At 33.7% G+C, this 142,921-nt stretch overlaps 3 protein-coding genes across 11 annotated transcripts; 1 reads left to right on the forward strand and 2 right to left on the reverse strand.

The window, feature by feature from the left end:
• Positions 1-20,414: 20,414 nt before the first annotated feature.
• On the reverse strand, positions 20,415-32,183 carry LOC127735997 (39S ribosomal protein L51, mitochondrial-like). The gene is made up of 4 exons (XM_052246496.1): positions 32,150-32,183; positions 24,974-25,299; positions 24,277-24,381; positions 20,415-20,704 (listed from the first exon to the last, which is right to left on the reverse strand). The coding sequence occupies exons 2-4, from the start codon at positions 25,275-25,277 to the stop codon at positions 20,460-20,462; spliced, it is 654 nt and encodes a 217-aa protein (XP_052102456.1). The 5' UTR covers positions 25,278-25,299; positions 32,150-32,183; the 3' UTR covers positions 20,415-20,459.
• Positions 32,184-39,931: 7,748 nt separating this feature from the next.
• On the reverse strand, positions 39,932-80,874 carry LOC127735974 (microtubule-associated protein futsch-like). 9 transcript variants are annotated; one of them, XM_052246447.1, is made up of 23 exons: positions 80,789-80,874; positions 77,181-77,333; positions 76,001-76,124; positions 72,807-75,696; positions 71,547-71,639; positions 68,769-68,807; positions 65,104-65,229; positions 64,448-64,515; positions 62,835-62,891; positions 61,503-61,587; positions 60,540-60,628; positions 59,813-59,854; positions 58,007-58,149; positions 55,556-56,803; positions 55,198-55,218; positions 54,340-54,416; positions 51,634-53,420; positions 51,069-51,107; positions 49,157-49,434; positions 47,687-47,864; positions 47,293-47,356; positions 41,740-41,839; positions 39,932-40,809 (listed from the first exon to the last, which is right to left on the reverse strand). In XM_052246447.1, the coding sequence occupies exons 1-23, from the start codon at positions 80,798-80,800 to the stop codon at positions 40,738-40,740; spliced, it is 7,785 nt and encodes a 2,594-aa protein (XP_052102407.1). In that variant the 5' UTR covers positions 80,801-80,874; the 3' UTR covers positions 39,932-40,737. The 9 variants fall into 9 exon arrangements, with proteins under 9 accessions (XP_052102407.1, XP_052102408.1, XP_052102414.1 ...); XM_052246448.1 differs by lacking the exon at positions 59,813-59,854 and adding an exon at positions 60,172-60,207 and having other exon boundaries at positions 80,789-80,867; XM_052246454.1 differs by lacking the exon at positions 80,789-80,874 and adding an exon at positions 80,592-80,664.
• A 3,693-nt stretch (positions 80,875-84,567) lies between these two features.
• On the forward strand, positions 84,568-118,009 carry LOC127735984 (V-type proton ATPase subunit B). The gene is made up of 14 exons (XM_052246479.1): positions 84,568-84,735; positions 96,824-96,879; positions 97,262-97,360; positions 105,380-105,473; positions 106,900-106,977; positions 107,402-107,541; positions 109,572-109,676; positions 109,933-110,030; positions 110,704-110,827; positions 111,076-111,226; positions 112,552-112,634; positions 113,213-113,317; positions 113,861-113,990; positions 115,191-118,009. The coding sequence occupies exons 1-14, from the start codon at positions 84,624-84,626 to the stop codon at positions 115,367-115,369; spliced, it is 1,554 nt and encodes a 517-aa protein (XP_052102439.1). The 5' UTR covers positions 84,568-84,623; the 3' UTR covers positions 115,370-118,009.
• The last annotated feature ends 24,912 nt before the right edge of the window (positions 118,010-142,921 follow it).

Here is a 142,921-nt window from a genome sequence, read left to right on the forward strand (position 1 = left end):
AATAACCAATTTAAAATGGAAAATTTTAAAGAAAAAAAAGGAAAAAAATATTCACTCCCAAATATGTTGAACCCCCTTATAATTCATCACCCCCAAACTCAATCCCAGCCTTCCCTTTGTGGTATGGTACCTTGCAGTACAATTTCAGAGAGATCCATACACTTGAACACAAGTTATTGTCTGGAAACTAGAAAAATGCTTGTTTTTTTGCCCCTTTTTGGCCCCAAATTTCTCAACGTTTAGGGCAATTACCCCCAAACTCAAACTCAGCTTTCCCTTTGTGATATGGAACCTTGTAGTACAATTTCATAAAGATCCATACACTTACACACAAGTTATTGTCCTGAAACAAAAAAAATGCTTGATATTTTGCCCCTTTTTGGCCCGTAATTCCTAAAATTTTGAGGCAATTACCCCAAAATCAATCCCAGCCTTCCCTTTGTGGAATGGTACCTTGCAGTACAATTTCAGAGAGATCCATACACTTGAACACAAGTTATTGTCTGGAAACTAGAAAAATGCTTATTTTTTGCCCCTTATTCCTAAACGTTTTGGGCAATTACCCCCAAACTCAATTCCAGCTTTCCCTTTGTGATATAGAACCTTGTAGTACAATTTCATAAAGATCCATACACTTACACACAAGTTATTGTCATGAAACTAGAAAAATGCTTGTTTTTTGCCCCTTTTTGGCCCCTAATTCATAAAATTTAGAGGCAATTTCCCCCAAAATCAATCCCAGCATTCTCTTTGTGATATGGAACCTTGTGGTACAATGTCAGAGAGATACATACACTAACACACAAGTTATGTCTGGAAGTTACAAAAATGCTTATTTTTGGCCCCTAATTCCTTAACTGCTGGTACCATGCTGGAATTAAATGTATGTGATTTTTTATAGAATGAAGATAATAACATCTGTCTGAACTTTTTAATGTTTCATTTTAATATATAAAAATGTGTTTCTGTTACAAATCATGATGTATTGTTTTATGTGTACATGTTATGCTGCCCATCAAGGGCCCTTGATTGAAATAATAAATATTCTTATTCTTATTCTTATTCATAACCCCCAAAATCAATCCCCATCTTCCTTTTGTGGTATTGAACCTGATGGTAAAATTTCATAGAGATCCATTCACTTAAACTAAAGTTAGATTGCGAAAGCCAATGTGTCTTCGGACGACGACGTCATACCAATATACGACCACAAAATTTTTTTGCGGTCGTATAAAACTTAACATTGATCCCTGACCAATGCACCATGCAAATGAGGTAAAGGTGAGATATTTCCTGCCAGTCGACATGTACACCTTTAATACAATAATTCCATTCACCAAATATGGTTGACGTATTGCTTACAGTATATGAGAAAAGGACTTAATCACGCAAACTTAACATTAATGAACCTTAAAAATGAGGTCAAGGACAGATTAAGCCTGCCAGATGAACATGTACAATCTTCCTTACACCAAATATAGCTGACCTTTTGCTTACAGCATCTGAGAAACTGATGTTGATACGAAAACTTATCATTGATCACTAGCCAATGCACAATGCAAATTAGGTAAAGGTAAGATAATCCCTACCAGATCGGCATGTACACCTTGTAATCATTCCTTACACCAAATAGATAAGATAATCCCTGCCAGATCGACATGTACACCTTACAATCATTCCTTACACCAAATAGATAGATAATCCCTGCCAGATCGACATGTACACCTTACAATCATTCCTTACACCAAATAGATAAGATAATCCCTGCCAGATCGACATGTACACCTTACAATCATTCCTTACACCAAATAGATAAGATAATCCCTGCCAGATCGACATGTACACCTTACAATCATTTCTTACACCAAATAGATAATAGACAATATTTATTTGCCCAAATTAAATTTACTTTAAATGGTTATGGCATGATTAATCTTCTTGGCATTTCCATTGATTATCAGTTAAATATTGATACCCATAATCGTCTGTCTGTCTGTCTGTCTGTCTGTCTGATCAGTAAAATATGCAGGAAGGCATTTCAGTAACTAAGTTTTATAAATCGTTTGGGAACTTAAGGAACAAGCTAAGCAAGCTAACTATATTCCATAAATTTATTTAGTGCAATCTCAATGTCTACTCTTTGGCATGGAATTTCTGTACTGAGAAAAATTCTAGAAAAAGTGGAAGAAAGAGCACTTAGGTTTGTGTATGAAGACCATTCAAAATCATACCAACAGTTGATTGAAAAGACTAAGATGCCTTCAGGGCTTATTATAAGCAAGGATGTGTATAGAGACACTATACAAATCCTTTTTATAAGATTTTTAGATGGCAATTGAAACTTTAATATAGGTAACAAATTAGCACCTGTCTGTTTACACGATCTTTTAATTGTAAAATATTGTAAGTATTCTTTCAGATATAATAATATCCTGGATATTTCCCAAGTAAAATCAACACAGCTTGGTTAGAAAAGTTTAAGATTTGCAGCTGTTCTCTGTGGAACAGACTACCTGACCATTTCAGGACAGAGTTTTTCACAATTCAAGAGACTTAAAAACAGTCCTGGAATGAATGACATTGTTCCTCATGTAGATAAGCTTTTCATGTTAAAACTTTTTTAGTAATATCGCTGTTTATTTAAACTTAAATGAGTATGCTTTTAAAAAATCGTTTGTGCTTTAGTTTTGGTCGTGCTTAATTATGTCACCCGATCGACAATGTCGGGTGACATATTGCTTTTCCTCTGTTTCTTTTTCCCTATTATTATTATTATTTTTCTTCCACCTAATTTTGTCCTCCCACTTTCTCAGAGCCAAAGCTACCAATCCGAATGATGGTTCACTATAACAAGGAACCCTGACTTTCCAGTTGCAGTGCAACTTTGGAACTAAAAGATGGCTGCCATCACCATGGAAACTGAAAAATGGTGAAAAAATATAATTTTGGAGTTCGCTGAATTATTTGAGAATGCTTAAGTTTAAAATCTTTAGATTTTAATACAATGTAGGTGCCCACTATATACTGGTTTGGGATGATTTTGGCAATCATTGGAACTGCTATGTTGCCATGGATACTACACCAAAAGTTTCAAAAATATCGAAATGCTCCAAATTTAATAAAACTACACAGTAACGATGAGCAACATTGGTAGATAAAGAATTTGGCGTTGGAATATCGAAAATGTCTGCCGTTACCATGGAAACAATACAAAACAGGTCAAAATGCTCAAAAAACCTTAAAGTGGCATTTACTTTCTTAATATGGTAGGTCAAATCCATTGAGATTTTGATGGTATGTTTCCTCCCATGTACCAATGTGGTATCTGCCAATAAATTTTTGGAATGGTCTCTGTAACCATAGGAACCATCTAAAATGTCAAAAATTTCTAAAATTTCAAAATGCACCAAAATTGATGAAACTTAATATGATTGTTGACTGGCAAGTCTGGATGAGACTTTTGACTTTGGAATTTCCAAAATGGCCACCGTTGCCATGGAAACTGCAAAAATGTGAAAAATTTCAAAATGCTCCAAACTTACTTAAACTTTACAGAAATGTAACTGGCATACATATATCTGGCTTTCGACTTTGGAATTTTCAAAATGGCTGCCGTAACCGTGGCAATGGGGGTGGGTGACATCCGCTTTTGCTTGCAAAAGCAATTCTAGTTTTAGTTGTGTTTCAATTTGATTAAAAATTTTATAACTGACAATCGTATTTTTCAAGTGAAATATGGTTGACCTATTGCTAACCGAATCCGATAAACAGACCTAAAAACATATAATTGACCAATGAACCGTGAAACTGAGGTCAAGGACAGAAGTAGTATGAAAAGGCCGATTCTGCCGCAATCGCATTTTCAAGGGGAAATCCTGCATAGGACCCCCAGCCCCGACGGCCAAATGCAAACGGACGGCATCCCTATTGAGCATAGGGTAAATACAAGAATGTCTTTCAGCTTAGCACAAAACCCAAACACCTTAGAAGGATGTAATCCTAGGGTAAATACAAATATGTCTTTCGTACAAAAGATGGAGGAACTCAGAAGTCCACAAATCGTAGACAACGATTTTATGAACGATAATGTTTTCGAGGAAAAGGCAAAGGATCAGAGCCTGGAAACCCTGAAATGGAAGGAACTCTCAACCGGTGTGATCTATAAAATCCTGGAAGTGGTGGAAGTAGATGGTAAGTTTGGAAAGAGTAAGATCCTCACCTTGAAAAACAGAGAAGGAGAAACGAATAGGGTGTGGGCCTGCAGTGGACTGAACAGAGAGACGGGACCCATGGTAGGAGCCTTCGTGAGAAGTACAGGCTTTAAAGTCAGCAAAAAGACCAAGCAGGAGTACTTCTCTTACGACCTTGTGAGAAATTAAGTCCAAAAAAAAAAAATAATGGGCCGGGTGGGGTACAAAAAATTTTTCCGATCCGACATTTCTGCCGGATTGGAAAATTTTTTTTTTATGCTTGAAACGGAGCACATCATGAAGTGAAGCGGAATGGAGCACATCGTGAAACGATGTGTGGAGTGAAGTGTAACGGAATGATGTGTGACGTTTTTTACGGCGCATACGCATTTGATACGCACAAGATTTTAGTAATGCCCTTATTGTATAGCCAGTACGTCAATAGTCCTTTTTACGCGGGCTTTAAGACGTTATCGTTTTGCAGTGTTGCTAACTGCCTTTGTGACGTTGTTTTGTTTGGATTATACAGAAATGAACGAAGAAGACTGGAAGGTATTTTGTACAATCATGGATGATTTCAGAAACTACGTATGCAACGCTTATCCTAGCGATCAGGAATTGAACGAGTACTGGACAAAACTCGAGCGCTTTGCTGAGCAATCAGCGAAAATATCGAAATGTGAAAAAGAGAGGAAAAAAAAATGCACAGAAACGAACGAAGCAGGAAGAAAGGGAAATGTTCAAACGAAAATTGATGGAAAGTTACCAAGAACAAGAAGATGATGATTTAACAGAATTACCGCCTGATTTGCGAAATGAAAAGGACTGTATCACTAGAATTAAAAATCTACAGAAGAAAATCGATCACACAAGACGAAATGTACTGTTCTATACGTTCGGACAAGGAGAAACTATTTTTGTTTTGAAACAAAAATTGAAGCTACATAAGGATGAGTTGTGTCCCTACTTCGCAAAGCACGAACTTGTGTATTCTGCTAGTTATATTTATAAACTGGTCAAATTTTACCAGATTGCTGATCTACATCAGAAAATATTGAAATGTAACTTACCAGTAAGAGACATTTTCAAACATCTCGACATGTTACATGAAATATGTATTGAACTTGAATGGTGACTTTTGATTAAATCAATGCATGAATATCTCGGTCCTTTTAAGGACCACCCACATTATTAAAAAAGAGTCTAAATCTTGTATCACAGGTTTTTTTTTTTTACAGCGTGAAAATAGTATTACGGTGTGAGACTTTTTATGGCGGGAAAGTAGTATTACGGCGTGAGACTTTTACGGCGGGAAAAGAGTATAACGGCGTGAGACTTTTTATGGCGGCAAAAGAGTATTACGGCGTGAGACTTTTTATAGCGGGAAAAGAGTATTACGGCGTGAGACTTTTACGGCGGGAAAAGAGTATAACGGCGTGAGACTTTTTATAGCTGGAAAAGAGTATAACGGCGTGAGACTTTTACGGCGGGAAAATAGTATTACAGCGTGATACTTTTTATAGCGGGAAAAGAGTATAACGGCGTGAGACTTTTACGGCGGGAAAATAGTATTACAGCGTGAGACTTTTTATAGCGGGAAAGTAGTATTACGGCGTGAGACGTTTTATAGCGTGAAAGTAGTATTACGGCGTGAGACTTTTACCCATTGGAAAGCCTTTTTTGGGGATTAGGAAGCACACTTCGAAAGCTCCTCACTGAAACTGGATAGGGGTTGTCGCAGCTGATCTTTCTCATTGTAGTAGTTCTTGAGGCAGGTAACGATCTTCCCAAACTCAGCATTATCGATCTGTTCATCGTCAGCCAAAGCAGTACTGATACGTTGTTCGACCAAGGATTTTGTGGACTGTACCAATCGCAAGGTGTCGCGGTGTTTCTTCTTCTTTTTTATTATACGCCTTGAGATCAGTGTGAGTACCATCACGGCAGTGGCACTCAAGCAAGCTAGGGATCCTAGGGGAAGGGAGGCTATAGCACCTATACCGGTCAAAGCTGAACCCATGGTGCAGCTGGTCAACATCAAACTGGCTACGGAACACGCACCCTGTAATATAGACACTACTTTGTCGAGTCGTTTATAGTTGTTTAAGGTACGTTGATACTTATGAATATCCGCGTTGAGTTGCTCTTCCATACATTCGACTCTGGTCTGTCGGTATCCAGAATCTAAATCATCCATTTATTTATAGGAGCATACCGAGGAGGGGAATATTTTTGAAGGGGCTGTTAGCACCTAAGATTAGACCAGCTCCGTCGTGGAATTGCTGACCACGCTTCAAGTAGAGTCCATCACCATAGGTGATCCGGGCGTTTGAAGGTTTGAGGTAGAGACCGTTGCCACTAGGTTTCACGGTGCAAACGCATCCACCACGTTTCAGGTACAATCCAGACCCTAAGGCCTTGTTGACGGCTACACCACCAAGACCACTCAAGGCTCCAACACCCAAGGCGGGTAGAATGGTTTTTGCTAACATGGGGAGTGCCCTCATTGCCAGCCCCGCCAACATTGGTAGGAAGCCACCCACCTTCTGCATGTTTTCCTTCAATTGGGTCGCACTCAACTCTAGGACCATACCACCAGTACCCTTTTGTAGGAGCTTGGCGATCTTTTGAACCTGGCGGGTGGTGAGCAACATCTTGTGTTCACCTTGCAGGCTTGCGTGGGACAAACGAATGGAGACCGGACAACCTTTTTTGGCAGCCCGTTGTAGTTTATCAGCTTGACCTTTTGTCAAGTTCAAACCTTGTTCGTGATAAGTCATTTATTTATACCTCACGAAGATGAAAGCGGATGGTGAGATGTTCACCCCTGAAATCGATGGGCCTACCATCTTGATCGGTGAGATACGTTTGCATGCGATTGATGGTTCGCAAGGTCACCGGCAAGTATACTAGATTCTTTGGGGTTTGAATGATCTTCATACCAGGACCGTCTGCGGGAAAAAAGCTGTAGATGGTAGACTGCTGTGTACCATTTACATAACTTCCATGGATGATATCACTATTCACCAGAATGCTGTTGATGCTGATGATATTTACAATGTGTTCCCCTTCCGTATAGCCGTTTGTGATCATATCGAACGTGTAAATCTGCCGCTCGAATCCCAAGACGGTGTTGATGCTATTGACAACGTTGAAGTCTACTTGATAGTGTCTGGCGAGGGTCAGCGTTGCTCTTAGGGTTGCCCGGTTGGCATCGATGATGATCTTCGTTTTGTGTTTGTTGAGCCGTAGCCGCCGCTGGATCTCATTGTTGATGTCTTCGATGTCATAGGAACCTGTGCTCAGTGCGATGGGAAACCAGTTGGCACCATCGTCGGGGGAGTAGCGGAAGGAATTGTTACCTGTATGAATGTTGGGGATGGAGTTATAGGTTTCGAGGTTTACTAATGCCATTTCGTAGGTCTTAGATTCCTTGAGTTGTAGTGGGGGGTTGAACCGGGTAAGGATTTGGCTATCGTTTCCAGAGACGATGAAGGAAAACCCATGCTTGGGGTCGGTGTTATTAGCAATTTGCTGCAACAATGTGTTATCCATTTATTTATGGTAGACCATTGTCACATATTTTTGCTTCCACTCTTCGATACCGTCATACTGCTCCTTGAGTTGTTTACTAGCCTTCACTACGATCGCATAGACTTCGGCGGGGTGACTGGCAAAGAGGAGTTGTAGGTGAATTTTATCCATTTACTTTTAGTACACAACGTTCATCTTTTGACCATCGGATTCAAACTGTAGGATTCTGTCGGAAATGACAAGTGCAAACGCCTCGGTGTTGGCTGGAACATTACGGGCGAATTCGGCTCTGATCTGAATATCCACCGTGGATTCTTTGAGACGCTCAGACTGATGACTCACATCAATCACAAACAAGGGGTACAAGTCGATGAAATCGGAGGGATTAATCCCACCATTACTGAGGAGACTGTCCATGTTATGGAATTTCTTTCTGAAGTCGGAGGCCTCTTTGAACACTCTGGCGATCCTATTTTCGTTGAAAGCTGCATTATAGTCGACTGCTGGATAACGTTCAGCGTTGAGGGTGACATGGATATTTCGCAATCGACAGTGATCGAACACGGCAGCATTATGGGTTTGATCACCACTTCTGTTAGTTTGGAAGGCAACGATGATATATCTAGGCTTTTCGCGACCACTCTTGGCAGCTAGACGCCAGTTAAACTGTGAGGCTTGGGGAACGGCTATGGAATCACACTGTCTCATGCGAAATCCACAGTGGATCTTGGATTTACTTTGGATGGTTTTGTACAGTTGCATCTTATTTTCGTCTGAGGGGTTGATGTGAGGGACGAACCACGATAGTTTACTCAGGACGATCTTTGCCGGATCGTTGACGGCAGCTGCTCTCAGAATGGCATTAGCATTTGAATCGCGAACGAGTGAGAGTTCGTGCCTGAACCCGTACACTATTTTGTTGTAATCATCTGCGAATCCAAAAATATGTTTTAGGGGGATGGCAAACGAAAACGATCCTTTGTTGGTGGGCTTGGTGATAATGTATCCATGGCGGGCTGCAAATCCAGTGTTCTCAGCCTCAGCATCGGTGGAAGAATCCTTATACCACAGTTGGTTGAGACCCTGCGATTTGGAGAAGTCGTCGGGGTAGGTTAACATTCCAAGCATAGTGGTGGCGATGCCGGGGTCGTTAATATGTTCGATCTGCTGACCGGAAAGCCTGTAACTGATGCTCTTGAAGAGATACATGATACCATTATGGGTGAGCGACACAAGATCGCCATCAGCATATGCTGTGTCATCATTCTTGAGAAGTCGACCTTCCACCACGAGATAACTTTCGGCGGGGTGTAGGAACAAATCCTGGGTTTCGATGTTGATTCGGATTTCAGCACCGGGATTGTTCAGCTGGGCACCGGCTTGTGGTTCATATTCTCGAACCTGATATTCCTGGAGACTTTCGTCGAAGGTCAACCCTTCGGTGATTGTAAGAATGTTAGACATAATGTATTTATTTATAGCGTTGGACGAAGTCGTGGATGGTTTTGATACCAGAGCCGGAGATTAGATTGTTTAACCGAACTTGCTCTGGCTTTTTGCGTTGAACACTAGGCTGTTGAGGGGTTTTAATACGTTTCCTGGGGCGGGTCACTTTATCAACCACATGGTCGACGGCTTTGGAAGCCCCTTTTTCAACACCTTTCAAGGCCGCATTGGTGGCAGCACTCACGGCCTTACTTCCTAGGGTTTGGGCGGCAGAGGAAGTAAACATGCGTCCAGCCAAACTGGCGATTGTGTCAAACAGTCCTTTACCACCGTAGGCGTACTTTCGAGCGTAACCTTTCTTGATTTGCAACATTTATTTATAGGATGCTACGATGCAGTGCCTTATATTCCTCGATGCTGATATGTCTACCCCTTTTCATAGCATCGATAATCGACACAATTTCGTTGCGCACACCATTGTTTCCTGCTCGGTATGCTGCAGCACACAGTTCCAAGCGATCGAGAAGCTGCTTGAAGTTGGAAGGAAGAAACACGGTTTGCAGCCCACTGCCAAACTTATCCTTTTTGTAAATGTGGGATACGATTTCCTTCCACTTGTAACTCTTATTCGCCTTCGGGGTTCTCGAGAGGGTGGAATTGCCTTGATACATGGCACCGGAACTTTTCAGGATCTCTGCATAGTCGTGAAGGTCGTCGGGCTCAAACGATTCTGGTTTCTTATTCACCATGAGTTCCCAGAGGCCAAGGGTTCCTTTGTACCTCACACCATCTACGAAAATATCATCATCGTCAAAAGTAACTGGTGAGCTTCCGATGAAGATACCATCGTTTTCAGATCGCAATCCAAAGGTGTGGTCGGCGGAAGGAGTCATACTGAGCTGCAAATACTGCTGTGCTCGAGGTCCGAGGACGGTGTCTGTAGGTGGTGCGATGGGTAGTGGGTCGGCAAACTCGGGTGGTGGAGGAGGGAGGGCTGGCACTGCTGGAGGTAAATCTTCGATTGTTTTGGTGATTTTTGAAGCTGCTTCCCGCTGAGCCTCAACCACAGGCTTGAACACCCTGGAAAGGTCTCGGCTGAGTCCAATCTTGTCGAGACGATGTTGCATGTTGCTGGCTTGAATGCTCCGCTTAGTTTCATGCAACTCCTTTGCGAGCGCCTCACGCTGCTTAGGGTCGGTAATCTTGATAAACGTCATTTATTTATAGGAGCGAACGCTGTCGAACGCCCTATAGCGATGGTTCGAACGCCCTATAGCGATGGTTCGAACGCCCTATAGCGATGGTTCGAACGCCCTATAGCGATGGTTCGAACGCCCTATAGCGATGGTTCGAACGCCCTATAGCGATGGTTCGAACGCCCTATATCGATGGTTCGAACGTCCATACGCGATAAATTGCACATGAAGGTATTACACAGCTGATACGGATCCCTTTTCTTCGAAAGATTCAAGTGTCTTAGGCAAAGGTCTTTACGCGATAAATTGCACATGAAGGTATTACACAGCTGATACGGATCCCTTTTCTTCGGAAGATTCAAGTGTCTTAGGCAAAGGTCTTTACGCGGTTGGCATGGGTGTGTGCACTGGTGGCCTCGAATCGTCTTGGCAGGGCATTGGGGTTGTGGGGGACGCTGCACCTTACCATACAGACGGTCAGAGTTCCATGCGTCGAAATCACCTCTACTGCTATCGATCGGGCGGATGATCGTGCGACCGCATTTCCAACACATACTTGTCATATCGGCTGAGTCCCACTCGTGCTTGCATTCAGGGGGTGGTCGTGAGGGCTTGGGAGCATTCTCAAACTCCCGATCCAAGTCCCGTTGATTCTTCAGGAAAAATTCCTGCAAGTGATCCATTTTTTTTATTTTATACCTCATAGAACTCTTCTAATTTGCATCGGTATTTCCCTGCTGACTTCGGGCTTGTAAGATCGATGGTTACAAATCCATAAGGTTGGGACCAGCAATGCTTACACAGAGCGTCGAACTGTTCCTTGGTGAGATCGTTGCAGTGATCGCGCCGAATATGGTCGAGATTCTTTGCGTCCTGCTGGAAGAGGCAGAGGAAGTTTGCATTTTCTCGGATCGATTGTCGGGGTAGTTTGAAGTAGTTCTGACACAGGTAGAAACAATCGACGTTGTTGTGGCGACCGCGCACGTAGTAGTCTTCACACGTGTTCTGTTTGCTCAGCATCAAGTCGTCGAACACCATGAGGTTTTTTCGGCTGGGATCAAGTTCCCGGGGGTCTGGTACATCGCTCCCTTGCTCGAAGAAAAAAGTGTCGATACCACTCGGGTGTCGTGGTGGTGGTAAGGCGTCGACCACATCGATCAACGAGTAGGGTGAATTGCTCTTACACTGTAGGAGGTCTCGAATATCTTCCTTAGGGAAGCCTTTTCCCAGCGCTTGCTGCAACAGCTGGTAGATGGGCTGGTGAAGCGATTTTCCGAAGACGTACAATCGATCGTAGTCGAGCCATCCATCGCGCAGGAGTAGGTTGTTCAACAGCGTTGTCTTACCACAGTCCGACTTCCCAATGATCAACCCTCTGATCGACCGCTGCGGTAGGAGGTAGTGATTGCTCCTCTTGGGGGCGTTGGCACTGTAGGAAATGTCTTCAACGTTCATTTATTTAAATAAAATAACGATGATCTTCTGCGTAAAATGTCGTAGGAAGACGGACACAGTTAACCCTGGTGAAACAATTACCAGCAACGGGCGACGGAGGAAGGTTGGCAACTGCAAGGTGTGCGGTGCCAAGAAGTCTCAGTTTGTTGCTACAACCGGTGCAGGGTTCATGAACAAACTAATCAACCGATTACCCATGGAAATGCATCTCCCCGGACACAACTTCACCGGGCCAGGGACTAAACTTAGCAAGCGACTACTCCCCGATGGCACCCCAAAGGCTTGGTCAAAACCCATTAATCGAGTGGACCAGGCTGCATATCACCACGATCTTTGTTATGCTCAGCACAAGGATACAACCGCACGCAACTCCATCTGTGACAAAGCTATGCTAGCCTCGCTTAACACCATTCCCAACCCTACCACACGCGAACGCATGGACCGCAGCATCGTCGGACCCATCATCGGTACCAAAGCTCGATTCGGTCTGGGTATTAAAAAAAAAAAGTTCGCTGGACCGATGATTTAGCTGAGGAGTTGCACAAACCAGTTCGACGTAAGTTTCAGAAACGCCGTGTGGTAGTGGGTGGTGTGGATGAGACCTGGGCGGCCGACCTTGTTGATATGAGTGCCTTTTCCAGGGACAACAAGGGAAATAAGTTCATCCTGAGCATCATCGATGTCTTCTCCAAATATGGCTGGTTGATACCACTCAAAAACAAGAAGGGGGTGACGGTGCGGGATGCCTTTCAAGCGGTGTTCAAGGAGCGTATGCCCAAGAAGCTTTGGACAGACAAAGGCACTGAGTTTTACAACAAGGATGTAAATCAGCTGCTTCAAAGGCATGATATTGAGCTCTACTCCACCGAAAATGAGGAGAAATCGAGTGTGGTTGAGCGCTGGAATCGCACCATGAAAGAGAAAATGTTCAAATATTTCTCGGCCAACTCTACACGCACCTACATCAATGTTTTGGATAATCTTGTTCGCCAGTACAATACCACCAAGCACCGATCCATCAAAATGACCCCTGTCGCCGCAAGTCACAAGGAGCATGAAAACAAGGTGTATTGGAACCTTTACGGCAGCATACCTCCCATAAAACCACCGCGATTTCATGCTGGCGACAAAGTCCGAATCACCAAGAAGAAAGGTACATTCGAAAAGGGATACACATCTCGCATGAATACCCCTCTGAAACATGGGATTCCTAGGTCCTTGGTGGCTTTCACAAGGTCTACATTCGAAAGAGGTTTATTGGGAAGGGTTATGTTGTGCACGCGAATGATGCTCATTTATCTAGGTATGGGCCAAGTGCGGGATGGGCATCCGCACCCGTCAGAGTCTGCTAAGTGCCCTCACCCGTGAGTGATTCGATAGTGGCCGTGCGAGAGGGTGCTGATGCCGTCGGGGAGGATGTGACGCTTATCATCTTTGGCGGAAAGAGCGATTTTGTTGATCTCCTGCGCGTAGATCTGATGGAGATGGCTCCGGAGGATATTCATCGGTCGATGGATCTCTTGCTGGGTGTCCAGGCATCGCTTGTAGTCCTCGAAGGCGATGCTGCGCTTGATGACGCTCTTCGTGACTCCCTTCGCCTTCTTGGTGGCCTTACCGTCATCCATCCTGAAGGCGTATAGCTTCGCCCGGAGCCCCACGAAATCGGTCATGGTCTTACCGCCGCACTCGTCCTTGAACATCCCGAGGACCTTCTTATTCTTGCCGGTGGGGATGCCAGAGGGATGCTCAGGAGGATAGTTGGAAGTGTCGAATTTAGCCTCAACGTGCGGGGTGATATCCTGGTAGAAATCGTCGGTCTGGATCTCATAGGCCAAGCTGTCGGTGTCAGTGAAGAGCAGCCGGGCCTTACTGCCGTAGGTCTTCCTCACGAATCCGTAGTGGAAGTCGTACATCAGGAGCTTCGAGATATCTAAAATGCAGGCTCCAAGGTAGATCGGCTTATCAAACTTCAGCTTGGTCTTCTTCATGTGGACGGCTGCTAGATTCTCGGTGAAGACGACGCGGCGATCGAAGTTGGGCTTGGCCACGAGCTTCAGGGCCTGCTTCTCGGTGGTGACCAGCCTAACGTCTACCCGCTTTCGGATATTCTCAATGGTCTTGCCAAAGACGGAGTTGACCATCAGCTTGAAGAAGTCTTTTTCGGAGTCGGTCTTGGCCTTGGCGCGCAGAGCAGTATTCAGATCCACGTAGTGCTTGAGCCATGGGGATTGTCTGAATCTGATGATACGACGGCATTTCGTAAGCTTCATCCCCATCTCCAGATACATCTTGAGATTTCTGTAGTGGAGGGTATACTTTTCGCGCTTGCCTAGATGGGGCACAAGCTTACGCACCTTACCGATCTCCACGTTCTCGGGCGCGAGAGGGTAGTCATTGTGGGCGTCGTGAAGATCCTGCGGATATTCGAGATCACATTCTACCATAGCGCCATATTCGTGGTCGTCGGGATAGCTCAGGATCTCGTCGATCTCCTCCGGCTCCACCCACTCAAAGTCCCCCGTGGGAAGAGGCTGCGCCATCGCCCACCCGTAAAGATTATTGGCATCGAGGTAGGTGAGATACTTGGTGGGCTGGGAGCGATCGTAGGTCTCCATGTAGAGGTTGTTGGCCTTACCTTGACGATGAGAGATCATGGCCACCCCTCCCCTTGTCCCGCTCTCGAACATCATCAGCATATCTGGATCGGAAAGAAGCTCCAATCTAACCCCGGTGGTTTTTAGCATGGCATCGAAGGATAGCCCGGGGGAGGAGAAGTAGTGGACAGGATCGAGTCCATAGTTGGCCATGCAGATATCCCTAAAATTCTCGAAGATGTCGACTAGCAGTAGCACGTCAGTCTCGAGATAGAGGTCGTGATAATCGCGTAGGGTCTTGCACTCGAAGGTCTCCCAGACTCTCTGAGCGTGTGCGTAATCCTTATCACTGATATGCTCTCCGGAGAGCGTGCTGAAGAAGGCTTCTTTAGGTGGGAGCTGAGTCTCTTCCAGCTTGGCTGGTCCATCCATATAATCGTAGGGAAATACCCCCTTCCGAATCATCAGCTCGTGGCGATCGCTGAATCTCGTCTTCACGGTCGCGAATTGGTCGGGGGTGAGATTCTTAGCTAGGGTATCCAGGCTGTTGAGCATAAACCTACACGAGTCGATGAACCTCATCTCCAGATCACCCACCTGCTTGGAGAAGCTGATGTACTTCTCGTCGGTATTGGGGATGCAGTTGATCTTACCCTCGGTGTGGTTAAGCTCCTTGACAAAGATGTGGGCGTCGTACCCGCTCAAATTATGGAAGAGGATGGGGACGTGCTTCGGAAGCTGGAAATCCAGATTGCACTGGTTGTGCGCTGCGCCGCGATATTTCCCGGTGAGATGGTCGTGGTCCCGGACCTTATCCTCTCCCAATTCGTCTCCGCAAATGTAGCAGTGCGTGCTTTCTGCGAAGCTCACCTTATCGTCGTCAGTCAGCTCCATGGGCTTATTCTCCTTGTATAGCTTGGCGATGGCCTGCACTTCTTCCTCCACGCACTGCACGAATTTCTTTGCCGCATCCTCCCCGCAGTAGACGACCGGATCCTTGTAGTCTCCGTGAGCATATTTCACGTGATAGCAGAAGCCTGAAGGTCGCTGAAGCTGGTAGGCATTCGTGTAGGAGTGGGATGGATCCGGCTGGCAGGTGTCGAGCTTCTCTGTGAAGCACTCGAAATCCGCGTAGATCGCGAAGGGGACTCTCATCATCTTTTTGATACTATGGAAGGCTATGGTGGTCCCCTCTTCCGGCATCTCGATCCTGACTGCATCTTTCTTGCTGCAATATTCCATATGCTCGTCCAAGATATTCTGCCTGGAGAAGTGGGAAAGGCATCTGCGACAGAAGAAAAGCTCATGACCGTGCTCAGAGATTTGAGAGCTCAAGAGTCGTGAGAGGCTCTTGATCCAGCAGTAATGCTGCTTACCTTCGCGAGTCAAGAAGAGGAGATCTACGTGGGTGGGGCCCGTATTCTTAGATATCCTGAGGGGGTAAATCTGAAGATCCTCTTCCTCATCCTCACCCTTCTTTACGCCGTTGAAGCCATAGACGTTGACGTTGATTGTGTGATTCTGCCTCTCAAATTTATCGATCGCCCTGAGCGAGACTGGGAAGTCGATGCCTTCGAATTTTAGCTCTTCTTCCCATTTCTTGTACTGCGATACGCGGTTGGTGGATTTCTGGTCGACTTCCTCATGGTGAAGGGCTGCCAGCACTGCCCACTGGAGGCAGCGATCATCCTCATTTTTCACATTGACGATCGCCTTCTTTTTCACGAGAGCCGATGGGGTTGATATGAAGGAGCCCCCCTTGAGTGGCTTGAATTGGTTGAGGTGGATTTCTAGCTTCTCGACGCTGCTGAAAGTCCACCCGCTCCCTTCCCTCATGTACTTTGCCATATTTTCCTTGACCTTCTCCATCATGAAGGCAATCTCCAATTCGAGGTCGTCAGATTCCGTGATCATTGTCGTGCGTGATCTGAAGGTAGGGGTGATGTAGGTATTTTCTCCGGTCGCGAGGTTGGTCTTCACCAGCTCTGCTAGAAGCACTAAGTGCACCTTCAATCCCTTCTTTTGAACGAGTGCATTCGAGATGGCGCTGGTGATGGTGCTCCGACTTACCTTCAGAAAAGTGGTCATATCGTGCGGCTTCGCGGGTTCGATGACGACCGTGCCAAATACGCCATTCAGAGCTTCCCGCCTATCGATGACCTTGATCTCATCCTCGACTGGAGCGTTTTTGATGTCCTCTTCCACCAGCTGGATCAGATCGTCTCTCTTGAGCTGAGAGTACTTGGTGAGGCCACGATTCTTTGCTAGCGCTTTGAGCTGCTTCTTGCTGAAGACTTCCTGGCGGGCAAATTTATGGGTGGTTTTCTCCTCGATGAGCTTCACCAAGGCCTCCTTGTTCTTCCTACTGACCCCCCTCAGACCCTCATCCTTAGCTATTTGACGGAGGGTCTTCATGGTCTCTTTTACCACCATCTTACCCTCGACTGGGATGGTCTCCTCCTCCTCCTGCTGGCGTGGTTGCTTGCTATGTCTCCAGCAGAGACCATCCTTCCCGGGCTTGCTCTTGCAGAACTGACCCTTCTTCCTCTTGAGCGGAACATTGCAAGTGGTCTTCTGCTCCCCTAGTTGATGATGCTCAAATCGCGACTTGGTGGATTGTGAACCGCATTTTTGACACTGCTCGGTATGCTCATCCATCTGCACTATGTTTGGAGCATTGCAGCACTGCTGCTGCCTTTGGGGGGTTGGGGTGTTATCCTCCAAATCTTCTTCATTCTCCAGAAAGAAATCCATCATATTTCTTTCGGATGTCATATCTTTATTTATTTTAATCTGTGACATCCTTCCCTTTAAGGTATCCTTATCCCCACTATCCTCTGGAGCGACTTTTCTACCATCGAATACATATGACATTCTTGTATTTACCCTATGCTCAATAGGGATGCCGTCCGTTTGCATTTGGCCGTCGGGGCTGGGGGTCCTATGCAGGATTTCCCCTTGAAAATGCGATTGCGGCAGAATCGGCCTTTTCATACTACTGACAGATTAAGACTGCCAGACAGTCACTAAACTATGAAAATGAAGTCAGGGACAACGGACATATGATATGCCAGACAGAAACTTCAAAACATAAGGTATCTGGTTATAAGATATGAAGTATCCAAGGCTATCAAGTACCTTCTAAAATATAAAGCTATAAGCAAAGGGCTGACTCTGCTGGTGGTTGATTAGCATCCCAATGTCTCTACTTCTATGACATTTGTTGCAGGTGAGAAAAAACATCTCTTATTAATCTATATGAATCGTTCATATAAAAAAAAATATCTCAACAGGTTTTCCGTTATTAATTTGGGGTTGTACAGCGTGAGGACTGGCTGACAGCTTCAACTGTTTCTGTGCATTACCCAATGCTTTTCAAATTTTAAGATGTTGTTACTGATGACTTAAAGTAGGTCAATTTTCACACTGACGATTTTCACTTCTGCTGTTTAGGAGTTATGGTTCTTGATTTTTTGGAAAATGGCACTCTGTCATTTAGTGCAATAACTTTACAACAGTCCAACCAATGCTTTTCAAATTTTAACATACTGGTACTGTGAGATGATAAAATGGAGGTAGAGTTTGATATCGATTATTTTCTCTTGCTGTTCAGGAGTGTACGGGTCAATGACTGATTGAAAAATGTTGTCCTTTCCATGCAGGAACTTGAGAACTTTTCAACCAATGATTTTCAAATTTAATTATATTGTTACATCAGATGGCAAAATGGAAGTCAAGATCCATATTGACATTTTCACCTTTTCCATTCCAGAGTTATGGGCCTTGATTCATCTTTTGGTCATATATATACGTCACAAAACGCGAGAAGTTTGAAAGTGGTACCCTGGAATGCTTTTGGGCTCCTGAGTGATCACAAATTTTCTGTAGATATACATAAAGTGGTATAATGAATCTATTTATTTATCTATCCAACGGAACTATAAACAACTAACATACAAGTTGGAGGTCAAGTTAGCCATAAAACTAGGTTTAATCCACCATTTTCTTCCGAAAATGCCTGTACCAAATCAGGAATATGACAGTTGTTTTTCACTGGTTCCTTTGGTTGATAACGTTTGATTTTGTCTGTTTTTATGGATGTCCCCTTTTTTTTTAATTTACCTTGGAGTTTGGTATTTTTGTTATTCTTTTTTATCTTAGTCATTAGCATACATCAATTTCAATTCACACTACCTGCTTTTTTATCAACGAGTTCAACAATTGTTTCTTCACAATATTAAAACCCAGTTTGCTGTCAAATTGAATGCTTATTTTATGTTTGGACATAATTACCAGCATAATAATATGTAAAGTAGATCAAAGGTACAGGTAAATTATTTAAACTATCACTTCTCTATCAAACATCTAACATAACTAACATACATATAAGTTCAGAGTTGTTCATTGAGTCATGTAACAAGTGTCTGCTATAAAATGTAAGTTGAAGGCCCTATAGTAGTTTACATCCTGTGGTATCTGGTGGAGAGTTGTCTCATTGGCAATCATACCGGATCTCCTTGGTATCTGGTGGATAGTTGTCATTGGCAATCATGCCACATCTTCTTGGTATCTGGTGGATAGTTGTCTCATTAGCAATCATACCACATCTCCTTGGTATCTGGTGGATAGTTGTCTCATTGGCAATCATACCACATCTCCTTGGTATCTGGTGGATAGTTGTCTCATTGGCAATCATACCACATCTCCTTGGTATCTGGTGGATAGCTGTCTCATTGGCAATCATACCATACTCCTTGGTATCTGGTGGATAGTTGTCTCATTGGCAATCATACCACATCTCCTTGGTATCTGGTGGATAGTTGTCTCATTGGCAATCATACCACATCTCCTTGGTATCTGGTGGATAGTTGTCTCATTGGCAATCATACCACATCTCCTTGGTATCTGGTGGATAGCTGTCTCATTGGCAATCATACCACATCTCCTTGGTATCTGGTGGATAGTTGTCTCATTGGCAATCATACCACATCTCCTTGGTATCTGGTGGATAGTTGTCTCATTGGCAATCATACCACATCTCCTTGGTATCTGGTGGATAGTTGTCTCATTGGCAATCATACCACATCTCCTTGGTATCTGGTGGATAGTTGTCTCATTGGCAATCATACCACATCTCCTTGGTATCTGGTGGATAGCTGTCTCATTGGCAATCATACCACATCTCCTTGGTATCTGGTGGATAGTTGTCTCATTGGCAATCATACCACATCTCCTTGGTATCTGGTGGATAGTTGTCTCATTGGCAATCATACCACATCAACTTGTTATCTGGTGGATAGCTGTCTCATTGGCAATCATACCACATCTTCTTGTTATCTGGTGGAGAGTTGTCTCATTGGCAATCATACCACATCTCCTTGTTATCTGGTGGATAGCTGTTTCATTGGCAATCATACCACATCTCCTTGGTCTCTGGTGGATAGTTGTCTCATTGGCAATCATACCACATCTCCTTGGTATCTGGTGGATAGCTGTCTCATTGGCAATCATACCACATCTCCTTGTTATCTGGTGGATAGCTGTCTCATTGGCAATCATACCACATCTCCTTGGTATCTGGTGGATAGTTGTCTCATTGGCAATCATACCACATCTCCTTGGTATCTGGTGGATAGTTGTCTCATTGGCAATCATACCACATCTCCTTGTTATCTGGTGGATAGCTGTCTCATTGGCAATCATACCACATCTTCTTGTTATCTGGTGGAGAGTTGTCTCATTGGCAATCATACCACATCTCCTTGGTATCTGGTGGATAGCTGTCTCATTGGCAATCATACCATACTCCTTGGTATCTGGTGGATAGTTATCTCATTGGCAATCATGCCACATCATTATTTTTATAGTGGCCAAATTTGGTCAATTTGTGGAAGTGTTTTTATTTCTGATGGTTGTGTATGATGAACGCTAAGTGACCATGGTACTTCACTGGTCTTTTAAAGTCAGCTTTAACTGGGATTGTTCTCAAACAAAACAGATCAAGTCAATAAATCTTTTAATTTCTTAAAGGCAAGAAACATTATTTATTTTTGAACTCTTTTTATTCCTTTTCCTATGGCATTTGAACGACGTAGATTATAATGTTTGTACAGATAATCCAATCTTTTTTGTATCATATGAAACTTTGTTGGATATAATTGTTGGAGTTTGTGTCCATCAAACTGTAATCTGCGGATGATGCGCTGCATTTCATTTCCTTTAAAACCACGAATCCATGATGGACCCTTCATTAAATCCACTGGTCGAACATTTCCATCCCCTAATATATCTGAAGAAAAAAAATGTTAAGAATATACTTATATATATGTTTTAATCTATATTCATGCAAGCAGGGTGAAATACCAATGAGTAAATATTACATTTTCAAAGAGAATCAAAGCATCGTCAATGCTGTGATCCAGCCATTTTTTACCTACAGTTAGTTGAACACTTTTTTTTATTATCTCATTTTCAATATTTTTTTTTTATATAAGCTTCTGTAAGACATTTATACAGAGACAACCATCACAACTTTTAGCCCAAAATGTTAACTTGTATTTAAACACTTTAAACAGAGAAAAAACCAAGGGACTGAAAAAAAAAAAGACAACATGAGAATTGCAATGTAGAACATCATCATTTTCATTATTATTTTACTTAAAAATGACCAGTGTTATTGTTCCTTTTTAAATTCACCCCTTTCAGTTCACAAAATTCTCAGAAAAAAATGTACTTCTACTAAAGTACTTCTGATAATCTAAATCACTGACGGAAAGAATGGAAGAGTTGTCTGCATAATTTCAAATCGTGGTGAACAAAAAAAACAACTTGATAAATCACTCTTGCTTTAATTCAGTTGATAAAACAATATAAAAATAAGAAGATGTGGTATGATTGACAATGAGACAACTTCACAAGAGACTATCTCCCTAAACGTACTTGTAAATGGTTGCTTTTGTAATTATTTCTATGTTTAAACATAGGTTTGCAATTTTTCTAACTCATCTTAGGATCATCTATTAATTTTATTTCATTTTCATAATATATTGTATTACTATTTACAAAAAAAATTATTTAATTGCCCAAAGATGGAGAATTTCTCAATATTGATAAATGTTCTTTTGATATTTCAATTTTTAGAAGGGGTTCTGATTTTTGATATCTTCTTTTTTTCAATTAAATAATTTTGACATGATTGAAAATAGAAATCTTCAAAGGAAGGTGTAGTATATTTTTTCATTGAAGTTCGACTTAATAATTTACAACAAGAGGCATTGAAAATGCACTTAATCAACAACAAAAATTAGATACTTGTTTTATTTAAACTGTTGTTCATTTTTCATTGGGGAAAAAAATCCTGTTCTCAAATACATGTACAAATGCCTTACACTGTTAAATAGCAATATAATGGGGAATAAACAAATAAATTTGATTGGATAAAATGCCCAGGTTAGAGTTTGTTATGGTTTCCATCAAGTTTATAATTGTAACTTAAAATTAACCTAAATCATTGACTAATATCAGATGATTATAACACTGATTTTCAAGTAACTTAAAATTAACCTAAATCATTGACTAATATCAGATGATTATAACACTGAATCATTGACTAATATCAGATGATTATAACACTGAATCATTGACTTATATCAGATAATTATAACACTGAATCATTGACTAATATCAGATGATTATAACACTGAATCATTGACTAATATCAGATGATTATAACACTGAGTCATTGACTAATATCAGATGATTATATCACTGAATCATTGACTTATATCAGATAATTATAACACTGAATCATTGACTTATATCAGATAATTATAACACTGAATCATTGACTAATATCAGATGATTATAACACTGAATCATTGACTAATATCAGATGATTATAACACTGAATCATTGACTAATATCAGATGATTATAACACTGAATCATTGACTAATATCAGATGATTATAACACTGAATCATTGACTACTGTAAATTCAGAAATTATTGCGATGTTTTTATTATTGCGAAAAATGCAACAGGGTTATAATCGCAATAATTCAAACTCGCATTTTACAGAATTAAACAGAATTTTTTTTCAATATCGCAAAAATTAAAATTGCATTTTAGTCTAAAATGATAAAATCGCAATAATAAATGCACGCAATTATTTCTGAATTTACAGTAATATCAGATGATTATAACACTGAATCATTGACTAATATCAGATGATTATAACACTGATTTTACAAGTAAAATAGATCTTGCTTGCATTTTTTATACATATTTTGTTTTTTGTCCTTTCTTTGCAAAAAACAATGTATCTTTTTAATCCTTAATAATTCATCTTTGAGACATGATTTACAGAACTATTTTATGTAGTGTAGATCAAAAATGATTATAGGTACACTATTGAGGTCAATTATTGACAATAAATTGTGTATTAAGATATAAATTGATCTGTATAATAAAGTGTCTATTTATTTAAGTAATACATGTACAAGAGATATTAACTGTGGTCAATTAAGATTGGCATTAAAGTGGATGTGATTCCAATTAATACTCCCACCTTCGTTTGTAAATAACGACAGCTGTCTATCATACTGTATTGTATCTCAAGGAAAGAATTGGAATATTAGCATTTCAAAAAAGTGTGGGAATCAACTTCGACATCAATTCACAATGACATCTTGTACCAAATTGTATTCATTAACTTACACAATCAAAAGATACTGATAAAATACTTTCATAATTCTTATCAATTGATTAAATTTCATATATTATTTTTTCACATTAATTCATAAATAGTAATTCATTATAAATTTTGATTTACAAAGGAACTATATGCAAGTGTATATCTAAAACAAAGTAGCTGTTCGACCAATATTTTCTTAAGGGCAATACACTTATCAAAAGTTGGCAGTAGATGATTAAAATGGTGTACAAATAAACTCATCATAGATACTAGGATTGAAATTTGGTACGTCAGACGCACGTTTTGTCTAAAAAAGACATCTGTTTCTGCAAGTCATAAAAACACATAATTAGTTTCATGATATGTCTTCAACTAATTCTGCACCATCTCAAAACCCAGAGTGATCACATAGATCAAGTATGGCTGATTCAAATACCAGTCCAATATATGAGTGTACGTGGATCATTAATTTAAAGCGTGGACTGAACTACAATATTGCGCATCTCTTTAAAAATATTCAGTACACAATTACTTTCTAAATTTTATTTCCATCCCATCTTTTTATTATTATTATTCTTATTATTCATTTTTAGTTTTAATCAGGCCAGCATAATCCTTTTCTCCTCCAACCCCCCTTGGCTTGGAAACAGGCCGGCATAATCATTTTCTCCTCCTACCCCCCCTTGGCTTGGAAACAGGCCGGCATAAATATTTTCTCTTCCTACTCCTCTTGGCTTGGAAACAGGCCAGCATAATCATCTTCTCATCCTACTCCTCTTGGCTTGGAAACAGACCAGCATAATCATTTTCTCCTCCTACCCCCCTTGGCTTGGAAACAGGCGGGCATAATCATTTTCTCTTCCTACCCCCCTTGGCTTGGAAACAGACCAGCATAATCATTTTCTCCTCCTACCCCCCTTGGCTTGGAAACAGGCCAGCATAATAATTTCTCCTCCTACCCCCCTTGGCTTGGAACCAGACCAGCATAATCATTTTCTCCTCCTACCCCCCTTGGCTTGGAAACAGGCCAGCATAATCATTTTCTCCTCCTACCCCTCTTGGCTTGGAAATTTTAAACAGACCAGCATAATCATTTTCTCCTCCTACCCCCCTTTGCTTGGAAACAGGCCATTTGAGTTTAAAAGTGGATTTTTCATTTAAATATTTACCAATGTAATCATTCTGTCCAAATAAAGCATGTTCTTTGTCCCAATAGTCTTTATCCTTCTCTTTTAATGCAAACTTCAATGGTTCGTCCAACTTTGGCAAAGTACCTACAATTAGATCCATATTACATGTATTAAGGAATCATATATTCTTGTAAGTATGTTTTTGACAAGAATACCCCTTAATGCAACTAAATTATAAGTTATTAGAAACAGGGGTAATTCTTGTTCACTTGTTCAGTGTTGAAGTATTATAAAAGATGTGTTAGATTATCTGCCCATCAATAGATAATTGAAAGTATACACAGTATTATTAATTTAAATGTAGTTTTTATTTATTTCTGTACATTACAGTGATTCACTCAGTTACTGTTGTAAACCTATTTTACTTGATTAATCATATCTTAACTGATACATTAGATACATTATTCAAAAGAGCATCTCAAATTTTTTTTTAATTTTTGCAAACACAAAAAAATAATCATAATGGAGGAAATGATTCATTATTTGGATTACTGTGAAAACAGGGAAAATAATAATTTAAAATGAAGGTGTACCGGTACATGTATTTTACATCATTAATGTAATTGACTTAAAATGGCTGAAAATTCTAGAAACTATGCCCTTATCATTCTTTTGTTTAATTATATCATAAGACCAAAGTGAATGTTAAAAACAAGAGTGTAACAATGAAGCATACCTCCTCCAAACAACTTATTATCCCATCCATAACGTCTTGGCCAATGTTCCCTGTATGGTGACTGTGGTTCATACATCTTGTCACCTTCACCTATACAAGCAGCATCCTTCCTATGGACAGACTCCTTATCTTTTTTAAACTTTGATGACATCAATCTTTTTGGGATGAGATTTAAACAAGGAATGGTCTGCTTAGCCTTATACAATGTATACATTTGTGCTTGTGAAGTTTTGTTTAATAACTGTTTTGTAGGTGATTTCATTCCATGACATAAAAGACATATGCTCTGACCTATTATACCCATTTAAAGTGTCTTCTGTTTTTTCCTGAAAAAAAAACAAAATCTATTGTCATGATTGTAGGTACCTTAAAAACAATATGATCAACCCTGGCACATTAAATGATATGCCAACAACAATATATGTGCACCTTAAAAAAGTGAGCAATGAAAAGTAGTTCAAAACATGTCTAGATTTTCTATAAAAACTGTTTATCTTGGATTCTCATCAAATATTTACAATCTTCATCAACTACTGATTGAATTAAATCCACAACCATTTGCAAACAACACAATAGCATACATGTACCATACAACTGGTATATCATCAGACAAAGCCTCAAATGACCTAAGAAAAGATCTTGATAACATAGAAACAAATGAAACCAAATGGAAAAAGTCCTTCCACCATGTCCACGGAAGAAGTGCAATCTACTCACCATCAACCACAAAAACAACATCATTTATTGTAACATCATATAAATTACACAGCTACACTTTTGAACCTGTCAAAAGAGCTAAATACCTATATATAGCTAGGATACACATTCACATTCTACTCAACTGAATAACAGATGCCACAAAGCCTATAGAAAAATCAGCTTGCTAAAACAAAATCTAAACATTGGATCAAATGCAGTAATGATTATTGACTCTCTTTGTCTGAACCTTATCTAAATTTTCCCAGGACTGACAAGACTGATGAATTAAATTTCAACATCTATGTTTAACTGTAAATATTTTAAAGTTAAATGTAGAGTATTGTGTGATTTTATGAGCATCCAGGTTATGGATTAAATGAGGATTTCCTTGATCTAATATTGGAAGTGAAGATTACAATGTACTTACAGATACAGATAAATTAATGTGTACAAAACACTGGTAATACCAATAACAGAATACACCAGTCCAGTATGGGATCCATATGTTAAAACAGAACTAAATTTACCAACTCCAGAAGGGCCAGAGACAGGCAGCATGCATATGATATGTTTTATAAAATAGCTTTATTACCACTCAAGGGTAGGCTAGAGACTCACACACTTAGAATGGAGATCTTTGGAACAAACAAAGATAAAAATATGCTTAACAGTAAAACTTACCATGCTCTATAAAATGGAAAATAATATGGGAATGGGAACTAAGTACAATCATGTTTTGAATATGGTTTCTTAGATGGAAGGAGAATAAAAAATACCACCAAAACAACTGTCGAGAAACATGCAACAAAAGATTTAAAATTCCAGCGACATCCAGTGATAACACCAATTATTTCCTACAAACTGTCCGTTATTAATCACTTTTGGAATCCAGTGTAATTTTCTGATTTGGCTGCCCAATCAATACCAACAGTGATTACGTCAGGGATTTGAACGCTCTCCCTCCTGGTATCGGGTTTGTTCGCCCTAATAACATCTTTGCCCTACTTTTATAAAAAAAAATATTATTAAATATTAATGGTATTAAGACTTTATAAACTTATTCAGGTATTAAAAACATTGTTTTGTTGAATAAACTAGTCAGCTTGGAATGGAATGAGTGAAAACAAAGATATACGAATTGTAAGACATAAAAGGGAAATTTTTTTCATGTATCAATAAAAATAAATACATACAGAACAAAAATATTCTGCAAAATTTTAACAAACTTTAACATACTTTTTTCAAATTATTTACAGGATACAAGACAACAAAATAAAATAATCAAAGCACCAAGGGTGCTATAGGCAGTTAATTAAAAAACCAAAGGCAAACTTGGCAGAAGTTCAGATGAATATTGTGGAAGAATTAGTGGAAATATTTATCTCAGGCATTATTCTCAGCTATTTCTGATGTATCAAATAATGTTTGTACAGAAATGTGTACGCTATCCAATCCTACCACTTTCAAAAGTTATTTCCAATTTACATTTTTAAAGGTTCAGTCTGAGATAATGTACATACACTTTCCCATGTTAGGGGAGAGTTTTGTGCCAGCTTACATGTTTAAGCCGCCACATTCTGCATGTACCTGTTCATAGTGAGAACCCACTAATTTGGTGATTGTTGCTGTATATCATATTTATTTTTCATAATTGTTTTGTACATAAATCAGGATGCTTCAGTTTTATTGTTTTACATTTGTCAATTCATGGTCGTTTATAGCTTACTATGCATTATAGGTTTTGCTAATTGTTGCAGGCTGCATGGAGGAATATTCTTATCAGAATAATAATTTCAATAATGGTGTCCAACAGTGGTGTATATATGGTTTAATTCCACTATGTACTAGAGTTTGAATATGCCATATTAGCAGTTTTAGTTGGATCAGCTGGTGCCACTAGTACTATGCACAATTATCAAATCATACCTGAAACTATCTGAAGTGGTGTAATTTTCTTGTATATTATATTACAATACATGCTTATGTTGTTAAAATGGCCTAGCAATGATGCAACATATGTTCTGGAAGGCTGTACGGTTGCCTATAATTGATTACATCCACTTCATTTGAATTTTTGTGGATGGTTGTCTCATTGGCAATCATTCCACATCTTCTTATTTTTAAAATAATTGTTCATGTCTAATCTATAATAAGCTGTTCACAGAGAGACATGTTTTGCCTATTTGTTATTTTGATAATGCAAATGTTACAATTAAAAAAGGAATACTTTAACATGTACAATATATTCAAAGACAATGAACCATGACTGATGGTATAGGGCTGAACAATCTCCATGGAAATGAGATGTGCCAATGTTTATACAACTGCTTACCAAATACCGTTGACTTTTCATAAGTCGTTCCCTTTAAACAAACCTTAACACAAATTCAATTTCTAAGTCAATGAACCATAATGAGGAGGTATGGATTAAATAATATCCATGGAAATGAACCTTTTAAATACCAATATGTTTGCATACCAAATAGCTTTGACTTAAGATTACTGGTAATATTAAACTGACATCATCATGATAATCACAAACTAATTCATGTAAACTAAGTAAAAGTTTCAAAGTCAATAGATCATGCATATGACTGAGGGGTATGGACCAAATATCCGCTATGGAAATGAGACATACTAATGCTTCTACACCTGCATGCCAATTATTATTGACCTACCACTATTGGTTTCCCTAATACTAACCTAATCAAAAGCTAATAAATGAATTTTCAAAGTAACATAAGGTTCCAAGTAAAAAGAGCATGATTGAGGGGGCGGGCCAAATAATCTCAATGGAAATTAGAAATGACAAAGTTTATACAACTGCACACCAAATAGCATTGACCTAATACTATTGGTTCCCCCTAAAATGACCTAATCACAAACTTATACATATGTAAACTACCGGTATGCAAAGTTTCAAAGTCAATAGACCATGACTAAGGGGGTGGGGCCAAATATTCTCCATGGTAATGAAATGTGCCTATGCTTACACAACTGCTTACCAAATATCATTGACCTACCATAACCTAGACCTTATCACAAAATCACAAACTAATACATTGTTGATGGTGCCAAAACAGCATGCCTATATATATATAGATGTCTCTCTTTTCGACTCTGTCAAGGCAAGACAAAAATTGCAACAAAATTAATACAAATATTTGGCCATCTTTTTTTAATAATTTTATATTCCTCATTTCTTTGATATATTAATGCTGTGTTCACACATAATTCGAATTCTATTCGCATTAACTGATTTGAATTTATAGTTTAATACCCATTCTAAAAGTTTAACATGTTTAATGTCCAAATGTACATGTAAATTCTACTTCAAATTGCAATACGCGTCAAAATCGCTTTATTGTCCAAATGACGTTAACTTTTAATTCAATTTATCAATTAATCTATCATAGTTTAATTTGAATTACAATTTAGAAAGTGTTCACACCAAAGTTTAATCGAATTAACCCAAAAAGGTATTTCTAATGAGATTTGGATAATGCAAATTAGCCAATTTGAATTAGATTTGAATTAAAAAAAGAAGAGTGTGTGAACGCGATTAGCGAACTCGATTCGCATTAGATTTGAATTCAATTCAAAATGAAAAAAAGAATATTGTGTGAACTTGGTTCGCATTCAATTCAAATTAAACTTACGTTTGAACAAGGCATTAAACAAGTGACAAATATGCATTCAGTAAATAATAAAATTGAAAAGAATCCACAATCAAAATACTGCTGCGTAATTATTGTAATAAGTAATTCTCCTTGGTACAATTTAACCTTACTCTTGGATTGTTAAGAATACAAACTAAAATATTTCATGTTTCTGCACAATGCATCAATATCATGAATTCCAACTATCTTTATATAACTTCATGCAAAAAGTTTTGGATTACTAGGCATACTTCTTAGTGCACAATAATAAAAATTGCAAGACCGATAGGCGCACTTAATAATAACTAATATTCATCTGTTGTTACTGCTGGCAAGTTTATAATTATTCCTGTCAGAAAGCTGAACCAAAACTTGTCGGACTAGTCGACGTGATGAGACCTGGCATAAACCATCTTCAACATTGATCATAAATGTAGATATACATGTACATAACATCATAGTAGTCTAGAGTTTCATTGCTGTTATGGAATTATTGTAAATAATCCAGGTGCTACAGAGAATCATGTATTGTACATGTACATGTATGCCTTGCCTCTTCTAGTATTAGCCATTGCCAAAGGTTGGAATCAAGCTGAAACAGAAACAAATACAAATAGGTATAATATTGCTTATTTTGACAAATACAATGTAGCAAAAAAACTTCATGTCTAAAATCTTTATGTATTAGCTTTGTCCATTTTCATTGATGCTGTGATAATTAATGTTTAATTCTCTAGGGTCCCAAGTCAGGAGTCCCTGGCCTTTGTTAGTGTTGTATGATATTTAATTTTAATTTCTTGTGTATATTTCTGATTTTAGTATGAAGTCCATTATCACTGAACTAGTATACATGTTTGTTAAGGGGCCAGCTGAAGCAAGCCTCCGGGTGTGAGAGTTTCTCGCTGCATTGAAGATCCATTGGTAACCTTCGGCTGTTGTCTGCTCTTTGATTGGGTTGTTGTCTCTTTGACACATTCCCTATTTCCATTCTAAATTTTATTTGAAATTATAAGTGAATTAAAATATCTTGATTACGGTTTCACTGTCTTCCATTACTAATATCATAATAAAAAAAAACATTTATTTGAACTTTAAATAACTGTAATAGGAATTAAGAAAAAAACTGTTTGTAACTTCAACTTGTTGACAACGTTAACGTTACCTTCTTTTCGTATCATGCGATTTCTTTTTGCAGTATTTTCATGGAAAAGTCGTTTACCAGCATCAAGTTGCTGAAGGAAACGCATAGAAATGATTCTAGAACACTTCATGAGTGTTTAAATATGAAAAATTCATAAAAAGAAACATCGAAAAAGTTGTATTTTTCAATACAGAAATTGAAAAGTCCTTGTAAATCAAAAACAATTACGGTGTGAGACGCGTCACAAATTCGGACTTAATATTTTACAAAAATATGCGATTTTGGAAGTTAAATAATGCCGTCCTTTAGAAAATAATTTTTAAAGTTTTAATCTCAATATTATTTGAAGCACATTGAGCTAAATCAAAGCACATGTAGCAGTCTGTAACACCAAACAAAGCCTGAACTAAAAACACAAAGGAAACCATCTTGAAATGACCTTGACATCGACCAATCAGATCTCTAGTTTTATTTCATTCAATAACAGTAACAACAACTTGATTTGACAAGCATGAAGCTCATTTACGAGATAAACGGAATAGTGTTAACAAGAAAACAAATGAGCATACATTTAATTAAGATGATTTAAATAATCACAAGCATATCAGACAAAAACGAATAAAATGATTAATAATAATTACCTTTGTATTATCAGAATCCACCAAATTTAGAACGTCCTTGATTTACGTTTTGTCGACGAAGTTAAAATTACCGCCAACTGAGACTTAACACCGTGTCATATTAGTCACAGCCGTTATACAATATTCCTGCGCTTTTTTCCACTAAGCAAATGTAAACGACTTGAAATTAGAGATTTTCGGCGATTAAATATTTCATACAATTGTTCTTCGACATCTTAGTCAAAAGCACAGGGCATAATAATCTACATAAGGATTTCAAGCGAGCACTACTTTCTATGTGCAACTTCAAAACTTTTGGGTGGTTCGACGATTATTTAAGGTTTTTCTGGTCATATTTTTTGTATTCCAGAATAAAAAGTATGAAAAAAATGTTCAATTAGTTATAAATAACATAATAGCCAGTCAGATAATAACAATGGCACATATTTCAGCATTTATTGGGTAGAACACAAATCTAGGGTGCTCGCATAAAGCAGCTTAACTGCTTAAAAATCAAGGCGAACCGACCAAGGCCAAGGGTGAACGGGTATTAGAGCGAACAGACCCAGGGCAAACAGGTACAAGACCTTGTAGGGCGAACGGGGAATGGACCTGGATTCATCCCTCCTGGGTTGTTCATATCATATGTATCAGCAGAGACATATAATATTATATGTCTCTGGTACAAATGTATCAGCAACATCAGTCCAGGCTTTCAAAATCTTGGTGACAAAGCTGAACTTAATTCAAATATTATGGGGAGGGGAGGGGTCCATATGCGCACCAAAGTCAAGGCAGGATAATCAGTGTGTTGATTGTCGCCTATACAAAACAATGTATCTGACAGAAGCAGTCCTGAGTCAAGATGAAGATGGGACACACTGGATCACACTGTAGTCTGTCAAGTACGAATTTTTATCATAATAGCGGTGTATTTTTTTATTTGTTTTTGAGATCTACACTAGTGGAATTTTAATCTGAATTTCATGTTGTCTTCAGATCATAGAAACTTAAAAGAGTACATAATTAATTAAAATGTTACCCAAACCAAACTAACCTTGGATTACTTGCTTACTTCCCTTAGATTTGGTTTGTAAATGATGGAACAGACCGGAAATGTAAAAAATCCGGATTTTAAAAATCATTGAGCGAGCGAGACCGTTGAAAAAAATCATTGTACGATCTCTCATGATTATATCAATTTTGTTTATTATGTAGCTAGTTAAAGTATATAGATGTATGTCATTTTCTAAAAAGAAAAAGGGGGAGGATGCCATAGGGCACGGTCCAATATGCAATATTGCATTGAATAGTTTATTTAGAATGGCAACTTCTACACACCAAAGGGGCTTCGTTCACTGATGTTAATGGCATTATAACGTGATTGATTTACCAATATTTATGTTTGTGGCAAATGTTTCATAAATATTGAATGCAAGTTCAATTTGACAGCAAATGTCTTCAGAGTTCCAACCTTAATAAACTAAAAGTATCCATGTATTGAACTATTATTTATCCACGATTGTACAATTTTGCTATCGATATTCCAAACAACTTTTTAACACACTTATTTTCGATTTAATGATATCAGATGTGCGGTATGGTATTATCTGTTTCTTTAAAGTCATATGAAACTTCAAATTAAAACAAAAATGCCGGCGATATATTTTATATTCTTGAATGGCTATAAGTTTTATTATAAAACAAATGTGCGTGAACTTTATTGTAAAAAATCCTTTATATTATCAAAATCTTCATAAATGTACTGCTATTGAATTATTGTCTTCCTGTACACTAATTCGCGATATTTTTCCGTATGCAGTGACCTTAACTACGAGACCTCTCGTTAGAACTTCCGTCATCGCACAGCACAAGTACAACTTGAGGAAAACCGTGATGAAAGAATGTAAACAAACGTGCACTGGAAGGTTAATAATAATAACTGATTCTTAAAGAACAAATTTAATAAAACAAATCATTTAAAAACTGTTATGGAAAAGTTTAATTGACGAATGGGAACGCATGTAAAATATAAAAAAATATAAAAAAATGATGTAGCATGGCTCTATCAATTCACTTATTGAACTTACTCTGTGTTGATTGTTTATCAATGTCACAATCCGGTAAACATCGACAACAAAAAAAGTTAATTAGCTTGCAATCAACAATCGCTGAATGAAATATTATTTGTCGATAATACGTTATATAGACTCATAATAAATATAAAAAAAACTTGCATACAGGACTTAGTTTAGTATATATTCATGCATTGAATTGGTTCAATAATTTCGATAACATTAAATTTACAAGAAGATCGTTTCATATGACTTTAATATACGCACAAAAGGAGCAGTTCACATACCGCTTTGAAGTAGATTTTCTATTTCCGACAGTGAGGATTAGCCTTTGTCGGACGATTATGGTGTCGAGCTAACAGGATGTCGGACCAATCGGACCGGTGTCGATCTTATAGGGTGTCAGAATATCGGGGCTTAAACCATCAGTCAGTTGGATTTGCGCTAGCGGATTTAGGGGGGTTTGGGGGGGTAAACCCCCCCCCCCCCCCCCCCCCCCCGCTTGAAAATCTTAAAATATTTTTTGTATTAACTATTTCTTGTTTTAATGTTATCTTTACTATAAATTGAATATCCAGTACTGAATAGGGTGACACGTTGTCGCCGCACTCCTTTAAATATACACATGTCATAATTACATTGGCCCGAGGGAAACTTAATTGATAATTAGACTGGGATGAAAGGATTTAATTAAGACAGTCCAAGGCTGCTACCCCTATATTTTATTACTTTGTTGGTTTTATGTTTAAAACGACGTTTTCTGTTAGCTTGATTTGAAGACAAATATTTTTCACCTTATCATATCCATAAGAATTTTTTTTTAGAAAATGACACCAGCTGAATTTAAGGATACTGCAAACTTTATTTCCATATCTGTACCTAGTGCTCAAATGTATAGCATTCTAAATGAAAACTGGAATCCACCTAGTTCTTTTCCTTTTCATAAACAAGAAATGTACGGGTCCTCATCCACTTGTAACACCTATCGTGTAACTCTTGTCGCAAACTTACCTGCGACGAGTTAAAATCCTGTATAATAAGGCGGGTTTATACAAATTCAAAGATTTTTTTTATATTTATATAATCTTCTTTTAATTAATCCGCAGGTAAATTTCGCGCAAACGTGGATTTTTTCGCGCAAACGTAATACGCCGAATAAGGCGTCATAAAATAGACGATTGGTTAAGTTTTCTTGTTTTTAAAGTTCCGAGTAATTAGACGATGTGCGTGACTTAACATACAGTTTGTCCGCGAATCTGGCGTATTGCATTTGCGCGGATTTTGGTATTAACGAACACTACGTTTGCGTTAGAGAGAAATAAATAAGCTTTTACCTATAGATCTGTATATTTATCATGCTAATAGATAAAACTCACTGTTAAGTCGTATTATACATTTTACTGAGGAGGTCGGTCTTTTCACCACCTCGGCGAACACCCAAAAAGTGAATTAAAACTATGAAAAAACAATTATTACACATGTGCGTTTGCGAAAGTCTATCTATTATGTTATTGTTTCAGTTAATCAACTACATATATATTGACGTCATTATTGATGAAATGTCTATTTCAATATAATCATTGAAGGTATTATTTGGTTCTGGGCAGATGAACTATTTTTTTTATTTTTTTCAATATATATATTTATGTCATTTTTAATCTGTTTTGTCATTGTGTAGTTCAATTTCGCCTTCCTGATCCTTCCTTAGTTTTTTTAACAAAAAAAATAACAGTTATATTTCTTAATAAATATTTATTACGGTAATCTTGTATATATATTACCAAGGATTTGACATTGTATAGTACTTATTATACAAATCCTTGATATTGCAAAAATTTACAATATCAAAATAAGTTAAATTGTTCATCTCCTGGCTGACCCCCCGTCCTTTCATTTGTAGGGCGTTTTCTTTGGCATGGTTTTTTGGCGATTGATTTAGCTTTGTTTACAACTGAAAACTTTCCATCAGAAGACGAAGTAAATCAGATGAAAAAGAGTAGGCTGATCCTACTTCTTCTCAAACAAGTCAAACAACAGAAAGTGGAACCACTTCGTAAATTTTACGGACGCCATCACGAGTTGGTTGACCGTTATGGAATAACCGTTTCACAGATGATATCGGATATGTTCCTTATGTCGTAACTACAATACCCTTCCCTTTTCACGAATGTGACCTACCGAATTAGACTTTTTACCGGATTTGTAATAACATAAGCAACACGACGGGTGCCACATGTGGAGCAGGATCTGCTTACCCTTCCGGAGCACCTGAGATCACCCCCAGTTTTTGGTGGGGTTCGTGTTGCTTAGTCTTTAGTTTTCTATGTTGTGTCATCTGTACTATTATTTGTCTGTTTGTCTTTTAATTTTTGGCCATGGCGTTGTCAGTTTGTTTTCGATCTATGAGTTTGACTGTCCCTCTGGTATCTTTCGTCCCTCTTCTAGAAGTTACTAGGTGGTTAATACCTGGTAATGTTCGGTGGTGTGCGGTTGTGTTGGCGGTAAAAAGACCTACCGTACTGAGGAAATATCCATTTAATATGGTGGTGTTATTTGGACGATAAGTCAATAGCACATGCATTTTAGTCTTAACCGGTAATTTTGATCTGAACAGGTCTTAAAAGACTGAACAACACATTATGAAGTAAATTTTCTGACTTATCGACTTTAGTAAATTCAGGACTGAGGATGAATGAGACACTTTTCAGGTTTTTATCTATACCTACAAATCGACTGTAAGCAGTTATCTTACTAAACCTAGTGAAATAACCCATTGGGCAACATCTCGTGCACATCTGTTCAGACCATTAGGGAGCTACCATTTGATTTTTATGGGGGGGGGGGGGGGGGGGGGGGTGGTGGCTAGGATGAAATTTGAAAAAAAATAGGCAGGACGTACAGGAGTTTTGAGTAAAAAAAAGACAGGATGAGATTATTTGCAAAAAAAAAAGGCAGGATGACAATTTATGTAAAAAAAAAGAGTCAGGATAAACTAAAAAAAAAAGGCAGGACCGAATAGAGTGAAAAATAAAAAGGCAGGACCGAATAGAGGGAAAAATAAAAAGGCAGGACAAAATTTTTCATCCTAGCCCCCCATAAAAATCATATTGTAGCTCCCTTAGCTTGCACTCAATTAACTGTACAAAGCTACTGAACAGTACTGAATTGTCTGCAGGCAAATTGTATGAACAGTACTGAATTTATCGCAGTCAGTTAATATGAACAACCACTGAAGGACTGATTGATTGATTGATTGATTGGTGTTTAATGCCAATTTCAGCACTGTTGTGCTATTTCCTGGCGGTCAGTTTTTAGCTCACCGGGGCCCGAAGGGCCCCATGTGAGCTTATGCCATCACTTGGCGTCCGTCGTCGTCCGTCGTCTGTCGTCGTCTGTCGTCGTAAACTATTTCAAAAATCTTCTCCTCTGAAACTACTGGGCCAAATACCTTCAAACTGTAACTAAATGTTCCTTAGGGTATCTAGTTTATAAATTGTATCCGAAGTTTTGATCCATCGACAAACATGGCCGCCATGGCTAAAAATAGAACATAGGGGTCAAATGCAGTTTTTGGCTTATATCTCAAAAACTAAAGCTTTTAGAGCAAATGTGACATGGGGTAAAAATTGTTCAGTTGGTCAAGATCTATCAGCTCTGAAATTTTCAGACGAATCAAACAACCCATTGTTGGGTTGCTGCCACCGAATTGGTAGTTTTAACAAAATTTTGCAGTTTTTTGTTATTATTTTGAATATTATTATAGATATATATAAACTGTAAGCAGCAATAATGTTCAGCAAAGTAAGATCTACAAAAAAGTTAAATGACCATAATTGTCAATTGACCCCTTAAGGAGTTATTGCCCTTTAAAGACAATTTTACACAATTTGTTCATCAAGTTTGCTAACATTTAAAAATCTTCTCCTCTGAAACTACTGGGCCAATTACCCTCAACTTTTAATTAAATGTTCCTTAGGGTATCTTGTTTATAAATTGTATCCGAAGTTTGTATCCATTGACAAACATGGCCGCCATGGCTAAAAATAGAACATAAGGGTCAAATGCAGTTTTTGGCTTATATCTCAAAAACTAAATCTTTTAGAGCAAATGTGACATGAGGTAAAATTGTTCAGTTGGTCAAGATCTATAAGCTCTGAAATTTTCAGACGAATCGAACAACCCATTGTTGGGTTGCTGCCACCAAATTGGTAGTTTTAACAAAATTTAGCAGTTTTTTGTTATTATTTTGAATATTATTATAGATATATATAAACTGTAAGCAGCAATAATGTTCAGCAAAGTAAGATCTACAAAAAAGTAAATATGACCAAAATTGTCAATTGACCCCTTAAGGAGTTATTGCCCTTTAAAGACAATTTTACACAATTTGTTCAAGTTTGCTAACATTTAAAAATCTTCTCCTCTGAAATGCAGGTGAGCGAAACAGGCTCTTGAGAGCCTCTTGTTATTGGTGGAGGAGGCCGGAGAGAACCACCGACCTTCGGTAGGAAAACTGACAATCCTAGTCAATTAAGTCGAGCGCACCTGCCACGCACAGGATTCGAACTCACAACCTCAGTGTTAACAGGCAAGGGCACAATTGCACTGTCCACGCATACTACTATTTTATAATAATAATGGGTCACTACTTAAGTTTTAAGCTACATGTCTATTAAACAATGAATTAATTTAAACAAGCTTTTTTTATTAGTTGTTATTGGCTTTGAACTAACTGTCAGTAACTGAGTATACTCTCAGATCTTTATTTTGTGTCTTTTTTGTTGTGAGGGATGAATAAATACTCTGCCACGTCCAGTCTTTGTTTTTGTTGGATGATTTTCTGCCTTGTATCGATCTGATGAGTTAAGCCCTTTTCAACTGATTTTTAAAGTTTGTTCTTATCTTGTTCTGTTACACCACTGTCACACATTAGAGGGATGGTTGGCGCCTTCAAACATGTTTAACTCTACCTCATGCTTTATGTGCCTGTCCCCAGTCAGGAGCCTGTAGTTCAGTGGCTGTTGTGAAGGGGCGAACAAGGTGTATCTTTCTCCTTTCTCCTTTCTATTGTCTCCCGCCCTCAAACATGAAAAACTTATGTATAGGAAGCTCATTTTAATAGAAATCAATCAAATGTCTTGGTTTTTTGCTGGCTCATCTCTGTCTTGTCCTTTCACAAGATAGAAGTGTTGTTTCTTCTGCTTCAAGAACCTCTATAACTTTTTCACTGACTGTTAAGCTGTCTGCTTGCATTGAATTTGTTAAACAAATTCTATCAAAAATCAAATTCCAAGACAGACAAGATAAATTAAAAAAAAAGAACAAAGGTGAAAATAGATGTAATGTATCATTCATTACAAATTATCATCCTCAAGCAGAAAAACTTCAAAAAGTATTCAGGAAATACCGGCATATTATTAAAACAGATTCTACAATAGGTGCCAAATTCCATAAAAACCTATCAATAGGATTCAAAAGAAATAGAAACTGTGAATTAGTGCAAAGAGCTATAAAATAATATGTATAAACCTCACAGTTCCTACTAAATATTTAACTGTGCAGGACTGTGAGGTTTATACATATTATTTTATATTTTATGACTTTGAACAGGTTCTTGAAGCAGAAGAAACAACACTTCTATCTTGTGAAAGGACAAGACAGGGATGAGCCATCAAAAAACCAAGACATTTGATCGATTTCTATAAAAATGAGCTTCCTATACATAAGTTTTTCATGTTTGAGGGTGGGAGACAATAGAAAGGAGAAAGATACACCTTGTCCGCCCCTTCACGAAAGCCACTGAACTACAGGCTCCTGACTGGGGACAGGCTGATATTCTTATGACAAAACTTTCTTACCATGAAACACTTTATTCAACATTTATGGAAATAGGTTGAAATAGTTTGAAAAACAAAAAATCAAAATTCAAGTTAACAAATTCAAAAATTATAATTGATAAAAAAAAAAAACAATTAAAAAACTAATTTGAAATTAAAACTGTAATAAAATATTAAAAAATTAAAACAGTAATAAAAAATAATTAAATGAAAAAGAAAAACAAAAGGGATGGTCTCTGATGAAGGTTTGCCGGGAATAAACACCATTCCGAAAAAACCCTGAAACATTGCGTACACAGCACAATATCAATGTAAGGCCAGAGATATGATTCACACCTAAATGGGTGGATATTGGATCAGTTTCTATAAAATAATTGTTTTCTGGCTAACTTTTATTTTTTATATACATTTTTGTCTCCCTTTTCTACCCCTTTTCTCCTTTCTCCTGTCAATGTATCAAACCCTCTTCCCTGCAGGTGTAAGGTGTTTTTTTATAGTTGATTTTTGTATTAGCTGTGCTGTTTCTTTGCCTAGATAGGAGGTCATCGTCTGCAAATAATTTCACTGAATGACTGATGACTTGGATATCTTGTAGGTCGTTGGTTGGTTAGATCAGGAAACTAAGAACACATTAAAATTTGTACGGCGCATAAAAATTGGAAATATTTTTTAAACTACATACCCAAATGATATGGCTAAAGGAGAAGATTTTTGTAAAAATTAACAAACAACAATGACAGAAGATGACTGAAGATGGACACACAGTGATGAGTAAAGCTCACACATGCCCAAAGGGCCAGGCAGGCTCATAATAATTAACTTTATGGAATTGTGCCAATTAGATGTCATAGGTTGAAAAGAAAAACGTTATATGGTAGATATTTATGAACTGTCCTAATTCCTACAAAGAATAATAAGACATTCAAATCCAAGTATACATATTTTATTACAAAATATAAATGCCATCTAAAGCCTTACAGCCAGCATAAATATATTGTACAATTATGGTGGCAAGAAATTCTCAAAATACTATAAATTCTTTGTTACCTATTAAATTTCACCGTTACATCCTTACTACAATTAATTTTAATACAAAAAACCTAAAGATATGCAAATAGCAAATACTACTTTTCAAATAAGCTAAAACATAAGTTTCCATCAAAATTATTCTGTTACTTTAGTTTAAACTTTTTCTAAAAATAGTATAATGTGTGTAAACTTTCCAATTATCCATAAATGCAGTTAAATTAATGTAAAACAAACAAACAAGTTAAAATTTGGTTAAAATTAGGTTAAGATTTTATACAAAACAATTCTAGAGAATTAACAAAACCTACCAAACATTGACAACCTAGCATACCATTTACACTAACTTAAATCAGAGAAAATAATAAATATTTGTAATAAACACTTAGTGATAATTTAACAGTGATCATTAAAATTTTGGCACACTATGACTTGGAAGATGATATTCCACACAGCCTTATATATGTGAAAAGATCAAAAAGGTAGAAATTTGTATGAGTATTCTCAAAATGAAACTGAAGCATACATAAACATGTGTTTTGCAGTGATACAACAATATTATAAGATTATACTTTCTTTCAAGTTTGAATGATCTACATATGCAATTAATCTTCTCAGATCTACTTATACAATAAATCCTGTCAGATCTACAGTTATATCACAGTCTAGTACGTAATACTGTCAAATAAATTAAATGAATAGCACTACTAGTGGATATTTTTAGAAGGAGAACGCTTTCCTCTGTTTTCACATTTCTTGAGAGTATCTCTTTGTATTCTCTGAAATGACAAAAAGTTAATTACAAATTACTTGCACTAATGTTATGTAAAGAAGGTCAACTACAATGTTTCAGAAAAGAAACCCTTTTTAAATTTCAAATTCACATTTTTAAAACTGTTGACACGGAGATATGATGATTAAATGCTTAAACCACATCATAGACTTGCCATTAGTTGTAAACATTAAAACGACATCATCACATACTTTTACATGTAAACTATGTAAAGTTTCAATGTCAATGGACCATGACTGAATTGGTAAATAATCTTCATGCAATAGACTATTTTCATATTACCGACTTTTGACTCCGGATAATATAATTTTTCGACAAGTTACCTTTTCTGTGGTTAGACATCCTGGTACTCGGTCAAGTAAGAGAAACCAAAAGAAGAAAAATCAAACACATAATCGGTGCAATTTGAGGGGAAAGTTTTCTGTTTTCTGATGATTTTATCATGTTAAGAAAATATGAAGCAGTTAATTTTCCCCATAAATTGTATCGATTAAAAGCTTGATTTTTCTTTTTTTACGTTGCTCTTACTTGACCGTGTACCAGGATGTCTTACCACAGAGTAGGTAACCTGTCGAAAAAATATAAACTCCAGAGTCAAAAGTCGGTAATATGAAAAAGGTCTATTGATAAGTAACAATGCTAATATAACTGCATACCAAATATCATTGACTTACCTCTTAAACTGACTGAATCACTAACTTTAAATTAAACTAAAAGTACTTGTTTAAAGAGTAAATAATATGCTTTGTAATATGGTAATAAAATGCTTTGTATAGGGCAAATAAGATATTTCACAAACATGAACATATCACATTTCCTAAAGTTCTGAATTTGAAAAAGTATTTCTTTGATGTAAATCATGAAACAACTTTGCAATTTAATAAACTAAATAAACCATGAAATAACTTATAATTACCCTATTAAAAACTTTGGCTCTCAGTCTGTTTAATGAATAATCTTCCATTCTTTTCTCCTGGAGCTTTAGATTTTGCACTTCTGGCAGCTTTTTATAAAGCCTAAAAATAATAAACAGTACATATTACACAGGAAAACAACCCAAAAAGTGCACATAGACAACATGGATGTCCCTGCCCATAATAGTTAATAAAACCCTGCCTTTGTAAAAAATTTAAACAAAAAAAATTTACAAATTCAAAATTCTATAATGTTTTGAAAAATTGTATCATAATTAATGATTTTGTGTAAGTTATAAGTATTTACTGAATTACTACAGGTCTTGACATGCAATTGATTGAGGTAACATGTTTACTGAAGCATAACTGATCATTCCCTTTCATTGAAGCCTAGAAATCTTAGACGCTTATGTTCCTTGTACAATGAGCATTGTAAAATTTCAAACTATTGGAAAACAGAAAGTGAATAGAAGGCAGATGTAAAAATTGCTTACAAGCTACAACTCAACATTATTAAGCTGCAGACCAAATATAGAATCATTCTCTTTCATAGAAGCCAAGACAATTCTACCCAATGTATTTTGGACAAATGAATGTATGGACAGAGGGCAAAAGGAGTTTACCAGTTATTAGGACTGCTTGGGGATGCAGGTCAAAATAAATATAAAATGTGTCAAATTATAATCTGACCTGTGTTTATTGTTTTTTCAACATTGTTTTATAATTTCAAATAAATTTCTGAAATTCTCACATCTTGTTTTTTTCCACAGTATCAATTGCCATAACTCAAGAATTTATAATGTGAAAATCAATCTTATTCCACATGTGTTCAGTTGTCCCGGACAACATTTCCAGATTTCAAATGATTTTGTCAAGGCTTATGCATGTCAGAGCTCCAGATAAGAGTTCACAAATTGGGGTTTTTACCCACCATTTTTTATTTAATTGAGTGAAATAGTTTTTCAATTGCATTATTAATTCCAATTCACCCCTCAAGCAAATATCAAATTGGGTTTTTCACCACCAAGCTCCTTAACGTATTGGGTTTTTTCATCAACACAATATTGAATTTAGGCATGTTATAATCACATTCTATCAAACAGAGATGTTCATCCATCTTATTAATAAAATATGTTTCTTTTAAATGTGATAGCTATTTTATTTGGTTTATACACTGACGAGCAATTGTATGTTTAATCTGTGTCCGGTTTCAACACAGAGTTTTGTATTTTCCATAACTTATATTTACTGGTGGCACTAATAGGACAGTACCTAATTACCGTTCTAGAGCACATATGATCACCATTCAGTTTATTTAGGGTAGGTGTGGCTAATAGTTTTCAGATTTTTATGTAATATTTGTGAACATTAAGTGATGTAAGATAGTGTTGCCAGTCCCTATCACCTGTTTTCCAGACCTACTTAAAAAAAAAATAAGTAGCTCCCAGATTTAAGATCCTTGACCAGGTTTATAGGGTGGTTTAATGACTGAGACCACATTCAATTTACAAATAATCCTGCAACATCAAATAAATAAATGACAATGGTGTACTGCACTTGCCAATAAGACAACTACATGTATCTTAGGCATACAGAACAATAGACCAAAAACAAAGAAAGTGGCAAGCTACATTTACATTAAAACTAATATGTGTGTTCACTCATCAACTAAAATGAATTATATATTATGTATACACTTAAACTAAAAATAAGCAATTTTTTGTTTAATTTCATTTACATAAATCTGGGTTTACTTGTCCCTTATTAGAACTTTTGGTTTCCAATGCTGACTTCATATAAGTGATTTGGCCTTTCATGTTCCAACTGATTTAGTTCTGACGAGTTCTAACCCTGTTCTCGTTAAGGCACGCAAACACGCCATTGTGATAACACTAGCTGGGTCTTGTTTTCACCAGAATTCTTCAGCTCTCAAAAAGAAGCTAAAAGCATGCTTCTATTCAATATTTTTACCGGAAATCTACTTTCGTTTTAATTCATTGCTAAGTGTAATGTTAAATCCCGAGCAATACGAAAAGAATTATGATGACATGACTAACGCTAATTGGATAAAGACAGAGAAGATCGAAATGTTTTCATCACCACGTGTACCTTTAAGCATAGAAGTAATATTTAAAAAGAATAACAACGACTAATTAGCATGTATTAACAGCCTGCAGAGCTCTGTACTAAAGTCATATGATTTTATCCAATTATAGTCTCAGCGGCAAGACCCCTTTGGTTACTATCTGTGATACCGCGGTTGTAAAATGGCATCTGGAATTTCTTATCACTCACGTGTTTTTATCGAGTCCAGTAATTATAAAGCACCTGTGTGAAATCCGAGGTTTATTAATAAGAAGGTAGCGCTGTATCATATAAAACCTCTACCTTCAGAAAGAAGTCGTATGATGTAAAAAACTTGAAAAACGGACGAGAATTGTTCAACCTACAACAGTTTAGCATGGAAAATTGTATTTCATTTAGCATATTTTTGCTTTTTACCGTTTTTTTAAAACTGTTCTAAAAGTATTTTCCGGTTTAAAGCGGATCCCGAGTAAAACAGTTAAATACCGATGATTTGATCAGGTTTCACATGATGTTTAACAAAATAATGTAGACAAATCTAGACATAGATTTTTTTACTGTTGAAATGTGCAAAGTTTATCGAGAAGTATTCTATATTTATGTATATGTCATAAATGTCATTGATTACATTATTGAAAGTGGACAGCTAAAATAGGGATAATATGTTCGTAAACATATATTTTTTTAAAAAGTGTTTATTGTGGAATACTTGTATTAATATAACAAGCTACAGCAAAGATTAAAACAAACCGACAAAATGAGCTTGACGATATCTGTCTTATGGCAAATTCATTTTTACACGTATTAGTTTATGTATCAAGAACTATAAATTAAAGGATAGAACCGTTTAGAATTGTGAATATTTTAACTGACTTATACACAAAAGACTTTGATTATTCGTATTTAATAAAAGGGGGTCCAAACGTATTTTTTGTACAATCATCTTCTAAACTTACGGAAATGGCTTTTTAACTGTCTGTAAATATTAAAATTGAAAATGACCAAGCCTTGTTCTCCAATTTCATATGTGATAGCTGTCGGTACTATTAAGATCGAACTAACCAGAAATAGGAAAATTGGACTAAAATAAAAATTGAACGAATGACTATATTCGGCAGCGTACATCAATGGAATGTAACGAATGGACTATTCGGGTTACTTCGCACGTATATACGACAAAAACTTGTCTGTTCGTAGTTTTCCGTGAACACGAAAATGACCAAAAAGTGTCAGTGATTTGATCGATCACATGCGGAGAATCAATTTCCATGCCAGATATTAAACCAATTAACGAGTTATCGAAAGATGGGCGGTAACGCAGATGAAACCTTTGAAGTGACGACGTTGTTATTCCTTTTAAATATTACTTCCATGCTTTAAGCAACGGAAAATTTCAACAGGGACCCTTTCAACGCTCTATCTTTAGAACGAAAGGACATTTCCGATTTCCAATATTACAAAAATAGATTTACGCGACGACTATGTAATAGATAAGGGTAAACAGCGCACACGATAGCGACTAAAAGCGTTAAGAACTCATGGTTTTGACAAATTATTGGGTTTTCCTTTGCATGAATTGGGTTTTAGAACGCTGCAATGGGCACTTGCATTGGGTTTTCAATTATTTTTAATGCGTGATCACGCAAATACGCAGCTTATCTAAAGCTCTGGCATGTTATGAAATGGAAACAAATTTGATGACAAATGGATGGAATATGTAAAACTTAATGTGCTCATCACCTTATGGCAGGAAACATAATCCTCATATTTTTGTTGAAATATTCAGTAACACTGACATTTAAGTAAATATTTATCTGCTTTTTCACTGCACTATTTTTCTCTAAAATCAGTTAAATTTCTATTATAAAATGACTGTTGTAATGGTATATTTGCAGTGTTCCAGCTAGGATTTCAAAAGGGCAGGGTGCCAATCCTGAAAAAGGGCATTTAACTTGTGATATGATAATATGAAAAGGGCATGTTTTAATAAAGATTATAATCAAACATTGTTTGTTCATTGAATCACTGGTTATATATATACAAGAACAACATCATTAGCCCAGAGAAAAACTATCTTTCTACTTTTTAGGCTGAAAACTTATCAAGCAGCTTGTCACACAAGTTTTAAATCATTGCTTGGCACAGTTAAGCTTTATATGCAGTATTTTTTTAAAAATGTCCTGCTTTATTCTGTTTCTATGGTCTGACACACTTTACAAGTTTCACCTTTCTACCTTTTCTGTGCTTAATGGCAATACAGCACAAAACAGCTGTATAAAATGCACAATGTTAGGATATAGTGAACAGTGAAAATTTGGATTGAAAATAAAAAATACAGAAAAAGATGACCAAGGCACCCTACCAACCCTGCTACTAAGACCCTCTTTAAATTTTCCCATAACTCAAAACACCTAAACATATAAATTCTAAAGCCAGAAGAATGAAGACATATTTTATAATATCTTAGTAGGTTACTCAATGCTAGGAAAAAATAAGATTGAGTTATCTTTATTTGGGTGTGCTCCTTCTTTGGAGGATAATAAACAGTACGTAGAAGATGTAAATACGATCAACAATATGGCGGCCGATTTTGTTATTTTCGTATAAAAAATGAAGGAAGTCAATGAAAAATACGTCTTAATTTGCTATTTATTTCACGGAAAACAATAAGAACAATGTTTTTAACGAGTTGATTATGGTTTTCGACTTTCTGTCAATTACGTTTTCTCCATAAAACTACGGTAAACATTGCTAATTGTGCCCAAGTTGTATGAACATTTCTTCAAGTTCAAAGACAAATGCCGACTGACCGATTCTATTTGAATGAATTAATGTTGATGATCATTAAATGACCCATCCGATAAACGGATTACCTATAACAACAGATAATGACACCTGTTGTAACCGTTGATTAGCTTGGGGTCGTAAACAAAGTCATATATATACTTGTCGCCAGGTAAATTTTCGTAATTGGCTGATCATATCAATACGAACAAAATAATATACCAATCGATCTTCAAAAAAGGCAGGGCGCCCTGCAAACTGTAAAAAGGGCACAGGGCGGCACTCGGGAAAGGGCGGGCGGACCGCCCTGTGAAAACGACCTAGCTGGAACACTGATTTGTATGCAAAGATCCAAAACAAATTTCAGCACTTAACTGTCCTTTGTTAAGAGAAACTTTTTTGTATTTTAACTATATCCTTGTGACATAATAACACCTTGTTAACACTTCTCCTCTGCGAGCACATGTCCTAAGCTTTCATACAAAGAGTGTTTGTCATTATATGTAGTTGACTAATCAGCTCAAAATCTACAAGCATCACAAAGGAAAGTCAAACAACTATTGGAGTTTGGTAGGAAAATAATTGAAGAAAAGACTGATGGCCAAAGTAACACTAAATGACTAAGCCACTGACTTTCGAGGGCATATAATATGTGAAAAGTTTATTCTTTCATCTTCAATACTTACTTTTGAGTTTGTTCTATCATTTCACCTTTTGAGATTGCCCGTCTTTTGGGTTTATGAAGGTTTTCTGCAAAATTAACATAAAATCAATCATTATCATTGAATGTTGTTATTAACCTTTATTCTAAATATTATAAATATTCATGAAATATTTTCCACTTGGCATTAAGCAAACAGCACTCAATCAATTTACTCTATTGTATTTAATAAGAACCAAGGGCATTTTTCTTTTCAAGTAATTATATCCTCCACTAAACCTTATACCAATTCTTTAGTCACTTTAAGTGTCCCTACCCCCTCCATACAACCATTTCTTTTTTTTCTGAAATCGCCCTTTTATGATTTAATAAATAATTAGAATCCACATTATGTCAACAAATTGTCTCTATAATCATACCACTTAATGGATGTGCCTCTGGATTTGCCTCTTTCCTTCTCTTTTCTTCTGCAAACAATCTATTTCTTTCTTTTTCTAGCATATCCTGTAATGTTCTTTCCTTTGAAGCTAATGCAACTCTTTTTTGTCTGGCCCTTAACTTAGAAATGGCATCTTGTTTGTATGTTTGGAATGCTTCCTGAAAATTAAAAGAAATACTGAATGGAGACCAGAAATAAAACAAGATGTACTGTGAACTATTCCTAACTCACAACACCCCATAATAGCATTTGGTAAACATGGAGTTGATGAGCAATGGATGTGAAAACCCATCTCACAGTATAGCATGCTCAAATGAAGCTTTATTACAAATTTCGGGAAGCTCAGATTTGTATTTTGTGAGAAAATGCTACAAAAAAATTCATTCATTGCTATTTTGCTTGAAAATATATAAGTATTGGTTCTATTAAAACAACAAGTTGATAAGCAATAGATGTTTAAAATGCCAGTGGTTGGCATGATACGGGTTATGTTCTTCTCATATATTTTATGATGGTATGATACTAAACCCCTAACGGGAGGGATTATGCTTGATTTTCATATGATGAAGACATAATCTTTCAATCAGTCTAATTGAAGTCTGGAGCTGGCATGTCAGTAACTGCTAGTAGTCCTTTGTTAATTTATGTACCATTGTCATTTTGCTTAGTTTCTTTTGTTACCTATTCTGACATCAGACTGGGACTTCTTTTAAACTGAGTTTTACTGTGCGTATTGATGTGTGTTTGTTTATTCTACATTGGCTAGAGGTATAGGGGGAGGATTGAGATCTCACAAAACATATTAAACCCCGCCACATTTTTGCACCTGTCCCAAGTCAGGAGCCTCTGGCCTTTGTTAGTCTTGTATGTTTTTTAATTTTAGTTCATTTATATGTTTTGGAGTTTAGTATGACGTCCATTTTCACTGAACGAGTACACATTTTTATTTCGGGGCCAGCTGAAGCCCGCCTCCGGGTGCGGGATTTTCTCGCTATGTTAAAGACCCATTGGTGGCCTATGGCTGTTTTCTGCTCTTTGGTCAGGTTGTTGTCTCTTTGACATATTCCCCATTTCCATTCTCAATTTTATCAAACACAGCACATGAAAAAGCATGCTCATTTGAAACTTGACACCAAATTTCAGGAAGCTCTGATTTGTAGATCCTGAGAAAAACAGGGACAATCGACAGAGGTAAACCAGAACTAACAACTATCATATCAAAACGTCACCAGTACTTGTAGTCTTGAACCCAGAAATAAGGCTAGATAAATTTCATTTTAATAAAACGGTCAATTTTCATTATAATGCTGATTATTTCTATGTTAGGGAAATTGTAACCATACCACCACCATTTTTCAGGCATATTTTGTGAAATTTTGCAATGATGTGTTGTCATTTGAGAATGACTTGGATTGAAATAGAAATAAATTGCGACCACACTGTAACTCACCTGTAGAGTTAATCTTGACAAAGGTTTAGGGTCAAAGTTCTCTTCATCAGACCTTTCCTCGTCCAGCTCTTTATAATGACCTGTTGTGTCAAGGTCAAATTTAGAACTCTCCCCTATAGATTTATTGACTGGGTTATCAGCAACAATATCCTTCCATGCAGTAGATGAAACAGACTTTGGTTGCCATGGTTCTTGACTAACAGCAAAAGCCTGTCTTTCTTTCAATGGTTTTCTCCATGGTTTGGTCTGGCCCATTGGAACAAACCAAGTAAGACCACCTAAAAATACCAAACTCTATTAAAGTACATGTACATAATTTTACATTCTAACTTTATTCACTATGATTCTAATCCTGCCAGGTCTCTTTAAACATTCGTGTATTTGGATCTTTGAAAATATTTTTTTTTTTCAAAAATTTCTCACACCTTCATTTTTTGTACAATTTTTAGAAGCCTTAATTGATCACACTTTGGGATATATAAAGGTTATCATGTTTATATTGAAAACCAACAATCACATCCACTTCACCAGTGTATATCACTGTATAGACACAAGTTATAATATAAAAGAAATCTTTCAAATTATTTGAAAAAGATGTTGCTGGAAAATTTTCAGTTAATATTATATTTACATAAATATACCTAAATTTCATATAATTGATATAATTAAGCAAAATCTATTATATTCTGAATTTTCTTTCCCAACTGTCAGGCGAAAAAAAAAGATATATATTCTGTTGCTGATTTGGAAATTCTACTGCCTACACATGACAAATAGATTAGTAACTAATAAGAAGTGTTACAAGGGCAGATTTCTTCTCTAATATAATGGAAAGGTTTATGACAGATATAAATGTTGAAGGTTTGTTACATGCAAGGATTGGGACAGTATGTGATATACATATTCAATGAACTTTTTTCAGAGTCCAATTTAATATAAAAGTAAATAATCTGTCTTCTTCCTATTATTAACTTTAAATTAATTTCCCACCAAAGGGAGCATAAATGGTACAAGGGTTGATTTTGGTAACATCACGTATGCGTTGAAAGACCTTCAATAATTTGGCAGGCGATAAAACTCTTTCCTGTTTTCTTTCCTTTTCAGGATTTAAAATCATCATAAAGGAGTATAAACAATTTACCGCAAATTTGTTAATCTTCAAATAGTATGACTATAAATAAAACAAACATACAATAATAACCTGCTGGAGGTCATCACTTCATATTAATAGTTATTTCATATGAATGTTTTAAATGTTATAAAAAAAATCTCAAATACAATGTAATTGCATAAACAATGTAAGGTATATTTTAGTGACCGTACATGAAAGTTCCTTCATCATTATTCATTTTAAAGCACCAGCAGTTGTAGTAATGCCTGTTCAAATTTATGGGTCTAATATAAATCTCTTCAGCTGTACAGCTTTGGATGGTGTCACTGTCAAGGTATCGACAGGTATCGACAAGCATTAAGCTAACATTCAACTGTTTGGAGATGATATAAACTTATTGTGATTTTACAAATAAACTTTCCCATGGATAAAGCCACACCTGGGTAATACATAACAAAATATATATATAAACATGGCTGAAACTAAACTAAAGATTATATAACTTATAAAGAATAGAAAAGAAGAAATAAAATAAATGAATAAATAATCATGCCTCTAAACTGTCTTTTAATTGGAAAATGATCAAGATTCTCATATTTTTTTTAAAATGTCAAATTTAAGCAATTTACAAAAATTATAAAAATTACTAGATGCTGTAAGTTTGTGGATGTAAATCCAACAATGAAGTGTAAAGTGAACCTACCAGGAATCCAATTTAATACATTGATAATATAATTATCTTTTAAATTTAAAGATTTCTTGATCATTTTAAACTAAAACCTACACCTGTTTGTGTCTTACCCGTACGAAATCCTTTCCTTTTCAACCTTTGTTTTTTATCTATAGCACATCAAAAAGTAAAAATCAAGACAATGAAAGAAAAGCACACTTTTGAAATTCTTTTTTTTTTTTAAATTTTCATAGGGCATTTACACCTATCAAACAATAAAAACATATTGTAGATTTTTAACTTGTCTCAAAGACTTTTTCAAAAAGAAAAAACTTCTAAAAATTAACATAAATACATTTTTTTAATAAATTTAATTTTAAAATATCACTTTGAGTGTATCCAAGATAAAATTGTCGATAATTATTCTTACATATTTAAATTTTACAAATTAATTGTGACTTTATTGTCTATAAAACAATTTAACTTTAAAGACAGAATAAATGTACTTGAAATTTTCAATATTTTCTAACACTGATTTTTGTCACATGGGTCAAGGAAACACTTGTGTGCCAGAGTAATTCATTATGAAAGAGTAAAAATAAGAACAGACAAACACACACATTGCAGCAAGAAATTAGAAGCAAAACACTTCACTCCATGAATCTCTAAAAAAAAAATTATCAAATGATATCTTACCATTTGGACTGTCTTGGAGTTTTCCTGCTAAATCATCATCTGGAGTTTCTGGTGTAAACATTCGAGATTTAGGTGGAGGTGACACTTTCATTTCTTTTGTCTCTTCATCAGATTCTGGAAGGAAGACGCGATGTTTTGGCGGTGACTTAGATCTTTTTGTCTTACGTCCAGGTCCTGCTGTTTTTTGGCGTTGAGGTGGTGATATAGACCTACTTGTTAATGTTCTGTCAGGAGAAGTAGAAGAAAAGGAATCAATGGGAGAATATGATCTTTGTCTCTGCTGCCCTGAATCGAAAGTTTTGACACTGCGTTTGAAAGATGATGACATTAATGGGACAGATATGACGCCCTGATCCTCCCTAGGTGGTGACCATGACCTACATGGACTTGTCTGTACTGCTTCTGATCTTACATAAACATCTCGAACTTTCCTCTTACTTACAGGACTTTTTACTATTGGGGATGGCACATTAGTAGAAGCATCTTTCAACTTTCTTGATTTTGGAGATTGCGATCTTTCTCTCCTTAGTGTTTCTGTGTCTACAAAGTCAGTTTTCATTTGATTTTGCTTGTCCTTTGTTTTCTTTTTCTCTGATTTCCCCGGTTTTGGACTTCTAATTTTTCGAACAACTTGTAAATCTTCAGTGGAAGCTTCAGATTCATCTCCTTTTCCTCCCTGTCCAATGGAAGCCATATAGGCATCTAACATTCCACCATGCTTAGCCTTTTTCGTTCTGACTTTTTGAATTTCAATGCTGCTATCCTTAGTTGATGTAGTATCACCAGTATTAGCCACAGAGTCAAATGAATCCTTGTTGTTATCTAATGATTCCACACTAATAGTAGTTTCACTTCCAAATAAAGTAGATGACTCTGAACTAGCTGCTGCCGATGTCGTAGAGACGTAATGTAACTCAACATCAATAGCCTGATCAGATAATTTTCCTTTCTTTTTAGCAGTAAGCAGCATTTCAAGTTTTTTCAATTTGTCAAGTCTTTTAATTTCTTTTCTTCTTTCTTTGTCAATTTTTATCCTTTGACTTTCAATTTTGTCCTTGAGTTTATTCATGAGTGGATCAATCACATGTCTTTGTCGAGATTTTTTAGACTTTCCTTGATTTGAATCCTCAGCTTTTATTGGAGTAGCCTCGAAACTTGCATCCTCTGCTATGGAATACAAGGTGTCAATACTGTCACCATGAACTGGGATATCAACCTTTGCCTTCTTAGAACCTTTCATTTTATTTTCCATTTCTTTTTTCTGTTTTCCTTCAACACTTGAATCAGGTTTGCTGCTTTCTTTCTTATGTTTTCCATGTAGTTTTTTCTTCTGTTGCTCTTGTAGAATGTCTGCATAACTTCCATTACTTTCTTCCTCACTTAATCTTCGTAAATTCTGTAGTTCCTGTCTTTTTCTTTCACTTCTTGAGTCTTTCCTTTGTTCTTGACGAGACTTTTCTGCCAATTCTTGCATAATTCTACGTTCTTTAGCTTTTTCATAAGTTCTTTCATCAGTAATTTTTTGCACTATATGTTTCGTTGGATTTTTCAATAGATCAGTGATGGCTTCCATTCTTGATGAATTTATAGTGCTTGTACTTTCATTCTGGTTCATTTCCTGAAATTTTAGCCATAAATCGTTAATATTTGGAGCAAGTTCTCTGTGTGATTCCTGTTCAAGTTTTCTTTGCAGTGACTTTGCCCTTTCATTGGGCGGCACATGATCATACTCAGCACCAAATTCTTTCTCATCAGTGGAATTCTGTAAATATCCTTTCTGTTTCAATCTGTAAGGAGATAACGATGAAACATAACAGCAATCAGAACCATATGTACATTTGAATTGTTTTATATTTTTTCATGTCAGGACCTTTGATAGCCGATTATGCAGTATGGGTTTTGTTCATTGTTGAAGACTGCATGATGACATATAGTTACTTGCATCTATGTCATTTGGACCTTGGTAGATAGTTGTCTCATTGCCAATCATAAAACATCTCCTTATTTTTAGATACACAATTTTTCTCACAAAATTAATCATTTACAGTGTAAGCTCTTTAATAGTGAAATCTAAGCATATATATTTCACTAGTGTTTTATTCAGTTTTGATAACCCAGGTTATGTATTAGTATATAAGAATAAGTTAACATTTATAAACATGTCAATTAACATTGAATAAAACTGAGATGAGACAAAGCTTCATGTTTCTTCATTGTATGTAAGATTTATTATTGTTTGATTAATTTCCAGTGGCATCCTTTGTTTACAATCTGACTCCATTGAAAACAATATGCAATTATAGATTATCGTTGGTGATCTCAACGAGATTGATTTTCTCGCTTGAGCCGGTACGGCGAAAGTGAGAAAAGCAATTGAGTTCAGATGATCAATGATAATCTGTTTATCACTAATTTAACTATGACGACGTTGTTAATTTCACTGACAACAGCATGTGCGCCCTTAGTTTCTAGCGATAATTTTTCATATCACTCTACTGTGCTGAGAAAGGAAATTATCAGTCAGTAAGATCAAAGGAAAATTTTGTAAAATAGCGATAAAATAGTTTATTCATTCTTAATTGTAGAATTATTGATATTGATATGAATAAACTCTTAAATACATTTAACAATCAATGTACTGTTATATATCCACAATGTCCTGGTATATGTCCACAATCTTTTTATCTAAATAAACTGTAATATTACCTTCTTTGTAATTCGTATTCAATCTGAATTTTTGCCTTTTCTTCTTTCACCATTTCTTCGAAATCTTGGTCAGGACACTGAAAAGGTAATGATAAGTATTATTTATTACTTCAACCAAAATCATTTTACATAACACAAGGTCAAAAACTCACATATTTTGGTACTTTAAATATGTGATTTTAATTTTTCATTTGATTTGGAGTGTTTTCATACATATTTTACATAATGTCATAAGATTTGATTCTGTATAAAATCAAAACATAAAAGTACGGTTTAAAACATTTATTGTAATAAAACTATAGTTCCAGAAATGCAGGTGGATGCATAATTTTGACAACCAAATAAACTTGTTACATGATTGTTAAAACTAGCACACAACAACTAATTGAATTTTCTTTAACAAATATACAATTTATTACTTTCACTCTTTTATGAACTAATTAAAAGTTTTTACTTTCATGTCCAACATCTGGTTAAATGAGTCATATACAAACTGACAATAATTATCTAATATTAAAACTTGAGCCAGTTCACAATCATTGACCATAAATTCAAGTAAGGTGAATAACTATAAAAAAAATTTGCCAGTGACATTATGAGAATCCATTGTGTGCTTTCCACACCTTAGATTGTTGCATTGGGAAAGTTGTTGCAATGTGAATGAGATGTCCCCAAGTGTTAATTTTTTGTGAGTTCATTAAAGATTTTCATTTAAATGACATTCAGTGATAATAAAAGTAACTATAAAATTGTACAATACAATGTCAAGTCAAGGTGAAATGCTATTTAATGACCACATGACTGATATCAAGACTTGTGTAGTAAATGTGAATCCTGTGCTGAAACATGAAGACTTACATTATAAGGTGTACTACAGCGCTGTAAATATAATGCTTACTTTATTAGATTTAGCAGAAATATCAAAGGATAGTATAAAACTTTGATGAAAACTTTCATGTTTATACTAAGCAGCATAAATCAAGAATCACTTTCTAGTAAATTGTTTGAAAAATTAATTTTAATCTTTCCATGTAAAGAATAAAATCTCTGTCATATTAATCTAGATAATATCTGTTCTCTCTAAATATAAATTTGTAACAATAATTATAGGCATTTATATTTTCCCAAACCAACTCTGTACTGAAAAAAACAGAACATTACTAAGGACAATTCTATTACTGTCTAATATAGACTTTAGTGCCTGTAATAAACCTACCCTGGGTAATTCTCTAAATTCTAGTTCCTCTGTATCATCATCAATTAACACTTGGTGATGAGTCATACCAGTCCTAGGGGGAGGTTCCTTACGTGGTCTATACATATCATAATAATTCTGTCCCTTTTCTAACGTTCTTCTTTCTTTAGGTGGCTCAGTATCTGGTCCTCTGTTGAGAAGCCTTTCATCCCTCACATAGTCAATAACTCTGTCAGTTTGTCTGTAGCCTGGATTAATTGTGTCTATGTGTGGACCTGGGTCCAACACTGCTGGTCCTGGATCAAGAGGTCTAACATTTTCCTCAGAAGATTGTCTTTCTGATGTAAAATCAGGACCTCTGTCTAAAGGTCTAACTGTTTCCCGAAGACTGGATTCTGAAGAGCTTGCCCTTGATCGGTAGTCTTGTCCCCTGTCACTAGGTACAACTGGTTCTCTGTTTACATCAATTTTTGGATTTCCAGATTCCAAAGATCTAATTGGTTCTCTGCCGCCTGGTTCTAGACCTTGACTTCCAGGTTCTAATCTATCATGTTCTATTTCTCTCCATGCTATAGTTCTCATTGGGAAACTATCATCCCCAGGTCTATCGTAAGCCTTATTATAAGGAGTGGAACCTGGTTTATCATCTATGTTTATACCATCTCCAATTTCTCTCTGAGAAAACTCAGCCATTCTATCATAACTATTTTCCTCTTGTCTGGTTATAAAATTTGGTCCCTTCTCCAAAGGTTTGACATTCAACCTATCTTCCATCAGCTTTTCATCAACATTTCTTCCCCAGTTAGCACCATTTGCTAAAACAGCGGGTGATGCCATTGATGTGTGGTGAGAATAGATTGGAGATGGTTGGTTAGACAGTTCCATAAAACGATCTCCATACATTGGAGAGGAATATTTATGATCAACATCTGGAAGTGTTGCTAAATCAGTTTCAGATCTAGATTTTGTTGGTTTTGGTTCATACTGTTCTCTTTCATAGTTGTCCTTATATACACGACTATCACTTCTGGGATCAGAATGTTCATGATGTCGGGTAGAACGTTTGGGAGTAGCATACTGGTCTCCTGGATCAGACCTAGTACTGAGAGTTAACCTATCATCATATTGACCTGGTATCCTGCTGGTAGTAAAATCTTCTCGATTTCCCATGTCACGTCTATACGAGGACAAGTTACTGCCATGAGAACTGGCTAAATCACTTCTCGGATTATCTACTCCACTATCAGTACCAGATCTTTCTTTGTCATCCTACAATTAAAAACATGAATTTTTATTATTGCATCAACAAAGCATAAAAAGTGAAATTTAGAAAGAAAACACATATTTTTACTATTGTATCAGTCAGGCATAAAAAGAGAAATTTAGAAAGAAAACACATATTTTTACTATTGTATCAGTCAGGCATAAAAAGTGAAATTTAGAAAGAAAACACATATTGTTACTATTGTAGCAGTCAGACATAAAATGTGAAATTTAGAAAGAAAACACATATTTTTACTATTGTATCAGTCAGGCATAAAAAGTGAAATTTAGAAAGAAAACACATATTTTTACTATTGTATCAGTCAGGCATAAAAAGTTCAATTTAGAAAGAAAACACATATTGTTACTATTGTAGCAGTCAGACATAAAATGTGAAATTTAGAAAGAAAACACATATTTTTTCTATTGTATCAGTCAGGCATAAAAAGTTAAATTTTGAAAGAAAACACATATTTTACTATTGTAGCAGTCAGACATAAAATGTGAAATTTAGAAAGAAAACACATATTTTTACTATTGTATCAGTCAGGCATAAAAAGTGAAATTTAGAAAGAAAACACATATTTTTACTATTGTATCAGTCAGGCATAAAAAGTGAAATTTAGAAAGAAAACACATATTTTTACTATTGTATCAGTCAGGCATAAAAAGTGAAATTTAGTAAGAAAACACATATTTTTACTATTGTATCAGTCATGCATAAAAAGTGAAATTTAGAAAGAAAACACATATTTTTACTATTGTATCAGTATAGCATAAAAAGTTAAATTTAGAAAGAAAACACATATTGTTACTATTGTATCAGTACAGCATAAAATGTGAAATTTAGAAAGAAAACACATATTGTTACTATTGTAGCAGTCAGGCATAAAAAGTTCAATATAGAAAGATAATACATATTTTTACTATTGTATCAGTACGGCATAAAATGTGAAATTTAGAATGAAAAACAAAGATTAGCTTGTTTTTTTTCCTTTGTATTGTCTCAAGTAAAAAAATATTTTATAAATAAAATACATGTGCACACTCAGTAAAAACAACCTTCCTATAAAAGATTTTATATGTAAAATACAAGTGTTCACACAGTAAAAACAACCTTTGAATATGAACTTTACTGAATTCATTAATTACAATTCTTATTTCCATCTATTAACAGAATGAAATTTGGCAATGTTTTAACAGACTTACAGCTAAAGATTTTTCATCAATTGTAGACAAAGTGTCTTTTTTATCTGGATTCTTGGTGCCATAAATTCCTGAAGTAGGAGGGGCATCTTTCCTGGATCCTAGGTATTGTACTGGGAAAGATGGAGCAGTGGCGTCATCAGAACCTATAACAATAAAAGATTATCATATTGAATTCACATTTCATTTCTCAGGTAAATGGGAACAATTCAGTTTTGACTATTTTGTAGTACAAATCAAAAAAGTTGCAAATGTGTGAATTTTGTCATACTGTGAATTTTTATTTAGATTTTTACCAAGGCAATAGAATTATTGCATGGGAACAGTATATGTCAACTTTAGAACGTGATCTTAAATCAAATAAATAAAATTAAATATTTGAAAACAGGTCGAGTGATTATAATTCACTGCACTTGAATAATTATGAAAATCATTAAATATAACCCCAAAAAAGTAATTCATGAATTGCACATAGTCGTAATTTAACCACTTTATGGTCACAAATAAACTTTATATACTTTGGGTAATGATTTATGGTATACTTACAGCAAAAGTAATTTTATATAATAGCAAACAATTCAAATTATTTTTAAAGACTGACTGATAGATATTATTTGATGAATATGTTATTATTAAAGTCCTGTTAAGCACCAATTTTTGAATCTGTAGTACTTTTAGGCAGGAATGGATATCAAACAATAGATAGTTTCCCATTGAAGTAATTTGAGGAAGAGTTGTTTCCCTTTGCTGCCATGTTGCAGGTAATATACACAAATGTCTCCATAAATCAACCAAATTTAACTTGATATACTGACAGCTAGACTTAAAACAATTTTAATTTGTTTAGGCTTGTATAATTCATCCCTGTAATATAGTTCATATCTCTGTACAGACTTCTTTGTATCACATGTTTTAATTTGGTTTAGTCAAATAACAAACTCCACAAGTTGCCCCTCCAAAATGGTGACCAAGGGAAATAACTCAACTCAAATTATGTCATATAGAAAACTATATATTTAGTCTCAGTCATGTCAAAAATATACATGTTAGCCTAAACTTCCATATCTCTCTCTGTTTCAAAGCCTGGTCAGTAAAAAACAATGTTGATCATGTTACAATATCACATCTCATGCAAATTGGTCATATTAATTAACATGCAGAATTTCAATTTTAGTTTGAGCTCAAACCTCACTTTATAATGTTATTCCAAGTACATAGGATCCATTAATTTTGGTATGCATTCAAAAATTAAACAGTGACAAATACACTGAATATAAAATCAAAACATACCATGCTTAATTCCTTATAAAACATGTACAATTCCAATATAGCCATTATGCGCTTAGCTTGCATTTAAAAGCTAACTATCAATTCTCAATTCATTAAATTTACCATAAAATTTTGAATTCATAATATACAATTTTAAGGACTATACATTTAATTTGAATGATTCCTACTTCTGTACTAGAGGTACATATTTCAATTACAAATATTTGATTTTGCGATCTAGATTTTTGAAGAATTTTTGGTACACAATTTACATTCTTTTAATATGCTTAATGTTGTGACCTTACTGGACATACATATAAAAGAAAATTGAAACTCATACTATTATAAAACTTCTAACCAACTCATTGATAGTATCCTGGAAATATGTATCAGTAGTTGAATAAATCCAAATTTCATAAAAGGAGGACAAAAAATATTTGAAAATAAATCATACACTAAAACATTCAAATCATTCCATAATTGTAACAAACTGTTAAATAAATACAAATATACAGCAATAAAGCACCAGCTGTTTGTTACCTAGGTAATATGTGCTAGGGTTCCATGTAACCCTTCTTTGTGCTGAAAACCAAAACTCAAATGTATTATGCATGGAATCAACTACATCCCAAGATAATTGTGGCCGACATCCATAAAACAATTTAAATGATATTATACTATTCATCCTATTTTGTAACAATAATTTACATCAACAGATAACTTTTAAAAAGCAAAATATTTTTAACAAAAGGCAAAATTATGCAATTGCTATTCTGAGTATAAAAAGGTGATATCTACAGCTACATCAATGAACTGTACAACAAAAATTGCTTCTAAATCGTGAAAACTACACCACATTTAATAATAATAAAAATGTCCCAACAACAAAAATAATTCACCTGAGTGTGTACTTTCCATTGTTGAATTACCTCCCACTGAAATTATTGTAATTATGTTAAATTTTACTTGTTCTTGTAACTTGGCTTTATCTTAGGAACCCTTTCACTTGGGAATTTTAAAAAGAAGATTTATTTTGTAAAGAAATAACAATTATCTAATACAGCTCTACTATAAAGTTTCTTTTAACATGACTATGAATTACATGTTTACATAAACAATTTTAAAATATTAAAATATCATTGTATAAAATAATTACAAGGACATCCCCCCCTTCCAGAAGTAGTATGAGTTTAATTTTCGACTTAAATATTTCTTCAAGAAATTGGAATGTTAAAAAAACTTTTTATGGTATAAATTCTTGTAATACCTGTATGATTACTTTCTACAGTGGTGATACTCTCTGCTAAGGAATCTTCTCCATCTTCAGTATAATACAACTCACGACTACCATGTGGCCTAAAATATATAAATTACAATAAAACTTTACAATATTTAGCCTTAATGAGTTGAATCAAAAGTTGAAATAACAAAATAATAGAAGATTACAGTATATTTACTATAAGCCTACTTATTCATAACTTCTAAAAAAAAAAAAAGAAAGTGTAATTTATGTAAGCTAGATATTGGAGATGAATTCCATTACATTATTAATTGCTCACATTTTAGAGAAGAGAGAAAAAAATTTATAAATCGAAATTTTAGTATAAGGCCAAATATTATATTATTTACTGAAATTATGTCGTCTACAAATAGGACAGATCTCATAAATTTATGTAAGTTTATACGAATTTTAAACAAGCGAGTGTGTCCTCCTGAATAATTTCTTTTTGTCTTTGTTGTTGTTGTATATATTGTATATTTATGTTTATGTATCTAATGTATTGTATTACATGCATGTCTTCTCTGTACCTATGTATTTGGTGATGAGAATAGATATATATATATATATATAAACATACTTAAAGTAATAATAGATAACTTATTTTAAATCTTACAAATATCTTTATTCATTTATCAAGTAGATAAGATATGTTTTTTTTTAACTTTACATAATAAAAAAACAAGTAAGGATAAATAAATGAATCTTTCTTCATAATTTCATTTTGTCTTCACAATTTTTGCAATAAGGAATTAGTTACTAGTTATAGATTGAGACTGGTAAATAAATAAATGAATTTAATTATTTACAACCAATGCCTGATATTCTCTACTGAATCACTGATTTTGTGAAAGTCATAAAAAATAACACATAGTTAACTAATTCAATTACTTTGAACATGGACTAGCAGTAACAGAACTAATCCATATTTAGTAAAATAATGATACGAACCTGTATGGTCTCAGTCTAGCAGCTTCTCTTCTTCTGGAACTGTTGTCTGAATCAGACAGTTGTCCTACTGAGCTTGGACTTAAATCTGTAAAATCAGGGGAATATTTAGTAATGAAATAAGATAAATGTCGCAGAATATAAATATTTACACATCTTAAATAATGTCCATACATATTGTGACATTACCTTCCATGCAACTAAATTATGTCACATGTATTATTCACAGGTTTTGTCAAATTCAATGCATTGCATATAGATTGTACCCCCATATCTAGGGAAATACAATGTTTCTTCATTTAAGAAAGTTCAATTCTTTAACTTCTTTAAATAAAATTTTCATAAACATGTATTCTTGGAAAAACTTATCCAATGGCATTTCCAATATAGTTTTCAATCAAATCACATAGACAATAGCATTATCCCTAAGGACACCCACAAACACCAACATTTTTGTTTAAGTCAAACACATCTAAGCACAAGTAACCTTTTTCCATTGCTAATTTCTAAATGTTATTGTATAGATCTAAAAATTAAGGGAATTTTGGAAGTTTCTACAAATTTTTCCTTAAATTCAGAAGTTTGATGATATTAAAGTAAAAATATCCAACAAAATCAAATATTTTATTATTGTCACTAAGACTCAGACTTGATTGATATTTGTGAAATTCTAATTCTTTGCAATTTTATTCATTCAAGGGGCCCCGGAAAAAATTTGATCATAATTCTCCTGTGTATGCTATTTGAATATTAACCAAATATAAACCAACAACACAGTAATATTGTTAAAATGTAATTGGTTGGGAAATATACCAATTATAAATTGGCAAAGCTGTGTTTCTTCCTATAATTCCTTCCCTCTCCAATTCCATAAGCAGTACGTTTCATTACTCTTGTTAACGTTCTCAATTTATCAGTTTTCTTTGAAAATGTATACAGACCCCACCTTAACACAAGTTGCAATAAAATGGTGTTTGTTGTATCATGTTTCATCTACTGTGTTCGTAGCTATATGGTGCACCAATACATTTCATGTTCATACTATAATTACTACATAAATGTGACTCCAGATAAATACAACACTTAAATTCACCAGTTTTAATCAATTATGAAATGCATGTTTAACATATTAAGACTATGCACAACAGAAGCCATGATGTTTTATGAGTTTTAGGTTAGTAAATGTATTAGAAAATCTGTTCAAAACAAAAGAACATTATATCTACAAGTACACTGTAAATTAAGCATTGAAAATGAAGCTGATGTTTCCAAAAAAAGAGATGATGCAACAATGACATAAGCATGTTATACATTCACTGCAATCACATAATATACCTCCTCTATAGAATCTAGTAAAACTGTGGTAATTTTTTAAACGAGGTCGTCTAAATACTGAAATCCACATTCAAGAATTTATTTATTGTATAGTTTTGTTTTACATTTATTGTTCATAATATAAAACAAAGGAGTCTTAATTTGAGCTAAATTGTAAAGTATAAATCAGTATATATTTAAGCCTAACAGCATATGTTTAACACCATGGCATGTTTAAGTCTCACAGCATATGTTCAAGTCTCGCTGCAGATGTTTAACCCGACGGCATGTTTAAGCCTCACAACATATGGTCTATATAGGCCAGTGCAGAGGTTTATGTGCACTTTAAAGATGTTTGCTCCTCTGTTTCAAAATAACAAGTTTTTTAAAAAATTTTAAAGTATATAAATAACGGAACTAAGAAAGTAGAAAAAAATGACAGGTCCGTGACCTTGTTTTTGAGATAAAATCAATTGAAAATTTGGCGGGAAATGATTCTCTCTAGATTTTTCATATGTTTAAAATAAGCACCTTTTTTCTTTTAAAAAGACTGAAAAAATAACAAGGATTTTATAAGATTTTCAAAAAATGGCTTTTAGACATTATGTAAAAAAAAATATGTAAAGAAAAGTAGGGGTTAACAAGCAAATTTTTTATTGGCACTACATATATAAAACTAGAGGATTCCGAATATCTGACAAAACGTCAAAAACAGGTCAGCGAACATCATTAACTTGGTTAATGACACCACATTTGTTTGTACTAAATTAGTCCTTTGTACATTTTTACATACAAAAATCAGAGTAATCGATTATTAATCGATTGCACAACAATCCTTCATGTAATCGATTATTAATCGATTACATTTGTCAGTAATCGTGCCCATCCCTGGTACTAATGTTTATTGAGAAGTCAGGTGTTGTAGTTGTTTGTTGTACTGTCCAATATTTTTGGGGAATCTTACTATCCTTTTTTTGTTTTTTTTCTTTGAAGCAAATAGCTATCATGTTTTTTGTTGGTTGTAGTTTTGGGTGTGTTTTCACATTCAGTTAATGAAGCTACAGTAGGGTTACTGCATATGTATCTATAAAAGTTTTACGGAGTAGATTATTTTTATAAGAATTTGCAAATGTAATAAATTTGACATACAATCCTTTTATGAGGGTCTGGATGGGATTTACAGAATAGAGAATAATTGGCAAAAAGTGCAAAATAAAGGGCATAAAAGTAAAGAATGAAGCAATAAAGACAAAAGAATAGAGAATACTGGGACGCTAAATCATACAGAATAGAGAATAATGGGCAAAAATGAAGAATAGAGAAAAATGGTCAACAAAAATTAAAGAATTAAGAAACGAATGACTCCCCATCCAGACCCTCTTGCATTGTAAAGAAACTAATATTTTTAAGTATTCTGCATGAAAAATTTCAAAAAATTCACTCTGGAAAAATTTCTACATTTAACTTTTTTTTTTAATTAACTCAGCTGTACAATTTAAAATGTACTGATTTCAATTTTTACATTTCCATTATAACATTTTCTGTAATATTTGTTTGTTTTGTGTCCTTTTATTATTTATTAGTCTAAGTTTTTTTTCCTCGTTTCTTTCGAGATTACAGAAGATTTTTCTAACCTGAAGGTGGTGTAGTAACTGTTTCTTTTTTCCTGACATCCACTAAATTCTCTTTCTCTCTCTGGTCGCTACAATATAAAAAGGATATTGTAAGAATTATAAACTGACAAACTGTTTACTATTTAATGTTTGTTTCAATGTTGGTTAATATGCAATTATCAATACTAGATTTTTCAAGTTTATATTAACTGTTTTATATTGTTTTAGGTATTACAATTACTAATGATATACCCATGCACCAAGGCTGCAAAGGCTTTAATGTTTTTGACCTGTCTGTCCGTCGATCCATCATTACTTTTTTGTTGTCATGCTCGACCCTTCATTTTTTATCAATATGTTTTTACTCATCAGCATCACAGATGAGTTGGAATGGATAATCAGAAAAATCTGTCTATTTTTTCAGGTAGAAAAAACAACAATATTGGTTCTTGTCATAATACTAGCACATTCATTTTTTATACTTTCCTCTTCAAATTTGGATAGAGATTTCCGATCACCAAACCATCAGATGAGTTTTAATCAGAAAAATCTTAATGATTGAGGTTACATTTTCAGGAGGGGTTTTGGTAAAAATATCTCATATAAATCATTTTTGGTTGGGGTATGTGAGCTTACTCACTTAAGGTTCTTTCATTTTATTTCCCCTTTATACTTACCCATGAGGTGACGATGCTGATCTTCTGTCTGTGGCAGAAAGGGCGGGTTCTAAGTTATAAAATCTATCTCTAGGTAGCTCTTCCCCATATCTAGGCTCCTCAGATTTACTTCTTGTGTGTCCATCTCTGTAAACACAATATTAATACATATAAAGATATAGTGCCATTGAATCTTTTGCAACAGTTTAATAAATCTACCTTAGGATGTAATCTTGGAGAATTTTCCAATGTTCCTCATATCATTACAAGAAAACATGTTTGTGAATTTTTTCTTTACAATTTAAAATTAAATGGTAAAAATTTAACAATAAGCAATGAAAATCAGGAACTGGACCTTATTTGATTTAGTAAGACCTTTTTTTTTACTGAACAAACATTGAGGCAAACACAAATTATGAATAAAATTCTTATATAACAAATAATCATAAATCATAACACTTTTTTGGATTTGAATGATATATTCATAACAAAAGATTTTGACTTATTAAATCAGAAATGATCTACAGTAAATCAGGATATTTTAGAGGAGAGATATTTTAGAGTAGAGATATTTTAGAGGAGAGATATTTTAGAGGAGAGATATTTTAGAGTAGAGATATTTTAGAGGAGAGATATTTTAGAGGAGAGATATTTTAGAGTAGAGATATTTTAGAGGAGAGATATTTTAGAGTAGAGATAAGAGATATTTTAGAGTAGAGATATTTTAGAGTAGAGATATTTTAGAGTAGAGATATTTTAGAGGAGAGATATTTTAGAGGAGAGATATTTTAGAGTAGAGATATTTTAGAGTAGAGATATTTTAGAGGAGAGATATTTTAGAGTAGAGATATTTTAGAGGAGAGATATTTTAGAGTAGAGATATTTTAGAGGAGAGATATTTTAGAGTAGAGATAAGAGATATTTTAGAGTAGAGATATTTTAGAGGAGAGATATTTTAGAGTAGAGATATTTTAGAGGAGAGATATTTTAGAGGAGAGATATTTTAGAGTAGAGATATTTTAGAGGAGAGATATTTTAGAGTAGAGATAAGAGATATTTTAGAGTAGAGATATTTTAGAGTAGAGATATTTTAGAGTAGAGATATTTTAGAGGAGAGATATTTTAGAGTAGATATATTTTAGGGTTTTTATAAAAGAAAGTAAGGGTTAAATGTTGGCGCTTTGTCAATATAAAATTTTTATTAATTTTTTTTCATAATGGAATTGATAGCTGAATAAGTTGTCTGAGTCTAGTAAGAAAAAAAAAACAGTTATGCTAATAAGATGAAAGAATTAATCTACTAAATTTCTGATCACATTTGTTGGCAAAATTTGGACATGGGTATTTTGCATTTTTTATATCAATATTGATCTGGTAATCAAGTTAGAGGGGCAATAAATTAGTGTGCAATTGTCCATTTTTTTTCTAAAATAAAATCTCATACTTTACATATTAATATATTATAGTATGATTATCGAACATATTGCATTTATCTTTTTAGTCAATGTTTTAATTTGGTAGGTTAAATTTTAATAATTTCATCTTATGCACCAACTATCGGTAATTCTATGCAACATCGTTTGTAACATTCATTTTGATTGGATAACGTCACCAATTTTCATGGCATCAATTCACAATTGATGCTGTGAAAACGTATGCGCTAGTGCAGACCATGTATGACAGATTTGAAATGTATGATTTGATGTTGTTTTCTGTCAGTTTCATTAGAATGGAGATAACAATATTGTATTTTAAGCTCCGACGGCATCAATTTGTGATTTGATGGTTGCAAATACCCGTTTACTGTTTCCGCTAACACGTCACTAGTAAACTTAATTTGCGACCATCAAATTACAAATTGATGCCGTCAGAGCTTAAAATACAATACAGTTATCTCCTAAATATGACTACAGCCAAAAAATTTCCCATTTAACAATATAACATTGAAATACCTGTTTATAAAGCCATTTTGAGAGTTATCCATTTCAATATATAAAGTTCATTTCTTTATCACAATACATTGTATATTACACTTTCCTCAAAGTCAAGCACAAACATGAAATACACATATAAAATATTCTATTCAATAAGTCCATATGTCAACAAAAATCATTAAAAATGTAAATCATTTACACTGATAATTCTGGTATAAATTATTCTATTATGATTCCAAAGTCAATTTAAATTTCAGATAACTTAAAGTAAGGCATTTAAATTTAACATTTGTAGTTTTCAATTTTCTTGCACAAACATGTATTTTTGTTTCCCACCAAGCTTAGGGCTCACTCATGATAATAGGTTATTTTTAATATAAATGTATGACAAAATTAAATATTCTATAAATGTAAAAGCTGGGATCTTTAATTTCTTTTAAATACACAGAAAATTTTAAGGTCAAGGTCTGAAATAGAGAGTCATGTTTCTATTTTTGTGACTTCACATTGAACATTTTTCTTTTTAAGTCTTTAATTTGTAGAAAACATAAAGTTGATGTTATTACTTTTTAGATCTTATTTCAAACTTTGATCTTTTAGGCAGAATTTTCATCTTTAATGCAGAATTTTAATCTTTGATGCAGAATTTTAATCTTTGATGCAGAATTTTAATCTTCGATGCGGAACTTTAATCTTTGATGCAGAATGTTAAATCATGCAGAGTTTCCATCCTTAATGCAGAAATTTTTATCTTTAATGCAGAATTTTCATATTAAATGCATATTTTTCCACTTTAAATCAGAATTTTATTCCTAATTGCAAATTTTTTGTATGCAAGCAGAATTTTCATCTTTAATGGAGAATGCAGTACATTATGCAGATGTCTTTTTAAGTCTTTGTAGAAAACAAAAATGTTATCACTTTTAAGTTCTTATTTCAGACTTTCATCTTTTAGGCAGAATTATGAAGTTTCATCCTCAACATGCTCAATGCAGAAATTTAATCTTTAAAGCAGAATTTTCAACTTAAAATCAGAATATTCTTCCTAATTGCAAGTTTTTTATCTGTAAGCAAAATTTTCATCTTTTAATGGAGAATGCAGTATATTATGCATTCACTTACTAAAATATTCACATGGAAATTTACGAATGAAAATACAGTAACAACAAGAGTAATAAACTCTTAGACTGATTTAAAATGACTTGTCAACTTTGGGAAACATGTAACTTATGTGTAAACATTCCAAATGATTGTCACATCAAGTTATGAGTGCAAACACTCTAACATTACATATATTTTTTGCAACTGGTTAGACCTTTTACCTTTAATTCAGACTATAAAAGAAAACTTATAGCTGCTGATTTCAAAATTGCCAATTAATGAAACTCTGAGTTTACCTATAAAGGTATCAGAGTTTCAATGTTGTGTATGAGTAATTTTGTTTAGAAATGAAACTGTTGTAATCATTTTGAAATTGTATTGATAGATTGTTGGTTGCTTAATGTCCAGTGTAAAATTGGAATAAAATAATAACTAATTGCATGAAAATATGTGTAAGGTTGAAGCGTTTTCAATCTAAAATATTTGATCTTTCCATATTTTCCAATGTTAGATCTGTATTACAAACATGTGAGGGGTGCAGAGGATGCTCTGTGTGTTCTATTATCACAAATAGTTAATACATGTATATGTTAACAACACACAATATTTGATGTGAGTGACCCTTAATACCATGACACTGAGGTCACTTACTCAGTTTCCGTAGCAACATCCACAGTCATGACAGTAGCACTACATTAATAAAGTAAATGATTCAAAATGTACCAATGTGTAATTAACAGAAAGCATTTAGATTAAAAGTAAAGAAAATTTTAAAACGTTGGTTTTATGAATGAAACAGTCTCTTCTATGGGCATTGAATATATCTTTTGTGCACTGCATATATTTATTTATTAATGATCAATTTCAATAATTATGTATGATATTTAATGTACTTTATGCATGCCTATTGAATTACATGCAGTGATGGAAGAAAGCAATACTTTGGAATACTTGCTTGATCTTTTCATCAATTTATGACCAAGATCATATATATGTTAACCAATTTTCTTCTACCAATAATACACCAGTAATATAACACAAGTATAATTACTGATGGCCTGTCCAGTGTCGAATGTAAAAGCTTATTTGTTCTCTTTTTATTTATTTGTTTTTGGTTTATCACATTGACATATATCCCCAAATCCCCTTTTTCATAGTAACAACCATACAAGTATCTGTTATTTTGATGGAATGTAATCAAATCTTAATGAAATTCAAAAACATAATTTCGCAAGTAAATTTAATTAGTTTATAAATTAAGTGATTGTTAATTTACTGTACAATGAGGAATGAAAAATGTAGTTTAAGTAATTATTAAACACAATTGTTAAGTTTATTAATTTTAAATTTATAAAAACAGTAAACTCTGAAATGCATGCCTACAACTTTCACTTTTAAATGCAAACTGAATTGCAAGTTTGCAACCCAGATACAATCTTTATGCATATACATGTAGACTATCAGTTTATCAACTTATAAATAACATTGAAACTGTGATATAAATATTCTAAATATTTCAATTATTTCTAAAATATAAATTCTAATATTTTACAGCCCTTTGATACATTTTACCCAGTAAAACAGCAAAATCTGACAGGTTAACTTTCTACTTTAACCAATTAATATGCAGATTTTTATCTGGTTAGTTTTAGATACAATATATTCAATAGTTTGGCTATGATGCAGATTTTTATCTGGTTAGTTATAGGTACAATATATTCAATAGTTTGGCTATGACGCAGATTTTTATCTGGTTAGTCTAAGGTACAATATATTCAATAGTTTGGCTATGACGCAGATTTTTATCTGGTTAGTTTAAGGTACAATATATTCAATAGTTTGGCTATGATGCAGATTTTTATCTGGTTAGTTTTAGGTACAATATATTTAATAGTTTGGCTATGACGCAGATTTTTATCTGGTTAGTTTAAGGTACAATATATTCAATAGTTTGGCTATGACGCAGATTTTTATCTGGTTAGTTTAAGGTACAATATATTCAATAGTTTGGCTATGACGCAGATTTTTATCTGGTTAGTTTTAGGTACAATATATCCTATAGTTAGGCTACAAGTTATAAATTATAAATAAAGCTTAATAAGAATATTAAACTGTTACTGTAACTTAATCTAAATAGATTTCCATACTTTCCACAAAAAAGTTCAGTAGGAATTACAAATGCTATTGGTTGATTGAGTTTTTGTTTATATGAGAATACAGAATGAATTAGAGGAACTGTCTGTGAGCAAGTCAACAAAATGGTGACCTATCTTTATGTAAAATTATATATGCACTGGGATAAGGAGATATTATTCTTTGAACGTCAATATTATTTGATGAATTATACAAATCTGTAAATTCAGTTATCTCCCTTGTGATATCAACTACAATAATTTACACAAATACATCTTCCTTTAGTGTACTAGAATCCTAATTTGAAGTTTCACTAAAAACCATCTCATGTTTTGGCGAACTTGCAAGTACAGGTCAATAACATACGAAGAATCCAATATATATAAATGTAATTATCTCCCATTCAACGTGTCTAACTTGTATAATTTTAGCTCATGCACATTTTTTTACAGTGCAAAAACTTCTAATGTGAAGTTTCAATGAAATCTATTGAATGATTTAAGTGCCAGTCTTTGTAAGAATCAGGCAATTTTGAAAATAATCAAAATATGGCTGAAAAAAACCCACCAACCTAACCATCCTATTTTGAAGTTACCCTCATCCTGAGTTAGAAATAGTACGTCTTTCATTTCTGCGTGTCTGGTAATTCAAGAAATCTCTTGATAACTTTTGGTTAGAATGATAGCAAATTACGGAATTATCTCCCCTTAATTGTTAATTTCTAGTGCATTTCAACAAAATTATATCTTGAATTACCAGAACAGGAAAAGGAAACGAATGTTATATTTGTGCACCATTATTCATTTTGAACATTAGTTAATGTCAACTTGAGTGGGTTTTTGTTTGTCATGTTTTCACCACTGCCTGATTCTTAGGCAGACTGGCACAAAAAGACTTAAAGTTACAAAATTCCTAATGGATGATAGGACAGAGTGATTCTAAAATAACAAAGTGTATAGAATAGATGTTTGTGTGTAAATGTAAAGAAAAAGTATAAAGTCCCTAGTCATAACCCTCCCTCATCTTAGTATACAATACATATTCCTGGAAATACTCTTACAATCTGACCAAAAAAAAAAAATATATCTATTGTTCCTATTATATTGCACAAAAAAGAGGGTATAAAGGCAAAATAATTTTTTTCTGAAACAATGTATTGCCTTTTGAAAAAGCTGCAGTAAAATGTATAGACAACAGTTAACTTATGGTATGGTTATTGGAGCAAAAGACATTCTATTTCAAATTATGATATAGATATTTGGTTTAACTATTATTCAGATGATATTGTATATTTACCTGTCATTTTTTGTTTCAGGAGAAAGTTCTCTTGGGTCACTATAGGTCCGTTGATGATCTCGGGACCCTGGTCTCACATTGGCTGTGTTAGTACTGAAAGTTTGAAACATGTTACTGTGCAGACATTAAAAATGGAAAATACTGTGAATCAAATATTTCAGTCAATCAAAGATATATATATATTTTTTCATCAATTGTTAACACATTATTTTCTGAGTTCTTTTCCTTTTGCTTTGCATAGACCTCCATAAATTTGTTCACAGTATTACAAGACATATTAGAATTAATTACAATGGTTTTTTCATTTTTGCAAAAGTTAGAACAATTACATGTTAAAAGGCTAAATCAAATATGGAAAGTTTCATTCAAATATGTACATCAGGGGGTATGATTCTTAGTCTTAGCAGTTACAGACTGAGTACACATTAGATGATATGGTTTATTGAAGGTTCTATTACATTCTGTACATTTGGGGTAATTTATTCACAGAAATTTATCTTCAATGTAACATTTTCCTTTATGCTTAAAATTGAAAACAAAATAATACAAAAAGAAAAACAAGCATTTCAGAAGGCATGATATCCCATATAATTAATTATTAAGAAAAGCACATCTTTTTGCCAATCAAAAATATTTTTGGGGATCTGCAATTATTATGGAGAATGTTGCACTCTTCTCATTAAAAAATATATTTTTCTTGCACGTGCATATTTCTGTAACAACTGTACGTCACAAACTTTAGCATTTTTAACAATGTTCATGATCTTGTAATGTTTATTTCTAATGAATTTATTATAAAAAAAATATCATTCATAATAATCTTAAATCACTCTAACATAAATCATTTCAGTGTCCTAGCTAGCACAAAACATAGGTCGCATCCCCCCCCCCCCCCCCCCCCTTTTGCCCTTTCTGTACACCCTTTTGCTCTTACAATCCTACTATATGCAACTTTTTTTCTGAAGGAAAATAAATACTTGTCAATGCAAAAAATTTTTTTTAACTATAAATGGTCTTTTTTTTACAATAGCAAAATACTATATAGCTGCATAAAATACATTCATTTATACAATCATTTAAACTTGTTATCTATTAAAATAATCAAGTTGTCCCTTAACCAACAAGAAACTGTTTTAACATGCCCTTCATCTTAAAACTGTGTCCCTCTGCCCTTAAATCCTAGCTAGAACACTGCTGATCATGTGTGTCCTAAATGTATATTAATTATTAGAAAAAGGAAATGCTATGTATTTAAATTACCTTGTTGCACCAAAAAGTAAGTCTGCTGGAACATCCTGACTAGAGGCATCATCAGCCCATGCTTCCTTTACCCCATCAGGCTCTGTCCTACCAAACTGGTCCACCTCTGCAGCTCCCCGGGTACGCTCTACACCATAAACAGGATAACAGTCAAGTACATGTCTGTAAGGTGTCTTTATGTCAATGCTATGGTTAAACGTCCGATCTGCATTCTTGGCAAGTTGAGTAGATAAGAATGTTTTTGCATTACCGAGAGCACTGAATGGTTGTGTTTTAAGTCCACTTAGATAAGAATTATTTATCGATTTGTCAATTCCACTCATTTGAGACCATTCTAGCTGCTTTCTTACATCTTTGTCTTGAATGACAAAGCTGCTGTTTGTTGAATCTTGACTACTATCATAGCTTGTATCTAGCTTTGGCTTATCAGCCATATTTTTTATCATTTCTTGCTCTTCCTGTTTTGCAGATTCTAAAATACTGATTGCCTGTTTTCTAGGAGGTTCCTGTGATAGTATTTTCATTACTTTTGATGCTAAACCAGAGCTATCTCCTGAATCCATTAACTTATCTGGTTTCTCTGTTTGATACCTACGAATAATCTCTTCCACATCTGGAGCGACCTTCAAAGATCTGTCTTCAAAGTCGGACTCAACTTGATCTGACACAACTTCTGCAGTGTCCTTTTGAGGTTTGTTAACAAGTTCTAATGTATCTGACAACCCATTATAGCCCTTTCCAGAGTATGTACTGTCACATTCTGTTTCTGTGTCAGTTTTCATTGTCCCAAAAAATCTCCCTGATAAACTATCATCATATCCTAAATCAGCCCCATGGTCCCATAGAAGTTTATGGGCTTTAGAACTTTCAGTAGATTTATCACTTGCTTTTGAAAAGTCTGGAGAAGGATTTGAAATCCTCATATTGTAATCAATTCCAGGATCTAAGTTGCTCTGAATTTCTTGTAGATCTCTTTGAAGCCGGGAGTAGTCAAAATTGGTTGCTTCTGAACCACCTGGTGCAGCCGTACTCTGCCTATTTCTATCCGCATAAGCAGTGTCAGATAAGATTTTCTTAACTCTCTGACTTAAGGAATCTGAGGATTCTTGACTATCAGTGGAGCCAGGTCCACCTCCTACAGCAGCAGTAGCAAGCGATGGATAAGTCTGTGCACTTATTACACTCATGGTCTCACTTGATTGAATGCTCTGGGTTTTCAAAGGAACATAAGATGAGCTTGATGGAACATTTGTTAAATCATTTACTGTTCCATCATTACTTTTAATCATTAATTTAGCAACCTCGTCACCTAGAGAAGACCTTATACTCTGCTCACCAGATTTGGTGAGAAGAGCAGATGCTGGAGTAACACACCTTTCAGCTGACTTTTGTACAAAATTGTCACTTTTTCTTAAGGGGGAGTAAGATCTCAGAACAGTAGGTTCTCTATCACCTTCAAGTCCCAGTGCTTCTCTGCTGTATAGATGATGATGAAGAGTAGTTCCTAAGTTACTTGCTTCCTCCAAAAGTTTAGAAACTCTTTTTGACATGCTTTCTTGTTTTGAGTTGCTAGGAAAATCTGTATCCTTCTCTGGAATCTGAACTCGAGATAGCAAAGGGAGGTCTGTAATCCTTGGCACAGCAAAATCAGTAGATGCAGAAGGTTTGGGCTGATCCAAGAAATCCTCAGGTAGTCCTAAAAGTTTGGCTCTATCACCAACAGGCACATAAGGAGCCTCAGAAGGTTTCGAAGAACTCGAAGAATCATATTTACTGGCACTTTCTCTCCTTGCAATGTCAACTGAAGAAATGCTGCCAGATACCTCTGTTTCTACTGTGTCCTGTGTATGAAGACTATCAGGAACAATTGTAGTGCTGGAACTACCCGATAAAACATTTCCTTTTATTTCTGAGGTAGATACTTTTGGCATTAATTCACTATTTCGAGAGAGCTGGTTGTAAGATTGTGTACCATACAATTCTCTATGACTGCCTGGTATATACTGGTTAGTTGTTAGCTGGGATGTCCTGTCACCTGATCCTAGTAAGGTACTAGTTGTTGTAGATGTCTTCTCTGTCTTTTCAGAAGTTCTTGCATCAAATTCTTTTTCTGGTGAATACATTGCATAGGAATCTTTCACTATATCAGCTGCAAGTCTACGTGAAGCAGGGAGGATATTAGATGTCTCTTTATTTGTTTGACTTTGCTCTCCATCTGATTTGGAAATACCAGCTGGTCTATATGGTGCATGTTCTCTTTTATCAGAGGTAGAAGGATTTTCATTTCTATTGAATTGTCTCCCTTCCAATGAAGTCACAGTGGGTATACCTTCTTTATCAATTGATATCCTCATAAAATCTCTTTTGATATCTCCAGCATTTGCATCCTTCATTCTATCTTCATTTACTGTATCAGTTGGTATCCTAACAAAATCCCTTGTTACCGTAGGGTTTGAAATCATTCTGTTTAATTCTCCATTATTCATAGAAGCTGTTGGTATCCTTATCTCAGGGTCTCTCTGTCTCATTGAGCTTGTTGCTGTAAAAGACTGAATATTCCTGAACTCTGAATCACTAGCCGAAGATCTTGGTGTCTCGTTATCATTATCTGTGCCGTAGGGATTCCATTCACAATCTGACATTCCTGTAGCTGATTCTGGATATCTGGCATAAACTGCTCCAGTATGTCCATCTAAATGATGATCCCCATCAGAACTGTCACTTTCTATCGGTGGATATTTTCCAGGAGAAAAATTACCAGAAATAAAATCTTTGGAAACCTCTGTAATTGCTGTTGTCAAAGCTTCCTCATGAAGACTATTATTATCTTGAGGAGACTCCTCACCACATGATGGATCATCTAATGGGTACTGAGACAAACTCAAGTTTCCTATAATTACATCATATATATACAAATGTTTATAATGAAATGTACATTTTCAAATTCTTTGAAGAACATATATCAAATTGTAAATTTGAATTGTACTGTTGATCTAAATATAAAAAACAAGATTGCACACCCTAAATGTCTCCCTGATTTACTGTTCACATACGGTTTCATTTGTAAAATTATCCATCTTTTTTCAAAACTTAGCAATACTGAGTCTCAAGGTTTATATCACAAATCAACATACATTTGTTAAATAGAATCAGAAAATTTAGGCCCAGAACAAAATATGAACAAGTAAAATTACCTTCTGAAGTTTCTGTGGTTTCAGATTTCCAACCAGAATTATCATCAGAAGAAAATCCTCTGTGCAGGGATGGAGAGGAGATGTCATTTTGTGTAGACTCTCTACTATCACTTGGAGAATGTGTCTAAAAAAAATAATAATGGATAAATTTTAATTAGGCATGACAGACATGACAGATATATCTTAATACGGCATTAGCTGTCAAATTCATGTTCACCGATTTAACTCAAATTCTCATATTTGATTTATAACATACTAAAACATATATCCAAATTACAATAAGTCTGAAATAAACAATTAACAATGCACGGACTCAATAATATATACCAGTATTTCGTGTGTATTTTAGTCTAGACGCCATCTAATTAACCATTGAGATGATTGCCGACTGTCACATACCGGTAAACATAAATATAAATAAATAGCGACCTCGTGCAATTGGACTTTTCTAGGTCTGTTTGATTTCATGTTGTAGGTTAAAAAATTAAGTTAATCATCGTTTTTACCTGTATAAAAACGATTTTTTGTGGATCAAACCAGTCAACGAAATGGTTCATCCTTGTTTCACTTTCAATATTGACATTCTTTTCCTTTTTTAATAGCTGAACAAAACTTATACATGCGTAACAAATCTCTAGATAATGGGTTAAATTGAAGGTCACATGAATACAGATTCAATGAGGTCGAATTATTCACTTGCAAATGAATAATTCGTCAGTGATGTTTCTTAGCTTATTTTGACAAAATTGAACTAAACTGGCTGCCAAAAACGAATTATTATTTCGCTATTTCACTTTCATTAATGATTCAACCAAAAAAAATCATATTTTAATTTTTTTTATACCTCATAGCTAATGCCCCTTTAAGAAAATATATGTTAATACTATTGTTATCAACAGATATTTAGTTAACCTTCAGATAAAAAAACGTTAACTTGATAATCAATGTTGGGGTCACCACCATGCATAAACCCTCTAGGAAAAACACAGATTCTTTTTGAATTTCTAACTTGAATGACATATTGGCTACACTATCTTTTCATACAAATGTTAGCATGAGAGTTCTTTTAATATTAAATCGAGCCTAGGATTTCCCACATCGATGCTCCTAATATTGTAGAGGAACAATAAAACACAATTTATCAAAAATACTTCTTAAATTTCAAAAATATGGAACCTACTTGATTATTCAAGTCTAGCCTTGGAACAACTTGACTATTTTGTGGACTGCTATCAGACATGCTTTCTTGTAATTGATGTGAGAATAAAATAGCCCCAGATCCAGTTGTTAAATCATCTTCCAATGTTTCCTGTTCAGGTAAAAGAAACCAGACCTGCCAAAGTAAAAATAATGAAAAGGTCAAGTAACAATGAATAGGTGATGTCATAAATTTTAATAAATATTACATACAACTGCCACTTAAAAATTTTCTGTATTATTTTCTGCAATATTCTCCTAATTAAACAAGAGAAATTAAGTGAACAAATGTAAAAAGTGCAAATGAAAAACATTCCAATGTTGTTTTTTTTTAGATATTTTTTATCTGAAACTACTTCATATATTTGTTGATGATTCTACATGGTATCAAGTCATTCCACCAAAACCAATCCCGCCCCAAGTTGGTTTGGCCCATAATAAAGAACAATTAGTATAAAAGTTGGAGAGTTTGTAAAAGAAAAAGATGTGTAAATTTGGATGATGTGAAAATGAGAAAAATTTCTGTGATAATGAGGACATCCATTCTGTGTTCTTTTTTAACATGTTTACGGAAGGGACAGAAAAAATCTATAAACATTTCTGAAGTGGAAGTCATAATGAAAAATTGCTGATTAATATTGATTTTACTAATTTCTATTATATATGTTTTTATTATAATTATGCATATAGACATACCACCATATATATATATACCTACTCATTAAAGGGTAATAAAATCATATACATTGTACCACATATATATGCTGTACACTGCATAATCATCCCTCGTTATTAAAGGTAATACAAAAGGCTGTCAGAGCGACAGCAAACAGGATTATTTAACATTTATTTGTGTCCTGGCATTTTTCAATATCACAAGGACCATAACTCCTGAACGGTCAAAGTGACAATCATCAATATTTAACTTGACCTCCATTTTGTCATCAGTAACAATATATAAAAATTGGAAAAGCTTTGGTTGAACAGTTCATGAGTTATAGCATGGACACGACTGGAAAGACCATTTTTCAATCTTTCAAGAACCATAACTCCTGAACGGTGAAAGAGAAAATCTTCAATATTGAGCTTGACCTCCATTTTGTCATCAGTAACAACATATTAAAATTTGAAAAGCTTTGGTTGAACGGTTGGACAATGTTTGGCAGTCGCCAGCCCGCCCGCTGTACATCTCTAAATCAATAAGATTTTTCCTTCAGAAATCCGGTTAAAAATTATTTGAATATAAATATTTCAAATAAAAAATACATATTTCCATAGATGTCATAGTAAAATTGTAACATTGGTATTTAAATTTTTTTCGACTGAAAGTCTCATTTGATAAAAACAATATGTTTGAATTTTCGTCAAAAGCACCACAGACGTATTTTCACTTGATACAAATTTGTTCTCTATTACTTAAAGTCAAACAAGTTCCCTTAAATTTTGTGTCAAAATTTAAAACAGTTCAGCTCGTAAATAAAAATTTATTGTTTTTATGATGCCAGAAGGTTATTCGGAGACAGATTTAGGGTCATTAGGAGCAAATGCATCTAAATAATCAAAAGTGAAAACATCATTTTTTTATTCTAATATGACAGCTTCTTTCGCTTAGTAAACATGGTAAACAACAGTATGATAAAATTCTCGATAAATCTATACTTAGCACAGACTCAGATATAAACATATAAATGGCTGTTACAATTTACATGATTTACCTCCCACATAAATCCACACATATCCTAACCTTTATGAACACTAAAGCAAACACTGTAGTCAATTTTGATGTGATTAAATTGAAATTTAAACTACATAACTGTAAATCCTATTTTTATGCATAAAAGAAAGAATTTATGCATCAGAGCTTGGAAAAATGAATGAAATTAGAATAAAATAAAATTTCAGAAAATTTCAGGAACAATCTTGATGCATTAAAGTCATGTCAAAACATGAAGTCATAATATGACTGAAAACTCTCACACTGAAGGTAATTCTGTTACATTTACGCTCAAAATTTGGATGATATCGCATTAAAATGGAGTTCTGAGATAGGTATTGTTTTATTTTCTATTATATTGCACTATTCTCACATTTAAGGATTTCATCAAGTCAACATGGCAGCACACTCCTTAGGCAGCAACCATTTGATATTCTGGGGGGGGGGGAGGGAGGGCTATGGATTTTTTTGGAAAAAAAAGTTTGTTTCTTGAAAATGTGGAAAAAAATAATTTGACTCATCAATGAACATATGAAGAGAAAAAAAGTTTGTTTTACAGAAATAACAAAAAAAATTAATTAAAACATGAAAAAATAAACAGCTGCGCCATGAGCGCATGATACGCCCGTCGTCTTGTGTGTGAATTTTTATGCAATCATCATAAATAGTTTCTGACATACAGGGCGACGTTGTTACTTGCTTTACACTAAGACAAAACGATACAGAAAGTATAAAAAAAGATCAAACTCAAAAGAGTTAATGATTAAAGGATATAGTACATCAATGAGAGGAGCCTCCGATTAATCGGACGTGGTTTTGGTAATACATGACATTTTATTGGACGTCTATTAGAAAGTAAAAATATTTAACATTGACTGTACATTGGACGTCGATTTGGAAATCTACGTCAATTAGAGACAGGACGTTGATCCAAGTCTAACATATGTATTTTCCAGGGTACCAAATTTTATATTTGTGCTCCTAGTGAACAATTTTGGAAAAGTAATGTTTAAAGCATTAGTGTTTGAGCTTGTTCTGACATTTTCTGTGTTTGTACATTAAAATTAGGAATTAAAAATTTTAAGATTCAAATACTTTTATTGTTCACCTGGACACCAGGCCCACTTGTTTTGCTAAGGATTATAAATTTCTTCAATTCATTATTTAAGTGCCAATCTGCCTAAGAATCAGTGGTGAAAACATGACAAACAAACACCAACTTAAGTTGACATTGATTTTAAGTTCAAATTGTATATTGGTGCACGAATATAACATTCGTTTCATTTTCCTGTTCTGGTATTTCAAGATATAATTTTGTTGAAATGCACTAGAAATTAACAATTAAGGGGAGCTAAATCCGTATAAAAGTTATCTAGAGATTTCTCGAATTACCAGACGCACAGAAACAAAAGACCTACCATTTCTAACTCAGGACAAGGGTTACTTCAAAATAGAATGGTCAACTCAGTGGTTTTTTTTTCAGTATTGTTTTGAAATTCTTGTAGATTTCCTGGTTCTTACAAAGACTGGCACTTTATTATCTACTCTAAATAATTTCTTCTGTCAGTTTGGAATATTTTTCTACATATAATTTATAAATAATAGCCAGTGATAGCATACAAAATGAGTCATAGTAAACGATCTTACCAAACACAATCAAAACATGTTAAAATAATTAACCTTATTTTCCAGGTATGTAAGACATTTTACTTGCGTCGGCGGGCAACATGTTACAACATGTTTTAACTGTCAAAATGTAAACAAACAGACAGGTCAGCATAAGGATGAATTTTAGGTGGAAATGTTATTCATTTAACATAAATTAAAGATTCTTTGTATTTGTTATTGGCCTTTTATCACCATAGGTAGCTCTGTACCTGTTTGGACATTCTGGGTTTATATAATTTCAGTTAATACTAAATATACATTTATTGACTGGCCCAATTTTGAAACCAAGCCGCCATATTACATCTCGCGAGATTTGAAAGTCAGTTTTTCCTTATTTTTTCGTAAAATGGATCATTTTTAGTCAGAAAATATTTTTTTTTAAATAATTAGTATTTTCATTGCCGTAGAATTATATTAAAGAAAACCTAATTGTCTAAATAAGAACTGGTTGTAATATTTATAGGTACCAGTCAACAAAAAACTTTCTTGGAAGCAGACACGTTGTTCTTCCGGCAAAAGTTAATTTATTTCAAAATTAAAGTCACTTGATTCTTTTTCTCTGTCCATATCAAATCCAGTACGCCAAATGTAATACAGCTTATGTATAAATAGAGTTTCCCGTTTGAAACTAAAATTACCTAATCTAGAAAAGGACAAATATTGCTGGTTATATATATATATATATATGGGGGGGGGGGGGGGTCGGAGCGGGTCCAATCCCGGATTTATTTTGCCAAATATCGATTTCCAGGGCCTTATTTCACAATATCCCGAAATCCCGATAAAATCACATATGCTTTTTGGGCAAAATACATTAATTAATGATGGTATACTGTTCAAAGCAATCGGTCAGTCTGTTGTACAGATTCCCTGTATCTCATTAATATAATCTAGTGAGCTTAGTTTACTTAGTAATTCAGATTATATTAACATGGAGATTGCGACATTCCAAAACTTAAAAGACACATAAATAAGTGAACTAGTTTGAATTTTAAAAGAAGGTAAATCAGTTAGTTGGAGTATGACCTCCTGAGAGTATGATAGTATACGTTATCACTCTTCTTTACTCTGCAACCTTTTTTTGTGCTAATCTGAAGCCAGGATACAGTGTCAAGTAGTTGTGCGTATGCAGTGTTTTCAATGTTTTTTTGTAATTCTTTATTTGTTTCATGTCATTTCATTTTGTTCGACATCCGTTTGTTTTTTTTTTTTAATTCAATATGGTCCCTATATTTTGCTCTGACATTATTCTGTAATAAATTTGTATAGTGCTTCGAAATTTAAGATTGTGTAACACGAAACCATAGAATTTTGTTTAGGGGGTCAAAAGTAGACGCTTTGGAAGGGTTCTTTTTTTAATATATGTACTTATCTTGTGCTGACGCAACTTGTTAAAATAGATATAAGAAGATGTGATATGAGTGACAATGAGACAACTCTCCATCCAAGTCAAAATTTTATGAATAAAAACCATAATAGGTCAAAGTACGGTCTTCAACACCGAACAGCAAGCTATAAAGGGCCCCCAAAAATACTAGTGTAAAACCATTCAAACGGGAAAACCAACGGTCTAATCTATATAAAAAACGAGAAACGAGAAACACTTATGAACCACATCAACAAACGACAACTACTGAACACCAGATTCCTGACTTAGGACTGGTGCAAACAATTGCAGCGAGTTAAACGTTTTAATGGTACCAAACCTTCCCCTAATCTGAAACAATAGTGTAACATAAATCCTGTTTTGTTTCTGTGTGTAATCGTGTCCTTTGGTTTTACTAATTTTTACTACTCTTACATTTATAACTTTGACCATGTAAGATGAACAAAATTATCGTCGGACTATAGCATGGCCAGAAACTTTTTGTTTTTCGCCATTATAGTAGCTGGCAGTATACGAATTGCAAACAGATTGTTCAAAGGAGCATTTAATTGAATAAGAAAACTTTTACAAACTAAAAAAATAAGTTGAAAAGGGCTCAACTCATCAGATCGACACAAAGCACAAAAAAAAAAACGAACAAAAATACACTGAAAGGACACAAATACAGATTTGAGAATATTCGCAATTACCGAAAGCTAGTTCAAAGCCAATAACAAAAAATCATGTATCAAAGACTAAAACATCAACCAGTACACATCAGAGAAAAGCATGGCCTTGTGCAATGCCAAAATACAGATATCGACAGATTGTAAGACCGTGAATATACATATGTGAATATCAATAATTTTTATAGTTTGGTTTTGATTTACTGATAACGAAATCAATATTCATACCGATACTAAACAATATTTATACCGATACTAAACAATATGTACACCGATACTAAACAATATTCAAAATTCTAATTACAGTGTTAAAATGGTAACCTCGTAGAATAAGTTTATCAAGTCAAAGGATCGATAAGTTTACCCGGATCGTATGATTCTATATTTACGGACTCGGTAAACGGCAACATCACCGTAAAAATTAGGTTGTATTACCCCGTTTGTAATAAGTTTTCTACAGGTACAGCCAAACTTCCAAACCAAATTTAGCTTTGTATCTATTGAAAAATTTAGTAAAGGTTTAAAATAATTTGTGATAACGAAATCATTGACTTAATAATTTACTAATCATACATAGATTAATGAATCATTACGTTTATTGAAATCAAAAACTTCACTACAGACACGTGCATAGCGAACGAGTTGGGATATACAAACACCGTAAGATGGCAGTGCCAAAGGAATACCACCGCCCAAAAAAGAAGGAAAATTAACAAAAAAAATGTAAATTTTTGTGTACAGTTTCAGCCTGTGTAAAACTGAAATATCATGACTGCAGTTATTATAGTGCTGTTTATATTTGATTTACACAATGATTTATTTAAAGTAAGTTCCTTAATTTTGGGTAAATTTTGGAAGTGTAGTTAGAGAATTCTTGATTATTAACGAAAAAAATATCATGAAGATAACGGTAAGTCTAGTTGAAGTTATCAATTAAATGGAATATAAACGGTTCACCATCCTTGCTGAGTTTAACAATAAACTGTGATTCATAACAGTACATGAACAAGTCTGCTATTAAAAGGTGCACTTGGTACCGAATACCTCCAATCTGTCGGTGACATTTACCGCCGAAACGTATATAAATATTGTCAGGAGAACATTTTCTGTAGGCTGGTATGTTGTATGTTTTTTTTATGGAACTGATCGAGATTAAAATAAAGGCGGAGGATCATTTAAGCCAGGCTGACTTAAACATCTGTCTTGTTGGCCATCGACCAGTCACCTATCATTCAAGTATATTAATAAATTGACATCCTCCAACAATGCTACAACTTGTTAGTTTCATCAATAACAAATAACTGATTCATATTTTACAGTTAGTTCATAAATCATAATGCATAGTATTATCATAAACATGAACAAAATTAAAGCGTAGAAAACGCAAAAAGAAGAAGAAAAAAAAAACATCATGCACATATCAACAGAACAGAAAATTGAAGCTTATATAATATGAAGAGAATCATTGATAGAGGGGAATCATATATTAACTACAGTTTATGTAATAGCATATGACTAAGAGCAAGAACATATTAAATTATAGTTAAAATATTTTTTTTTACTAAAAAACAACAAATCCATTCCTAAGCGCCTGCAGAAAAAAGTAACATAGACTACTTTGAGAAACTCTTTTGGTCAAAATTTTCAAGGCATAAATGCATAAATTTCAAATTTCAAATTTAGAGTAGTAATAATGAATGATTAGTCAAATTATCCGGAAATGATTGTTCGAGATCCGGTTTTAATCATTGTACCCTTTTTCAATTCAATCATTTCGTTGGGTATTCATTTCCTTTTGTCCCTATTAAGTCTTTTTTTGTAATAGCATAAATAATTCCACAGTCGGACCATGAATATAAGTAGGCAATAGTTGTGGTTATTGCGATAAAATATATTTTTCAAATTATTTTATTTTATGGTACCCTTGATCTGACTAAGGATCGATGAGCACTTCCTCGTGATATCACATGACCGTTGAAAATAGTGGTCAACATGGCGAAAACTATTGACATGAGTTCTTTCAATGGACCATTAAATGATGTTGCTGCACGAAAGATAAACCAACTTGCAGTTACAAGAGACTACATCTCACAGCCTAGGATAAGTAAGAATGTCATTCAAAACAACCCACTCATAATTTAGCTTTCTGGATTCTATATTCAACATGTAACCGGCATAATTTTTATCTGTCATATGAAATTGTATACTATAGAGAGAGGACATTTTTTGAACAGTTAGAGTACTAGAGGACACCCGCGAATTAGCTGACATGTGAATAATTTATTATCATGTTAACCTTCAAAAGTCAAATTGTCATCTAACAAAGAACAATTATCTCCAACATGAAACCATAAATACACCTTATCGCTAATCCCGCTTGACCCGAGAATCAGTCCCACTCGAACTTTTGACGTCATACAACAATCACTTTTCCATTGTGGCGTCAGATATTTTCTATTATGACGTCAAAAATTTACGGGAACTTGTGTGATGTCCAGTAATGGCGGACAAATAGCGATAAGGTGTATTCATAAAATAAGGCATACATTGGTCACATAATATAAAAGCGAGGAGTTGTGATATAAATATTGCCACCAGAGTTCAAATGACATTGATTTAATCAACTATAGGTCACCCAGTGTGTGCCAAACGTCAGAAAACCAACAGCCTTGAAAAAGAAAATTCATGTCAGACCGACTGGCGCCAAATCATTTGTTTGTATCGATCGGATTGTCTGGTGATGTATCATCCAGCACAAGGACAGTTTCTAGGAAAACTTGTGATGCCGAAGCTCACAGTTGTACAACATTTGTTTAATTATATATTTATCTGAATTCCACCACCTTTATTCAATAGATATTCCTTAAAAATACTTTACAATTGTTAATTTCTTTTTAATTGACTAATTGTGCAATCACCATTTTTCATCATACTGCAATAGTAGTGACTAAAACCGGATAAGGTGATTCCATTGCTTGCATGAGTCCTGAAATTCTGGTTTCACTGGCAGTTGTATTTTACACTGTACATCCGTTTTTGATCAAGATGGCAGTAGCAAAATATTAGTAAATTAGAAAGGTTGTGTTAAGTAACATTTAGGGAATTGAAAAGGGCAAGAGGCAGAAAAGAGATGAATATACAATCCAACAAATTATTTACAATTCAAAGCTGTGACATAAATCCATTTGCTAATCATCGAAATAGAAGGGAGTAGAATAAATAAGTCATAAAAAAAATTATTTTAGTCAGACAAAATCTTATTGGTCATATATACAGTATATATGGTTGGCATGACTAGCAGAACCAATGTCAGACAGACACTTGGACACAGACTGGTCTCCATGCAGCCTTCAACAATGATCAAAACCAATACTGTGGATTCAATAATATTCGTGGGAAATCAATTTTGGTGAATAGGTTCAACCACAAAATAAGGTGTTCAACAAAGTGCCAATTATCTATAGGCTTGTATGCAGACTTTGGCAAAACCACGAAATCAAGTTTCCACAAATATACAATTTTTCCTCAATCATAGAAAATTGGTACCTACGAAAATAAATGAATCCTGAGTACCTTACATGTATAATAAGCTAAAACAGGCCCCGACATTACAAAATTACAAAATCTAAAACAAAATAGAAAACCAATGGCCTGATTTTCGTCCAGGTTGATCAACCATAAAATTGAGAACGGAAATGGGGAATGTGTCAAAGAGACAACAACCCGACCACAGAACAGACAACAGCAGAAGGCCACCAACAGGTCTGCAATGCAGCGAGAAATTCCCGCACCCGGAGGCGTCCTTCAGCTGGCCCCTAAACAAATATATATACTAGTTCAGTGATAATGAACGCCATACTAAACTCCAAATTGTACACAAGAAACTAAAATTAAAAATAAAAAATAATACAAGACTAACAAAGGCTAGAGGCTCCTGACTTGGGACAGGCGCAAAAATGCGGCGGGGTTAAACATGTTTATGAGATCTCAACCCTCCCCCTATACCTCTAGCCAATGTAGAAAAGTAAACGCATAACAATACGCACATTAATATTCAGTTCAAGAGAAGTCAGAGTCTGATGTCATATTGTGTCCAAATTTGCCCCAACTGTTCAGGGTTTGACCTCTGCGGTTGTATCAGGCTGCGCTCAGCAAAGCATTTTATTTTTTCTAGGAGCTATGCATATTTGAACTTAGAATTTTGGTCTTAATATAAGATTGCAAGGTTTTGTCTCGCAACTCCTCTGAAGCCACGTGCACAAAACAGAATTTTATGAAACTTTATCTTTAGTTACGACATACTATATATGTAGATGTGCATGTCCACAGGATATTTTGATTCAATTTTTTTTCTAGGGGTTATGCCTCTTTGAACTCAGAATCTTGGCCTAAATATACTACTGCAGCTGTTAGTCATCGCAACTCCTCTGATACATACAACAGAGTTTCATGAAACTTGGTAGATAATAAGGACATAAAATGTAGATGTGCATATCCATAAGAAATTTTTATCAGTTGACCTTTGTAGGAGTAGTTAGTCTTTGAACTTAGGAATCGGTTGAGATTTTGTTTGCCCAGTGACAATGTGGGGGCGTGGGGTATGTGAGCGTGCTCACAAAGGTTCTTTAATTGCAGCTGAAATGATGATTTTCAACTTTTGGGCATTTCTTTACCATTGTTTCAAAAATATAGGAGCTAGGTTGAAAGTGTAAAGTTAACAAATGACCAGCATGACAAGATGTTCCCGCCTTGAAAATTGGAGAAAAATCTGACCACTTGTTTGGAGTTATTGCCCCCTGAAATATCAATTTTATTCCAATTTTTAGCAGTTATTGTGAAAACTTTAAAAGATTAAAAGTGTAAATTTCAAAAAGGATCAGCAAGACATATATACTTGCCCACTTTTGAAAGGCCCCATGGGGTGTAAGTGTATGACAACATTTTAAGGGTTATAATTTTTAGTGACGTTTTTGTGTTCGCTGTATTTTACTCTAGAAATAGTGTCATATCTCTTTACTGAATATTGATGATGAGTTAATAAGCCTTTTTCTTTTCATGATTCTTGTTCATATATTTTGTAGAAAAGATAGTACAAAAATAACATTTGTACAAGTAGCTAGCTATTTATATAGAATACCAGCAAAATTAATAAGTGACTGTTGACTTTTACATGTCAACATGTCGGACAATAACTCAAAAACGCTTAAACCAAATTGCATGTAACTTTGGTGAATTGTTTATATCTATTGATGTGAGCTCCCTTTTGTTTTTTTATAAATTGTAGATTATACTTTTCCGACATGTCTGAGTTGTGGGGTTTTATTCATTAAAAAAGGGGGATTTTCCAGCTTTCGGACAGTAACTCAAAAACACTTTCACCAATTTGCAAGAAACTTTGGTGAATTGTTTATATCTATTGACATGAGCTCCCTTTCGATTTTTATAAATTTTAGATTTTACATTTCTGAGTTATGGGTTTTATTCATTAAAAAAAGGGGGATTTTCCAGTTTTTGGACAATAACTCAAAAATGCTTTCAGCAGTTCTCATGAAACTTTGGTGAATTGTTTATATCTATTGACATAAGCTCCCTTTTGATGTTTATATATTTTAGATTTTACATTTCCGAGTTGTGGGATTTTATTCATAAAAAAGGGGTGATTTTCCAGTTTTGGGACAATATCTTTAATGTGCTTTGAGCAGTTTTCATGAAACTTTGGTGACTGGTTTATATCTATGAAGATAACCTCCAATTAGTTTTTACATAAATGGTCCAAGGACACAGTTATCGTACTTTGGTTTTCGTTGTCTACGAATATAGTCCCTAGTGTGAACAGTGTATAACTTGCATTTTTTTTTGATACACTTTCCCAATTTATTTCTTGATATTTTATGCATGAAATATTAAGTAAGGGGATGAAATTACTTGTTAAAAAAAATTGGGTGCTGAATCTTTATGTTAAGTAGTGATTTGGTCCAGTTAAAAAAGGTCAAAAATTAGAATGTCTGAAGCTGTCAAACTGAATTGTAGCCCCCCTTAACACAGAATTGTCAATATTTTGAGTTAGAGCTGGTAGAAGTTTCTATAATTTTGATATTATTTGTATCAATAGTAGTACACTACACTGTAAAAATCTTTTTGAGATAGAGCAGATGCGATTTTTATACGACCGCAAAAATTGAAATTAAATGGATTGTTTTGCTAGCTCAGTTTTCGACTATTAGTTTTCTTTTATTGTTGAAGGCTTCCAGTAGACACTCCGGTCTTCGGTAAGAAAACTGGCAATCCCAGTCAACTAAGATAGGAGTCGAGCGCATCCGCCTTAACAGGGTTGAATTTAAACCTTCATGTTTACTGGCTAATTATTACTGTTAGATATATATCCCCTAAAGGAAGGACGGTACCTAAAGATGAATTTATTCATAATTAGCATTGACATTGTGTAAAAGAACATCATCATGTTGGTTACTAAAATATCTCTCACTTAATCATACTCGTTACTTTTAAGTCATATATGGTCCTTCTTAACCATACATTCTTAATTTTGTTGCGATAATTTGATAATTAGTACAATTATAAAGTATTTTGCTTTCTAGAATTAATCTATATATCACACCGATCAATAAATGTACCAGTACTCATGCATAACGTGTCTTATTAACAAATAACATAAGATGTCGGTAAGAATTTCGTGCAGATTGTATCGTTATTCACCGGGAGAAAAGCTGTAGTAAAAATACTACTCAATGTGCAACAAAGTTGTGATAACAAATGAAGGAAAACAAAATAAAGGGTCGAATGACATTCTCGGTTTTTTGAAAACTATAAAGCTTATGATATAAATAGGTGACTTACCTTGTGAAAGTATAGCAATTCTTGATTGTTTATTACTTCTACTGCATACTCGGAAGTCGGATTAACGCACTTGTTTTCATATTATTTGTGTATGACTTAGTTGGATTGGTGGCCGTGTCTCTGACATTGTACCACAAGGTTCCATATCACAAAGGGAAGGCTGTAATTGATTTTGGGGGTAATTGCCTCAAAATTTTAGGAATTAGGGGCCAAAAAAGGGGCAAAAAACAAGCATTTTTCTAGTTTCATGACAATAACTTGTGTGTAAGTGTTTGGATATTTCTGAAATTGTACTACAAGGTTCCATATCACAAAGGGAAAGCTGGAATTGAGTTTGGGGGTAATTGCCCGAAACGTTTAGGAATTGGGGGCCAAAAAGGGGCCAAAAATAAGCATTTTTCTAGTTTCCAGACAATAACTTGTGTTCAAGTGTATGGATCTCTCTGAAATTGTACTGCAAGGTACCATACCACAAAGGAAAGGCTGGGATTGAGTTTGGGGGTGATGAATCATAAGGGGGTTCAAAAAATTTGGAGGGGGAATTTTTTTTTTTCTTTTTTTTCCTTTTTTCCTTTTTTTTTTCTTTTAAAATTTTCCATTTTAAGTTGGTTATTTCTGATTAATATTTAAAAGCAAATAATAATGATATGGTAGGAGATACACACCAAACAGGATGTGTAAATCATTATATAATAAGTATTGTGCAATAGCAAGAAATTTTCAATTGCACAGTATTGCACAATTGCAAGAAATCTTCAATTGCACAGTATTGCGCAATAGCAAGAAATCTTCAATTGCACAGTATTGCGCAATAGCAAGAAATATCCAATAGCACAATATTGCGCAATAGCAAGAAATTGTCAATTGTACAGTATTGCACAATAGCAAGAAATATTCAATTGCACAGTATTGTGCAAAAGAAGATACTTCGTATAAATTGCTTATTTCTTGATCAATTTCAATGGGGTTTTATTCTTGAATTCTTGGGGTTCTTTAATATGCTGAATCTAACCTCGTATTAAGTTTTTGGATTTTGGGCCCCGTTTTTAAATTGGTCTACATTGAGGTCCAAAGGGTCCAAAATTTAACTTTGTTTGATTTCATCAAAAATTGAATTATTGGGGTTCTTTGATATGCCGAATCTAACCGTGTATTTAGATTCTTAATTTTTGGTTCCGTTTTCAAATTGGTCTACATTAAGGTCAAAAGGGTCCAAAATTAAACTTAGTTTGATTTTAACAAAAATTGAATTTTTAGGGTACTTTGATATGCTGAATCTAAACATGTATTTAGATTTTTGATTATGGGCCCAGTTTTCAAGTTGGTACAAATCGGGGTCCAAAATTAAACTTTGTTTGATTTCAACAAAAATTGAATATATGGGGTTCTTTGATATGCTGAATCTAACCATGTATTTAGATTTTTGATTTTTGGGCCCCGTTATCAACTTTGTCCACATTGAGGTCAAAAGGGTCCAAAATTAAACTTTGTTTGATTTCATCAAAAATTGAATTCTTGGGGTTCTTTGATATGCTGAATCTAACCATGTATTTAGATTTTTTATTTGTGGACCCGCTATCAAATTGGTTCATATTGAGGTCAAAAGGGTCCAAAATTAAACTTTGTTTGATTTCATCAAAAATTGAATTATTGGGGTTCTTTGATATGCCAAATCTAACCGTGTATTTAGATTTTTAATTTTGGGTCCCGTTTTTAAATTGGTCTACATTAAGGTCCAAAGGGTCCAAAATTAAACTTAGTTTGATTTTAACAAAAATTGAATTCTTGGGGTTCTTTGATATGCTGAATCTAAACATGTGTTTAGATTTTTGATTATGGGCCCAGTTTTCAAGTTGGTCCAAGTTGGGGTCCAAAATTAAACTTTGTTTGATTTCAACAAAAATTGAATATATGGGGTTCTTTGATATGCTGAATCTAAACATGTATTTAGATTTTAGATTTTTGGCCCAGTTTTCAAGTTGGTCCAAATTGGGGTCCAAAATTAAACTTTGTTTGATTTCAACAAAAATTGAATATATAGGGGTTCTTTGATATGCTGAATCTAACCATGTATTTAGATTTTTGATTTTTTGGCCCGTTATCAACTTTTTCCACATTGAGGTCAAAAGGGTCCAAAATTAAACTTTGTTTGATTTCATAAAAAATTGAATTCTTGGGGTTCTTTGATATGCTGAATCTAACCATGTATTTAGATTTTAGATATTGGACCATAATAGGTGAATGTCCAATTTAAAATTTTTAAGTTCTTAGACCACATTCATTCTGTGTCAGAAACCTATGCTGTGTCAAATATTTAATCACAATCCAAATGCAAAGCTGTATCAAGCTTGAATGTTGTGTCCATACTTGCCCCAACTGTTCAGGGTTCGACCTCTGTGGTCGTATCAAGCTGAGCCCTGCGGAGCATTTTATTTAAATTTGAATTTATTCTCTAAAAGAAATGCACTACGAAATAACTGTGTTCTCGGGCCAAATGTCTGATATGACATTGAGAAGTTATTGAACTTTATTCTTTGAAAAAGCGATGGGTGTATCATGTGCTCATGGCGCAGCTGTTTATTCAGTATGGACAAAAAAGGATATTTATCTGATTTCTTGTGAAAAATTAAAGTACATTAAAAGATTTGATAATTTATTAAAAGGTATGACAACACTGTAGGATCTGTTACAACATGTGCAATAAGTGTAATGTTCCATAATATAAGGTACTATTTATTATGTTCATGGTACATGTACTGTAGCACTGTAACTCAAATTGTATCAAAGAAAACACACTTCATTGACTTTTATTATACTTGATTCATATTTTAATAGCCTGATTTAACTCAACATTAATGAAAATGTCTAATGAACAGTTCTTTTGTATTAACTGTACATGCTGGCTTGACTGTCTTGAGTTTCTCATCAAACAAAGAAGACACAAAAAGACTTGGCAGTGTTCTGAACCATGATGAAGTCCTTGCATGATATGAAATGTCATTCAGGCTAATGTGGTCAACATTCTGGTCTCGATGGCAGACTTTTCAAAAACATGTGATATCCCTGTCATTGAATTTGTCAATCTGCAATGCTTTTCTTCTAAGGTGGTCACAGGTGTAAGAACCTTCTTGCAAATTTAATTTAGTCCACCATAATCACGAATTTTACAATCCTTATATACAGACAGAGGAAAACAACTCAAAAAGGGTAAAAAATGTGAAGTTCTGCAACAAGTTCAGGCCTATATTGTGAAAGTTGGCAGGTGTGAGGACAGGATGTATCTACCTTGAAAATTGGAGAAAAAGCTGACACCTGTTTTGGAGTTGTTGTCCTGAAATATCCATAGTTTGAATTTTTGGCTGTTTACTTGGGGTTAAAATGCAAGCTTTGTCTGTTATATTGAAAACTGCTATGAATAGAGAAAATCTGACAGGGCAAAATGTTAAGAATGTTGAGATCTTCCTACTGTCTATTTATGTGAAAACTGTCAGACGACTTCTTATAGCTGTTACCCTTATAATTAACTGACAAATTTTATGATATTTTATTATTTTTGCCTATTATCTTGAAAATTGTAAAAGAGTGAAACTTTATTAGCAAAAATTATCTGTAAGACAAGATCTACAAATAAGGCATCTAGACTGAAATCTATAGTCAACTCGTTATTGGAGTAATTGCCCTTTAATGCTGATTTATACCATTTTTGTCTCGCCTTGACAGAGTCAAAAAGCGAGACATAGGTATGCTGTTTCCGGTGGCGGTGGCAGCGGTGTCGTCAACAATGTATTAGTTTGTGATTAGGTCTAGTTCATGGTGAACCACTAGTGGTAGGTCAATGATATTTGGTATGCAGTTGTATTAGCATTGGCACATCTCATTTCCATGGAGATTATTTGGCCCCGCCCTCTCAGTCAAGGTCTATTGACTTTGAAACTTTTCATAGTTAACATGTATTAGTTTGTGATTAGGTCAATTTATGGGGAACCACTAGTGGTAGGTCAATGATATTTGGTATGCAGTTGTATTAGCATTGGCACATCTTATTACCATGGAGATTATTTAGCCACGCCCCCTCAGTCAAGGTCTATTGACTTTGAAACTTTTCATAGTTAACATGTATTAGTTTGTGATTAGGTCAATTTATGGGGAACCACTATTGGTAGGTCAATTATATTTGGTATGCAGTTGTTTAAGCATGGGCATATCTCATTTCCATGGAGATTATTTGGCTCCGCCCCCTTAGTCATGGTCTATAGACTTTGAAAATTTTGCTAAGTTTACATGTATTAGTTTGTGATTAGGTCAGTTCAAGGGGAACCATTATTGGTATGCCAATGTTAATTGGTGTTCAGTTGTATAAGCATTAGCACATCTCATTTCCATGGAGAATATTTGGCCCGCCCCTTCAGTCATGGTCTATTTACTTTGAAACTTTTGCTTAGTTTACATGTATTAATTTGTGATTAGATCAGTTTAAGATGAACTGCTAATGTTAAGTCATTGATATTTGGTATGCAAATTTATTGGCATTTGCAAGTATCGTTTCCATGGAGATTATATAGCCCCACCTCTGATCATGGTTCATTGACTTTGAAACTTTTACATAGTTTTCAAGTTAATGTTTGTGTTTACAAAATGTAGGTTTGTTTAAAGGGAACGATAATAAGTCAATGGTATTTGGTATGCAGTTGTATTAGCATTGGCACATCTCATTCCATGGAGATTGTTTAGCCATGTACCTTCAGTCATGGTTAATCGACTTTGAATATTTGCATTACTTACATGTTAAAGTATTGCAATTTTAATTTCAACATTTGCATTATCAAAATTACAAAAAGGCGAGACATATCTCTGTGATAACACTTTATTGAATTTTTGCCTATTATCTTGAAAACCAAAATAGATACAAATGTCAAATAGAAACTTTAAAAAACAAAAATGATCAGCATGACAAGATCTATAGATATGTCATTGTCAGTTAACTCTTCATAGAGATATTGCCTTTTCATGATGATTTTTACCAAAAAGTGGTCATTGTGGAATATGCAGGTGAGTGACACAGGCTCTTTAGAGCCTCTAGTTTTTAATAAAACTGAAACAGAATGGTACTTTTATAAGTAAATGTATTTATCTGTTTATTATGTAATAATTACATGAATAAGTTACGACATTGCATTTTATTCTTGTTGTAATTTTTAAACTTTGAACATGTTGAAAATAAGACAAATTGGTCACATTCTGTATTTAAACATTTACTTTTCCAACCCTGTCTTTCTACATGTGACATTTGCATGCAAATTGAGTTCTCTATACTCCCAAGCTATTGATTATGAATCAAGCAAATAGTTGTATAGACTTAACTACAGACTAGGAATATTGATCACAGTATAGCAGGCATTGATTACTGTCATATTGATTGTGTTTGGACAGTTTATATTTTGATAGAATAACCATACAATCATGACAGACCATTAATTAGTGATTGTTTCCTGACTTGTTAAGAAAATTATTGACTGGTTCTACACTCACTAACTTGGTTCTTTGATGGTAGGAGTAGTGGATGATAGTAAACAGATTGAATGATTTATTCTTAACTGAATTTCCAGAAATTTCCGGTGCTTATAAATTTCTGTCATTAGACAAATTTCTTTTTGAATTGTATATATTCATGTGCAAATGTTGTGCATTGTGTAGTATGAAAGATGTGATTTAAGCAATAACATTAAATTCAGGTTTTAAATGACACTACCTTTCTGTTTGAGAAACATCTTTAATTTGATCATCCTGAACATGCATGAAATATTTGACACTGGAGGTTAAGCAACCAACAATCAATCAATCTTTTATTTTATTTGATCTTTTGAATGGCAATCAAGAATGTCAATCTTTGACTAACACATTCATGACATTACCAATTAATTGTTGAAAGTGATCTTGAACATTTTCAGTAAAACAAGTTCATTGGCTATTGCAATGAAGGTGAACTAGTACTAACGGAAAATATCTAGATATCTGTATTCTGGTTTAAGTTTTACGTTCTTTTAATGTACTGTGGATTCATTAATATTCGTTGGATACCAATTTTTGTGGGTACTGGGGAACCACGAATTTAAATGTTTAACAAATTACAAATTTTCTAAAGGAATGTATGCAAACTTTGACATTAAATATCCATGAAAATGCAAGTTTTCCTCAATCCATGAAAATTGGTACCCACGAAAATAAAAGAATCCACGGTACCTTTAAATTTTCATATTTTATTATTTCAAATATTTGAATATCATGAATCATAATCTTTTATTACACTTACTTTACATTACCTATGGTGTCATGGAAAATTGTTCTTTTCATAGTTCTTTTTTTTGCACTTGTCTTACATTGAAAAATATGTTTAAATTTTTATAAAATTTTGACAAAATATTTACTTTGATCTGTTGACAAAAATATAAAGATTTCAAGAAATTCTAACCACACAATTCACTGGAATAATTTCATTGGATATATATAGCAGTTTGACAAACACTGATTTCTCTTTACTTAAAGTATGTGATTAAAACGTTCAGTTGACTTTTAAAGAGTTAACTCCCTTAGATGTTCTGTACCCTCTTAACTCAAAAAGGACTACAGCTGAAAAATTGTACATGCGTATATGTAGAAAGATAGCATGGTTAATGTGATATAAATATAATTATGAACCATGCTTTCTCCTTTTAACCATGATCTAAATATATACTTTGTAACTTAAAATTTTTTGTTTAACACCTCTTATAATAGATATTTGGATGAAATGTAGGTTATTAAGTTAAGTTAAATATTTACATTGTGTTGGTTGGATAAACATTTTCCAAATGCAGACATGTGTTGTTGGCCTTCGTTGCTGTCATATCAAGGAATACCCTCAATCTCCTTAGATTTAGGAAACTAGTACAGAAAAAGATAATAGATGGTCTGTAACAGGTGTGCTGATTATTTATTGTCTCGCATTGACAGAGTCAAAAAGCAAGACATGGAGATTATATAACCCCACCCCCTCATTATGGTTCATTGACTTTGAAACTTTTACATAGTTTATAAGTTAATGTTTGTGTTTAGGTTTGTTTAAAGGGAACAACTTATGAAAAGTCAATGGTATTTGGTATGCAGTTGTATTAACATTGGCACATCTCTTTTCCATGGAGATTGTTTAGCCCTGTACCTTTAGTCATGGTTCATTGACTTTGAATATTTGCATAACTTACATTTTAAAGTATTGCTATTGTAATTTCAACATTTGCATTATCAAAATAACATATATGAGAGACATATCTCTGTTTTAACAGTTTATTTGATTTTTTCAGCATATAAAACTGTGTCAGGTGTAAATGGACCTTTGGTTATCTTGGATGATGTAAAGGTAAGCTATACAAATCAGTCGCATCAAAGGATAAAGGAATAGATATGGTTGAAGTGGACTATTTAGAATCACTGTGGTGTGGCATTTTGAGTAATCTTTTTTGTTGTTGACAAAAAGAATATCTTTTTGTGGAGCCAGGATGTGCATGTGTTTGATTGGTATTTAAACTTCCTGTGGCACCTATTGTATTAATTAGTATGATACTTTTTAACTTCTGTTAAAACCATATATATTTTTGAAAGCAAGATATTTGCACTAAATATGTTAATGGTTTGCAATATGTCATACACATAATCGTGTCTACAGGGTGTAAAGGGAATATATATTGACAGTAACTGACTGCAGATTAATTCCTGTCTATAATATTTTTGTTTTGTTCCAGTTTGCCAAATTTGCAGAAATTGTACATTTAACATTAGCAGATGGAACCGTCAGAAGTGGACAAGTTTTGGAAGTGTCTGGTTCTAAAGCCATTGTTCAGGTAAATTGTCTTAACTCAGGAATCTTTTACATTGAATACAATTCTCTGGTTATGAAACAATTTCTTACATAACCCAAGTCATTTATAAAATTAGGCCTATGGACTAACTGTTAGAAATCCTGTTTCTTATATATACAAACTGAAAATCCCATTTTGTAATATTAAGAGCTTACAAATTTGTTATCAATAAAATATATGAAAAAAACTCAACCTACTGAAGAAATAAATCAATACTTTTCAATCAATGGTATATATTAAGGTTAAAGAATTGTTCATTACAAAAATACAAAACCTTAAGGTCTATTATATAAAAATTCGCAAGGGTTCCACGGAACCCAGTGTCTCGCCTACTTTTGCTGCTAGTCACAGGCTCAACAAAAATGGGGAAAAAATTATTAAAAATTTTCTTATAGATACTATCTTCTGATTGTTATAAGAAGCTTCTGTCCAAGTTTGGTAAAAATTCAGAATGGTTTATGAATCTAACAAATGGTTTAAAAACTTTAACTACAGACTGTATGTAATGTTAACTGGAAGAAAAACTAAGTCCATTTATAAGTAATATACAGAAAAACAGGAAATATATTTTTACAAAATTTCCTTCTAGATACTAGTTTTTGATCATAAACAAGCTTCTATCCAAGTTTGGTACAAATCCAGGATAGTTTAAGGTGAGAGGTACGTAAATGAACGCCTCTAACGGAAAACGGGAAAATTTGCGTTCGTTGTTATGAGAGTTATCCCCCTTACACCAGAAAAATATTTCCAAGATGTCGGAAGATATTCCGCTTCGTCGGAAAAATGGTCAATTCGGTGGAAAAGTATTCAATTCTTCTCATCAAAATATAACAAAAAGTGTAGTTATTGTAAGTGAAATGTCTTGTCCGAGTGAAACATTGCTTCCCTCCCAAGAAAATGAAAGTAACTTGGCATGGCGTGATGGTCGAAGAGTGGTTGAGTTGGGGTTACTAGCTGACCAACTTAAAGCTTGCAAGAACTGCTATGCACCATTATTTTTACACAACTGCTCAAAAGAACAAAGATACGGTCTCAGAAGTATTTTGTATATACCTTGTGGTAGCTGTCCCTACACAAACTTAATAAACACTGGTAAACGGCACAGATCAGAGACTTCAAAAAAGGGAATGTTGATATGGGACGTGAATACAAAATGTAGTATGGGTAAGAATATTAAAAACACTTGCATGTACACACAATAACAAATTAAAGCTCACACTAATACGTTGACTTTTTTATTTTCATTCTAATTTTTGAAGTCGAAGACTCACACTTACAATATTGCATACAAAGTCAAAGAAATAAATTCGTTTCTCAAAAGTAAAACAACTGTCAACGGTTGAAGGTATTCAACTCTTAACAAAAAAGAGGAAATACTCTTTTATATGCTTAATAATTATTATTCTTGATTTGACATTCGTGTTAGACAATCATTTTCTCACACAAATATAAACATTTGGATGTTCATACAAATAAAAAACCGTTGTTTACAGTGCTTTCTTTCACGTCCGCAATATGGTCTATAAATAGAAGTGGAAAGTGCTAGTACCGAGAGTGAAAAAAATAGGATTAAAACAAATAATTTTTACTAAAAATATTGAACAAGAATTTTAAATTGTTGCGTGAAATGAAATTTACAAAATGTAATGTCGGAAATTACTTCCGAAGGGTAATTGAGCAAGAGAAAAGGAAAAGAAAATTGAATGCGAATCGAAATTGGGATGACATTGTGCACGGACAAACGGGAAGTAAAATGGTCTTTCAAAATAAACAAAAATTTATTACAAAAAAGTTTACACGTTTCTTTTAATTCAATTTGAAAGAAATATGATGAATAATGAGTTTCAAGCATGAAAATACGAGAAGGGAAAATTACGATTCCGCTGCACGAAAATTATCCCTTACCGCCGCTTCAAAAATAAAATGATAAGCCAAGTTCATATAGTATACAGAAAATTCAGAAATTTGTGCGTGCATTGATTAATTTATTTTGAAATAGGAAAAGTTATGTCACTAGTTATTGCGATTTCAGTAAAAAATGTATACAAATGTAGCAATTAGAATTTAGAATTAGAGGTTTTATTTTTTTTGCGATACGTATTTTTTAAGTACGAACATTTTATTAAAATGTCTTTCCAATAAACTTAAATTTTATTACATAAATCGGATATTTATGAAAGAAATCTTTGTTTAGCCTATTTAGATGCAGGAATGGGTCCACACCAGACAGTCAATTTCCTTGCTGGCATTAACATCCCCCCAATAGCAGTTAAGAATTTAAAGATAAGAGAAAGAGAAATCGGCAAAACCATAGAAAAATGTGCTGAAATGTCTTGTCAGAAAGCTCTACAAGAAGAAATAGATTTAAGCAGGTAATTCCAAATTTTATATCTATTAAAAATAAGAAGATGTGGTATGATTGACATGCACTAAGACAACTCTCCACGATAGACATAATAGCATAAAAACTAACAACTGCATGTATAAGACCGTAAGGCCTTCAATAATGAGAAAAACCCATATCGAATAGTCAGCCTCAAAAGGCCCCGAAATACTGTTAAACAATTCAAACGAGAAAAACTAACGGTCTGATTTATGTACAAAATAATAGACGAAAAACAAATATGTAACACAGCAACAAACGACAATCACTGAATTACAGGCTTCTGACCTGGGATAAGCACATACAGAAGGTGGCGGGGTTAAACTTGTTTGAAGGCACTTACCCTACCCAAAACTTGGGATAGTGGTGTCTCTAGTTTATAGTAATTAACCAATTTTAGAAAATGTCTTTATGAAAAAATAAATCATTGCAAATGGTGAACATCTAAAATTAAATCTTGAAGTGTCAATGGGTTCAGTATTATGAAAAAATCAAACGAAATTCAGGCTTCTCCTCACAATCAATAATATATATAATGGATCCAGGCATCTCCTTACAATCAATAATATATATAATGGATCCAGGCATCTCCTCACAATCAATAATATATAAAATGGATGATAGTTTATAGATAAATTGAAAACAAAGTTAATCTGATTGCCAGCTTGTAAGATTAAATAAACCTTGTTTATATAAACGGCCCATTAACAAGAATCATATATTTTTAGAGATGAAGATGATCATTCAAATGGAACTTCAATAACAGTTTCTTTTGATGGTGCTTGGCAGAAAAGAGGAAGTGGAAGAAGCTACAGTAGCTTGACAGGTATACCTATATGCACTGGAAAACAATAAATAGCTAAAACAGAGCCCACTCCTCACACCCGAAAAAACGCTTCTTATTTGGTTAATGATTTTTTATGCCTAGAGGCTAGGCAAAGGGGGCATTAAGTGTTACCCTTGACCGTCCTTCCGTCCGTCCCATTTTTGTTTTCACAATCTTCTCACCCACATTTAATAAAAGTAATCCTCAATGTTAAACACAACAATTTGCAGACATGCAGGGTTCAAATTTAGGCAGTGAGCCGCTTACTATTCTAGAGTTATGCCCCCTTTTAAATGGGAAAATTGTAAATGTTTTCGTTTCCCCACTCTTTCTTACGTTTGCCTCATGTAAATTTTATGAATCTCATAAACATTAATGAGAACCACAAATATTTCAAAGCTTTGGGTGGGGGCATTTGTGTACCCAGACAAATTCTTCTTTTCATTTTTGATATATATTTTTCAATAAGAATGCTGTTATAAATTCTTATCGATTTTAAATTAATCTTATAATTATATTGGTAGGTCATGCTACAATGATAGGTGAAAAAACTGGAAAATGTGTGAGTCAAGGAACTAAATCAGCAGACTGCAGAAAATGTATGTATGTGGATGAAAAGGGAGATGGACATCACGATTGTAGGAAAAATCATACTGGAAGTGCAAAGTCGATGGAGTCAAACTTAGCCGTTGAGATGGTGCAGGAGCTGCAGTGCAAAGGATGCAAAGTTTCCTGTATAATAATGGATGACGATACCACTACTCTGGCTAGACTAAAAGAAAACATTAATTCGGACATTGTTAAAAGATCAGACAGAAATCACCAAAGAAAAAATATTGTTAGTGACTTATACCGCTTACATGAAAAACACAAAGGTAAATTGTCAACTAGTACTATAAGCTACTTGACAAAAGATTTAGACTATGCAATAGCCCAAAACAAGAACCGTGCAGAACAATTGAGCCAGAATATTTATTCAATCATTCCCCATTCTTTTGGTGACCATTCTAAATGTGACTTATCGTGGTGTAACTACCATAAAGATCCAGAAAATTACAAACATAAAAGTCTTCCATATGGCAAAAATTTAAACGGAGAGGAAATGTTTGCCGATTTTTCAAAATTGTTTGATACTTACGCAAAGAATTCAGATAAATTAGCTAACTGTGGCAGCTCGCAAGGAAACGAATCCTTAAATCAAATAATCGCGTTAAAGGCACCAAAAGCAAAGCATTTTGGGAGTAGTGAATCCCTTCCTTTCCGAGTATGCGTGGGAGTAATTCAGAAAAACGAAGGTCGTTCTTATATACCACAAGTATATGAAGCTCATAAATTGTCACCTGGAAAATTTACAGTAATGCATACGGCAAAAATAGACAAAAAGCGCAAGCATGACAAAGTAAATGCAAGTACCCGGGAGGCGAAGAGAAAAAGACTTGTCAAAAAGGGAAAATTCAACTTGAATCTAAAGGCCAAAGAAATACGAGAAGGCGTAACATATGCTACCTCTATTTCTGCACCAGCAAAATCGAGTGAGAATGCTGAAGATATTTCACACATTCCTGATCCTGAACCAGAAGTGACGGAAGATCCTATGTCTTTGAAAGACGAAACATTTGTTTACTTTGACCTTGAAACTACAGGGTTCGGTAAGAAATTAATTGTTTTTGTTGTTGGCTTTCTTTTATTATATTGTCAATAGAATCGTTATCCCTTTTCGGCTACAGGTTATTTTCTTATTTATTCAGAATTTAAACAGCCAGATCTTCTTTGATTTGAATCTAAGGTGACTAATCGGAAATTTATAAACAAGCGAGACCAGTCTGTTAACGTAACATGTAGGCATAATATTTTATATTTCGTATTGTCATTCAAAAAGGGACAAAAGACAACTTGGAATAAAATGTGTTGCGTTTCTATACGACCTGAGTATATTACTAGACATCTTTATAGTATCACAGTATATGAAATTTCTTAGTGTTTTTTTTTATATATCAATACTTAGGAGTTTGAATATAGTAATAATATCACATGTCTTTAACATTATGCATACATGTATGCACCTCTGCACGTTTAATAACACTTGTCTCTTCAATAAATCAATTTATCTTATGACTGATTTTATATATATAGTTACAGTATTTAGAAGAAATAAATTAAAAACAAAGAATAAACAGAGAAATTAACTGAAATACAGAAATTCAGAGGAGACTACAAGATGAAAAAAAAACCTTCACAACCGGAATCGCTATCATGTATAACGGGAAACAACAAATGTTTTTTTTTCCTGCATGGGACTGTATGCGTTTCCGTTTGTATTGCTAAGTAATATAAACGATTGTAGTTTGTTACTGTGTGCATCGTAAGATGAATGAAAGGACGGCAATTTTGTAAGTATTAATATCAAAGACTTATTTTGAATTGTTTCTTTTTCAGGTACTGATTGTGATATTATTCAATTAGCTGCAGCATATGACAACCAAAATTATAATTGGTATATGGTACCTGGTCAGCGTATCTCGCCATCTGCTTCTAAAGTAACCGGATTTTCAAAAAGTGGTTTAATTTTGTATAAAAACGGGGAAATAATGCAGACGGACGAAGAAAGTGAAATTTTTAAACAGTTTATTTCTTGGCTTCCCAAAAAATGCATTTTGGTTGGTCACAATTCAAAAATTTTTGATTCCAGAATTTTGACTAAGGCTTTACAAAATTATAATATCATGAAAGATTTTGAATTAAAATGCGGTGGATTTATTGACACCTTATCATTGACTAAAGAACTACTACCAGACAGAAAGACAAATAAGCAGTCATACAACCAGGAATCACTTGTAAAAGATATTGTTGGCATAAATTATGATGCACACAATGCCATTGGCGATGTGCAATCCCTGCAACAGGATCAACACGCTAAAAGTCTCTCCAAGAATTCTAGAAAAACACAGCTTCTCTGTTCAGTACACAGTAAACATGATCAGTAAGCTGCAGCTAACTAAATCTAGACTGGATACATTTAGCAACATGCCATCTACTTTTTGTTCAAAGACAATGCTGAACAAAATTGCCAGATCTGGTTTACGGTTAAACCATCTTATCCTTGCAGGAAATAGAGGAGGTGTTGATGGCATACGCGAATTGCTAACCGAACAGTTTGACGGGAAGCCCCGAGTTACTAAAGACAAGAAGATACTAGACTCGATTTCAGAACACATTATGTCATTGAAAAACTAGAAAAAACATTGTCTGAACGCATATACTTTTGTTATTGTATTACACGTTTAGTTTCTAGACGAAACACATTACAATTTTAAAATATTTGCATCAATTCACAATTTTCACTAAGATTAATTGAACAAAACCACGGATAAGAGAAAAGAGAAATGATAATTTGCATCAAACTTCCAAAATATCTTTTGTGTTGGGTTTTTACCTATCAATTACGTGTATCCCCTTTGCTTTTATAATATTAAACACACCATTTAATTTTAGGATGAAAAATTAAATCAGTACTATTGGGCTCGATGTATGTGTTTATTTTTTTGTGTTGTGTTCATGTGCCATTGAAAACATAATTATCAATACATATATGTGACCTACATCTACGTCGTACGACGGTCCATCGGCACATTGATGACTATTCAATTATTCTGCAACGATCAGGTAAAAGAAATGTTTGTTTTGTTTACTACTGTTTGTCTTTTGTTTTTTTTACAGTTTTTCCGTGCCATTGTCAGTTTGTTTTCGACTTTGGTACATTTCGTTTCCCTTATTGTGCAGCAGCAAATATTTCATGTATTTTCGGGTCGAAAATATAATCAATGAATGTATATCGTCATTATAATCAAAGAGACACCTTGATGTAGCGGTCGTTGTCTTTATTTGACAAGATTTCTATGTTGGTGACGATTCTGCTGATGGAGACTTGACGTTGCGTAATCCTTTTCGGCGACGTCATGTAATTTCTATCTTTTTTCAGTCAGCAACACCTTTTCAACGGCTGATATATAAAAAGAGAGTCCGGTAACCATAGGAAAATTATATATCAATGGAAAGGAAAATTCTATCATAAAAACATTTAATTTTTATAGAAAAATTGTAGGAATGGTTTTAACTGCAGATTAAATTAAGCTTGAAATTTCTTATTTTTTGCGTAAATTTGACGTTATGTCTATGTACTTCATGGTGTTATTCTAACATTTTCAAATGACTGTAACTTTTAAATTAGAACGGTTACCCACTCAAATTTTTCAATTTTTCTGTTTATTTTTAGAAGTTCTACGTGCATACAATTTCTTAAAAAAATCGGTGGACAAGCCATTTACGTACCTGTTACCTTAAGAAAGTTATTAAAATTTTAAAAACTTTAACCACAGAGTGAATGTAATGTTAACTGGCAGAAAAGTCCATTTATAAGTAAAATAGAGAAAACAGGATTTTTTTTTTACAAAATTTACTTCTGGATACTATCTTATGATCATAAACAAGCTTCTATCCAAGTTTAACAGAAATCCAGGATAGTTTAAGAAAGTTATAAAAATTTTAAAAACTTTTAATCACAGAGTGAATATTTGTGGACGCCTGTGTGAAAATTGTTCAAAAATATGTCATCCTTTTTCACCTGAATGGCAGCCACCTTAGTTCCAATTAATCAGGAATATCTGGTTTAAATTTATACATACTGAGGCGGTGTGTCTATACATACCACTTGTAGCTGTGTATCTATGTAAAGCTATTTTTAAAAAAAGAGTAGTTTTTACCCTTTTTACTTACTTATTATTATATTTTGTAGGTATTCGAAGGAACCTCCGGAATTGATGCCAAACATACATTATGTGAATTTACAGGAGATATTCTTAGAACTCCTGTATCAGAAGACATGTTGGGTAAGAATGATACCATTAGAGTACAAAGTTGCTTTACTGAGAAATATATTGATACGGAAAGCTTAACCTTAATAGAGAATTATTTAGTAGTACATGTTTACACTTATTTCTGCCTAGCCGATTAGATGAAATAAGAATTTCAAAGTTGTTAAAAAAAATACAATAGAATAGGGCTCACACTACTTCAGAATCATAGGGAGAAGTGACTTCTCTTTTTGAAACTGAGAGGGAGAAGTGGTGACATTTGAAAGAGAAGTGCTTGTTCGCTCGCGGCACTACACTGTTTGGTTTTTACTATAATACAAAGGGCCATATGTATCTTATTTTTTTATATTGTTCAATTTGTACCTGGGAATACAATAAAAGTAACAGTTCAAATTCAAAGTTGTTTAATTTTATCATATCTAGTTGCACAATCATATTAGTCCTCTAGTTAGAAAAAAAGTTAAATATCTAGCAATAATAAAAAAGATTTTTTTATATCAAAAAGGAAAAGAAAGTTGTTATATCAATTAGAATTCAATTTAAAATGTACTCTGTTATCATGTTTATGAAATTCAGTGTTTCTCATTAAAAAAATATATAAATTTAACACAGTTAAGCTTGGACTTAGTATTCCCAGAGTTGATCAATTTTAATTAATAAATTGAAACAATGCATATACATACCATGGTAATATATACATTAATCAAGTAGATCTAACCAAAAGTATGTTAATGCGCGTGGAATGCGTAATTTTTCCTTTTGGGATCAATATTCCTCTGTCAGCTGTGCCATTCATGTGTCCGTAGTCATTATCGTAAGAATCCGGATTTAGGTCATAGCTGGTCCGGTTCCGATCAGTAGTTTATACACATATTTCAATGGCGGACGAAGAAAAATTTACAAAAATAAACGATGTTTGACACGCTATTTGGAAAGGAATATGACGTTTTTAATGCAATACATGGATAACAAATTTACTTCAGGCAAATTTCATCACGTTTTAATGAAGTAACAAACTTATTTTGCCGAAAGTTAGAATGATTTGATGTACGCTATCGAGTAACAAGAACCGGAAGTGATAAAAAATTGTTTTTATGAAATAACATGCAACCAACTTTAAAATCAATGCTTTAACCACTTTTCTGAAGAAAATAAATCTTTCATGTCCTTGAATTTCTTTACTTTTAAATGAAAAATTGCTGTTCATCGACTTGGTAAAAATTGAATATTCTGATGACAAAAGCAACTGAAAGCGAGTATCGTAAACAACAGGGCGACTAGATTTCGCTTTTGACGATCAGCCAAAGCGAAGTGACGGCCGGGAAAGCGACTTTGTCGCCAAAGTCGCATGGTAGTGTGAGCCCTGAATAGAAGCCATAAAGCTATTTGATATTGTACAAACATTTCTTATGTATATGTATTTCATGTTTTTTTTTTACAGGTCGTGTGTTTAATGGTTCAGGTAAACCTATAGATAGAGGTCCACCAGTATTAGCGGAGGACTTCTTGGATATTCAAGGTAAAAACAAACTGTCTTTTATTAGATATAAACAAAAAGAAAAAGGAAAATTACAGAATATTTGACACTATAGCAGATTTTACATAAAAGTATAATTTGAGAATGCCACTACACATGTTGTATGAAACTAAATTTTTAATAGTTTTTCTGATTACCAAGATAAGAAGAAAAAAAAAAGTCAAAGCCCAATTATTATAATTTTTGAGCCCCCTGCAACAACTTCCAAAGTGTAGTGAATCTGTTTCCCAAGTAAAATTTTATAAATACACAACTTAGGGTATATGAAAAGTAAGTACTATTGGTAAACACCAACTATGAAGAATATTTAGAAACAGACTTAATACATATATTTTAGGACAACCTATCAAGCCCTGGTCTTTATTTTAGGACAACCTATCAATCTGTGGTCTCATATTTATTTTAGGACAACCTATCAATCCCTGGTCTCGTATTTACCCAGAAGAAATGATCCAGACTGGTATATCAGCTATAGATGGTATGAACAGTATTGCCAGAGGACAGAAAATTCCTATCTTCTCAGCTGCTGGTTTACCTCATAATGAAGTAAGATGTTATGGTCAAGGAAAAGTAAATGGGCTGTCTCAGATTTATGTAAAATTTTGCAAAGTTGTCATGCACTTTTCCCAATAATGAATACATACAGTAGTACTTAAAAATCATGAAATTAACAGAAATTGAAAATGTCAAAGCAAGATTAATACATCTGTTAGGCTCATTATATTCATCAATTGAAAAAATACAAAAATATTCCTACATTAAAACAATGTCATAGAATGCATTTAAGGTCAAGCTTTGTCACAGATTTTGTTGATAATTTGCATACAACTTTGGGTTGTTAAAAAATTGAACTGAAAATCGAAAATATAATGCATTTATGTCTTTTATTTTCTGAATTATTATTGATTGATTTCTTTCAAAATTGGTGAATATTTGTATAGAAAGCACATAAAATCAGCAAAAAAAGTTCTTAAATTTGTCATAAAATCATTAAATTTCCAATTTTAAATACATAGATTTTTCTTCTAAAACTATAGTTGTTGATACATACATTTACGTTTTAATAATATAAAATTATCGTATGGGCACCGACCTAGTTTTTGTTGTATTAGCCATTCTGTTACCTAATCGGTAAAAGTGAAAAACATCAAAAATCAATGTTTTACGGCCTACAATGCTACGATTATTTCGACTTTTTGTAGTATTTTTTCACCTATAACACCACATTGAATGATGTATACCTTTAAAAGGAAATCGGTGACCCTATTATTATTTTACATCATTAAAATGGAAATTTATGTACCAACAATATATAGTTTTTTAAGAAAAATATATGTATTTGAAATTGGATATTTGATGATTTTTAAACAAATTTAAGAACATTAGAATTGCCATAAGCCAATGTCAGAAACAGGAAATATTGTATTAATCCAATCATGGTGCTCTAAATAGAGCAGTACAATCATTCATAATCAGGGTTTCCCCTGGGTCAACATTTTTTTCGCCACCTCTTTCGCCAAAACAATATTTTTGTCACCACTCTAAATTTTTTCTCGCCAAGTACATTTTTGTAACATAGATATATTTTTGTTAAGAACTTGTTTCCCTTCTTGCTAACAAAAAAATCAGTTTGCAGCATTATTGTCTCATCTATTATAATTTTACATATCTATTTTATAATCTACATTGAAATATTAAAACGAAATTTCTTAAAGCACTTTTTAAAAGATACTGTAAAATTTGAAATCTCGGAACACGGGATTCATCATCAATCAGTTTATTAGAAACTTTCTGTTAAAGGACAAAGTAAAAGTCAGAGATTTTTCTTACTTTCCAACCCTTTCTTCAGAACAACAGTTTCCTTTTCGGGACCATTGTTAAAAGTAAAAGTTGGGACGTAAAAACACTGTATGCTTAAAAAAGGTCCGCAGCTAAAACGATTGTGAAGTGCTAACATTGAAACCATTATTTTTAACGAAGTTGTAAATGCAATCAGCTGATTATTGATTTAATGTCAAAATCGATATGCGTGACGAGTTCAAGGTGAAATCCGAGTATTGTATGATCAGGGAAAAAGTCGAGAAACCTGAATAAAAAATAACAAGATGGACGAAGTTGAACTGTTTTATTTCTTTTGCCAAATTCTTTCGCCATTCATGGTATTTAATCACCATAATATTTCTTTTTTTTCCCAAAATGCAAAATTGGCAACCCCCAGCGGAAACCCTGTTCATAACTAAATAAACAAGAAAAAAATGATTTTGATAATTGAATATTCAACAATGGAGCAGAAATCAAGAAAAAAAAACCAAAAATACAGTTCAATATAATTATTTTGTCTTATTTTGGGGCATTTCTACTTGGGGAAGGGAAGACAACTCCTACTCCAAAGAAAGTTATAGGAAAACACAAGTTTATGATTACAGATTTTCATTTGATACAGTAATGATTATGACATTCAGCTTGGCTTTCAGTTTAAAATTTAAAGTCGTTAAATCAGCAAACTTCCCTAATTTTAACATGTTTTAGTTGTTTTTTATTATTTTGATGTTTATTTGTTATTATTGCTTTAATAGATTGCTGCACAGATTTGTAGACAGGGTGGTCTTGTCAAAGTTCCAGGGAAAAGTGTATTAGATGATCACGATGACAACTTTGCTATTGTGTTTGCAGCTATGGGTGTAAGTATTATATCTGAAATACAAACTCCTTTCTTTTTTTACTTACTTGATTTTAGCTGAAAATGGTAAAGGAGAGATACGACCAATTGAACTTTCAAGTACTGTGACGATCTAAATATAGAATTATTCTGTGAAGCTTATTTTCAGTCTTAAATGTTGATGTCATTTAATAGAAATAAGAAATAAAGTGACCTTTTACACTATTAGATTTTTTTTCTATTAGAAAACTCCTTTTCATTGATCAATGTCTTTTCAGGTCAATATGGAAACAGCCAGATTTTTCAAACAAGATTTTGAAGAGAATGGTTCTATGGAAAATGTCTGTCTTTTCCTTAACTTGGCCAATGATCCAACGTAAGTACATATAGAGCTGTATTCAAATTAGAACAAACCATTGACCGCACAATAAAGAATTGCAGCATATCATATAACTGTACTGTTTTAAAAAAAGGTAATAAAATCTTGGAAAGTATTCTTTAACAATGTGCTTTGAACTTGTTTGTGTAGTGTATGTGTCCCTTTCGCTCCGAAAATATTTGATAAGTTCACTGTTACATTAATATGGCTCATACTTTTCTAATTAATTACTGATGATAATTTCTAATTTCTGCAATGAAATTTTAAAGCATCGTTAATTAATGAGTAAATTATTTATTACACAGCTACTTGAAAGTTATAAAACAATTAATATTATGAAAAACGAACACACACAAACCTTAAAAATGAAAATAACCCTTTGCTATTTTGATATTTTGACATATAAGTTAAGTTTTGACAACAAAAACTTTTTTGATTGTCAATGTTTGAAAAAGAAGAATTTATGTGGTGAAACAAAATATTTCCTTTAAAAGGGACTGAAGACAGTTTTATGCAATTCCAGAGGAGACAGTTTGTTTCTTGTTTGTTTTTTTATCACAGAAATTCTCATGAAAAAATATTTTCCAGAGATCATGGGATCAGAGCAGAATGATTCAATGGAAATTGTTACTGTTGCCTATAACCAATGCTTGATATTGTCTCTTTTCAGAATTGAACGTATCATCACTCCTAGAATTGCTTTGACAACAGCAGAATTTTTAGCGTACCAGTGTGAGAAACACGTTTTGGTTATTTTAACAGATATGAGCTCATATGCTGATGCTTTGAGAGAGGTTGGTTTCTCTACATTCAGTTTGAACTGACCTTTAATGAAATTAAATGGTTTAATGTTTATTCATTTCATAAAAAATCAAAGAACAAAAAATTAATTTATGTGGATACTTGATAATCTTTGAACTGTCAAAAATAAAAAAATCGCTCTTGAAATAGTAACTTTAAAAGAAATTCTATATAACTAATATACAAATTCTTATATTGTTGTTTTGTTTTTATGTGTATCAATTTTATTTGTATTTTACAGGTCTCAGCTGCTAGAGAAGAGGTACCAGGTCGTCGTGGTTTCCCTGGTTACATGTACACAGATTTAGCTACTATTTATGAAAGAGCTGGTCGTGTTGAGGGACGTAATGGTTCCATTACACAGATTCCTATCTTAACTATGCCTAACGATGGTAATTTTTCAGTCTTCATTTACAATAGTTTACAATTATAAGGGAGATAACTTGAGACCTACAAATGTTTACCAGTAATATCAATCATATAAAATTAGAAGGAAACAAGGAAAAATATAAAAACCTTGATAAAGATTCCATACCCATTTACACATTTACCAACTGCCTAGATAATTTTTATCAAATATTTGCCACTTAAAGCAAATAACACATTTGCCACCAGAAAATTGTGATTTCCATATCAGTGAAAAGATCAAATCCAACCATTCCAATTTTTGAAAAGAAATGAAGTGAAGGAATATTTTTTATTATTGACACTTTGACAAAAAATTTCTTCACTTAATCGTAGAATATCTTTATAAATGAAAATAGAATGTTACAAAGTATTATTTTCTTGTTTATTAATATTAATATAAGCCTTAGACACTTCACAAATAATTTTCCTTGTACAAAAATAGAAGAAAATGACAAGATTTATAAACCAGACATTCATAGATGGCCAAAAATTCTGTATTTCATTCCGAAAGAGATAATAACCATAGTTTATAGTTCAGTTTATTTTAAAAGAGAGGCGAAAGATATCAAAGGTAAATTCAAACTCATAAGTCGAGAATAAACTGACAACGCCATGGCTAAAAATTGCTTTTAAATAAAAAATGAACTACATGGTAGATTCCTATGAACAATTTAAAAAATGGAAATTTTGTAAAAACCAGTACTTAATTAAACTCAAACAAACCACAATGAAAGTAAGTTTATGGTATGGCACTAATTGTTTACTATTTATTTGTGTACAGATTTGTGGTATGGCACCAATTGTTTACTATTTATTTGTGTACAGATTTGTGGTACGGCACCAATTGTTTACTATTTATTTGTGTACAGATTTGTGATATGGCACCAATTGTTTACTATTTATTTGTGTACAGATTTGTGGTATGGCACCAATTGTTTACTATTTATTTGTGTACAGATTTGTGGTATGGCACCAATTGTTTACTATTTATTTGTGTACAGATTTGTGGTATGGCACCAATTGTTGACTATTTATTTGTGTACAGATTTGTGGTATGGCACTTATTGTTTACTATTTATTTGTGTACAGATTTGTGGTACGGCACCAATTGTTTACTATTTATTTGTGTACAGATTTGTGGTATGGCACCAATTGTTTACTATTTATTTGTGTACAGATTTGTGGTATGGCACCAATTGTTTACTCTTTATTTGTGTACAGATTTGTGGTATGGCACTCATTGTTTACTATTTATTTGTGTACAGATTTGTGGTATGTCACTAATTGTTTACTATTTATTTGTGTACAGATATTACCCATCCAATTCCTGATTTAACTGGTTATATCACAGAAGGTCAGATCTACGTAGACAGACAGTTACACAATAGACAGGTTTGTTGTCTCTTGTTAATACATACTGTAGATTATTATTGGTTAGACACCAATCGTCATGGATTTGATAGGTATAGGTAAACCACTAATTTAAATGTTCAATGAAGTACACATTAACTATAGGTTTGTATGCAGACTTTAGCAAAACAACAAAATTAAATATCCTCTAAAATACAATGTTTCCCCAATCCTCAAAATATCATATCCATGAAATTAAATGAATCAACAGTATTCAGATTCAGTCTGTTTAATTCAAAATAATGGAAAGATTGATAATAATAAAAATTAACAAAGATTTAAATTGAGTATATCTGTTTTGGGGCTTATCATGTTTAAACTTTTCAATTATTTATCTGAACAGATTTTTTTCAATGTTCAGCATGATTTGATAGGTCATTTATTTATTTAGTTTGATGCTAACATTATTTAATTGGAAAAGATGATTTAAATACAAAAAGAATAATCATGATAATACCAACAATGTACTATTTCACACTGCAATGCAATGCTAGTTATGGCCATGTGAAAGATGTTTTAAACTTATAATGAAAACCCCAAACTAATGTATACCATTTCAGATCTATCCACCAATCAATGTATTACCATCACTATCTAGATTAATGAAGTCAGCTATTGGAGAAGGCATGACAAGGGAAGATCACTCTGATGTATCTAATCAATTGGTAAGTAACTGTTTAAACTACAGGCCTACCAGTTATAAAAGATTGGGCCTCAAATAAAAGTTTTTTTCTGTCAGAAGTGTCGCATTTCATTTCTGCCTAATGGGGTTTTTATGCAGTTTGAAAAGGAAAGTAACAGAAATATCTATTTTCGTCTCATCAGCATCACATAGAACCATTTGTAGAAGGTATACACAGTTTTTATATCATGCCTTGTGCATTTGTCTTACAAATGTTTTTGGGGTTTGTAAGTTGGTCTCTGAAAATGTTAAAATTAAAAATATGGACAGTTACTTGCTTTGATTCGTGGTATTGTAAATTCAGAAATTATTGTTAGGTTTATATTCTTGCGAACAATGTAATTGTGTGAGTATCGCAATAATAAGAACTCGCATTCCATATCTCATACGTTTATCTGTATGCACATTTTTCTTTCAACAGCAATAATTAATCTCACATTTTAGTCCATTCTTCAAAAATCCCATTAATAAATGTGTGAAATAATCAACATTTTTAGTCATCTGTATTTATATTAATCATTTTCAGTATGCTTGTTATGCTATTGGTAAAGATGTACAAGCTATGAAGGCTGTAATAGGAGAGGAGGCTTTAACACCAGAAGATTTGTTGTATTTAGAATTTTTAACCAAATTTGAAAAGAATTTTATATCACAGGGTAAGTGCTGTATAACATATTGACTTTACACAATAGGACTTTTGAAACTTTCCTGATTTTTTGTTCACTTCTCACACCATATTAAATGTGAAAATATAGTCTTGCTCTATTATATTTCCTGGAGGTAATACAAATCTCAACAGGGAGAGATTTGTTAATTTCTTCATGAAACACAACAATTCTGACAAGATTTTTATTATCCATCATAATGGATGAATAAGCACAAAAGGAGTTTGAATATGTCTTTGTATTGACTTGGATTGAATTTGGTAAGGGAGGTAACAAAGGGAATCATAGAATTGTTAGGTTTTTATGTTGTTTTTTTTCCAATTTTTATTGTTCACTTGAGTGTAAATGCTGTTTGATGTAAGTATTTAAAAAAGGAGATGTGGTATCATTGCCAAAAATCCCACAGAGTCTAAATGATGTTAATGTAATCAACAGAGTCTTTTTTAGTACTATATTTATCCTGTAAATCAAGTATATATATAGATTCTACCACTGCATCGAGTGTGATACGATATTTATCCACTCGAGACAGTTAAATTTTCAAATTTAAAACGCGAGGCTCGCCGAGCGTTTTAAATATTTAAAATTTAACTGTCGAGAGTGGATAAATATCGTATTACACGAGATTTGGTGGTGGAATCTGTTTCTCTAATGATTTTCAAACAATACGCAGGCAAATTTATTCCTTCTTTTCGAATGATCTGCAAAAAGATGTGTTCTTTCTATGTGACGTCATCAGGCATGGTCGCCTTTTTTCATGCCGTCACAATAGGAAATGCAGAGGAAAGCAAGAAAATTCGACGTCATAATCGGATTTTAGCCAATGAAGAACTGAGATCAAACAAACCACACGTTGATTAAATTTTTTTTATACAATGGGTTCAGAAAGGGATAAATTGACGAAGAATTAGAGAAATTACATTATCTTGTCACTAGAAAGTTTGTAATTTTATGGTGGAAGTTTTATCATGCAAAACAGCTATAGTTTATAAGGTTTGAAACAAATCAGAATTTGTTATTTGCAATCATCAATAAATTACAGTTGAGAGTAAACTGTTTCTGTAAATCTTATTTTGTAATGTATAGAAAAAGACAAGGTATGTATGGAATTATAGAAGAACTAAATTTGGGAATTTGTAACAATACACAAGGTTATACGAAGAATACATTTAACTTTTTTTGTCATTGCAGGTCATTACGAAAACAGAACAATTTTTGAATCTCTAGATATTGGATGGCAATTGTTGCGTATTTTCCCAAAAGAAATGTTAAAACGTATCCCTCAGTCAACTTTGGCAAAATATTATCCAAGAGACACACAAAAGTCCGCAGGGGCAGCTGCCCATCCAGATCAAAGCACACAATTATAAGATTTACTGTAAAATTAGTCATCTTATTATACATTCCCAGAAAATAGAGGTCAAAGGCCAGTGTGCCGTCAGAACCTTTTTGTATGTACAGTATAACGAGAGGTTCTAGCTGTGATTTATTTCATGACATACTGTAAAGTGGTATATATTTGAAGAGTTTTAATTTTGCTATTTCTAGTGCTATACCAGGTCATGAAATTTTAGTTTTCATGTTTTTCAAACCTGTTTCTGAACTTTATAAAGGTAAAATTTCAGAGAGGTGATATTTACGAGTAATTATCTCAAATGCAGAAATAAACCCCACACGAAAAATTTCCACTTTACAGTATGGTCTTGTTATTAATATATATATTTGGAAACATATTAAACTAAACACATTATAGTGTCATGCTATGTAAATATTTCAATTCTGTCTCAAAATAAAATCAATTGTTTGATAGTTCTAAGGGTATTTTTTGTGGGGTGTGATTTAAGAAGATTCTAGGTAGATGATATAATGAAATTGTGTTGTTTATTGTCTAATTTATATAAACAGATGATGTAAAGCATATGCATAACAGTGATAAATAAATTCTATGTCGACTTTCAGTAAAATGTATGCGTTTTTTTCTGTAATTTAATGGTAGGTTTGTTATAATATATTTTATTAGAATTTCTAGTCATCATTTGAATATCTTTTACGAAGAACTAAAGCAATATGCTGTTGGTCTTTATAGTAAACTTAAATTTATAGAAGAAGTAAAAACAAATGAAAGAATTGTATACTTGCATGAAACTTTTTGTTTTGCGTTTATATATGTATATATTATTACTTTGTTTATTCTAACTAATTTGATTTATTCAGAAAGAGTCAAATGTTTAACTGTATTTTCAAAGGTAGACTCAAACGATAGAAAAAGAGATATTGAACAGTTTTTTTTTGTGTATATCTAAATATAGAAATCATAAAATCTCAATACTTTGTGACGCTATGGAAACCGCCAATCAAGTGAATTTCTGCTCTATTTCTGGCGTATTGACAATAGTAATATAACAATTGTGGTCTTTTTTCAGGTTAATACAAGGATATATTGACCTTATTAAGTAAATTGACCTTGTTTTTAGTCAATATACTTCTTTCAGTTTGATATATTCTCGTATGGACCTCATATATAGGCTATAATATAAAACATCATTCTTGAAAATATTTTCTTGCATCAAGGATTATAGTAGTTATCGTATATGAAATGGAACCTGATTTCAGTAGTTTTCATTAATATTATGAAGTTATGTCAAATGTTCTGTTATGCTATTCAATCTGTGAAGTTTAAAGATTTAGTCCCGGAAACGCTATTGATATACTGTACATTACCAGTCCTTTAATATAAACACATTGCAAACTAGGAGAAAAAAAACATAAGTTATTTAAGCATTATGAAGATCCTCATTTAGATCTTGAAACAAATACAATTATCTTGGTTATCTTGCACTACAAGTAGTAAGTTTAAGAGAGAATGGTATCATTGTTTCCTGTCATGTTTAACATGTCTGATGCATTAGTTTTACTCTTTGACTTGTATCTCTTGTTCATAACCAACTATTCAGCATTGTCCAAAAATTCAAAACATAGCCTTATTTATTGTAAAAAAAATACACATTATAAAACATATTGATATTTGAAAGTAATTTATGTATGATGCCAAGTCCAGTACCAGACTTAAATAGAAATAAGCTCTATATAAAGAGTAGTGTGTTTATATATATTCAGATTAGTGTATTTATTTATAATTGATTTTAGAACTGAAATATTACACATATTTCATTGTGCATGTAGACCTCATAAAACAAAGTTGTTTCCAACAATTTTCTTTGTCACTAATATGTTTGCATGCAGCAGTAACGTTGCTATAGTTTTAACAGTAATTTTGCACACAATTTCTGTAAAAGAAATAGTACTTTGTAAAAGCCAAACATTTTTTTTGCCAGTCTGTCCTCTTTGTTTATCTTCAGGATAGTAAAGTTTACACACTTGAAAGGACACAAGTGTGTATAATACCATGACATTTCAAAGGTATAATTATACAGTAATATAAACTTATTCATTATTTCAATTGACAATAACAATCAGAATTCCCCATAGACTGGTATCAGTAGTGCTAGGTTTATGTATTTGGATGTGTAGTTTAGTGTGTTACACATGGATGTCTGTGATTATAACATTATATATATATCTTAACATAAAATGGTAAACATTCAAGTTTATTTTACAAATGTGCATTGTTAAGACATGATACTTTTGTGGTTGTCTTCAAAAAGTTTCTCTTATATGATAGGGTTGTTGGTAGAGCTAAACATAACATCTTTTGTTTGACAGCTTGCCTGTGTAGTTCATCTATTGTTTTTGATCATTTGTTGCCTGTAAGATAAATTTGAAGACACCAGTTCTAACAATATTCTTTCTAAATTGCTTGTTGTTTAACTTTAAACAAAACAGTGATCTTCAGTGTTGATTTTATAATGTGCAATAAATATCATGGTCAGAAAAATGCAACAGTTGTAAGATTTCTACCTGAAGAGTTTTCATTTTATTCAGCATTCATTTATTTGTATGTAATGGAGGAGAATACATACAATTAAATAAAAAAAAACATATGTACACAATATGCTGTTATTTCTTGCTGTTAAACAATAGTCTGTTTTTATACATATAAGAAAAGTTTGAGTGACAGCAACCCAACAAAACAATAAAAACATATGCTGTCTTATGATACCATTACTGCTGCCATAGTAAAGTGACATTCAAATGACCTATTGACATTCAATTCATTAGTCCCAAAAATTACTGGTTTTCATCTGTTCACCATTTTTTATTGGTAGAGTGGGTGACGCATATTCGCCGCAAAATTCGTTCATTTCCATCTACATCCGACCTACATTCGAATATTTGAAATTTTTTATGTAGGTTTCAGAAAGTTTACTATATGAAAAAAATGTTTGATAAATTAATTCTCTTCAAAACATTGGTTAAATGTTTTAAAAATGAACGCAAACTCAAGAGGAAATCAAGTTGTTCTTGTACCATTGGGGACACATCTTCGCCGAAATGTATGATATGACCATCCTCATTATCCTTGTATATTATAAAAACAATTGTTTGCAATTTTAATAATTAGCTTGAGAGATCATTCCTATATGATTTTTCTAACAAATATTTACTTTATGACTGCGCATGCATGCCATATAAATCTTACATAATTGCCAAAATCGTTCAAAACACCTGCGTATTTCTTTATATGACTAACTAACTAACTTATTTTATTCAGTATAAAATCCAGTACAAAAAGGATCATTGCTGAAATACATGAAAACATAGAAAAAAAAAAACAAAAATAAAACATATAGACAACAATTGTGACACTTATAACAAACAATAAACAAAACAACCACTTCAATATTATGCAATTATTCCCACTGATGAATTTCTAATCAAAATACATTTGTCAATATATAAAAGAAATCTGTTGAGAATTAACATTTATATGTGCGAATAACATTGGAAATGGGGTAAAGAGGAATATCAACAGTTGTAACATTACAAACAGCGTTTAGCATCTATTTATGCAAGTAATGGGTAAAGGCACACAAAATTTACAGAAAAAAATTGCAAAAACGGCGAAAATGTGTCCATGGCGAATATGCGCCACCCACTCTATATAAATTTTAAAAAAAATCCTGTTTGATTTGTATTATGTTGACATTGATTTCACCAACAATCCCCGGTCTATAAACTCGGATCTTGATAATCAATTAAATATAAGAGGCAGAAGATATAAAGGTTACATTAAAAACTCGTAATTCTATAAAAAATAACTGACAATGCTATGTCAATTGATTCATGATATTATTTTAATCAAGAATATTGGAATTGAATTGCCTTCTTAAGTTCTTTATTATTGGCTTGATCTGAAGGAGATGGAGGTTATACAGGATTACCTCTGGTCATCTATGTCTTTCTTTCCCATCTGTCTGCCCTTCCATTGGAATTGTTTCATTTTGAAATCTCAGACATTGCAAATTATACCTTCCTGGATGTTGTGTCGAGCTTCATTTGAGCATGTGATGTGTTTCCATATTTATTTCTCACCAACTTCCTATACTTGTATAGCTGGGTATCATAAGTGAGCGATAAGTTGCAGTTCATCTTGATCAATCTGGTCAGGTTAACCAAGGATAAGTAAAATAAAATAAATACCTAACTCCTAGGGAAATTCAAATCAGAAAGTCCCTTATCAAATGGCAAAATCAAAAGCTAAAACACATCGAATGTATGGAAAACAACTGTCATATTCCTGACTCGGTACAGACATTTTCTCATATAGAAAATGGTGGATTAAACCTGGTTTTATAGCTAGCTAAACCTCTCACTTGTATGACAGTTGCATAAAATTCCATTATATTGACAACAATGTGTGAACAAAACAAACAGACATACTAGTTATAGGTAAAAATGTCAAAAAATAGGGGTACAGCAGTCAACAATATGTTATAATCTTAATCACTATAAAACAAACAAATATGTACACAAAGAAAAACATAATGGCATATAGACAATGCACATAAGCAAAAATGAATGACAAGAATACAAAAAATGACCACAGCACAACAACACAATGGAGGGATGCATAAGTACAGAGCCACGCCAAAAGAATAATACTGAATATTGACTAAACAGTAAAGGTTAATTATTTACAAAGACAAATAAAAGAACACTATAACACGCAATTAAGATGATAAACAACGTCAGTACCTATAATCTATACTTCAAGACCATCATGTATAATTTTTGAAGTTGATACAGAAAATATATCAACAAGGACTTGGTATCTTCCGATGATTTTTTTTTTAGAAAAAGGACGAGACGTTCTTTGGCATAACCCTGGTTCATCAACCTTCCGCTCAGACATGGTGACGTTTTATAAAGTCTGAGTAGCAGCTGCAAGCTCTTGAATACCGAATGAGTTGGGAAATGTATATCCCATATGCAGGTGAAGTTGGTATATTGGTACTAAGGTGGGGAAAATTTATAATTTCAAAATTAAAATCTTCTTGTTTGTCATAGATTCTAGTATTGAGATTACCGCTTATGTCAAATTCGAGGTATAAGTCTAATCAAAGTACTGAAGTACTGAACATCGGATGACCACAAGTTCTTGAGGATGGTCAAAAGCACTTGTCTCAGAAAAAAAACAACATATCTCTTTACCTGAAACTGAGGTTAATGTACAGAGATATATTTTTTTCTAGACAAGTGCGTGCGAGTATGATGAATAAATGACAGGAAATTCAACTTCACCGTAATAACTATTATATTGTAGTGATACAAATCAGTATACACTGATTTGTTGTTATATATTATATTAAAATAACAGTTACATATATATATGATTTGCATCCGTTTGTATATCATTCTATTCTACTGTTCTAATAATAGTGCAATGCAAGTGCATGGTGGACACTTTTCTGTAAAAATTCGATTTTTCTAAGATTGGATACGAGTAGGCATTCATATTTTCCCGCAAAAACAATTACAGAGTTACCGGTCCTGTCGCAAAACGTTCTTTGAGATATTCTTCCGCATGCTTTAACACAATTTTTCGGTACGCGTGCATTGATATTATCAATGATTTTTTACTTATATATATATATCTAACTACAAAACATTTTCACATTATTAATTTATGTTGTAAACAAAAATATTTTTATCAGTATTCATTGAAGAGATGTATTTATATCAAATGACAAGGAATGTTATTTTGCACTCGTTTATGTGCGCATACTTATCATGTTTATAGATCGGTTACAAACCCAAAACTAATTTACATAATGGAAATCTAGGCGATAGCAATACATCGGAGTGACCTCAAGGTCATCGCGATGTAAAAATGAGGCGGAGGAAGCCGTGTCTGTTGTTTCTTTAATTTCTGGAAGATATTTTAATGGAATCCAATCAAAAAAGTTTGGATTGTTAATGGAAAGAACATCATCAATATACCTGAAGGTAGAATGTAGAATTAAATGATCTGGCTTCTTTGGTCTTCTTGCTTTTGACAAGTAACTGAAGGAACTCCTACTAATATGAAAATAAAAAGAGATCGACAAGGAGAGGCGCACAGTTCGTTCCCACAGGAATGCGGACAATTTGTTGAAAAAGTCTACCTCAAAATTCGACAAATATTTTGTCAATAAGAAACTCCAGCATACTGATCACGGGTGCCACATGTGAGGCAGGATCTGCTTACCCTTCCGGAGCACCTGAGATCACCCCCAGTTTTTGGTAGGGTTCGTGTTGCTTAGTCTTTAGGTTTCTATGTTGTGTCTTGTGTACTATTATTTGTCTGTTTGTCTTTTTATTTTTTAGCCATGGCGTTGTCAGTTTATTTTTGATCTATGAGTTTGACTGTCCCTCTGGTATCTTTCGCCCCTCTTTTGTTCCTCTGTGTAGAATGTTTTACCTGTTTGTTCACTATTAACAAAATATGCCGTATGGTATCCCAAAGTACAAATTTATAGCGTATGCTACCATTTTATATTGAATAGCATTGTAGATTATTTCCTTTAGACGATTTTTCAATTTCACATAGGGAATGTGGTATACAGGGAAGAAAAATCAAAAGTTGTGATAGAATTAATTTCAGAGAAAGATCGAGATCTAAAATTACCAAGAAGTTCTTTCTAGTTTTTCAGAATCCACATATGGTTAATACCTCAACGTGAGTAAACAGTTTCACAGTATTTCTGAAAACCCTCTTTCACTGCGGACAGAATTTTTGTCAATCTAATGGACAATTCCTTTGTAGAACATGCACATGAGCCCCTTAAAGAACCAACTCTTTTCCTTTGACCACTTGTTTGTTATCAGTATGGTTCATTCTGTACTACTGCTGATATGATATTTGTACGGCTGAGGAAGTTCTATCATGTTGACAAAAATATGGTTGTCCCTCTCTTTTTTAATTGTATTTTCCGACTGAATTCTCGTTATCAATTGAGGTTATATAGCGGGCGGGTGTACAACACAAGTTGTTTTCGTGAAATACTTATAATGAACCGTCAACCAATGGTTTGTTGTTACTGGTGAAAAAGAGAGGTAATTTCGATATGGACAAATTTCACTGTTGCAGGTCTGGAATTTTGATTCTTGATTGATTGACAAATGACACTTTTCTGTTGTTTCCGTGCATTAACATAAGAACAGTTCAACCAATGCTTTTAAATTTTAAATATGTTGTTACGGATGATACAATGCCGTTTAGAAGTTACGGTCCTTGATTGATTGGGAAATGATATTTTATATTGTTTCTGTGCAATAAGTTTAGAACTATACTTCCAACTACTTTAATATGTTGTGACCAGTGACAAAATTGAGTTCTAGTTCAATATTGAGGATTTCACATTTGCCGTTCAGAAGCTTCATTGCTTATAAATAAGCTTATCATAGTATCAGGATTTCAGACGCGCGTTTCATGTACAACAGACTCATCAGTGATCCTCGAATCAAGCAAGTTAAACAGGTCAAAATAAAATACGAACTTGAAGAGCATTGAGGACCCAAAATTCCTAAAATTTTTGCCAAATACAGCTAAGGTTATCTATTCCAGGAGTAGAAAATCCTAAATATTTCGAAAAATTCAAAGTTTTGTAAACAGTTTAAATGACAGTACTATATGTAATAAAATCCGGATTGCCTTCATTTCTAAAGCATCCTAGTTTTAATGATGTGTCAGATACTAAATGTGCTTTGCCTTATTCCAATTTCCATGATGTGACAGATACTGAATGTGCTTTGCCTAATTCCAATTTTCATGTGGTGTCAGATACTAAATGTGCTTTCCCTAATTCCAATTTTCATGATGTATCAGATACTAAATGTGCTTTGCCTAATTCCAATTTTCATGATGTGTCAGATACTTAATGAGCTTTGCCTAATTCCAATTTTCATGATGCGTCAGATACTAAATGTGCTTTGCCTAATTCCAATTTTCATGATGTGTCAGATACTAAATGTGCTTTGCCTAATTCCAATTTTCACGATGTGTCAGATACTAAATGTGCTTTGCCTTTTTCCAATTTCCATGATGTGTCAGATACTAAAAGTGCTTTGCCTAATTCCAATTTTCATGATGTGTCAGATACTAAATGTGCTTTGCCTAATTCCAATTTTCATGATGTGTCAGATACTAAATGTGCCTTGCCTAATTCCAATTTTCATGATGTGTCAGATACGAAGTGTGCTTTGCCTAATTCTTGTTTTCATGGTGTGTCAGATACGAAGTGTGCTTTGCCTAATTCCAATTTTCATGATGTGTCAGATACTAAATGTGCTTTGCCTAATTCTTGTTTTCATGGTGTGTCAGATACGAAATGTGCCTTGCCTAATTTCAATTTTCATGATGTGTCAGATACTAAGTATGCTTTGCCTAATTCTTGTTTTCATGGTGTGTCAGATACGAAGTGTGCTTTGCCTAATTTCAATTTTCATGATGTGTCAGATACTAAATGTGCTTTACCTTATTCCAATTTTCATGATGTGTCAGATACTAAATGTGCTTTACCTAATTCCAATTTTCATGATGTGTCAGATACTAAGTGTGCTTTGCCTAATTCTAGTTTTCATGGTGTGTCAGATACGAAGTGTGCTTTCCCTTATTCCAATTTTCATGATGTGTCAGATACTAAATGTGCTTTGCCTAATTCAAATGTTTGAAAAATGATTACAATAAGAATTCAAACTGACAAATAGAGTAAGACCATCAGTATCCCTTGAACTCCAAACAGAGTTAAACGAGGTGAGTAACACGAAAAAAGTGGTTATGATATCGGTTAAAATTATGGATTCTATGAAGAATGAAATTTCTAGTACATTTTGATATTAAAATTACAAATATTCTAAAATATTTACCCATTCGTGATGGCAACAGTACGACTTGGGAAGTCCTAATAAAATATAGTATTAGGTAATTAACAGTATCGTTTTAGAACATTTGGAAAAAGAAGTCGCGCATCAAATTTTCAAATACAAAACTGTTAACACCAATGCGATGGAAAGAAAACACAATTAAATCATACATAACATGACGTCTTCACATGCCTTCTCTAGTTCAGACCGTCAGTCGGGAACTTTAAACCCTGACATGTGGCCTTGAAAAATAACCGTTACTAACCGTATTGCATTATAATTTTCGTTGTTTATTGTGAATTTCAGGCTGCAGTATCTATGTATGTGAGGGTGTATACATTTGTAAGTGAAAAGTCATCAGAGATACCAGGCTTAAAATTTTGTTCGATAGACTTTTGACAAAGCTGAGTGGCCCTCTAATCAAAGCCCCGAAAAGCAAACATGTCAGGCATCAATTTCAAACTTCTCTGAAATCACCTTGATTTGAACTTCAATAAGACATATGATTGATCGGTAGTTGCTTGCTATGATTAATACAAAGTATTGTATTTCTTAGCACAATGAAGCCAGACAAGTAGCAATCCACCTTTGATTGCTTGTTTTCTTAACAACTGAATCATTTGACCATCATTACATTTTTGACAATACATTTTGTTTACAAAACTGTTTAAAATTTTTTTTTACTTAGGTCTACTTCATATCTTGATCTTTTAGGTCTGCTTCATATCTTGATTTTTTAAGGTCGTCTTCATATCTTGATCTTTTCCTTGATATTGTCACAGATGGACGACTTCAAACTAGAATTTATGACAAGCGCGATTGTTTCAGCTTTCCAATTTCAACTTCTCAGTAATCACATACCCTCTGTTTCTTCCTATGGGGACTACCTATTTCAATTGAAACTTTACGCTCGTGCAGATTCAAATTATATAAACTGCACTAACAGGGGTATGCTCTTGATAAAAAAAAAAACACCAATCAAAGAACGACTTAAATAGACACTACTTAAGTTTTACGATCATCATCACGAATTGGTTTTGTCTCTGTCTCAGCCCACTTGTGACATGCTTTCGCTGTCTTATATATTAACATATCATAACTGTTGTATGTCTGAGTGTGGATTCACATGCCGGGTGATGCATGGATTCAGGAGAGGCTCACCATATCGACTCACCCAGTCTATCTCATTCTGTTGTTTATGCGATTCACTACTTTATTTTTTACTTTGATTTGTACATTTTCTCAGTTGATTTGCCTGTACCAAGTCGGCATTTAAGGCCCTGATACATTTTTTCCATTTTACACGGTCTTTAGCTGCTGTTCTTGCTGTAGCCCAGCTGTTCCATCCAAGTGATGTTCTTTCAGTCTCTACAGTCCGTCTCCAGGTGGTTTTGGGACGTCCAACATTCCTCTTTCCCTCAGGTTTCCATGTCAGTGCAACTGAGCATATTCTGTTGGTATCCATCCTTAGTACATGGCCAATCCATCTCCATCGCCGTTCTATTATATCATCACTTAGCTTCTTTGTTCCAGCTTTTATGTGGAGGTTTTCGTTGGATATAGTATCGGGCCATCTTATTTTCAGTATCTGTCTTAAACATCAGTTTTGGAAGGTGTTCAATTTCTTCTTGTCTTGTTCGGTTGTTTTCCAGGTTTCACATCCATATATTAGGACTGATGTGACTAAGCTGTTAAATAAACTGACCTTTGTTTTAAATGACAGTAACGATGATCTCCATATTTTTCTTAGCCTGCTAAATTGGCATTTAGCTTTCTTCAACCTGTTGTCCATGTCATTGTCACAGCCACCTTTCGTTGTTACTATTCCTCCAAGTCAGGAATATGACAGTTGTTTTCCACTCGTGTGATGTGTTTGAGCTTGTTATTTTGCCATTTGATAAAGGACTTTCCGTATTGAATTTTCCATGGTGTTCGGTATTTTTTTTATTTTACTTTTTATAAGATTTGAACATTGGTAAACTACTGTTGCTTCTAATTAACTAGTACATGAACTATGCAAAGAACACGTTGATAAGCCGAGAAACATGTACATTAAGTACCCATTTGAATACGAATGTCTATTGAAATCACATATTTCCAAAATTTTGTCACGTGAAGGAACCTGATTTTTGCCATATTTTTTTCAAATAAGGACAAAGGAGAGAGAGAGAGAGAGTAATATCATTCAAAAAAGAAATCTTAATCCGATATACTAGTATTTAATATTTGAAATACTTTTCAGTATTAAGGTCTATATACGATACATAATATTAGTAAATGAACTCACAGTCTTATCTGCATGTCTATCTGTTGCGATCTAAATTTAGTTTGACACTTGCTGAACAATAGATCCATTTATAATTTTAAGAACACTTTTCTACGAATACTTATTATAGAGCTATAATCTGCCATTAACATTACGAGTAAGGTAGGACAACATAACATATTTAGAATGCATCAATTATTTCAAAATTTGTATACTTTCAGATGAATAACGCAAATAAGAGTATGTATGTTTTTATCTGTGGTCATTTTATCCTTTCATATCATATTATAATTTTATAATCAATCATTTTTTTGATTCACCCATACCTCTCCCGCAACATACTACAGTTAACATCTGATTTATTCAAACGAAGAGTGGGATTGAAAATGGAACCCGGTATCATAATAAAATAAAGCCTTCCCCTGAAGTACCTCTAAGACTAGAGCGTATCGTATCATTTGTTGGCGATCATGCATAATTGCAAGAAACAGGTGCATTTTCTTGCATAGGAAGGAAATGCTCAATATTGTCTTTCTTTATTTCTTATAGATCTAAGATCCCCTGTCCACCGAAAGCAAACGTTATGTCAGATAAAATGATAACTGGAGCTACATCTTTTTATATTTTTCCTAAATTTTCAATTTCGTACATATCTGTAAAAGGCTTACTTTTTATAGATAGAAATGAGTGAAATAATTGTTGTTGATGAAATGTAAGATAAGCTGATAACATATACTACATATTTTCGTATTGTTACGTTTTTCGATATTTTTTACATATATGTAAAAGGCTTATCTTTAAACACAGAAATGAGAAGAATAATAGTTGTAGCTGTAATGCTTGCCATGTTAGGTGTAACCGACGGATCCAACAAGAAAGGAATTGGTATAGCTGGTGCTGACACGTATATCTGTGGTGACGAACAGGCATTTACAACTGCTCACTGGTGGTAAAGTTTCTTGCATATCATAGAATATCATTTTAAATATAAAAAGCAATAATGACATCTTAGAAAAAATGTGTATAAAAATGACCAAGATGCAAGAACAGAATACAAAACCGATCAAATCAAACAACTACAAAAATAACGTTTCTTGGTGCTACCTTTATTTTAAATGCTAGTGTTCATGCTTCTTCTACTACTCATTACTAATGTTATATATTTTCATACAGCACAAATGCTATAACCCAATTATTTTTTCAGGTATGATTGGCGTATCAAGCCCATAGAACATCGGTTAAAGAACTGCACAAATAAACCAAAGCCTGGATATGTTCCTTTAGTTTGGGGCCATGGACAATGGGCTAACACAAAGTTCAATCTTACAGACGACATCCACTATATTTTAGGCTTTAATGAGCCGAATCATCCAGAACAGGTTAACATGACCCCATATACTGCTTCAAAACACTGGAAAGCTATTCAAAATAAAGCCCATGGCAAGGTTTTGGTGAGCCCTGCAGCTGCACCTTGTGGACATTGTCAATACGATACTATTGGATGGCTAGATGAATTCTTTCGCAATTGCACTGGTTGTAAAGTAGACCACATTGCTACACATGCTTATTGGTGCAATGCTGATCAAATTATGTCGTTTTTGAAACAGATATGGGATCGATTCCATAAACCAATATGGCTCACAGAATTTGCCTGTATGAAAACCCATTCTGTTAATGTACAGTTGCAATTCATGAAGGAAATACTACCTCGATTGGAAGCAGCGCCATTTGTTTTTCGATACGCTTGGTTTGTTAGTAGATGGCCGGGAGATGGCTTTGTGACATCATCTGCAAGTCTGTTACATCAACATTCTCCAACGCTTACAACTCTTGGACACTATTATAACAATTTCATTCATTGATGATTAGTTTGTTAAATAAACAAATTTTTATTAAAACATTCACAAGTTTAGATATTTCCACTTATTGACGATTTGATGGCAGGTTATAACTAGTAATATAAAAACCAAGATCAAAGATACCAGGCGTATAATTTTACGTCAGACGCGCGTTTCTTCTACATTAGATTCATCAGTGGTGCTCAAATCAAAACAGACGGAATGCCAAATCAAATACGAAGTTTAATAGCGTTCAAAAAGGTTGTGCCAAATAAGGCTAAGTCAATCTATACCTTGGGTTAGACAACCTTAATGTTGCCAATATTCAACACTTTATAAACAGTAAATTTACCGAAAAATGAACATGTCAATGATATGACCCTGGAAATATGTTTATAACATATCAATGATATGACCCTGGAAATATGTTTATAACATATCAATGATATGACCCTGGAAATATGTTTATAACATATCAATGATATGACCCTGGAAATATATGTTTATAAGAAACAAAGGTATTGAGAATGCATATTACTGCAAAGCGTTTTTTGAAGATATGGATAAGGGAAACAAAACGAAAATGAGGCTTGTTTGAAATTTTTTTAATGTTGATTCCTATGAAGCATCTCAGGGAGAATAAAACAAAGAATAGCTTTTTTGCATTAACCTTTATAAGGAACGGTCATCCAAAAAGGTATTAAAGCCAAGGATGTATCAGTACTTGATTACTTGAGGGCATGTATGACTGAAAGGGACATGCAATGAATAGTCAAATCCGCGAAGGAAAATTTTGCCTGATGGAATTTCTTAACAATTTCTAAATTGATTAAAGGGGGATTTTAAGAAAGCTATGTTTTGAATCACCTCGTGGACTTGTAATACACTAGCAACAATATTGAACCAGTGCTGTAAAAATTAAAATAAAGCTACATGTTTATGGAGATGGTGTATCTGAAGCTCTTTTCTTGATTTAGCTTCATCAAGAACACTCAAACCCCAAAATATTAAAGCCAAGGGTGCATAAGTACTTGAACACGCAAGAAATTGTATGAGCAGAATGGACATAAAAAGAAAAACTAGTAGTACACTAGCAACAACATCGAACCAGTGCTGGGAAAATTAAAACAAAGCAACATGTATATGAAGTTGGTGTCTGAAGCGCCATTCTTGATTTAGCTTCATCAAGAACACCCAATCCCCAAAATATTAAAACCAAGGGTGCATATGTACTTGAATACGCAAGAAGCTATATGACCAGAATGGGCATAAAAAGAAAAGCCAAAACAATATAAGGTGGAGTTTGAAGCTTAGTTTCTTAGTAATAATCAACGAGAGAATTTCAGAAGGTATTATATTAATCATGTCGATAAAGAAGCACCGACTTCTGATTTTATGATACCTTCCGGGACTAGAAGTCAACCTACCAGCAGCAGTATCAACCCAGTGCTAGAAAATGGGTATAACACTAGAAATTTGGTGCGTTGGAGGCACCTGAGTATACAATATATCTTCTTTATTTTTAATTTATACGATTTACTGTAGAGTAAAGCAATCCAAACCGTTAAACGAAATGTGTTGACTGGTTCATTGTCTATTTTGTATGCATCACCCGTCATATATATGATTTCAAAGTCGTAATTTGTAGCAAGTGCCAAATTTAAGAACATGAAGGAACTTGTAATACTAGTACTACCAAGTGGAATACACTAAGATCAATGACAGACTGAAAATATCTTTAGTAAGTTTAGAAGCTGAGACTTCAATAATTAACCAATTGTGATGTCAACAATACAAATCGGAACTTGGACTTCTTTAGAATATATGAGATGCAAGCTATTTATTTAAAAGAATTATTGAGTGAAAGGTCACTATCAGTAACTCTGTTAATTAAATCGAATGCATTTGCTTATTTTTTCTTGTTCTTGTCTTTTATTTTTTGTAATATAAATTCGGCTTCGTATTAACGAAGGAACAAGTCAGAACGTTAAGGCAACTACACAACAAGTACACATTGGAATAAGAATATCTTTTGAAATTTTACGCTGACATTTTGTCGAAACAAGTTGCCATACAATTTCCTACACGAATTTACTGTTTTTGCAAAATAGGAGGTGCACAATTTAATTTTCGAATAAAAAATTAGGAGAGAAAAATAGAAACATCGTATAAGTTAGAACTCTTTTAAATATTTACTAGTGTTCTTAATATTTGTCAGTATTAAATGTCATATAATACCAATAAATGAACTCGTGGTCTTATATGTCACGTATACTAAATTTGGGTTGACGTATACATAGATTCAAGATATACTTCATCTAAGTCTTATTATATCGCTATACTGTCTGTTCGTGTACGAATAAGGTAGGGCGATGTACAATTTTTAGAATTCATCGATTGTTTAATGATTTTGTATACTTTCAGATGAGGAATGCAATTAGATTACATTTCTTTTATCTATGTTCTAATTATATATCATTTCATAATTTATATTATCATTGTATAATTCATCGTCCTTTGATACACCAATATCTCATCTAGAACAAAATGTTTATAACGCTTCACAGTTTTTATACAATGGATCTATATTTTTTAAATGTGGGTTCGAGCAGGGTGTCTATCAAAAGTTTAACTCTGTTTACAAAGCAGTCGAAAGACTTATGCATATCCAATTTATTGCTGCGCGAATATGATTGGAACATATGCTGGTATCTGTATGAGGAGGAACTAACCAACGCTGTCTCTTTTATTTTTTATAGATCTTTGATTATAAGATAAATTTTCTGTAAAAACAAAACACGTGTAATGTCAGATAAACTGATATCATGTACTACATATTTCTATATTGTTGCTTATATTTCGAAATCTTATATATTTGTCAAAGGCTTGCTTTTAAACACAGAAATGAGAATAATGAAAGTTGTAGCTGTAATGCTAGCCATGTTAGGTGTAACAGAAGGGTACAAGAAAGGCATTGGTATATCTGGTGGTAACAGTTATATTTGTGGTGACGAACAGGCTTTTACAACTGCTCACTGGTGGTAAGGTTTCTTGTGTATCATAGCATAATATAAAAAATAAATACTTGCGACATGGTAGAACAAAAAATCAATGAAAAACATGTATGATAAGAAAAAAAAAGATCTAAGACTAATACCGATCAAATATAACAATAAATGTATGATCAACTTGACAAACTTTTCGTAAATTCTTCGTTGACAAATTAAGAAATTATTATGAAACAACTCCTACTATAAAAAACAAACCGTAAACGGAGACAACACTATCCGCAAAGTTAGAATAAATGTAATAATGCAATGCATAACTTTAACAAAGAAGAACACAAGTTCGTCTAGTCAATCCCCTGATTCATTTAACGTGCTACCACATGTAACAGACAGGGATAAATCTTTATACATCAAGAACGCCAAAAGCCGAATATTTGAAAGCCAAGGATGTATGATAGTACGGTGACAAGTAAGGTAAATTTAAAAATTTAATGGACCGAAATACCTCACGGCTAATTTTGGTCTTCTTTTGAAGATAAATATAATACCCTTTGATTAAGGCATGTCGTAGAGTGCCAAAGTGGTGCAGATTTTTGAAAACTGTGGTCAAAGGTCAAAAGGGGGATTTTTAAAAATCGCAATTTTTGGACAATTTCTCGGTAGTCCCTCATGATAAATGAGAAAATATTATATGAATTCATGCTCTGGGAGTGTTGCACAAATTCAGCTTGTCATATTTCTGCCAGATTGACAGATTTGTGATAAATACCCCCGCATCCAACATGGAAGAAAATAATAAAAAATATCTTTATCTACAGAAATTATCGACAAAAAACATTTATATTTACTATTTAGCTGTGTAAAAATATATGACAACACATAAAAATATTTTTGGGAAAGTTTTGTTAACATGGCATAAAGAACAAAGGAGAAATAAGTACAGTATAGTTAACAACCGGTCCATGATTCAATGAAAAAATTATGAAATTCATTATTATTTTTTTAAACCCAAAAGAATGTTGGAACTATAAAAAATAGTCTTGATGCATAAATTTCAGCATGAACACGATAGTATATGCATTTTATTTTATGTTAATAGGTCAATCAGTACGAGAGCAATATCATATTGAAAATGTGTGTCCCCCTTTTTATAAATCAACACAAACAGTGGAATAGAGAGCATATTCTTGACCTAAAACGATTTTAAAGCACGATATATATCAAACAAACACGATTCACAGAGATTATGATAATAATTAAGATATTTGTGTGTGTATATTTCTGTAACACTTGACATCAATATGCACGTCCATTTGAAGTGGTAACGGAAAACTAAGACAAAAAAGTATCGATTTGATGTCATGTTATACTTTCAAAATATTCGACAATGTCTTCAATCGGTTTACAAGCCCACCAACCAGTCAAGGTCGGAAAAATCATTTTTTATTATTTTTTTGTTAAGAGAGAGAGAAAACCCCCCTATACACGTCAAGTAAAAAAAGCCACTTGCAGCAAACACATGACTTATTGGACATTAAGATTAACACTTATTCATCATCCTTATCGTTGCAATATTCTAAAACAGTCTGATGAATAAGCTGGTTTCTACAATCATCACTGCCCTGCCAACCACAAATGCTTGTGCATGCCAAGTTTTGTTCATAGCATACACACGATTTGCTACAAATAGTTTTGCCTTTGCATGTGCAAACAAGGTCCTGTAAAACATCAGAAGACATTGGCCCTTCAAAATATACTTGATTTATGGAGCTATTCCCCATTGTCCATCCATATTCCAGAGGTTATCTAAGTGGTGTATTAGCGATATGAGCATTCATCCAGACTAACACTTGTAGTGAAACTCTAAAAATGTGTTCTCTGAATGATGCCTCTGAAGGAGGTAGTCTCACTAAAGAAGCATCCTTAGATAGCGTTGACTTCACTCTCAATTTATTAAGATCATCTTGTATTGATTGAGTTTTGCCTTTGGGATCATATAGATCAGCGATTAATTGTCTTCCCACTGCAATAGATGTTTCAATATCAGAACCAGCTAGATTTGTCAAACTTTGATATCTGAACGGGTTTTGTTTCAACGCCTTATATACTGTCTTTTTGCCAATTCCGAAGAAAGAAGACGTCGTGTCGCATCCCGTTAGAGTGTGAGCAGCTGGAAGAGTGAAAACATAAGAAAACAATTGTCATCTATTTGTCACGAAATAGAAGTTAACCTGTCAAGAAAATTTATCAAAGATGTAGGTATAAATTGTAAAGCTGTAGGGATAAAAACTTCTGAAGGAGATGGATAATATTCATTTGAAATTTTGAGCGATCGTAAACTGCTTCTCAAAATTGTTGACGCATCATGAAGGGTCTGATCTTCCTGATGTATGGAATCATTTACAAAACTTGTTTCCATCTCTGAATATTTTAATTCCGCTTTTAAACAACTGGCAGCACGAATACTATAGCCTCAGAAACACTAATCAAGCGTCTGAAAATCATATTGGATCTACCCTGTCCTCTTTGAGTCTGAACAACAATGTTATCACCGTAGTTATTTCTGGTTTGTGTTGCAGTTGAGCAGTTGTATATTTACTTCTCATTTCTTGTGGAAGAAAGGAACAATATGTATCTAGTAAATGCGACAACGAAAATGCTTTCTTTTTCACAAACATATCATCGTGTAGACTTTCTGTTTGGTTTTGGAAAGCAACGTCATGCTCCGACTAATTTGAAGCATCATAACCAAGTTCCTTTTTCCAGTTCAGCATGTAGTTAGCAATGCATGCTGAACGATACAGTGCCGCGCTTGTCCTTGAAGTTATCTATAGAAAGTAAACTTACCATTGGATAGTCAGACTTGTCTTTTGTGGCATTTAAGATATTATCGGCACTTTCAATAGACTCGCTTTAATTGCTTATCTCGCTTGTATGAGTTTTGTCTACAGAATAAACATTTAGACCACTGTAATGGTAATGCCATAGAGCGTCTTTTAACGCAACTTGATTCATACACGGAATGTTTTGCACTCGCTGTTGAGAATTGGTCTTTCCCTAATTGAAACATTTCCATTTTTTTTTCTACTTGGATAGGCTTTATAACACGACCTATGATACTTTATTTTTTTGGTTGAATCAAATTCATCATAAAGGCGGCGATAAACAGTACCCTGTCTCACATCTATTACATCTAAAAGAGTATTTTACCCTTCTTCTGTTGTATTCGTTTGCAGAAATTTGGCAAATAACGCATTATTCTCAATTACTCTTGAGTCTACTCATTTTCGGCATTTAGTGAGCAAATTTAACAGGACTCATGTCAATTATTTTCCGTTTTTTTTTCGGCGGTGTACCAATGTGGTCTAAAATTAGTCTATTCGAAAAACTCAACAAGAAAATAAAACACTTCAAAAGTTACTAAACCTGAAATCTACTAAAATCTGTACTAAGTCAAAAATCTAGACACAAGCATTGATAAAAATCTATATTCTTAAATACGAAAATAAAGAAAATACACAGTTTAATTCTTTGTAAAAACACAGCAAATCATAGGTCAATGGAAAATAGGAAAAGGGAGCGCAACAAGACTTATTGAGGTGAAAATTGAATAGTAAAACTGCTATATAATGAGTATTATAAAAAGGCCCGTAAAAGTAAATTTGTATGCTTTCTCAAACTTTTATATATCAAAACTTCTTTCATATTGGTTGTTCAACTATTTTTTGGGCAAATTGACTACTGGTGATATATATAAGAAAAGTAATATACTTTGACAGACGGTAAGATTGAAAAAAATGTCACATACATTTTGAAAATCGTCCAATTTACTCAATTCATATGTTCATGTGATATTAAAGTTTGATGTTGAATAAAAACTGATACATAACTGTTTCATTTGATAACAACTGTTTGGTGGTTTATTCATTCGGGAATTTATTATAAGCGTTCCCGAGTTTGAAAATGAAAAATAAAAAAATCGGAAAGTCACACTTTATCGCGATTTTACAAAAAACTGCACCGTGGGAAAACTCTACGACAGGGCTAAAATGAAAGTATAATGTTTACTCTATCTTCATGTGAATTTTCAGCCGTGAGGTATTTCGGTCCATTAAACTCTTTAAATAAGCGACTTTTTCTTGATTTGTCACTCCACTATGAAAACCGAAACAGTTGAAGAGCTATATGACCAAAAAGAACCTAAAAAATAGCCAAATTCATCTAAGGTCAACTTTGCCGTAGGGAGTTGAAACCACTCTTAATAATTTCAAAATTTATAAACTGACAATTTTAGAAAGGTTTGTTATAAATCATGAATGAATGAATGAATCTTTATTGCAAAAGCATAAACATGCTATGGCAAAATTAACAACATATATTACATAGTATAAAACATGGATACACTGCAGAGTACAATAGTTAAATATTTTGACAAATGTAAAGTTATGACCCTATATGAGAACTAATATTCCATGCAGTTTTTATATATTTACACAATTTGATAGTGAGAGACTTACTAGACGCGTAAAAAAATACAAAAGTTTACGAGTATTAGGCCAAGAACATTAATACTATGGTAAAAGTTGTGTTCGCAAAGATCTGTAAGCTGGACAAACTAGAACAAAATGATATTCATCTCCAATAACACACATTTTACAACATCTATATAAACGATTTTCTCTCAATATATTATTGTAACAACCAACTTCAACATTTAACTTTAATGTTCCACTACGCAACTTTGTTAACAGACAAACATTATTGTTATAAGTAAGATATTTTTCAATACAAAACGTAAATTTCAATCTACTTTAAAAACAAAGTTTATTACAAATTTGGACAGTTGTTGACCAATTCTGCAGGTCTGCGAGTCTTAATATCATCTATACAGATTGTGCTAGCATCTTGATTTAACCATACATAATTTAACCCAAGATCATATAAAATATCACGTATATTTGAGGCCCAGTTAACATAACCATTGTTGGCATCGTCATATATGAGTCTATAAACATCGTATACAATATTTGGTTAATTTGTAATAATATGTAACCAAAATTTCAATATTTTCTGTTTTCTTACAACAAAAAGAGGTAAATCATGTCAGTAACGAAGTACTGACTACTGAGCTGTTAATACCCTCGGGGACTGATAGTCCACCAGCAGAGGTATCGACCCAGTGATGTAAAAATGAAAACAGCACGTAATAAATTTCATGCGTCCGAAGCGATTTTCTGGATTTACCTTCATCAGGAACCCTCAAATAAAGGCAACAGTAGTATACCGCTGTTCGAAATTCATAAATCGAGTGAGAAAAAAACAAATCCGGGTTACAAACTAAAACTGAGGGAAACACATCAAATATAAGAGGAGAACTACGACACAACAGAAACACAACATTAAAATGTAACACACACAGAAACGAACTATAATATAACAATGGCCATTTTCCTGACTTGGTACAGGACATTTTAAGAAAAAAATGGTGGGTTGAACCTGGTTTTGTCGCTAGCCAAACCTCCCGCTTTTATGCCAATGTTAAATATAACATTAAAATGACAACATTACATGACAGGACTACAAATAAATGGGAGAACATATAGGACAGAGAAACATACGAATAATAGCTAACAAAAGGTACCAGGTTTAAAATTTAATACGCAAGACGCGCGTTTCGTCCACACAAGACTAACCAGTGACGCTCAGATCAAAAAAGTACGAAAGCCAAAACAAGTACAAATTTGAAGAGCATTGAGGACCAAAAGTTCCAAAAAGTTGTGCCAAATACGGCTAAGGTTATATGTCTGGGATAAGAAATTCCTTAGTATTTAGGGAGCTACCATTTGACTTTTATGGGGGGGGGGGGGGGGCTAGGATGAAATTTGAAAAAAATAGGCAGGACAGGAGTTTTGAGTAAAAAAAAAAGGCAGGATGAGACACTTGCCAAAAAAAAAAAAAGTCAGGATGACAATTTAGGTAAAAAAAAAGTCAGGATAAACTTTAAAAAAAAAAGGGAGGACCGAATAGAGTGTAAAATAAAAAGGCATGACAGAGATTACAACTAAAAAAAATGCAGGACAAAATTTTTCATCCTAGCCCCCATAAAAATCAAATGGTAGCCATTGTCATTGTCAAAGCCGAATATTTGAAAGACAAGGATGTATTTTGGTCTTATACATTCTTGGCGTCACATGTTTGGATTTCAGTGTTCCTGTGGAAGTTAAATCCAGAAAAGCGCATCGGAAGCACGAAATTTATAAGTGTTATATATTTGATGAGGCAACTTTTTTAAATCTTAAATGCTATTTCTACTACTACTACTACTACTACTACTACTACTACTACTACTACTACTACTACTATTTAATAATGTTACATATGTTCATGCGACGTAAATGTTATAACCCAATTATCTTTTCAGATATGATTGGCGTATGAACCATGAAGAACGTCAGTTGAAGAACTGTACAAATAAACCAAAGCCCGGATATGTTCCTTTAGTGTGGGGACATAAACAGAACGCTGCAACAAAGTTCAATCTTACAGACGACATAAACTATGTCTTAGGTTTTAACGAGCCCAATCATCAAATTGTTGACATGACTCCATATACAGCTGCAATGGATTGGAAAGCTATTGAGACCAGAGCCCATGGCAAGGTTTTAATAAGCCCTGCAGCTGCACCATGTGGACATTGTCAATACGATACTATTGCCTGGCTAGATGAATTTTTCCGCAATTGCACTGGATGTAGAGTAAACCACATTGCTACACATGCTTATTGGTGCTATGCCGATCAAATTATGTCGTTTTTGAAACAGATATGGGATCGATTCCATAAACCAATATGGCTCACAGAATTTGCCTGTATGAAAACCCATTCTGTTAATGTACAGTTGCAATTCATGCGAGAAATACTACCTTGATTGGAAGCAGCGCCATTTGTTTTTCGATACGCTTGGTTTGTTAGTAGATGGCCGGGAGATGGCTTTGTGATATCATCTGCAAGTCTGTTACATCAACATTCTCCAACGCTTACAACTCTTGGACACTTTTATAACAATTTCATTCATTGACGATTCGTTTTTTAAATTAACAAATTTTTATTTAAAGCCATTCAAAGAGTTTAAATATTCCCACTTATTGAAGATTTGAATAGCAGCTTATAATTAGTATGAAAAAAAGTCATCAAATATATCAGCCTTTTGCTTTTCGTCAGACGCGCGTTTCTACATTAGACTCATCAGTAATGCTCTAATCAAAACAGATGGAAAGCTAAATCAAATAAAAAGTACAATAGCGTTCAAAAAAGTTGTGCCATATAAGGCTTAGGCCATCCATACCTGGAGTTAGAAAACCATAATGTTTGTAAGATACGAAGGTAGTGGAAAGCCATGATGAGAATGCATATTTTTGCTAAACGTTTTTTGAAGATATTGATAAGGCAAACAAAATTAAATAAGGCTGGTTTGGAAATTTTTCAATGATTCTTATTAAGCTTCCCAGAAAGAATAAAAAAGAATCGCTTTTTTGAATTAACCTTCATAAGGAACGCTTATACCAAAGGGTATGAAAGCCAAGGATTTATAGGTACTTGATTATTTGAGGAGATGTATGACTGAAAGGGACATAAAAAGAATAATCAAATTAGCAAAGGAAAATTTTGCCTGATGGAATTTCTTAATAATTTCTAAATTTATCCACCGGAATCGCTTTTCTTAATTTATCTTCATCAAGAAGGCTCAAACCCCAAAATATTAAAGCCAATAGTGCATATGTACTTGAATACGCAAGACGCTATATGACCAAAAGGGACACAAAAAGAAAAGCCAAAACAATTTATGGTGGAGTTGGAAGCTTAGTTTCTTAATAATTTCTAACTTAATCAACGAGATAATTAAAGAAAGTATCAAATAAATCATGTCGGGAAAGAAGCACCGACTAATGAGTTTATGATACCTTTGGGGACTAGAAGTCTACCTACCAGCAGCAGTATCAACCCAGTACTAGAAAATAGATACAGCACTTTAAACATTTGGTGCGTTGGAGGCAACTGACGATACAAGATATCTTCTTTCTGTTTAAATTATACGATTTACTGTAGAGTAAAACAATCCCAACCGTTAAACGAATGTGTTGACTGGTTCAACGTCTACTTTGCATGCATCATCCGTCATATATATGATTTCAAAGTCGTAATTTGTAGCAAGTGTCAAATTAAGGAACAAGATGGAACTTGGACTTGTGATGTCAACAATAAAAATCGGAATTTGGACTTCTCTAGGATATATGAGATGCAAGCTATCCATTAAAAATGGCTTCGTACTATTAAAAGGACAAGTCGACAAGCTGAGGCAACTACACAACAAGTACACATTGAAATAAGAATATCTCTTGAAATCTTATGTTGACATTTTGTCGAAACAACTTGCCATATTTTGCAAAATAGTAGGTGCACAATTTTATTTTCAAATAAATAGTAGGGAGAGAAAAATAAAAACATCGTATCAGTTCGAACTCTTTAAAATATATAAATGTGTTCTAAATATTTATCAGTATTAAATGTTATATAATAGAAGTAAATCAAATCGTGATCTTATATGTCACGAATACTCCTAATTTGGGTTTACGAATATATAGATTCAAGAATACACTTCTTCTAAGTCTTATTATATCGCTACACAGTCTGTAAATGTACGAATAAGGTAGGGCGATGTACTATTTTTAGAATGCATCGATTGATTAATGATTTTGTATCCTTTCAGATGAGTAATGTTAATTAGAATACATTTCTTTTATCTATGTTCTAGTTATATATCATTTCATAATTTATGTTATCATTGTATAATTGATCGTCCTTTGATACACCAATATCTCACCTAGAACAAAATGTTTATAATGCGTCACAGTTTTTAAATAATGGATCTATATTATTCAAATCTGGGTTCGAGCAGGGTGTCTATCAAAAGTTTAACTCTGTGTACAAAGCAGATGAAAGACTTACGAATATCCAATCTAATGATGCAAGAATATGATTGGAACATATGTTGGTATCTGCATGAGAAGGAACTAACCAACGCTGGAAAGCTATTGAGAATAAAGCCCATGGTAAAGTTTTGGTAAGCCCTGCATATGTAAGCGTACTTTTATTCCGGCGTGTATTATTACCGGCATACCTATAATCACTGGGGAATATTGTATGTCAATAGTGTAATTGAGATGTACTATTATTGATTTGTTTATTTATATTACATGTTACTTTCTTTAAACCGGTTATATGAACAAACACATTGTGTTTTTCAAACAATTTTGTAACACGTTTGTTTGATTCTGATAGGATTGATCTGGTCATTTTTTATCAATACGTAGGTAACCAGATCAATCCTAACAGAACCAACTAAAACATATGCATAGGCGGATCCAGGGGGGGGGGGGGGGCTGGGGGGCCCGGGCCCCCCCCTTTCGTGGGAAAAATTTGGTTGATTATATAGGGAATCACTGAAGCATGACTGGAGCGGGCCCCTCCTTAGGTCAGTCAGCGGGCCCCCCTTATGAAAAGTTCTGGATCCGCCACTGATATGTATATAACAACCTGAGTTTTTTCACACTTGACTAGCTAAAAAACTTCATTTATGTTTTTTTTATCCGTAGTGAAATTCATAATCATTATCTTTTTTATCCAGGAAATAACTAGAAATTTGTATCCATAGCACATCCCCCAAAAAAGCTGAGCCTCATTTTTTTGTTATTTCCCCCTCAGGAAAACACTCCTTAGAATGTTTGCTTTATCAGGATTGTTACCTGCATAAAATCACTAGTGTAATTATTCCTGGAGCAAAATCACTAGTGTAATCATTTCTGGTTTAAAAAACACTATTGTAAACATTCCAGGGTTAACAAACACTAGTTAATTTTGTCCATTTTTTACATAAATTACCTATGCAAGTTTTAGTTAATTTAAATATCCCCCAAAATCACCCCATTATTTATATATTTACCCTTCAAGAAAACACTCTTCAGAATCTTATAGCGAGTGTTGATATTTTACACTAGACCCGGATTAAAAGGTTTATTTTCGTTGGTGGACATAAAACACTAGGAATTTTCTTCCTTCGGCGACACTGGCGGAATCAAACCACTGTTATACATATGCAACTTGTGGACATTGTCAATACGATACTTTTGCCTGGCTAGATGAATTGTTCCGCAATTGCACTGGATGTTCAGTAAACCACATTGCTACACATGCTTATTGGTGCAATGCCGATCAAATTATGTCGTTTTTGAAACAGATATGGGATCGATTCCATAAACCAATATGGCTCACATAATTTTCCTGTATGAAAACCCATTTTGTTAATGTACAGTTGCAATTCAGGAGAGAAATACTACCTCGATTGTAAGCAGCGCAATTTGTCTTTCAATACGCTTGGGTTGCTAGTAGATTGCCGGGAGATGGCCTTGTGACATCAGCTGCAAGTCTCTTATATCAAAATTCTTCAACGCTTACAACTCTTAGAAAATATTATAACAATTTCATACATTAATGATTTTTTTGTTTATAAAAAATAAATTTAATAAATGCCATATAAATAAACTCATCAAAGATACCAGGATACGAATTGCAGAATGGTCATAAAGGCTTGTGTAATATATAACACAAACGCAATTTCTATTTTCAATAAAAATTGATTGTCTACCGAGGGTCATCTGATACAAGTATGAACAGTTTTGCACGAAATGACCTTTGCTTATCAAACTCCGTATTATAGAATCATGATAAACTTTAACATAGAGAAATGTTTATCTTCAAATCTGGTTAATGTGATGGTAAGCATTTCATTTGATTCATTTGTAACGTAAAAAACTATACTCTATATAAATAAGAAGATGTGGTATGAGTGCCAATGAGACAACTATCCATCCAAGTCACAATGTGTAAAAAGTAAACAATTATAGGTCAAAGTACGGCCTTCAACACGGAGCCTTGGCTCACACCGAACAGTAAGCTATAAAGGGCCCCAAAAAGACTAGTGTAAAACAATTCAAACAGGAAAACCAACGGTCTAATCTATATAAAAAACGAGAAGCGAGAAACACTTATGAACCACACTAGCAAACGACAACCACTGAACAACAGGCTCCTGACTTAGGACAGATGCATCAAAATGCAGAGGTTTAAACGTTTTAACAGGCGCCAACCTTCACCCTAACCTGAAACAGTGGTATAACATTACAACATAAAAAGACACACAATAAAATATCAATTGAAATGGCTTAACTCGATCAAAAGGACAATACACAAAAGCAAGCATTTATACACTGAACGAATAAGTTGATCTATGACACAATATAGATAACAAAGATGTTTCAAAGTCAAAAAGACAACTTCAACCTAGGACAAAATGGCGTTAGATAAAGTAACGTACACAGGTAAATTCAAATATAATAATTTTGTTGTTAGGAGTACAGAAAATGTTTTTACAAAATAAATTTGTTGTTCAC

Source organism: Mytilus californianus, unplaced genomic scaffold (assembly GCF_021869535.1).
Source record: "Mytilus californianus isolate M0D057914Y unplaced genomic scaffold, xbMytCali1.0.p SCAF_3, whole genome shotgun sequence".
Taxonomy (NCBI): Eukaryota; Metazoa; Mollusca; class Bivalvia; order Mytilida; family Mytilidae; genus Mytilus; species Mytilus californianus.

Excerpts from the sequence above, each read along its gene's own strand:
- LOC127735997 (XM_052246496.1), bottom strand. The coding sequence starts at position 25,277 with ATGGGTATAATAGGTCAGAGCATATGTCTTTTATGTCATGGAATGAAA. Across the intron at positions 24,382-24,973 it reads TAATAAGTTGTTTGGAGGAG|GTACTTTGCCAAAGTTGGAC; the intron begins GTATGCTTCATT and ends ATCTAATTGTAG. Across the intron at positions 20,705-24,276 it reads TGGACAGAATGATTACATTG|ATATATTAGGGGATGGAAAT; the intron begins GTAAATATTTAA and ends TTTTTTCTTCAG.
- LOC127735974 (XM_052246447.1), bottom strand. Across the intron at positions 58,150-59,812 it reads CCCTAGCACATATTACCTAG|GTTCTGATGACGCCACTGCT; the intron begins GTAACAAACAGC and ends TTATTGTTATAG. Across the intron at positions 56,804-58,006 it reads TTGATGAAAAATCTTTAGCT|GATGACAAAGAAAGATCTGG; the intron begins GTAAGTCTGTTA and ends TTTTAATTGTAG.
- LOC127735984 (XM_052246479.1), top strand. The coding sequence starts at position 84,624 with ATGGCGAAAACTATTGACATGAGTTCTTTCAATGGACCATTAAATGAT. Across the intron at positions 106,978-107,401 it reads GGACTTCTTGGATATTCAAG|GACAACCTATCAATCCCTGG; the intron begins GTAAAAACAAAC and ends TATTTATTTTAG. Across the intron at positions 111,227-112,551 it reads CTTAACTATGCCTAACGATG|ATATTACCCATCCAATTCCT; the intron begins GTAATTTTTCAG and ends ATTTGTGTACAG.